The 144,179-nt window shown below is 46.8% G+C and overlaps 2 protein-coding genes across 5 annotated transcripts; both read left to right on the top strand.

The window, feature by feature from the left end:
- The first annotated feature begins 29,570 nt into the window (after positions 1-29,570).
- LOC118582859 (ferritin light chain 1-like) lies at positions 29,571-30,249 on the top strand. The gene has a single exon (XM_036185987.1). The coding sequence runs from the start codon at positions 29,571-29,573 to the stop codon at positions 30,120-30,122; it is 552 nt and encodes a 183-aa protein (XP_036041880.1). The 3' UTR covers positions 30,123-30,249.
- A 38,467-nt stretch (positions 30,250-68,716) lies between these two features.
- Positions 68,717-134,484, top strand: Zfp64 (ZFP64 zinc finger protein). Of its 4 annotated transcripts, XM_036185598.1 has the most exons (9): positions 69,028-69,183; positions 72,887-73,120; positions 83,360-83,521; positions 84,544-84,606; positions 90,094-90,345; positions 121,071-121,208; positions 122,729-122,791; positions 128,368-128,619; positions 133,338-134,484. In XM_036185598.1, the coding sequence occupies exons 1-9, from the start codon at positions 69,147-69,149 to the stop codon at positions 134,045-134,047; spliced, it is 1,911 nt and encodes a 636-aa protein (XP_036041491.1). In that variant the 5' UTR covers positions 69,028-69,146; the 3' UTR covers positions 134,048-134,484. The 4 variants fall into 4 exon arrangements, with proteins under 4 accessions (XP_036041489.1, XP_036041491.1, XP_036041490.1 ...); XM_036185596.1 differs by lacking the exons at positions 121,071-121,208; positions 122,729-122,791; positions 128,368-128,619; positions 133,338-134,484 and adding an exon at positions 100,129-101,722 and having other exon boundaries at positions 68,717-69,183; XM_036185597.1 differs by lacking the exons at positions 69,028-69,183; positions 121,071-121,208; positions 122,729-122,791; positions 128,368-128,619; positions 133,338-134,484 and adding exons at positions 70,104-70,183; positions 100,129-101,711.
- Positions 134,485-144,179: the final 9,695 nt, after the last annotated feature.

Below are 144,179 nucleotides of genomic sequence, written 5' to 3'. Positions count from 1 at the left end.
AATAAAAAGGGGCCAAGGCCTGCACAGGAGTGAGGGCTGAGCTGAGGGAGAGAGAGAGAGAGGTCCGGGGTGTGGATGGACGACTCTCGGTGCCACCATTCGGGGCCTGGGCCTTGTGACTGGAGGCACACCTGTGCACTCTCTGTCACTGGCACCTTCAGCTCATGATGATACGTGAGGCCTCTCACAGTTAAAGTGGATCGTCCTGCCTCTTCTGTGGAGTCTTCTTCAGTTGTGCCAAGTGATACTGATCGCCCTCTGCAATGACTTGGATCTGAAATGGCCCCCAGAGGCCATCTGTTGACAGCTTGGTCTCTACTGATGGTTCTATTGGAGGTGGTGGTATCTTTAAGAAGGGAGGCCTTGGGAAAGGAAGTTGGGTCACTGGGGTTGGGGGCATGTTCTTGAAAGGGATAAGGGGTCCCCAGCCCTGTCTCTGCTTTCCAGCCACCGTGAGATGACTGGATTTGCCCTGCCACAAATTGGCTGCCAGGATTTGCTGCGGCCTTGCTGCTTTGCCACAGATCCAAAGGCCAAGGAGTCAAGTGGTCACAGACAGTGCAGAGGTCACATGGTGGAGTCTGTTCTCTTCTCCCACCGTGCATTCTGGAGACTGAACTCGGGCCACTTCCTGCTCTGGGCTTGAGAGCTGGAGAACCTACCTCAGCTGGTGAGCGCATTTGCTGTTCTTCCTCAGAACCTGAGACAGGCTCTCGGCATCCAGAGCAAGAGTGCATAACTGCCTGTAACCCCAGCTCCAAGGGCTCCTTCAGCCTCATGTGCAAACCCCCACACACAGAGACAACTTAGACATTTTGTTTCCTTCTTTTAAGTCAGTTGTATGAGGGTTTCTGTCACAGTGATGGAAAAGTCATTAATATGTCCTTCCTGCCCTACCAAATGGCCACGGTAGGGGAAGAATATTAATTCTTAGTAGGACTTGGGACACGCAATAAGACCCTTGGTGTGTCCAAAGTCCTAGTAAGCAGTGAGAAGCTTAAGTTTCTGCTGTGTTTTGAAGCCTGCCCTTCCCGATGGTTTGAAACCAGGTTGGCTCAAAACAGTTCAGTGTTTTTTCTGATTTACGTCTCCCTCCACGTCCAATTGGTCATCATGCAGTTTCCCATAGCCTTCCTGACTCCTCCCACTTCTCTCGCGAAGTCCCACAGATCTCCACACTCTCCCCTTCTCTGCCATGACTGCCCAGCATCCTCTTCCCAACTTGAGACACTTGAATTGGTCTCCTAAAGTTTGCAGGACAACTTGTTTGCAGCCCCCGATGACCTCCCAGCTACCTACATCTGAAACCACTTAGTGCTTATGTCATACCCCATGACTTCTCAAATGCTGAGCCCTCGGCTTGGCCCACCCTACCCCATCAAGGTCCCACCATCCTTGTAGATCCAGCACAAGTGAATCCTGCCTTGGGAGAATTCCCCTAAACCCACCACCCATTCGGTCCTTCCACGCCCCCTTACAGATGCCACTTTTCCTCTTCCATGGCACTTCTTTACAGCCTGTGACATCCTCCTGCATGCCAGCCTTCCACACTAGAGGATCACTTTGTTTCTGTATCGCAAAATTGAGACAGTGTCTGTCTTTGGTAGATAACAAACAGGTGGTGAAGGGTTCATGGACCCCCTTCTAGAGCCTACTCCCTAGCATGTTCATGGGAAGACAGAGCTCTCAAAATGCCTCTGTCCTGTGGAAGGCTCCTGCTCATCTGAGCGGGATGAGGAGATGAGGAGCCATCCTCCCAGCCTCTTCCTGTCTCTCTCTCCCTCCCAACTATCTTGCAATGACAGCTCTTCCCCACTCTTTTGGTGCTGGTGCCAGAAGATTGGTTAGCTAGGAGAAAAACCACCTCCCCTTTGGTCTCTGCTGTGGTGTGGTGGAACCAGCTCTTGTCAGCTCACTGGTACGTTATCAGGAACTTTCAAAGCCTCAAGATATTATGTGAATAGTTTGAAATCAGCCATCGTGAGATTGGATGGCAGGACTCCTGTGCCAGCCTGGATCCCACCGTTAAATATTTACCACCATGCCAGGCCATAGTGGTGCACGCCTTTAATCCCAGCTCTTAGAAGGTAGAGGTAGGTGGATCTCTGTGTTTGAGGCCCGCTTGGTCTACTGAGCTAGTTCCAGGACAGCCAGGGCTATTCAGAGAAACCCTGTCTTGAAAAACTGGAAAAGAAAAAAAAAAATTACCAGCTCACCCACAAGCTCAGCCCACATGGCTTGGCAAGAGCAGGACTCAGCCATGGCCCAACCTGAGTGGACATTTCTTCTCCCACACCCGTCCACTCAGTCTAGCCCAAGTCTTCCAAGACAGCAATCACTGGCTCCTAAAAAGGCACATTCTATCTAGCTGAGAATGGGAAAGTCTCCCGGGACTATTTGGGAACTGCTTGAATGGAGAGGCTCCTTGCATTGAAGTGGCTGGAACTTTTGAGCCATGATGAGAAAGCCCTCAGGAGTGAGAAGTGAACAGAAGGATAAAAAGGAAGTGGGGACTCCAGACAAGTCTTCACAGCATCGTGGGGGTCCTGGGGCATCGCGGGGTCCTGGGCCCTGGGCTGAGTCCCATTACTAGACTCCCATGTCCTGAGTCAATGAAGTCATTTTCTTAAAGCCACCCTGGGTTTTTGTTGCTTTCAAAGGAACAGGTGCAATGTGCTCTGTAGCCTATGCTAGTTCCAGCCTATGCTATAATGTGGAAGGTACCTCTCCAGGTATCACCTTGTTCAAATCAATGCTTCTCTAGACCTGCCCCGAAGGTCCTCTAACGGGTCCTACCCCTGTTGTACTAGCCTGGGAAGTAAATCACTGGGCACCAGAGCTGGTAATGTCCCCAGGGGATTCTGTCGTGCAGCCAAGGTTAAGAAGCAGTGAGCTAGGTCATCTGGGTTCCACGATGGACGGTTTCCTCACAGAAGGAAGGTTCTTCTTATCTGAACCCTTCCCCTACACCCCATAGCCGACTTCCTCTCTCTCTTCCTCGTAAGTCTCCGGCTGGTGCTGTTTTCAACTCTTTCAATTATTCGATCTCCTTATCTTCATGCCCCTGAGAATAGCTTACAAGATTTCTCCAGCAGCAGCTAAATTCATCTGCCTGTCATTTTGTTTTCATTATCCTTCATCAAAGTCTCTCACATAGCTTATGAGAACATTTCAAGAGATTGGTTTCAAACAAACAAACAAAAATCCACCCAGGAGCATCTGCCCCAGATGTTAGAGACACTCCTTGCAGAACTGGCCTGCACTCGAGCTGAGTCGAATCCTGGGCTCCTGCCAGTCTGTAAAGCGCGCTCTCCTGTATCCTGCATTCCCACTCTTACCTCCTGTTTCTTCTGGTCATGACTGACCAACCACTGTCTTCGGGAGGGTGAGGCCATGGTCCAAGTCCTGCCCCTAATAAAAGTAGTCATTCTAAAAGCCTGCTCACAGACCATGGCTGCCTGGCCACTGTAAGGCTATCTCCATTGAGAACGTGGAGAGGTTCTTGCTGTTGTGGCTGGCCAGTCAGGGCCATTAGCCTTGGGCTGTCAGCAAAACTAGCACGAGTTCTAAAAGCCAACCTTCTTGCTTGCTTTGGGATGAGTTCATCAAAAGAAGTGATCTGGATGCATGCAATGCATGAGGACATCTGTCCTGATTGCCTTTCTGTTGCTGGGGGGAAAACACACTGACTAAAAGCAACTTAAGGAAGTAAAGGGTATATTTTGTTTCTACTTCCAGGTCACAGTTCATCTTTGAGGGAAGTCAGGGCAGGAACTCATGCAGGAATTTGGAGCTGAAGCCATGGAGTTTGCTGGCTCACTCACTCAGGCTCAGGATCAGCTAGTTTTCTCCCGCAGTCCAGGGTCATTTGCCTAGGGAATGGTGCCGCCCACAGTGAGCTGGCTGCTCCTGCACCAATTTACAATCAAGACAATCCCACAGGCCAGTCTGATCAGGGAAACCTTGCCCTGAAAGTTCCTTTTCAGGTGACTCTAAGATGTGTCAAGTTGACAGGTAAAGCTAAGATGCTACCAAACACTTTTTTCTTAACAGCTATTGTAGTAAGAAAAAGCATATAACACAAGAGCTCCCCTCTTAAGGATGCAATGTGGTATTAACAGGAAGTACCATGTTGTAAGACTGATCTCCAGAACATTGTTACCTTGCTGAACTGAAACCCCATACCTACTAACCAGCCACTTTCCACTCCCAAGTCTCCAGGCTCTGGCAGCCATGACCTTACTCTGTTTTCTGAATTTGGCTATGAAAGGATCATATAACACTGACCTTCCAGTGAATCATTCTGTGTAGCATAAAATCCTCAGTTACATCGCTGGATAGGAAAGGATTTCCTTCCTCAAGGTTGAGTGAGGGTCCACTGTATGAGTAGGCCATGTTTTCCTCATCTATTCACAAGGCAATAGACCCTCAGGCTTTCTTCAGAACCCAGATAATGTAAACAACGCCACTGGGAAAACACGAGTTTCTTTAGAATTCTGGTGTCAGCTCTTTGGAGATGAATACCTGAAAATGGGATTGTTACCCACACAGCCATTCTAATTTTTGCATTTCATTGTAATTACATCATCTGGCATCACCAGTGACAGGGCATCAGAGCCCTGAGTTCTCTACATCTGTCATTACCTCTGCTATTATCTTGTTGTCATTTATACAATAAGATGCACATACTTACCAGGCAATGATGGCTCATGCCTTTAATCCCAGTAGAGGCAGAGGCAGGCAGATATCTATGAGTTTGAGGCCAGCCTGGGTTATAGTGAGTTCCAGAAAAAGCTCCAAAACTACACAGAGAAACCTTGTCTCAAAATGAAGAAAGAGGAGGAGGAGGAGTGTAGTGGATAGCCAACCCAGCATTGGCCTGGAAGTTCCAACCCCCATTGAGGCTTCAGTAACGATCACACCCACAAGGCGGGGCAGAGGAGGGAGCTGAAGACCGAGGAGGATCAGGAGGAGGTCGCTCTCTTGGTTCGGGGACGCTGGACGCTGGAGGTAGACCGAGCAGAGTTCTCCAGAGAACACCGCCGGACTGTGCTATACCTTTGCCAGACCCTGCAACCTACCCCTTCATTTGTAAGTTACCCCACAAAATAAACCTCCCTTTTAACTACGTGGAGTAGCCTTAATAATTTCACCAATAGAGGAGAAGGAGGAGGAAGAGGAAGAGGAAGAGGAAGGGGAAGAAACACATACATACAAGCCTTTATAACAGTCAAGGAACACTGTTTCCTTTTGGCTCTGACTTGTACTTCTTAGCTAGTTCTCCAGCCATTTTGAACCAGCCCTTCAGCTACCTGAACAAGACATTCATCTGTCTCCACTTCCAGCCTATCCCCACCTGCCTTGGGAGTCAGTCTGCTGGTGCAGCTGCCTACCTATCTTCAGATCATCCAAGCCAGGGATTCTCCTCCTAAGGTGCTATGTTGTAGCATCCTGAGCCTCTGATAGTTAACCCTCATATGCCACCAGAGAAGATCAAAAATATCCCACCATCCCCTGGGGTGAGGTGGAAGGAATCATCACAGGTGAAAACCTAAATGTCATCACTACCTCTGAGAGTCACATGGAGAGTCCAGATGCCTTCACCCCATTCCCCACTCCTGCCAGTGGAGCCAGCAGCTTTGAACATGGAACCCCTTCCTTCTCCTGAGAACTATACAGAAACAGGAAGCCTGGGTGCGCAGCTGTCGTTCTGTGACCGTAAAGGGAAGGGCAGGTGGACCACAGAAACACCAGCCAGTGAGAACCCTGGGCCCGAAGTATAACTGGGGGGCAGTGAGCATGGTCTGACTCCAGACACGCTCAGAAGATAGAGTGCTACGAAGCAGGAGGGGACTAGAGAGGTGGAAGCCCAGGAATCATGGCTTCGGTCAGCGAGCTGGCTTAGCGGGCACCATGGCCTGAAGCACACAAGCCTGGAAACCTGAGTTCAATCCCAGAACCCACACGACGGAAGGAGAAAACTGACTCTCGGAAGTTATCTTCTGACCTGCATATACAGAGCGGGAGGGAGGGAGGGAGGGAGGGAGGGAGGAAAGGAGGGAGAATAAATAAATGTAATTTTTTAAATGAAGCAACAATCATGTCTGGAGGCAATGCCACAAGATTGGGCAAGATAAGAGCCACCTGCCAAGGTGCAGAAAAACAGAAGCAGTTTTTTGGTAGTCGTAAGGACAACAGAAACTACGATGACAGCCTGTCCTATGAGCACTACTTTAAAACACTCTGGGGCTGACTTATGGAAAGTTTGGGTCCTCAACCTTCCCACTGATTGAGAATCCCCAATTCCCTTCCAGGATGTTCTATTTCACTTAAATTCGTTTCTGAGATTTGCAAATACAACCTCTTTATTTGGCATGTGTGGTGTGTGTGTGTGTGTGTGTGTGTGTGTGTGTGTGTGTGTGTGTTTGCAGATGAGGGGAGGGGTGAACATCCATTCTTGTTTGCATGCATGAGGAGGCCAGAAGTTGGTCTCAGGTGTCTTTTTCTACCTCTCTCCACCTTCTACATTGATGCAGGGTCTCCTCACTGACCCAGCACTCACCAATTGAGCTATCCAGCCAGCTTTCTTCAGGACTCCTCTATCCCCACCTCCCACATGCTGGGATTACAAGCAGCTACCACACTCACCCAGTTTTATTTGGTGCTTAGGACCCAATCTCCAGCCCTGGCACAGCAAGGGCTTCACCTGCTGAGCACCCCCAGCTCCACTAGCCTCTTCACTGACAAAAACAGGCTAAATGAACTCTCCTGAGATAGCCCAGGATGTAAAGTACCATTCCTCCCGTGGGGTAATGTGTTCTCAAAAAGATCCACGAACTTTCGGACACCACCCATTTCTCTGCCAGGGGCTGACTGTTCCCTGCATGGCATCTCCCTCAGAGAGACAGCTTCTGCCAGTACAAGGTGGGGAAGTGTCAAATACTATTAAAACTTGATTGCTAATTCAAATGCTATTGTGCTTGATACGCCTGTCGTGTAAAGTGCACAATGTAGCTTAATAAAATTGATAGAACTCCCTTTGAAGGTATTTTTGTCACAGAGGCACTTGGTAAAACTGTTTCCACCAGGTTCATCTGCCTCTGGCACATTTTGCTAGTGGTACATTTGCGTGAGCCCATCCAGGGCCCAGCAAAGCATGTTTTCCAAAGGAGAGGCAGATGCAGCCTTTCTTTTTATTTTGCATAATTAGTCAGACCTCCTCCAACCGCCTAATGATGCGGTTCATACCAGTCACCCAGAAACCAAATCAAAGCCATCTTGCATCTAAGCCACGTGTGATGAAATAAATCACCCACAGAGGTTACAGAAACCAACTCTGAAAAAGCTCATTAAAAATGCCAAGTCCAAAAATCAGTCTGTTTGAGGAAACATTCCCCTTCCTCTTGCCCAAGTTCAATGAAGATTCTCAGCTTGAGACCCAAGAGTGACAGAGTCACACTCACTAACAGGGTGGAGGAACCCGGCTTGCCGACTTAGAGCACAGCCAGTGTGGGATGGAAGTGATTTCCCAGTGGGATGCTGAGGAGCTTTGGGGTGCTGGCCTAAGGTGAAAGCAAGGAGGTCTCATGAAGACTACCGGATTCCTGGAGCTTGAGTTCCATGCCGTAAAAGAGAAGTGTGATGACGTATTACTGCCGTGAGTGACAAGACTCTGGGAAGAAAGTCCTATCTGAAGTGACTGCACAAGGAAAAGGGAGGGTAATGGACTCCAAAAAAGAAAATATCAAATACAGAGGCTGGGGGTGTAGCTCAGTGGGTAGAGTGCTTGCCTTGCTCACAGGAAGCCATCTCCAGCTTGCACAAACCAGGTGTGGCGGTGCACACCTGTAACCCCAGCCCTCAGGAGAGTCAGGATCTCAAGGTCACCCTCAACTACACAGCAAGTTCTACGTAGGGAGTTCTAGACCAGCCTGGGCTACATAAGACCCTGTTTCAAATAAAGAAAATGAAAACTAGGAAACTTAGAAAGTACTAAGGACAGAGCTGGCCTCTAGTACTCCTGGGTTCCAGAACTTGACACTCTCAGCAGGATTAGACATCCTCTGCCTTGCCACAGCTTTCCCCAAAAGGAGCTTTATTCCCAGACTTCTCAACTCCCTGGGGAGAAGGACAAAGGCCAGCTGCCCCGCTTACATTGTGTAAATTAACATAGGACATTCCTTGAAATTACACAAACATTGGCCCATCATGCTGTCAACTGCCCTTCCCTAAGTCCAGCTCTAACTCAATGACGCACTGATTGACACCTGCCAATCACAGATCAGTGACAAAGGGACCATGGACACACTGGGAAATCAGTTCTCAGAGGGAGCCTAATGTCAATGCTACTGACTAAGAGGGATGGTCCTGGTGACAAGGGAAAAGAAAGAATGGCCTTACAGACACCAGTGCACACATAAAAAATGACTGGGGAAGGAAAGGAGGGAGGGAGGGAAGGAGGGGGGAGGGACGGAGGGAGGGAGGAGGGGAAGGAAAGAGAACAGATTGAATAGTATGGCCCATGTGCCTGGAGCACAGCGGATCTTCAGGAAAGGCCTTGGGAGGGGAAGCAGCATGCTGGTTTGACACTCTAAGCACTTGACACTTCTGTCTGTGAACTAAAGATCCTGGCCTCCTGAGGCTCACTGAATTTTCAGGCATGGGTCCATAGTATTTTATCTTCATCTTAAGTACAAGTGCATTGAACAGAAAACAAGGGACCTTTGTTTTGTTTTGTTTTTTGACAATTATTTGCCTTTTTTTTCTTTGGGGGGGGGGTATTTTCTTTCGAGTGTGGCTAAACTGCTTCACAAACAGTCCTCCACCTAGTAAAATCTAGAGAGCAGATCCTCCAGATTCCAGATTTACAGCCTGGGAGGTCCCCGGAGAATAAAGGTCCAGAAGTGGCTTTACTGTCAACCCTGATGCCACCTGCCTGGCTTCTTCCAGCAAGAGCAGGGCCTGAGAGACAGGAAAAGTTTGCACCTGGGACCCAAGGAGCCCAGGGACCTCAGTCTTCTTCCAGACCCAGGAAAGGTGCTGCTTACAGGAACTACAAATTACTTAGAATATAAACAGAAACTTCATCTCCTAATGGAAATGGTTTCAATGGTTTTCCTCACCAAAATAAAAGATAGATAGATAGATAGATAAAATTATTAGTTGTTGTTAAGTCAATTTTTTGTTTGTTGGTTTGTTTGTTTTCCAAGACAGGGTTTCTCTGTCTTGTAACTCACTCTGTAGCCAGGCTGACCTCTCACTCACAGAAATGTACCTGCCTCTGCCTCCCAAAGGCATGCTCTGCTGCCACCACCACTGCCCAGGCACAATAAATATTATTTTAATGAAAGCACATGAACAGTGTTAGGGGCAAAATCTCTCTCTCTCTCTCTCTCTCTCTCTCTCTCTCTCTCTCTCTCTCTCTCTCTTTCTCTCCCCTCCCTCCCTCCCTCCCTCCCTCCCTCCCTCCCTCTCTCTCCCTCTCTCTCTACCTCCCTCCCTCCCTCCCTCTCTTTCTTTCCCTCCCTCCAAAGAAAATAAGTTCACTCAGTACACTTCAAAAGACCAGCAGGCACGACAATAACAGAAGAACCATCTGTGCACAGGAACACTTGTTCTCTGTTCCACATGTTTCCTTGTGGAGGAACCATAATCAAAGTAACACACCACATTGGTATGAGTAATCTGATAATGGGTGAAAACTGATGATCCAAATTTTCCAACTTAAAAAAAAAAAAAAAAAGAATAGCTGTAACTTGTCCCCTTTCTCGCTCTGCACCAGAAACATGGAATCTTTGACAGATGTGACCTAACCCAGGTCTGGGTGGGTTCATACATAAGCTGCATATTTCAATAAAGCTTTCATGAGGTCTAGAGAGAGGGCTCAGTGGTAAAGGGCACTGGTTGCTTTTACAGATTAGCTGAGGTCAGTTCCCAGCACCCACATGGTGGCTCACAACCATCTGTAATTCTAGTTCCAGGGGTTCTGATGCCCTCTCCTGTCCTCAGTGGGTACTTCACACACATGGTTCATGTACTCACACATACAATAAAATAAAATAATTATTTTTTAAAAAACCTTCATTAGTAAGAGTCTGACATTTTCACATCCATCTGGATAACTTTTACAACCATCAGTCCCTTGAGTCAGAACTTTGTCAAGTCCCCATCAAATTTCAACAAATGTGTACCAGTTATTGAGGGCACATTTCCATGTTGACAGTTAAAGATCACTTCCTCCGTTTGAATGTGTGTCACTAAACCACACCGAACACCGTAAAATGATTTACAACAGCCAATCCTACTGATGGGCAGCTGTGTGCTTCAGTGTACAAGAAACAGTGCAAGGAGCGTCCTCCACGCCCATCATCTCACGCACGCCCATCTCACGTGTCCAAACATCCCTAAGGAAATCCCTACAGGACAAGCACTGGAAAGTGTAGATTGCACAGCTTGCTCCTGGAGCTTCTTCCCCGCAGTGTGCTTTGATGGGACCTCAGGTGTTTCCTTTCCCATCCCCTTGCCAGTACTGAGGACTTCATCCCATGTAAAAGTGGTGCTTAATTTTATTTGAAATTTGTAATTACTGAGCCTGCATAATTTCAAATGCTTAATGGATTGTATGAATTGCCTGAGGCTATTAAATTTTATTACTATACCAAGAGTCCATAGGGACATTTGTTGAGTGCAGATCATACCACTAGCACCTCATCTAGTGTCTTTCTGTCCCCCACCCCACACCCCTTTTTTAACTTAAATGTATGCATTTATCTGCACACTTGTCATGGGAGGTGCACATGCCACATCCCAGGTGTGGAGGTCAGATGACAGCTTATGGGAGTTGGTTCTCTTTCTATCCCATGGGTCCCAGGCACTGAACTCAGGCCACCAGACTTGGTGGCAAGCCATTTACCCACTGTGCCATCTCACCAGCCTCTCATCATTCTTCCAATGTCCTGTTCTAAAGTCAAGATTTGGAGCTGCAAGCAACACAAACAACTTTGAGTGAAAAGGTAGGAATTTTTTTTCCAGACAACCTGTGTGAAAAACAACTTTTTCAAAAAGTTTTTTTTTAAGGACTTTGCACAGAATGGCTCAAGCGAATGTCATGACCCCTCGAGACTGCACTCTTTTTTTTTTTTTTTTTTTTTTTTTTTTTTGGTTTTTCAAGACAGGGTTTCTCTGTGTAGCTTTGCACCTTTCCTGGATCTTGCTTGGTAAACCAGGCTGGCCTGGAACTCACAAAGATCGGCCTGCCTCTGCCTCCTGAGTGCTGGGATTACAGGTGTGCGCCACCACCACCCAGCCAGACTGCACTATTAGACCACGCTCCTAGGTTTGGGGTAACATGCCACAAAACTCCTGCAGTGGTAGCTCCAGAACCCCAGGGGGACCTACACCCACTTACCATCTGTATTCTTCAAAGTAGAGTCTATGCTTTCACACCCAACTCACTCTCCACAGGAAGCTCTCCCACAATGCCTGTGTCCTAGCTGCAAGGGAGGCTGGTAAAGTGACCCTCTGCTCTCCATAGCAGATAATAAGAACTCAGAAAATGGATATCAAGCCTCAAAAAACATGCAAAAAAAAAAGGAAATTTTAAAAGACTAAGCTATAGTTAGTTAAAATTTTTGTTTAAAATGTATTGCAGAACCTGCAGCTTTAAGCTGTCTCCAGTTAGGGGAAAAAAATCTATTTGTCCTCTTTATCTTTCTAGATACACTTAGGAGATATTTGATTCTTGTCTTAGGTTTTCTGTTGCTGTAATGAAGCATCATAACCAAAACTCAATTTGGGAAGAAAAGGATTTATTCAGCTTAACCTTCCACATCATTGTTCATCATCAAGTTAGGATAGGAACTCAAACAGGGCAGGAACCTGAAAGCAGGAGCTGATGCAGAGGCCATGGAGGAGTGCTGATTACTGTCTTGCTCCCCATAGCTTGCTCAGCCTGCTTTCTTATAGAACCCAGGACCACCAGCCCAGGGATGGCACCACCCATAATGTGTTCACATCAATCACTAAGAAAATGACCCACAGGCTTGACTACAAGCCAATCTTATGGAGACATTTTCTCAATGAGGCTCCCTCCTCTCTGGTGACTCCAGCTTGTGTCTAGTTGATGTAAAACTATCCAATACAGTCCCTTACTGTGGGAGAGGGGTGAGTTTTCCCAGGATGCAAGATGAACATTCTCAAACAAATATGATCCCCACCTTCCAGCCCTGAAAACATCAAGGGCTGGTGAGATGGCTCAGCATCGAAGGGTCCTTGCTGCCTAGGCTGAAGATCTGGATTTAATCCTCAAAATCTACAGGTAGAAGGAAAGAACTGACTCCCAAAATTTGTTCTCTGACATCCACACATGTGCTTTGTCACACACACACACACACACACACACACACACACACACACACACACAGGGTACATAAACAAATAAATATAAATAAATGCAGCATTTAAAATAAAACTTGAATGTGGGGAAGGGGCGGGAAAAAAAACTTTAGAAAATCATCAGAAAGTAAAAAATAGAAGCTAAATTCTCTCTAAAGAATAAACAGAAATGTGTTCTTTGATCAGAATCCCTTGGCCCACCCCTTCCCTCTTCTGCACAAGGGTAACAGAGCTCTGTGGAGAAGTATCTTGTGGTGTTGATTAATGTCTTGACAAACAGACAGGTGTGAGCATGTTTTGATATGTACATTCAATTTGTTTGACTTCTTCTAGGCTATATGGAAACTGGACAAATGTGTACTCCAGAAGCTAAGCTTAAAGGGGGTAGGGGTACACAGTGGTGCATGCCTGTGACCTCAGCTACTGGGAAGGCTGAGGCAGAGAGATTGTGAATTCAAGGCTCCTCTGAGGTACACAGTGAAATGTAATGAAGACAGGTCTGTCTCTGCCCTGAGGAAGGGCTGTGCACCGTTTCCCTGTTAGGAATTAGGGCTCAGCCTCTTCAAGGAGGAATCAGGTGCTTTCCCAACAGGACGGCAGGAGGAGCCTCTGTCCTCACCCTCATCCACTGAGTCAGTCACACTACAGACTCCCAGTGTTGACGTATGTGGGCCCTGCTGGCACAAAATATGTATGGGGAAAGGTATACAAGACACCTCAGAACTGTAGCCATGTTCCCTTCAGGAGTTCAATTCATGGGACATTTCCCAGTGGGGTTGTTCTGTTTCTCTTTGCTTTGTTTACTTCAATGGGGGTTTTGTTTTATGTGTGCACATGCACTGTGTGCATGTGAGTGCACACTCATGTGGAACCTCAAGTGTGTGCAGGGCAGAGGTCAGTCAACCTCAGGTGCTCCTCTCCGGGTACCAGGTACCATGCTCTGACACATACTCTCTCATTGGTCTGGAGCTCACCAAGAGGGCTAGGCTGATGGGCTATCAAGCACCAGGGATCCTCCTATCTCCACCGACCCAACTAGGCTCACAAGCATGTGACACCATGTCCAACCTTTTATACAGGTTCTGGGGACTGAACTTGGGTCCTCATGCTTATGTGGCAAGCAGTTTATGGACTGGGCCACCCCCTTGGTCCTTGGTGTTTTTATTTTTATTTTTTAATATTTGTTTTTATTTTAGGTGTGTGAGTCTGTCTGCATGTGTGTGATGTATGTGTGCACTGTCTGTAGAGGCCAGAGGAGGGTGGCAGAGAGAGAGTTCAGCAGCTCTCTGACATGGACACTGGGGGAACCCTGGAAAAGCAGCCAGTATGTTAACCTCCAACCCCCCTTTCCAGAGCCTCCCTCACCTTCCAATTTTTAACCTGAAGGTGATTTTTTTTTTTGGGGGGGGGACGGCATAAATTTTGTTTGGTTAGCTAAAAAGGGGAGCCAAATCTATGAGCACCTGTGACTTGAAACAAAAAATAAATCTAAGTTCAGTAGAGTCTGTGCCCACAGAGAGGAGCGGAGGGGAGCAGGGGGGAGTGGAGGGAAGCAGGGGGGAGCAGGGGGAGTGGAGGGGAGCAGGGGGAGCGGAGGGAAGCAGGGGGGAGCAGGGGAGCAGAGGGAAGCAGGGGGGAGCAGGGGGAGTGGAGGGGAGCAGAGGGGGGCAGGGGGAGCAGAGGGGAGCAGGGGGAGTGGCAGGGGAGCAGCAGCACCAGGAGGATGAGATAGGGACACAAATCAGCCTCCTCCTCCCAGAGTGGACAGTGGGGTGGCTCAGAGGTCTGCCCTGTGATCAGATGTGGAAAGAGGAGGTCAAAGAATGAGGATGAAAGGGGGTGGGGAAGGGAGAGAGAGAGGTGAATCTGGAGAGATGGGCAGCATTTCTAGTGATCCTGCAGAGATGGTGCGGGAACAGAGGGGCAGTGGGAGGAGCTGGTACAACATGAAGCATTGTTTTAAGAGTCCTCGGGCTGGGGTTGGAGGGATGGCTCAGCAGCACTGAACTTACTGGCTGTTCCTGCAGAGGACTTCCACAGGTACCTGCACGCGAAGCATCCGTTCACACGCATTTACAAAGATTTACAAAAGTAAATCTTTTTTTAACGTGTGATGAGGGGCTGGGAGATAGTTCAGTGGATAAAGTGCTTGCCACAACACAGGGGCCTGAGCACGTCCATGGAGAAAGCAGGCCACAGTGACTTGTCTCCCAGCACCAGACAGGGCCGAGGCAGAAGAATCCTGCAGCTCACTGCTGCTTAACTTACCAACAAACCAAGTACCAACCAGAGACTCTGCCTCAGATAACAAGGTGGACAGCTCCGAGGAACACCCCTGAAGCTGTCTTACGGCCTCCACATGCACACGTATATCCACAAAAACTGCACAATGGCATACATGCATGTACACAAATGTTATATACAAAATAAGTCATTGATTAAATGGTTATTGCTTGAATTTTGTCAAAACATCTGTCCAGGTATTACATGGGCACTTAGGAAAAAATTTTAATGACTTCAGGAAAGATTTCTCAAGCACACAATGATGAAGACCTCTACACAGCACAGAAATCCATTTCTTAAGGCTCAGGGACCTAAATTTCACATGCCTACTCTGTCACTCTCACAGGGAAACGTGAGCTTTAAACCATACCAGCTTAAGAAATGTGGAACACAGTGAGACAAGTTAAATTTTAAAAACTGCCAGGCATGGTGGCGCACACCTTTAATCCCAGGACTAGGAAGGCAGAGGTAGCCGGAATTCTCTGGGTTCGAGGCCAGCCTGTATATAGAGTGAGTTCCAGAAAAGTCAGGGCTATGTAGAGAGACTCCATCTGAAAAAGAAAGGAAGGAAGGAAGGAAGGAAGGAAGGAAGGAGAGAGAGAGAGAGAGAGAGAGAAAAGAGAGAAAGGGAGGGAGGGAGGGAGGGAGGAAGGAAGGAAGGAAGGAAGGAAGGAAGGAAAGAAAGAAGGAAGGAAGAGCCATTGATTTGAGTTTTGAGGAGGTTTTTTGTTTTGTTTTATTTTGTTTTCTGACCATGGGGAGAGTATCATTTGCTTTTTTGGAGATGGTGTGGCTTGGTGCGGCTTTTAAAATGTTTTAAAATGAAGATGTCTCATCCAGCAGGGTCTGAGTTGAGTCTAAAGAGAAAGACAAAGAAGCAGGAAAAGAATCAAAGAGGGAGAAAGTGGGTCAGAGTTATTACGTGGGCAGGATGAGCTTCAGACACAGACTTCTGAAAAACAAATTGAAAGACTGTCCTGGAAATGATTTCAGATAACAAAAGTCCCTGGAAAACTGGACAGAGTTTCATCCCCAGACCACACGGCCTCTCTTTGTCCTCTTCACAAAGGATTTAAGCGGACAAGCAGACAGAATTAATATTTACAATTTATTTCCTTTGAGTGGTGATGTATATAGGGAAACAATAACCCAAAGACCTATGGGATTGCAGTAATTTAAACTTATGTCTTTCGCCTCTATTGTACCCAGGGTGCCAGCGGGACTTCACACATGCTGACGGACTCGGGGTCATGTTATACTTCTTAAAATGGAATTTCACACATAGAAGCTGAAAAATAAAACAATGTCTGGGAGGAAATCTCATAACATGTTCAACAAGAACTGTATCAGAATTCATAGCCCCATCGTCATTTTTATTATTATTTTTGTAAGAAGAAAAAAAAGAAAAAGAAAATGTTAAATACACAACTAAATAGCGCCCTCTAGTGAGGCACACTATGTATACAAAACGTTCAGAATTTGACCTATTTCCAGAAAACGCTGTGTTTTGTATTTGCTGTGGGTAAAATCAACTGTGCTTAGACTCTGGTCCTTTAAATCAGGGCGCTCTTTCTTAGTGCCACCGTCTTTGTTATTGGCTCTCCTTTATGACGAGTGAAATGCCATGGCTTAGTCTTTAAAACATCTTTCTCTTCTCAGGGAACATAAGACATTAACTCTCCATCACTTCCCTTATTCAGACAAGTCCTTTGTTTGGAAAATCCTGCTTGCTACCACGACTCCAGACACGTGACAACTGAGACACATTTACTGGCCCTTACATGCTCATCTCCTTCAGGCTCGGGGCAGAGCTGCTATGTCATCTTAGGGGCCAATAATGACACTGATAACTACCAAATTTAAAGTCATATTTAGGCAGAATGGAGATGAGGAGAAAGCCAAATTCAGCATATGTCAAGAAAGTACCCAGACCTAACACAACCTCCATGCCGTCGTTAATCTTTGTCTGTCTGCTCAGAACACAGAACAGCTCACCACACACACGAAAGGGAAAAGTATTTCAAAGCTACCGAGTCGTGACAGTCTGAAGCACAGTCAGAAAATCAACCAACGGGGTCCCAAAACAAGGTTCTCAGAAAGGCAGGCGCAGGGAACATTTTATCATGGGGGATTACCAGAGCACCTGCCCAGAGTGTGCCATGCAGAGTCCTGAGCATATGACCATCTCATCCGTCCATTTATCTTTCTGACATTTGTCTTTAAGCAACCTGACTTTCATTTGATGTAGGAAGACCAAAATCATGCCACAGACACAAACTAACCATCAAATACATAGCATGAAAGCCGCCTGTAAACAGAGCAAGACTGATGTAAGAGGGAGGCAGTGGGATCACATCCAGTGAAGCACAAATGCGTGCAGCATTCTCATGGAAATCAGTGGGGGGGGGCTCCCCCCAAAATTAAAACTAGATCTACCGTATGACCCAGTGACGCCTGGGCATACACCCTAAGGACTCATGCCCTCCCACCCAGACACTTGTATTTCCAGGTGATCATGGCCATATCCACAGCAGCAAGGAGATGGGATCAGACTAGATGAGCAAGATGAAAATGTAGTACTTACTACACAACAGAATAGTGATCCACTGAAAAGGGAAGTGAACTCAGGAAAATAGATGTGAAAGCACTGAGTGGGGTAGCCCAAATTCAGGACGACAAACACCACACATTCTCCCTCATGTGCGGGTCTGAGCCTATAATTCAAGCATGTACTTACATGTACACAATGTGGGGAAAGTCTTAAAAACCTGGAAATGAGACCAAGAGAGGGTAATATTAGATAAAGAGGGGGGCACAGCATGGGCAAAAGGACATGCGGGACATGACAGGAGGAGTCCAGCAGAAGAGGCCATGAGACAAAGGGGGAGGAAGTGGGAATCAAATCAGACTTGAGAGGCGGAAAGCAAGCTAGAGGTTCGGGCCTGGGAGATGCCCAGTGGACCAAAGCACTAACTGTCGACCCTCCCGACCTGAACCCATCCCTGAGGCCCAAAGGAGAGAGCTGACTCCTGCAGGTTGACCTCTGATCTTGACGTGTATACCATGACATGCATGTCCCGCCCCCCACCACCACCACCACCCCCCCACACACACAATTCACAAATAATAAGAAAGCAAGACAGTCTTGTATGGAGCAGCCACCAGGAACCACGGTCTTTGGACCATTGTTCACCGTGTTCCCCGATGCTGGTGAGAGGCTGACTGACCTGAGGTGAGAGAATGGGTTACTTTTTGTCGCTGTAACAAAACACTTGTGGAAACTACTAAAGAAAAGCAAGTTTCCTTTGGCTCATGGATTCAGATTCAGTTCGTCGTCAGCTGCATCCAAAGTACAGCAGAACAGAGCACTGTGGAGGGCGTAGAGAAACAGTCACTTCAGCATGACCAGGAGGCCTAAAGAGACTGAGAGGAAGAGGCCAAGGCCAAGATATATCCTCAAATACACACCCCAAAGAGCCCCTTCCCCCAGCCAGGCCCCACCTTACACTGTTTCTACTTCCCCCAACAGTCCCTTCATTCACAAATCTCTCAGGGTTAATCTATTGATTGGGTCACAGCTCCCATGAGTCAATCACCTCTCCATGATCAGCTCCACCAGCTGGGGTCTAAATCTTCTGGGGGACACTTCATCTCCAAACCATCACAGGAAGTTTGTCCATTTTGGCCACACTGGAATAGTGAGAAGGTTCTGGAAATGATACCTATCAGTGACTTTTATTTTGTTGTGAAAAAAATACCATGACCAAAAGCAACTTGGGAAAGAAAAGCCTGGCCTTGGCTCATGGTCCAGAGCAAGGGAATCTCCTAACAACAGGGAAGGTGTGGTGGCAGGAAGTGGAGACCAGCCTAGCAGTCAGGAAGCATTAGAGAAAACAGGAAGTAAGGTGAGGCTGTAAACCCTCAAGGCCCACCCCCAGTGACATACTTCCTCCAGCAAGCTTCCATCTCCTCAAAGTTCCAATAACCTCCCCCAAAAGTGCCACCAGCTAGGGGCCATGAGTTCAAATATGAGTCTATGGGGGACATTTCCCACTGCGGGAGTCCTTTGGTTTCTACCATGGAAGGACAGCCCACTTTGACCAGTGCTTATGAGGGCAAAAGGGGCTCCTGAAAACGATGTCGCAACATTGTTACAAGAGGAGGAAGAAATTCTTTGGCGGAGAGACGAGCCCGTGAAAGGTCAAACACACAGAACAGTGGGACACACACACTCACAAGAAGCATGGTCCTGCGCAACCAGCGTTCTCATCCTTAGCAGACAGCAAAGCTCAGATCATGGGGTGTGCGGAGGGGGAACAGTAGCCATATCTGGGGTTAAGGTGCCTGAGATGAAACAGCAGTCTAGTACAGTGCCAGATGGTGTTTGCCAACCTGGCACAAACCTAGACACAGCCGGGAAGAGGGAACCTCACCTGAGGAACTGCCTCCCTCAGGGTGACAGGCAGGCAAGTCTGCGGGGCATTTTCTTGACTAATGATTGATGTGGGAGGGCCCACTGTGGGGGGTACCACCCCATGGCAAGTGGGCCTAGCTTGTGTATGAAGGCAGGCTGGATAAGCCATAGGAAGCAAGCCAGTAAGCAGAGTTCCTCTGTGGCCTCTGCTTCAGTCCCTGCTTTGAACTTCTGTCCTGACTCCCCTTCATGACAGACTGTAGGACGAAATAAACTCTCTTCTCAAATTGCTTTTGGTCAGGACAGCCAGAGAATGCAAACTGGGACCACTATGGCTCATGGAGTTACCATGGCAACCAGGTAACCTTTCTGTGCCTTAGTGTCCACAAATACAAAAGAAATGAGGGAGCTGACAGGGGTCTTTATCTCCTGGGGTCACTACAAGGGACAGGTTAGCGCCGGAGGAGAGTTGAAAACAGGGCGAGACACCTAGTGAGGAACAGAGACATCCTGAAACTCAGGAAGAGGTCCACGTGCACTAAGTCCCTTCCTCCTCTAATACAGAAGTCCCCTCTTACAAGTGAGACTTACAGAACTGACTGATGTCCAAAGCCAACGAGGAGCCTATGGACTTGACACTGACTGTCCCTTACAAATGTTCTTTGTCCTCTTATCTCATTCATGGTGTCTACTAGATGGCCCAGGGAGCCCCTGACTTCATGCATGAGGCTGCCCTGCTCTGGAGTTTCAGTTCTAGAAGGCCAGCCTGGAAGCAGATAGCTCCGTGCTGGCCAGCACAGCATCTTGGCCTTGTGATGGCCGAGGATCAAGCTGCCAATGGAGCTAACCACTGGATTTCAGTGATTATCACTAATGCTGGACACAAGGCAACATCAAGGCTGTGAACTAAAATGAACCCTGCCTGGTGGACCCAGCCAGGTTCTCTCACCATCTGTGCACACAACACAGTGCCAGCTTCTCTCCCCCATCTGTGCACACACCACAGTGCCAGCTTCTCTTCCCCATCTGTGCACACACCACAGCACCCGCTTCTCCCCCATCTGTGCACACACCACAGCGCCAGCTTCTCCCCCATCTGTGCACACACCACAGTGCCAGCTTCTCTTCCCCATCTGTGCACACACCACAGCACCCGCTTCTCCCCCATCTGTGCACACACCACAGCGCCAGCTTCTCCCCCATCTGTGCACACACCACAGCACCAGCTTCTCTCCCCCATCTGTGCACACACCACAGGACCCGCTTCTCCCCCATCTGTGCACACACCACAGTGCCAGCTTCTCCCCCATCTGTGCACACACCACAGTGCCAGCTTCACTTCCCCATCTGTGCACACACCACAATGCCAGGTTCTCTCACCATCTGTGCACACACCACAGTGCCAGGTTCCTCTGCTCTAGAACAACTTCACACTGCCAGTGAAGGCAGCATTTCACACCTCAGGTGGTCCTCTGGTACTCACACCTGCCTCAAGCATGAGTTTGCAAGACTGTGCCTCTCATATCAATTGACTTTTCCAGCTGATATCCTCGCCTGCCTGTTACACACAATAGCACTGGCATTTGCTTTCCCCAGTGGGTCATAGGCCTTGTGTGCCTGAGCTCACCCTTCATGCCCATTCTCCCATTAGTGGTGATATAAGGAAAGTCAGATGAGATCAACACACCAGGAATGTGACTATAGCCACTTGAGTCGTAGAGTTGAGAGAGTCCTTCTCTATCCATGTACTCAAGTTCTAAATGACAAATTTCCCAAGACCAGAAAATGCATGACTGTTGTGTCCTTCTGCACACACTGGGTATGCTGGTTAAAGTAGAATGCAGCTTGATTGCATTGAGATGCTCTGAAACTTCTGGGGGTGTCTGTGATACTGTCTCAAGGGTCCAGTGGACCATACAGCTAGGCAGTGGTGGTGCACACCTTTAATTCCAGTACTTGGGAGGCAGAGGCAGGTGGATCTCTGTGAGTTAGAGGCCAGCCTGGTCTACAGAGTGAGTTCCAGGACAGCCAGGACTACACAGAGAAACCCTGCCTCAAAAACCATTAGAAAGGAGGGTGGGGTGAGGAGTCCAGTGGACCATGACCACCCTGAAATTGAGAGGGCCAGGCAAGTATCATGACAGCCTGTCCTAGTGACTCAACTGAGCAGGCAGTTTCTGAGGAAGCCACAAACAAAGGACAGTTAATCACCGGTGCCCCTGGCAACAGGAACAAGGAGAACTGCATGTACTAGGCCTGAGGCCCCCCACACACACACACACACCAGCTCAAGGTAATAACCAAATAAGAACAAAGCCTGGGATTTGTCTAGGCCTGCCTAAAAATTGAAAAGCTGCAGCCTTACCTAGCCCCTGACTAGCCCTAACTAATTAGAACATACTAGTATGATTGCCACTTGCTTAAGCCAATCATATCTGAGATGATCTAACTGCCCTAGGAATTCCCCTTAGCTGAGGTTCTCTTGAGGTAGTTTCCATTTTGCCTTTGTATAGGATGGACAGCCCCAGCATGCTGGTATAATAAATGTTCTTGTTGATTGCATACATGTATGGTGGTCTTTTGTGGGACTTCTCCAGGACCCTAACAATATAACAAATAGATTCATCCTGATGAATTCACAGTATGATGGTGTCATTGGGACATGATAAAAGGTAAGCAGTGGGGCCTAGCTGGGGGTTATGTCCTTGGAGGCTAGATCCTACCTCAGTCTCCTCCTATATTTCTATCCCAGGATGATGTAGGCTGTTGTGAGACACCTTTCCCCATGAGAACCATACCCTTTTGAAACCATGATTGATCATACCTCCTTTCAAGTTGCTTTGCTCCAGCTTTTGGTCCCAGGGACAAAAGAATCCTGACTAAGTGAGGATAATTGTTGTGTAACAGCTTCTTCCAAGACTAAAGTATTCCATCCTGCAGAGAAGCTCTGTAAACACAAAGGTAAACAATTCAAAATAGCTTCAGGAAGTCCCTGAAACTGACCAGATTCATTAGGCCCCTCCCTGCCACAGGAATCAAAAGCTGAGAGTCCCTCAGAGGAACTGAAGCTGAGCTGCAAAGGAGACTCTCAAAAAAGAAAAGCTACAAAGACTGAGGCCAAAACAGCTGCCTGGAAGAAGAAACCAACTGGGCTGCCTGGAAGGAGTTTAGACAAGAGTCACTTGGGAAGGACACACTCCAATCTGTGGAGCTGCCTGCAGTGTGCTCTGGTGAGCTTTATGAGCTGTCACCCATGAAGGGTGGGCTTTGGTGACACAGCTGTCTTTGAGTCATTCCTGCTCCTGTAAGTGACCCCTCACCCATATTCCAGTAAGTGACCCCAATAAAAGTCATTGGTTCACCAAGTTGGGCTTGGGTAGTGTCATTACTTTAGTCTTTTGTGGGATCCCTGTTGTTAAAGTGATATACTGTTTGTAATCTAGAAAATAAAGCTTGCCTGAAGATCAGAGGACAGAGATAGCCACAGAGTTAGCCTTACAGGTCAGGCAGTGGTGGCACAAACCTTTAATTCCAACACTTGGGAGACAGAGGCAGAGATCCTCTGGATTTCTGAGTTCAAGGCCATGCTGGGCTACACTAGATTAATCCAGTCTAAAAGAGAAGCAGCCAGGCAGTGGTGGCACACACCTTTAATCCTAGCACTTGGGATCACACACCTTTAATCCCAGCACTAGGAAGGTTGAGACAGGAAGTGATATGGCTGGGCAGAGAAAGCAATATAAGGAAGGAGGAGATGGGAACTTGGTCTCTCTTTCATGCTGAGGAGTTGGTGGGGTAAGAGGTGGTTGCTCTGCTTCTCTGATCTTTCAGCTTTCACCCTGATATCTGGCTCTGGATTTTTATTAAGACCAATTAGGATTTGTGCAACATTATGGTCCATCCTACAAAAGACCACCAGACACATATGCAATCAACAAGGGCATTTAATTTCTCAAGAATAAAAATTCCATCATGCTGGGGTCAAACCATCTGAAGAAGTGGCAAAATAGCAACCCTGAGAGAAACTCACAGGCTCCTTTCAAGCAGGATTAGGGGAGTGCCAGCTGTGGTTAAGTGTACTTTGAAGTGACTGGGTATAGACCATTACTGATACAGGAATCATTTTATGATTGGCTCATGACATCTGGTCAAAATTGTGGCTGTAGTGTCAGGGGTCTGTCTGCTGTCTCAGGGGTCTGTCTGCTGTCTCAGGGATATGTCTAATTGAAAATAACAAGAACAGTTCCTGCCTATGGCCAGGTAGAACCTTGATTGGCTACCAGACTGGACATAACTTCCTGAGGGTCTGATTGAAGCCAGAGGTGAGTCAACATAGGATGGTGGAGAAATATGGGACAGAGGTCTTAGCAAACCAGCCCCTGGAAAAAAAAACTGGCCCTGTTAAGGTCAGCCCTGTTATAAGAGGTAATGGTGGCTTCACCTATCTGGGGTGAGTAGACATGTGTCTTAGGTATCCCCAGGAAAAGTTTTGTCTCACAATATTAATACTCTCCTTTGTGGTCTCTGTTGAGAATCATGGCAAGAACCTGAGATAATCGGGGGGTCACCATTAGTCCAGCAGGTGAGGCTGGGCCGGAACTGAGGATGTAGATGTAAGTGGTAAAATTCAGGGAGAAAAGTTTCCCCAGTACACATGTTATAGCTCTGAAAGGGAAGGTATCCTGGCAGTAGGAAGCCAAGGAATACCACGGAGTCACACTGCCCAACAAACCTCACACAAGAGATTCATTGAGTGAGATACAAGAGGGTGGGCACCTCTGCTCTGGTGAGAAGCACCAGGGAATTGAGCAGGAGACAGGCTTATAGAGGAATTCTTGGAGGTCGGAGTGTTCCAGGGTGGAGATTTCCAGGGTGAAGATTGGTGGGATTTCAAGCCAAGCCCAGTGATTGGAGGGATTTCAAGCTTAGTGACTGGTGGAATTTGATGCTCAGAGATTGGTGGATTTTGATAGGTTTTCAAACCGGAAGTTGACTTGGGTCTTTTACCCTGAAGACGGGGTAGAGAAAAGGAAGGCAAAAGGGTCCATGTGATCCCAGTGCTAAAAGTCTTCGAAGGACGTGATGCGCTGTGAAGAACATCAGTGCACTGCCTGGAGCATATGGAATTAACACACAGACAGTGGCTCACAGACACTCTGTGGGACCTCCACCTACCCTAAAGACCTTGTCCCTTCTCAGATGTTCCACATACATTACACGGGCCCATGAGGTGTATAATATGTATATTTAATCAAATTGTTTAAGTAGATAAGAGCCCTTCCCCTCCCCCAAGAAAATTTCTTCCCAGGATCCGCAAAGCCAATGATGTCATTCTTGTTGCTGTGATAGAACACCCTGACCAAAGGCAACATAGGGTTTATTCAGCTTGACAGTTCTAAGCCACGAAACATCATGTGGGGCAGCCAAGGCAGCAACTCAAACAGCTAATCACAGCACATCCAAGAGCAGAGAGAAACCAAGGCACCAGTGTTACCTGCTGCCTGCTGGCTTTCTTCAGCTTGCAGTTCAGCCTAAGGAGTGGTGCCACCCACCGTGGGCTGGGTCTTCCTACATCAATTAACAGTCGATCAAAACAAACCCCACAGCCATGGCCACAGACCAATCTGATTTAAATACTTCCTCAGCTAAAACTCTCTTCTAGGGGAAAATCTAAGTTCTGGCAAGTTGACATTTAAAACAAACCAACACAGGCACCTTTATAAATGGTTTTGTTTTGTAAGGAGTCAGAAATCAGGCAAACACATCCGAACATGTTGACTTAATGATACAAAACTCATATGATGAGCTAGTAATTCCACTATCAAAGAATATGAAATTAGTATGTCAGGGAGAGATCTATACCCCGAGGTTCATCTCCTTTATCCACAAGAGCTGAGGTGTGGAACTGTGGCATAATCCCCGACAGACAAATGAAGAAGGCAAAGGTTCATTCAGTAAGTTGCCAGAGGTTTCGTCCACCATGACAGTGAAGGCACAACAGTGCTATTCACATCACGGTTGAACAGGAAGCAAGGTGAGAGATAGGAAATGGTCAAAGGTAACATATCCTCCAAGGACCCAAGCTCAGTGACTGTTTCTTCCAGCTCTGTCCCATCACCAGCACTTCCAGAATGTCCCCAAACCCCCTCTGTGAATGGAGCATTCGAATAAGGAGTCTACAAGGACATTTCATATTCATGTGATAGCAAGCATCATCCTCAGAGTCCATTGACAGATAAATAGTAAGGAGCAAGTGATGTGCAGCCATTTATGTCAAAATAGTAATATGGGGGCCTGGAGAGATGGCTCAGGGGTTAAGAGCACTGGCTGCTCTTCCAGAGGTCCTGCGTTCAATTCCCAGCCACCACATGGTGGTTCACAACCATCTATAATAGGATCTGATGCCCTCTTCTGGCCTGCAGGTAGACATGCAGAGCACTCATACATAAAATATAAATAAGTTTAAAAATTTTTTAAATGTTAAAGCAGATATGTGTAGATGTAACCATCTTGTTAAATAAGAAACACAGAGCAAATTGCAGAGTTAAAAGCCAAGAGGTCAGAGCAATAGCTGAGAGCTGAAAACCTTACCCTTCACTGCTGCTCTGTCTTTCCTCTGTGTCCTGTCTTTTATATAGACTTTCTGTTCTGCCTTCTCATTGATTGTAAACCCAGCCACATGACCTCCTCGTCACTGCCTGTCTGTGAAGACCTCCAGGTCTTCTATGGTTGGTATTGAGATTAAAGGCGTGTGTTGCCATACTGGCTGTATCCTGGAACACACAGAGGTCCTGCCTAGCTCTGCCTACCAAGTGCTGGGATTAAAGGTGTGCACTACCACCACCCAGCTTCTGCTATGGCTTGCTCTGACCGCAAGGCAACTTTAATAATGTACAAATAAAATCACATTTCAGTACAATATCACTATAAATATAGTGATAAAATATCACTATAGATATGAGCCAGAGAAATCTGTGGACTTCGTGACTTATGTATAACATGACCAATGACGTCAAAACACATTGTGGCCTGGGGAGACAGCCTAAGTATGATCCCCAAAACCCACCTTAAAAAGTCAGTTGTGATGGCATGAGCTTGGAATCACAGCCTTGGGGAGGCAGAGACAGGTAGATTCCTGGGACTCACTATCCAGTCAGCCCTCATTGGTGAGACACAGGCAAGACAGAGACCTCATCACAAATAGCACAAGGTAGATTACACAACACTCTGGCCTCTACACATCTACATACGTGTGCACATGAACCCATCCAATACACACAAACCAAGAACTCCCGAATCAAACAACTATGCCTTTGTAAAGCAAAAGCAGCCGATCAGAGAGCTGGGATGAGCAGGAGCGGGAGGCACAGACATTTCACTGAGAAAGGAAAGGGTCTCCATTAAGCTGCAAACAGAATAAATCCTGCCTGAAGACCCAGAAACATCAATTTTACCATCAGCATTCACAAGATTTGACTATTGAAACCTAGGTCATTATGCAAACAAACAAAGCCCAGGTGGTCTCTCGGGAGGAAATACTTCAGACATTTTTATAAATAATAATGTTCTCAAGTTTGAAGAATGAAGACAGGAAGGCAAGAGTTATGATACTTGACTTTCTTTTAAAAAATAAATAAATAAATTCATTCCAGGAAAAGAAAATTGTATTCTCTTGAGTGCAAACGCAAAGGTTAAGAAATATTAGCAGTCTATTTATATATGAGGCTTCATGTTTCTACCACAAAACAAAAAATTGATGTTGCATAAATTAAAAATTAAAAATTGCCATGCTTCCCCTGAAGTATGTGTTACAACATACCTGAAATAAGTTGTTTTTTAAAACACAGAGCATGACATTAACACAGACGGCTTCTCCATTCTGTGAGTTGTTGAAAGTGGGGAGGGAGGAAGAGAGTAGAACACTTCAAAATTTATGGCACTAAAAGAATCACTTTCTGTACACAGAAATCCATACCTGGTGAGATGGCTCGACAGGTGAAGGCACTTCCTGCCAAGCCTGATGACCTGGGTTCAATCCCTGGGACCCACATGGTGGAAGGAGAGAAGCGACCCCCACAGCTGTCCTCTGACCTCCACACATGTACCACAGCTCCCTTACACACCCCAAATAAATAAAATATAGTCTTTTTTAATTTACACTGAATTATGTTGTAAACATTAAAATCAAATGGTGCTAAATCACTTCTGTTTGGGCAAATGTTTGATTGGCAGCCTTTGAATTCATTCATTAGAATGCCAGTTGGGCTACAGAACAACTTAGTGTGTATGAGACCAATGGGTGAGATGAGCATGCGGTGGCAAATGGTATGAGTGTCCCCAGGGTCCCTGTCTCACCATCCCCTACGCAGCCAGGGAACAGTGACAACATTTAAGAAGCATGGGTTGTTCTGTCTTTTTTTTTTTTTTTGTCCCATTTTCTTAAGATTGATTTTATTTTTATTTATTTGTGAATGTGTGCATATGTACATGCATACATGCCTGTAGGGGCCCTTGGAGTTAGGAAGAGGGTGTCATATGCCCTGGAGCTAGAGTTTCCATCAGTTGTGAGCATCCTATGATAGGTGCTGGGACTGAACCCAGGTCCTCTGAAGAGCATCGAACTGCTTAACCGCTGGGCCATCTCTCCATTTTGTTCCTAAGTCACATTTCCTTTTTTTTTTATATTTTCTGCCCTAATACAGTGGCCGTCTGGCCATCTCAATGGCAATGGATGACACAGAAATGCAAGTACTTTTCCCCAAATCTTAGCCATGATTCAAGAAAAACTTCTTCTTGATGAGTTTTCATCCTTCCTCTCATCCTGATTTTAAGAGTCTGTTAGTCAATTTTCTAGACACTGTCAAGAAGAGAGCAAGAGAGGAAATGAGGGAGGGGGAGAAGGAGGGAGGGGGAGGGAGAAGAGATGGGGAGGGGGGGGAGGGAGAGAGAGGGAGAGAGGAGAAAGGGAAGGGGGAGAGAGGGAGGGGAGAGGGAGGGGGAGAGAGGGAGGGGAGAGGGGAGAAGAAGAGGGAGGGGAGAGGGAAAAGGAGGGGAGAGGGAGGGAGAGGGGAGAGGGAGGGGAGAGGGAGGGAGAGGGGAGAGGGAGAGGGAGAGGGGAGAGGGAGAGGGGAGAGGGAGAGGGAGGGGAGGGAGGGGAGAGGGAGGGAGAGGGGAGAGGGAGGGGAGAGGGAGGGGGGAGGGAGGGAGAGGGGAGAGGGAGGGGAGAGGGAGGGGAGAGGGGACAGGGAGGGAGAGGGGACAGGGAGGGGAGAGGGGAGAGGGAGGGAGAGGGGAGAGGGAGGGAGAGGGAGGGGAGAGGGGAGAGGGAGGGAGAGGGGAGAGGGAGGGAGAGGGAGGGGAGAGGGAGGGAGAGGGAGGGGAGAAGGAGGGAGGAGAAAGGGAGTGAGAAGAGAGGAAGAGAAGGAGGGAGAGGAGAGGGAGGGAGGGGAAAGTGATTTGGGGTCACGGTTGAGAGTGCACAGTCCATCATGGGGATGCCGAATGGCCCGGCAGAAGGGGCAATGAGACCGAGACAGCTAGTGACATCACAGCACCACTCAGGAAGCAGAGAGAGGGCTCAGGTCTTGCTATATCCTTCCTATACAGGCCACCTTCCCCAGTGACCCACTTCGGCTAAAGGCACCAGTTCCTAAAGCAGTGGGGCTGAACAACCCTTTCGCAGGGTTTGCCTAAGAGCATCGGAAAACAGATATTCACATTACACATGGGCCTGTGACACACTGCACATTCAAACCACGGCAAACAGTGTGTCAATGAAATAAAAACATAAAAAGACACACTGGCTGGCTCCATCCCATCATCATTTGCAAGTATTATATTAATTAAAAACTTAAAAATCATCAAGGCAGCTGGGCAGTTGTGGCACATGCCTTTAATCCCAGCACTCAGGAAGCAGAGGTAGGCTAATCTGTGAGTTCAAGCCCAGCCTGCTGGTCTACAGAGTGAGTTCCAGGACAGCCAGGGCTACATAGTGACTCAAAAAGCCCTCTCCCAAAAAAAAAAAAAAAAAAAAAAATTTAAAGTCTTGGGGCTGAAATGAAGCCTTGGCAGTTAAGAACACGGGCTGCTCCTGCATTAGACCTGAGTTTGGTTCCCAGGATCCGGGATTGGCATCTCACAACCACCTGTAACTCCAATTCCAGGGTATCTGAAAATGTTTATGTTGGGTCTGGAGAGATGTCTCAGCAGGTAAGAGCACTGACAGTTCTTACAGAGTATCCGGGTTCAATTTGGGGAATTTGAAGCCTTTTCTGGCCTCTGAAGGTGCTAGGCACCCAAGTGGTGCATGGACTACTTGTAGGCAAAATTCTCATACACATAAAAATAAAAGTAAATTTTGCAGCGCTGGAGATCCCGTGTCTGCCTCTCGGCCTCTGCCTCTGGGACCCCCTCCTCGCTGCCGGCTCCTGGCACCACCAGCACCTTCTCTCCGCGGTTAGCTCCATACCTCGAACCAGCCATGAGCTCCCAGGTTCGTCAGAATTATTCCACCGAAGTGGAGGCTGCAGTGAACCGCCTGGTCAACTTGCACCTGCAGGCCTCCTACAGCTACCTCTCTTTGGGCTACTGTTTTGATCGGGATGCCGTGGCTCTGGAGGGTGTAGGCCACTTCTTCCGCGAATTGGCCGAGGAGAAGCGCGAGGGCGCCAAGCGGCTGCTCAAGATGCAAAACGAACACGGAGGCCATGCACTATTCCAGGATGTGCAGAAGCCATCTCAAGATGAGCAGGGAAAATCCCAGGAGGCCACAGAAGCTGCCTTGGCCCTGGAGAAGAGCCTGAACCAGGCCCTGTTGGATCTTCACAGCCTGGCTTCTGCTCGTGCAGATCCTCACCTCTGTGACTTCCTGGAAAACCACTTCCTGGATGAGGAGGTAAAGCTCATCAAGAAGATGGGCAACCACCTGACCAACCTCCGCAGGGTGGCTGGGCCCCAGCCAGCACAGACTGGTGTGCCCTCGCCATCTCTGGGCGAGTACCTCTTCGAGAGGCTCACTCTCAAGCATGACTAGGAGGCCTCACCTTCCAAGGGGCTCCCTCCTCTGCTCTGCACCAGCCGGCCTCAGGACCTTCACCTGAACCTCTAGGCAGCTTTGTAACCGCTCTGGAGTCCCTCCCAAGTCTTGGGACCAAGTGAAAATAAAGCATTTTGAAATAGCAAAAAAATAAATAAATAATAAAAGTAAATTTTTAGATGTTTGTGTGGAATGCTGTCTCAAGCCTCTTTTTTTTTTTTTTTTTTTTTTTTGAGACAGAGTCTCATGTAGCCCAGGCTGCCCTCTAGCTCTATATTCAGCTGAGGATGGCCTTGAACTCCTGATCCTCTCACCTCCACATGTCAGGTACTGGGATTAGAGGCCTGTGGCGTTAAACCTAGTTTATATGATGCTGGGAATTGAACCCAGGACCTCACACATGCTAGGCAAGTGCTCTACCAATGGAGCTACATCCTCAATGCTTGCCTCTCTCCACACCAGTAGTTTTAAACTGCTCACCCTGACCAATGGGATCGTTCAGCTGGTCAAACCTGATGACCTGTTTCAAGTCTTGGTTCCCACAGTGGAAGAAGAGAAATGACCCCCCCAAAGCTGTCTTCTGGCCTCCACATCCATGCTGTCACATCCATGGGCTTGCATTCACACACACACACACACACACACACACACACACACACACACGTAATAATTAATGATTATAAAATTACCCCCAACAATTCTACATTGAGACACTTACCTATTTGTAAGTAACCAAAAATACACAATACATGGTGAATATATCAAATTCTAATAGTAAAAGACTGTGGACAGTTGCCTTCTGTAGGGAATGGCTAATAAATTGTATTAGGGTCATAGCCCCGGGAAATGCAGCTCTTGGTTTGCCGTCATTCTGATAAATTTGCCATTCTGACACAGAAGAATGTCCCTTGGCTTAGGCCAAACGGGAGATGCATTTAGCATTTGGAAAATGCAGTAGGATCTTGGGGTAAATAAGCATTTGTGGATACATCTGAGCATTGTTTGCATTTTTATAATAAGACTGTTTGTTTGCTCAGTGTATGACTTGAAACTGTTGTCTGAAGGATCCAGAGAGGGAAGGGGAGAAGCCGGCATGGTTAGGAGGCTCTGTGGGAAGTTCGCTCTTCAGTACCTTTTCTGTACCGATCCTTACTGTTTATTACTCTCTTTAAATTCCTATACGAAGTAGCAGTTTTCATTATGGCATTTGCACACATGCATCTCTTTTTGTTGTTCTGAGACGGTCTCATGTAGCCCAGGCTAGCCTCCAGCTAACTTTGAAGCCAAGGCTAGCCTGATCCTCTTGTTTCTACCTTCCAAGTGCCAGGATTCCAGGCCTGCGCCAGCACAAGTGACTTGTGCAGTGATAGGGATGGAACCCATGGCTTCATGCATGATAAACACATGCTCTGTCAGCAGCTGAGCCACGTCCCTGGCCCCCACGTTCGTTTTCATTGGCCTTCCCCTCACACCCCTCCCTTCTGTCCTCTCCCTTCCAGCCCCTTTCCTGACTTGCTTTTTCTTTCATGCCGCAGACACCCCGAAGCCTTTCTTCCTTCTTGCTGCCCTCATTATCCCTCTCTCAAGACTTCCCTCTCCCGTGTCCTGGTCCCTTTTTCAGTTGTGTGATGACACACGCATACGTACGCATACACAAATTAAAATGCGTCTTTCTGAAATACTTGACTTAAGATAACAATTTCCAGTTCCAACTGCTTGCCTACAGATGTCATGATTTCGATTTCCTTTACAGCTGAGGAAAACCTGTTGTCCATATGTGTACTTTCTTTACCCACTCACACACTGATGGACATCTAGGTGGCTCTGCTTCCTGGCTGCTGTGAACACAGCAGCAACAAACGCAGACGAGCAGTGTCTCTGTGCAAGGATGTGGAGTCCACTGGGTGTGTCCCTAGAAGTGGTACCTCTGGGTCATATGGCAGCCATATTTGCAATATATTTTCATTTGATTTTAATTTATTCATGGATAAAATTTTAATATATTTATTTATTAAATTTTTTTCCATTTTACATACCAACCCCAGTTCCCCTTCCCTCCCCTTCTTCTGCCTCCTCACCTCCCTCCCGCTCTATCCCCATCCACTCCTCAGAGTGGGTAAGGCCTCCCATGGTAGTCAACAGAGTCTGGCATACCAAGTTGAAGGAGAGCCTAGCCCCTCCCCATTGTATCAAGGCTGAGCAAGGTATCCCACCACAAGGAATGAATGTTCTCAACCAACACACTGACCTATGTTCATATTGCCACAGAAAAAAGTGATATGCTTGTCTAACATGCACAGAGCTCTGAGCTCAGTCCCCAGTATCACATAAAATTAGGTATGCAAACACTTAGGAAGTAGAGGCAGGAGCATCTAAAGTTCAAGGTTATTCTTGGCTGTGTAGTGAGTTTGAAGGCAGCCTAGACCACAAGAAACCTTGTCGCAAATACACACACACACACACACACACACACACACACACACACACACACACGTGGGGTGTGTATGTGAGAGAGAGAGGATACAACATAGTATTCCAGCACCATCCAATAATGCATGATACACACAAACATAGAATTTCCTAAAACTAACACATATTTCTTTTATGATCAGAATTGGATGTAAAGGTTTTTAATCATATTCTGAACACTTAACAGTAAAATAATCAAGGAAAAGAAGAAAAGATACAAATCATATGTTATAAAATAAGATCTCAAATTCTCGGATCCCAAGTCCTACATCAATGGCCCTTTCGGACTTCTTACCCTTGTCCACCTCTAGCTGTGTGGCATCTCTGTCCCCTCCCCTCAGAGGCAGATAACAGATAAATCAAAAATATACAGAAATGCCACTGAAGACCATCTGAAGCTGAGAATCGAGGACAACCAAAATGTCCACATCACACTCAGAAAGCATTTTCCAAGTTTTTCAGCATTAGGACTTTTGTGGGGGACATGTCATGAACACCGTAACTAAAACCTTTGTCATTGAACTTCAAGCTAGGACTCATCACAACAGGGACAGCAGATGATCACAGTTCCCATCTCAGTGGCTCCCAGAGCCCATCAGTGCCCCAAGCGTGGAGCTCAGCCTTGAAAGTGTGTTAACTCGGGGTTGGGGATTTAGCTCAGTGGTAGAGTGTTTGCCTAGCAAGCTTAAGGCCCTGGGTTCAAACCTCAGCTAAAAAAAAAAAAAAAAAAAAAAAAAAAAAGTGTGTTAACTCCAGAGCATAGCTGTCCTGCCACCTTTGGCTCAGTGGCTCACCCTTTGCCTCATATTGTTGGTTGCTGGGTGACACTGGTTCTGAATACTGTCCTTGGCCAAGTAACATAGCATATTCATGGTGTGTACATTAAAAAATTAGAAAAAGTAGAAAATATATGAGGAAAAGGAAGCAGACAACTTATCCACAGTCGCAGCCCCCCAAATCGACAAACCTGACTGGTTTACCAAGACATGAGTGTAAACAGAGGCTTTTCTCTGTCCCACCTGATCCCAAAACCACTTCAAATAATCACTCAGAGGCTTATATTAATTACAAATGTTTGGCAGATGGCTTATTACTAATTAGCTCTTACGTTTAAATTAACCCATTTCTATTAATCTATGTATCACAACATGGCCTGTGGCTTACTGGTGATCTTCTCCTTGGGCAGCTGGCTTGCATCTCCAATTCCATTCCATTCTTCTTCATCTCCATCCTCAGTTTGATTGTACTGCCTAACCTTATCTTGCCTCACCATTGGCCAAATAGCTTTATTATCAACCAGTGAGAGTAACACACATTCACAGCATACAGAAGTACCATCCCGGCCGGGCGGTGGTGGCGCACACCTTTAATACTAGCACTTGGGAGGCAGAGCCAAGCAGATCTCTGTGAGTTGGAGGCCAGCCTGGGCTACAGAGTGAATTCCAGGAAAGGCACAAAGCTACACAGAGAAACCCTGTCTCAGAAGAAGAAGAAGAAGAAGAAGAAGAAGAAGAAGAAGAAGAAGAAGAAGAAGAAGAGCCACCCCACAGCACATGAGGTCTTCCTGAGATGATGTGAGTTGTCACTGGGTTGTACTCAGAACTTTTAGTAAATGTGTGGCTTCTAGAAGCCACTCACATGCCAGCTAGGCGAAGTACTGACAGTAAGTGACTGTGAGTGCTCAGCCCTAAATATGACGTCTATACCTACACCCTCCCAATTCCAGGGTTCAGAAACACGGCAAAAGAGATATAGGAACGGGTGTCAGAGCTGGTGGATGGGAGCAGTGCTGTTAACTGCTGTCTTCTAACATGACATGACACTTGCTCTCAGGAACTCACAGTTACTATGGTTTCTGGCACAAGACCTGTACAAGAGCAAGCCAGTCAACATTCCAGAATAACAAGGGAGGAACTCACAGGGCTCCACCTCTCACTGGGGATCTGTTGACAGTTGATGGGAGCTGAGAAAGGAAGAGACAGTTTTCTTTAAGGGTGTGGCCAGTGTCAGGTTGAGCAGATGTTCCCATACCCTAGAACATACAATCAACACTAATTAGATTCAGTGGGTCATAAAAGAGAGAGACAGAGACAGAGACAGAGAGAAAGGGAAGAAGGAGGAGGAGAAGAAGAAGAAAAAGAAGAGAGGGGATAGAGATGGCTCAGCAGCTAAGAGCACTGGCTGCTCCTCTAAAAGACTCATGTTCAGTTCCAGCATCTACATGGCTGCTCACAACTGTCTGTAACTCCATTCCAGGGGATCCATCCCAGCAGCAAGCATGCATGTGGTGTACATATCTATGCAGGCAAAATACCCATACACATAAAATAAAATAAATAATTTTTTAAGAAAAGAAAAGGAGGAAGGGCCAGGTGGTGATGGTGCACACCTTTAATCCCAGCACTAGGGAGGCAGAGCCAGGTGGATCTCTGTGAGTTCAAGGCCAGCCTGGTCTACAGAGCAAGATCCGGGACAGACACCAAAACTACACAGAGAAACCCTGTCTCCAAAAAAAAGGGATGAAGGAAGAACATGAATTTGAGAAGGAGATTTGGGGAATTCTGGGGAAGTTAGACAGGATCAAAATACATTATATTCATGTATGAAAACTTCAAAGAATGAATAAAGTCTTATTTTTAGTGTTCAGCCTTGGGGCTTGAGAAATGACTCAGCAGTGAAGAGCACTGTTGTTCTTTCTGGAGACCCAAGTTCAGTTCCCAGCACCCACGTGCAGTTCAGAACTGCCTGTAACTCCAGTTCCAGGGGAACCCACATCCTCTTCTGGTCTCCCAGGGCACTGTGTACACATAGTGCACATACATGTACACAGGCAAAACACACACATAAATCTAAAAGTAAGTAAATAAATAAAGTTCAGTCTCAGGGCTTCAGCAATAACTCAGTAAAGCACTTGCCACATAAACACAAGGACCTGAGTTTGAACCCCAAAACCTACATAAAAAGCCAAATGTGGTAGCCCAGACTAATAACCTCAGCACTGGGGAGGTGGAGACAGGGGAATCTCTGAGGCTTGCTGGCCAACTAGCTTAAGTGGATCGGTGAACTCCAGGCCAGTGATAGATCCTATCTCAACAAAATAAGGTGTGACAGTGTCTAAGGAACAACACCTGAGGTTGACCTTTGGCCAATGCACACTCATGCAAACACACACACTCCCTACATGCAAATAAATAATAAATGTTCAGCCTCACCTAAGGAAGAGTCTCTGAGTATATATATTTAAGGTGACATTTAAGAAATGACAGAAGGGCTAGAGAGATGGTTCAGTGGTTAAGAGTGCAGTCTGCTCTTCCAGAGGACCCAGGTTCAATTCCCAGGACCCATATGGTTTCTTACAACTGTCTGAAACTCCAGTTCCAAGGGATATGACACCCTCACACAGACATACATGCAGAAAAAACACCAATGCACATTTTTTGAAAGTAAATAAGTCATCTTAAAAAAAAAAAAAAAAAAAGATGAAACTCTCATGTGCTTCTCTTCTTAGCTGGACAGAGATCCTGACAGACAAGTTAAGAACAGAGGAGAATACTCTGAGAGATTCCACCGAGACACCATTCTAGAACTTTCTTGAGAATTTTTAAAAAGGTTTTTGGAGGGCAACCATGTAACAGATTCTGCCAAAAGTAAACTCTCAAATAATACATCTCAAAAGAAAATCCTGCCAAAAGTAAAGTCTCAAACAATACATCTCAAAAGAAAATGGAAACTTTGCTCCAGAAGGTGAACCTTGGCTCTAACAACATGGCTGGCACATCCCATTCCCTCCCTCAAATTAATAATTACACATTTTAGAGAGGAAGCAAACAAATTGCTGTTTTGACATAATTTATTTGACACATCTTTTCTGTTATGAAATTATCATCATTGCTCAGTCCTGCTTTGGTGTGTACATGTCAATAAGGTGAGTGGAGGGTGGGATTTGTGAGCGAACTCCAGAAGAAAAGCCCTTAATTTTTATGATTGTTGTATAAACATGGCATGAAGTGTCCACATAGCACTTTGGAGGAATCCAAATGGCCTCATCAAATCCAAGGGAAGGATAATCCTAATCACACATATCAGGGGGTAGTTGACTATTCATTTAGCAGAATCCCTTTGCTGAAAATTAACTATCATTGGTTTTTTGCCAGAATGTTCCAAAATGTGCACTGTTGTTGGGACAAGGAATATATAAGACTAAACACAGGAAGAAGCAGAAAGATGGCTTTCTCCAGGAACCAAATGGACTGGCACATGGTTACTGGATTTCTCAAACTCAGGAACAGGGAGAAACAAATATCTTTGGTGCTCGCTGGACACTGCCCCAATTCTCTCATCAGGTGCACCTTGGAACTTCACCCATGATTGGAATTACTGTTGCAGCTCTATCCCTGAAGCAGTCATGTGACTCCAGACAAATTCTTTCCCTTGGCCCCCATAGAATCTGTGTACACAACTGAAATCAAGTTGCTGTTGTTTTAAAAACCTTTCATAGCTATAAAATGCATAGACCAGCCAGATAGATCAATAAGGTGACAGAGGATTTACACAATGGCCAGTCAGGTCTAACAGGAAAAAAAAAAAAAAGGCAACTTAGGAGAAGAAAAGATTTATTTGGCTTACAGTCCCAGGTTTCAATCCATCATTTTGAGGAAGTCAAGGCAGGAATTTAAGCATCTAGGCACATCATATTCACAGTCAAGAGCAGAAACAGAATGCACCCATGCTGACTGCTTGTTTTATGCTAGCTTTCTCCTGTCCCATACAGTTCAGAACCCCAGTGTAGGGGATGGTGCTGCCCACAATGGATGAATCTTCCTACACCAATTAACAATCAAGACTATCAAGTCAGGCACAATGGTGTACACCTTTCATCCCAATACCTGAAAGGCAGAAGCAGGCGTATCTCTAGAAGTTTGAGGCCAGCCTGGTCTACACAGTGAGTTTCAGGCCAACAAGGGCTACATTTTCAAAAGAAAATCAAGACAGTCCCCCCAAAACAGCCCACATACCAACCTGCTCTAAACAATTCTTCATCTGAGCCTCTCTCCTGAGGTGATTCTAAGTTGTGGCAAATTCACATTTAAAACTAATCACCACACTAACAAATATATGGAAATCAAGATCTCACTCTTGAACAGCAGCAGTGGAAGACTGAATCTCAAAAAGCGGAAAGCCAAGCGAAAACAAAACCACGATCCACCAAAGCTGAGAAGACAGTGCAGGAACAGCGGGAAGACAGAATCTGAGTGTGGACTCTCACTTAAAGTAGGAAAGAGCCAGACGATGGTGGCACATGCCTTTAATCTCAGCACTTGGGAGGCAGAGGCAGGCAGATCTCCATGAGTTCAAGGCCAGCCTGGTCTATAGAGCGAGATCCAGGACAGGCTCCAAAGCTACACAGAGAAACCTTGTCTTGGTAAAAAACAAAAAAATAAATAAATAAAATTAAAATTAAAAAAATAAAGTAGGAAGGAAATCTATTTTATGCACAGGGGAAAGAAGAAAAAGAATTAATGAAGCCCAAAGTTAGCATAGGGAAGGTAATAAAAGATTATAGCAGAGATAAATGAAATAGAGAATGGGGGGAAATCAACGAAATTAAGAATTGGACTTTGAGAGGAGACCCAAGTTAAAAACAAAATCAAGTGAACTGGGGGTATGGCTCAGTGGGTAAAGCACTTGACACATAACCATGAGAATTGGAGCTCTGACCTGCCCAGCACCTACATAAAACCTGGGTGTTAGGGGTGCTTAGTGGTCCACCTATAATTCCAGCACTCAGAAGACAGAGATGGAGGGCAGACACCAGGGCAAGCTGACTAGCTAGAATAGGGCTAAGTGAGAGATCATTCTTCCAAAAATAAAGTGAAGGGCATTCAAAGGAGATGCCTAACATTAACCTCTGACCTCCATACACACACACACACATACACACACACAAAACCATGTGCACCCACACACCTGCAAACATGCATATGCTACACAAAAAAAATAAAATAAAATGAGATATGAAATGGGAGATGTTACATTTGATGCCACAGAAATAAAAGGGATTATAAGAGACTACTGTGGATAATTACATGCTAACAAATTGGATGACCTACAAGAAAGGAAAAAAATGTCTAGAAGTATTCTGCCTATAAGCCTGAACCACATAGAAATTCATGTTGTTCTCTGACATCCCCCCCTTTCACTAGGAATTGAATCTAGGGCTTTACACAGTACATCAGTTACTTTTCTGTTGCTGTGATAAATCACCCTGACCAATGCAACTTCTAGAAGAGTTTATTAGGGCTCATGGTTCCAGAGGGTTAGAGTCCATCACCATCGTGGCAGGGAGCATGGCAGCAGGCAGGCAGGCCTGTAACTGGAGCTGGAGCCACATCTTGAATCACAAGCAGGAATCAGAGAGCGAACTGCCTGAACTCTCAAAGTGACACACTTGAACCCGCCAGTGGCATACTTCCTCCAGCAAGGCCATGTGGGGGAACAATCTCCTTGTACCTTGTGAAGATGTGTCTTTGCCAAGGTGCCTTCTGATTGGCTTAATAAAGAGCTGAACGGTCAATAGCTAGACAGGAAGTGGTTAGACAGGACTTCCGGGAGAGAGAAGGACTCAGGGGGATGAATCTAGGCTTGCCAGAGTTGCCAGAGAGACACAGAGGGAGTCAGACATACAGAATGAAAGACAGGCAAAAAGTCACATGGCAGAAGGTGCATTAATAGAAACAGGTTAATTTAAGTTATAAGAGATAGTTGGGAATAAGCTTAAGCTAAAGACCAAGCTTTCATAATTAGTAATAAGTTTCTGAGTCACTATTTGGGGGTACAAGGCCACACCTCCTAAGCCTCCTCAAACAGCACCACCAACTGGGGACCAGGTGTTCAAATGCCAGAGACTATGGGGACATCTCATTTAAGCTACCACACATATTCTAGCCAAGGGCTCTACCACTGAGCTATGTCTCTACCTTTTGTATTCTTTATTTTGAGACAAGGTCTCACTACCAGAGACCTGTGTAATCACAAGTTTTCCTGTGTCCCACCCAGTCCTGCAGCCACTCAGACCCAAGTAAACACACAGAGGCTTGTATTAATTATAAACTGTATGGCCTATGGCTCAAGCTTCTTGCTAGCTAGCTCTTATAACTTAACCCATTTCTATTTATCTATAAGTTGCCACATAGCCATGGCATTACAGGTCTGCTGGCATCATGCTACATCTTGATCAGTAGCTGACATCTCCCCCACCCCACCCTTCTTCTCTCTGTATCTCTCCTTGGATTTTCCTCCTGGCTGTAAGCTTTCTTGTCACAGGCCAAACAGCTTTATTTACTAACCAATGGGAACAGCATATATTCACAGCATACAGAAACATATCCCACAACAGACCTGCTTCAGTGGGGGATTCAGGTCCCAAAAAGGATGTATGGAGTTGGCAGGAAGTGGGAGAAAAAGATGAACAGGATCTGAGAGTGAATCAGGATGGCTGCCAGCAGCCTTTAATTGAAAAAAGTACACCTTTTATACTCCATAGTTGCTTTTTATACTCTAATCTATAGGATTAAACAGGAGACAAGGGGCATGTGAGTTGGGGTGTAGCTTGAGATCAGGAATTGAGGAATCTAGCATTGACCTTGACAATAGGCACCAGTCCTGTGTAAATGAAAGGGCCACAAGTCCCTCTTGCCAGAGATAAGGAGAATGACTGGAGGGAATGGAGACCCTTATCCAAATGCCTGACCTTGTGGAAAGGACTTCTTCTGGGGAGCAAACATTGTACTACAATTTCTTAGTCTTACTGTATGGGTCTGTTCCCCTCCTAACGTTCCCAAAAGGGAAGGTCCTGGTGTCTTACTCTTTTGCCATTATACTGTACCATTCTGATTTCTCTGCACTTCTTAACTAAACTCTTACCTTAATGGCCTAAGGCTCTGGATCTGAATTGTAGATATTTCATCCATGGGATCAGGTGTGTCTAGTAAATCTCCAGTTTTCCTTTTCTTAGTGTAATTAGGAGGACACAATGGAATTCCTGGTTCCATGGTGGTGGGAATCTTTTTCCAAAAAATTATTTTGTTTAGAGAGGCTACCATTGCACACATGTTTATCCTTAACCAAAGGCCATACAAAATTTCCCAAAGGGAAAGGCATTAATATTGAGAATCATTAAAAATGAAAATAAAAAATGTGCTGGAGAAGTGTGGTCTACAATGTCAAAATGCTGGAACTTTATCAAGCAGCAATGGTTACCATACAGTCTACACCATCTTGCTAAGTCTTCCAACTTCCAGGCTTTGAACTTGTGATCCTCCTGTCTCTACTGCTGGAGCAGCTAGGGTTACATGCCTGAACCGCCATGCCCATCTTGACATCATTTTCCTGAGTAGTAGCTCACAAATCTCAAGTATGTCAGAACTGGCTAAAGAGTTTGCTGGGAACATACAGCCCAGGTCTCAGGCTCACATCCTGTGCCCCAACAGCTTCATTATCATCATTACAACACCAGAGTTGATGATGGACAGGGGTTTGAACCACACAAAAGTAGGTGCTGTCCTGTATCTTGATCCTCGATGGCCCAAAGAGAGGAGCCCAGACAACCCAAGTGTGGCAACTGCCAGAGAGAGAAAAAAATCCAAAAGAAATTCAGAACTTGAATATGACACTTGAGAAATAAATATTTCACAAAGCATGGTTAGAAACTAGAGTCGGGTTGTGTCAAGAGGACCAGCTATAGGCTGATTACAATCGGTGCTCCTGGCTAGGTTTTTCCATGGGCAAAAGACTCTTTTTTATAATTATTTTCTTATTCTTCTCCCATACATTACATCCTGACTGCAGTTCCCCCTCCCTCCACTTCTTCCAGTCCCCCCAGCCTGCCTCTTCTCCCCAAGACCCACTCCTCTTCCATTTCTGCTCAAAAAAAAAAAAAAAAAGGAGGCCTCCAGGGATATCAACTGAACATAGCATAACAAATTATAATTAAGGACAAAGCCTCATATCAAGGCTAGAGGCAACCCCGTGGGAGGAAAGGGTCCCAAGAGAGGCAAAAAGAGTCAGAGACACCCCCCACTCCCACTGTTAGGAGTCCCACAAGAACACAAGCTACACAACCATAACATATATGCAGAAGACCTGGCTCAGACCCATACAGGGTCCCTGATTGTCACTTCAGTCCCTGTGAGCCCCTTTGATCTCTATGATCCTGTGGGTCATGTTCTCATGGTGTCCTTGACCTCGCCGGCTCTTAAACCAAATGTCAGTGAATTCTTCTGCCACCCATGGAAGACATAATGGTGCCAAAGGACAGTTTTGATTGGCACCAGTGGGTGAATCCTACTGTCTTCATGGGTAGAGACCAGGATTTTGACTAAACACCTTACATGTTCTGTATAGCCCCATAAGGAAAACCACTCAGCTCACAATCGTCAATAGTACCAAAGTTGAGAAACTATGAGTTTCCTGAAACTGCTGTAACAAAATGCCAGTTGTTGAGTGACTTAATGTACCAGAAGGTTATTGTCTGCAGTTCTAGAAGCCAGAAGTCTGAAATGAAGGTGTCACCAGCACTCCCTGGAGGTTCTAGGGTAGAGCTTATTCTCTGATTTCTTTTTTAGCATCTAAAGATACTGGCATCTTTGATGGGCCCATAGCAGCATCTTTCCAATGTCCGTGCCTCCTCCACTATCTATCATTTTCTTGTACAAACTCCAGTCATGTTGGATTAAGGGCACACACTATTCCAGTGGGACTTCATCTCAGCTTACATCTCAATGATGTGCGCAAAGACCCTATTTCCAAATAAGGTCAGTGCGGCAGGCAGTGTTTGTTATTAAAGAGACAGAAGTTAGAATCGCCTAGGCAGGGAGTTTCAATGAGAGACTGTGTGGATTAGGCTGGCCTGCAGACATACCTCAGGGATTTTACTAATCAGGTGGATTGAGGTGGAAAGACACAGTCTTAGTATTGACTTCTGTCTTAGTTAGGGTTTATTATTTCTTTTTTTAATATTTTTATTTTATAATTATTTTAATTTTACATGTCAGCCAGTCTTCCCTTCTCCTACCTCCCAGCCTTCTCCCCAACCCACCCCCCATTCCCACCTCCTCCAAGGCAAGGTCTCCCCTGGGGATTCAGCCCAGCCTGGTCGATTCAGTTGAGGCAGGTCCAGTCTCTCCTCCCTGCACCAAGGCTGAGCAAAGTGTCTCAGCAAAGGCCCTGGGCTCCAAAAGGCCAGTTCATGCACCAAGGACAGGTCCCAGTCCCACTGCCTGGGGGCCTCCTAGATAGTTCTAGCTCATCAACTGTCTCACTTATCCAGATGGCCTGGTCCAATTCCATGGGGGCACCTCAGCCTTGTCCCCAGACATCCACAAAGATACTTCCACTATAGACTACTGGCAATGGTCAAGAGAGTGCCTGAGATGAACTACTCTGGTGATCGGACTGGTGGAACCAGAAGTAGAGATCCATGGCCAAACCCCAAGTGGAGCTCCAGGTGTCCAACCAGCAGAGAGAGGAGGGATGACATGAGCAAGAGATGTTGAGACCATGATTGGAAAAAGCACAGGGACAAATAGCCAAACTAGTGGAAACACATGAACTGTGAGGGTTTATTATTTCTGTGAAGAGACACCATAACCATGGCAATTCTTATAAAGAAAACATTTCATTGGGATGGCTCACTTACAGTTTCAGAGGTTCAGTCCATTATCATCATGGCAGGGATCATGGCCAAGAGCATGGTAGCGTGCAGATAGATGTGGTACTGGCTATATCTTGGCTTCTTACAGACAACAGGAAGTCGACTGACTTACTGAACATAGGAAATCTCAAAACCCAACCCCACAGTCACACATTTCCTCCAACAAGGCCATACCCACTCCATCAAAACCACACCTCCTGATAGTGCCACTCCCTGTGAGATTATGGGGCCAATTACATTGAAACTACCACAGCAGCATCATTTCATGAGCTGGGCCTGAACTGGATGCAAGAGAGAGCTGAGCACATGAATTCATTGCTCTCTGCTTCCTTTTCTTAAGATTTATTTTTAATTATGATTGTGTTTATGCATGTGAGTGCAGGTGCCCTTGGAGACCAGAGGTGTGGGATCTACCAGGAGCTAACATTACAGATGGTCATGAGTAGGTTGTGAGATGCCCAGTGTGGGCATAGGAATCAAACTCAAGTCCTCTGGGGGAGCAGTACTTGATCTTAACCAGTGAACCATCACTCCAGCCCCACTCTCTGCTTCTTGGCTATAGACACCATGTGATCTTCCTTGACCTCTTGCCCCGTGACTTGGACTATGACCCAGAACTGTGAGAATAATTTATTATCCTTTAAGTTACCTTTATCACAGTATTTTATTGAAGGAAACAGAAAAACAAACCAAGACATTCACATTCACATCCACAGCTAAGAGGGTTGGGAACTCATCTTCTTTAAGGAGGGAGCTATAGACAACATAAGAGAAGCTTTCCCCCAAAACCAGGCACACAAATCTCTATGAGCAGTTCTGGGTAGGAGGGTTGTAGACTGGAAATTAAATGTCCCCCATGGGCTCCTATTTGGATGCTTAGTCCTGAGATGGTGGAAATGCTTTTTGGAGACTGTAGGAACTTTGGAAGGTAGCGTCTGATTGGAGAAAGCAGCTGCTGGGGGCAGGTCCTTGGGGTATATTTACTTCCTGCTTCCTCCCTTCCTGGTCAGCTGGGATGATCCTTCATGGCTTCCTGCCATGTGAACATATCATTGTAAACCAGGAGCTCAAATAATTTCTTCCTTCTTTGGGTATTCACAGCAGGTGATTCAGACATGGGAAGAGAAAAAAACTAATACAGGAATCACAGAGGAAACCAGGAAATGAGTGGATAATAAATACATTGAAGTTTAGCCAGCACCGAGCTGCTGGGGGCCTAATCGGGTTCTCCTTCTATCTCATTTTCTTTCCTTCTTACCTTCTGACTCCAGACAGACTTGGGGTTTTTTGTTTTGTTTTTCCTTGTCTTGAGGCAGACAGGCCAAGACACAAGAATACAGGATAGTGTACAGCTTAAAATGCTAAACAAGGGCTGGAGAGATGGCTCAGCGGTTAAGAGCACTGGCTGCTCTTCCAGAGGTCATGAGTTCAATTCCCAGCAACCACATGGTGGCTCACAACCATCTGTAATGAAATCTGGTGCCCTCTTCTGGCCTGCAGGCATACATGCTGTATACATAATAAATAAATAAATCTTTTTAAAAAATGCTGAACAAATTTTTTAAAGATTTGTTTATTTTAGGTGTGTGACTGTTTACCTGAACATCTGTGTATGTACCACATGTGTGCAGTGCCCACAGAGGCCAAAAGAGGGCATCAGATCCTCTGGAACTGGAGTTACAGGCAGTTGTGAGCTGTCTTGGGTGCTGGGAACAAAATACAGATCTTCCACAAGCACAGCAAGTGTTCTTAACTGCTGAGCCATCTCCCCATCCTGAGTAAGATTTTTAAGGGAAAAAATAAAGGGGAGGGAGAGTATGGCAAATCCGCTTACAAAACCCGAAAATGAACAGACTCTGATATTTTGGCTAGGATATCATCTTTGCAAAATGGGAAAAGAGAATGAAGTCAGAGGCTCTCCCTGGCTGCTCTGCTCAGCCTTTGGCACCTGCTGAACATGACCTCATTAGTGCCAACTCTCTCTCCCTTGGCTACAGGAGGTAAGGACAACCTTCAGTGTCCCACAGCCAGACAGGAATGCTGACCCAACCAGATCTTTGTGTCTTGTGCTTTCAGGACAAAATCTGTCATATTAATAGGAATTCAGGGAGCTCGGTACATTATTTAAAACTACATAAGTGGTCCCAGTACAATAAAAACTGGCTCAGGTGGAGGGCTTCACTCTGAGTTTTTTATCGAAGGTGAGTTATTCAATTATCTCCACAGCAACCTTTTCATTTTGGACCCTGCCACTAAAATTTACTTTGTATCCCCAAACAGAGGGAAAGTATTAAGATTTGTGCTTAAGGTTTTTCTTCTTGTGAAACAGGGTCTCATCATATAGCCCTGGCTGGCCTGGAATTTTCTATGAAGACCAGGCTGAACTCACAGAAATCCACTGGCCTCTTCCATCTGAGTGCTGGGATGAAAGGTGTGGGGCACCACTCCCATTCTGAGAAACTCATTTTACTTTTTACTGATTGGTTGGTGTATGAGTGTTTGTCTGCATGTGTGTGTGTACACTACTGAGTGAGTCTGTTATTACAGGCATTTGTGAGTGGTCGTATGGGTGCTGGGAACCTAACCAAGGTCTTCTGGAAGAACGGGAAGGGTTTTTGTTTTCTTTCTCTGTGAATCAGGCTGGCCTTGAACTCAGAGATCCACCTGCCTCTGTCTCCCAAATGCTAGGATTAAAGGTGTGTGCCACCATGACCCTCACAGCAAGGGCTATTAAGTACTGAATCATTTCTACAGTCCTTTAAAGGGGTGACCCAGGTTAGTATCAAACTTGTGATCTTCTTGTGTTCACCTCTCCAATATATCCTACTAATGCTAGACACCACAATGGCTTAAATTTTCATTCTTGTGTATGTTTGTGTGGGGGCATGTACATGTGCATGCTTCTGCCTCTGGAGGCCAGAAGAGGGTACTACATTCCTTAGAGCTAGAGTTACAGGCCGGAATCAAGTTCAGAGCCACTGGAAAGGCAGCAGGTGCTCTTAAGAGCTGAACTCTCTCTCCAGCCCCCAGGGAATACAGGTTTTTGTTTGGTTTAGTTTTGGTTTGGGGGGTTTTGTTTTTGTTTTCTAGATTTTCTTTTGTTTTTGTTTTTGTCTTTGTTATTTGTCTTGTTTTTGTGTTGTTTTGTGGTTTACTGTAAAAAATGACCCTGACCACGGAAGTTTGAAGCAACACAGATTTGCTGTTGTGCTTCAGCCCCAGAAGTCAGAAGTCCAAAATCAGACTCATCTGCCTAAACTCATGGTATCATGGGGCTGGTTCCTCCATGAGGTCATGGGCTCAATTCAGAAGTGATTCCAAATAACAGACATCCTTAGATGAGAAACACTGAACTGTGTGCTCCAAACAGGTGTGCGCTCACATCTGTAGAGCACTATATACAATAAGTACAATAACTATATACGATATATACAAGCAAAAAAATACATCAATAGGGCTGGAGAGATGGCTCAGAGGGTAAGAACACGGGCTGTTCTTGCAGAGGTCCTGAGTTCAATTCCCAGCAACCACATGGTGGCCCACAACCATCTGTAATGAGATCTGGTGCCCTCTTCTGGCCTGCAGGGATACAAGCAAACAGAATACTGTATACATAATAAATAAATAAATCTTTAAAAAATACATCAATAATGTCTAGTCCATTTCATTTAAAAAATTCAGAGAAAATATTCCATTATCTATCCTATTTTTGTGAATCCAAAGGATTGCATCTAATTCAACTTCTATCTAATTTGCATTAGCAACTCAAAACTATCTTTTGATGTCTTTCAAACTTATACACTTTACAGCTCTTTAGTGAGTTTCTTTCTGAAATTGTTAACAAGGAAAACTATAACTATCTAATCCTTAACTCCCTCAGAGACCCGAGAAGGAAATAATATTACCTACTAAGACAGGAAGTGTAAACAAGCAATATCCAAAAAATTTGAGTTATGACAGAAACAGCTGGCTGCCTGGACAGTCACCTGAGTTTTCTCTGCAACGTTGGGGCATCATCTTCAGCCTACAGGTTTAGCATATGTGACAGACTCATCTATGAAGCAGGATTTTTCTAAAGAGCCTTCCTACCTTCTCTTGGCAGGGATCAGCAGTCCTTTGTTTGTGTACTATTTGTCCATTTTGGACAGCATACTGTCAGCAGTCGAGGCAAGGGCACTTTCTTACCCAGTGGCTAACTTTTGCCACAGTAAAAGTAAACTCCATATGGAGTTTCTTCAATTTTCATCATCTTCTCTGAAGTAGATTGGTGCTGCCAGGAGCAGACATGTCCAACAGTCATAGAAAAAAAAAAAAAAAAAAAATCTATGTTATTAAAACATCTTAAATGTCATATTCTATAGATCTCTGAAGGGTTTGAAGATGACCTGTCTATCTAAAATATATCTGTTTGACCTTGAAAACATACCTAATATGACTACAGGTTCGATTGTAATGACTAACTACTAACTTCCATTTCTTTATACCCTAATTAGTTGGTAATAATAACTCTCAAGGATTAGCGAATTGCATTACATTGTTAAATGAAGTGTATAGGTATAATATCTTGAACGAGATTAGAAATATATGTACAGTATTTTCTAGCAAAATCAATCTCAAATTTATCAACATACATAATTTGTATACAATATACAAAAATCCAATCCAATTTAAAACTAGTAGTTGCCTTTTAAAAGTAGATTCAATAATCTACTTTTTTTTTTTTGGTTTTTTGAGACAAGGTTTCTCTGTGTAGCTTTGTGCCTTTCCTGGACTCACTCTGTAGCCCAGGTTGGCCTCAAACTCAAAGATCCGCTTGCCTCTGCCTCCAAGTACTGGGATGAAAGGTGTGCACCACCACTGCCCAGCTTAACAATCTACATTTTTATCTTATCATATTGAAAGACCCCCGGAGAGATCTCCCTTCAGGAGAGACCCCCGGCTCAATGAGCACGCAGCGACCACCGATCAGATGCAACAGCACGAGGTTTATTCAAACACAGGTACCTGGGGCAACCAAGCCTCTCAGAAGACCAGCGCACCTCTGGGTTGGTGGGATGGGTTTTTATAGCAAGAAGCGCGGGAAAGCATTAGTCAAAGGGTTCTGATTGGATAGTTTAAACAAGGCGCGAATGGTTACAAAGCTCTGATTGGACAATTCAAGTGAGGCGCAAATAGTCAAAGGGTTCTAATTCTAATTGGATAATTTAAACAAGGCGCGAATGGCTCTGATTGGACAATTCAAGTGAGGCACGAATAGTCAAAGGGTTCTAATTCTAATTGGATAATTTAAACAAGGCGCGAATGGCTCTGATTGGACAATTCAAGTGAGGCGCGAATATATAAGCATAAATCAAATGGGGCGTGGATTCAGGCTCAGGGCGGTTTGTGGGTTTCCTTGGTAACCAGATATGTGTGTTGACTCAACCCCTATCTAGAATTCCAGCTGCTCTGGTTGCCTTCTAGCTGAATTCCTTTGTTCCCCTACGTGCCTCACAAGCTAGGGGGTTTGCACAACAGGGCATTGCTTATCTGGGCTGCGGTGGGGCCATTCTATTTCCTGGAACTGTCTTTTGTTCCCTTATAAGCCTTGCAAACATAGCATTACTATAGGGGTGCCGGGGGATCTTTCAATATGTATATAAATCAACCTCAAATTTGTAGCAATATACATAACTTGTATATAATATACAAAAATCCAAACCAATGTAAAATATTTTAAAACTAGTTGTTGCCTTTTAAAAGTAAATTCAATAATCTACCTTATTATCTTATAAGATCCATATACTCTCTTTTTTCTTTTTAGAGTAGATTCAATAATCTACCCTTTATCTAAATCCTCTTTTTTTTTTCAAACAAGAACCCTGAATCTAATTTCCTTTGTTTAGCCTTTTTCCTGACCTTAACAATAAGAACTTGTAACCAATCATCCTAAACAATGACAATTATCCAAAACCCATAGAATGACCAAAAACCACCCACCCCACCTCTTGGGAATGTGGGTGTTGTGTTCCTAAAATTACTTTCTGCTATTTTGGGGTAAAGGAAAGGAGATCCTGCAAAGAAAAATTTTGGGTTAATTGTGAAGTCCTGGGAGAGGTGGCTGTACCATTTGTTGTCCAGTCTCTGCATAGTGGGAAAGTGCAGGGCTTGTCTCAAGTCCTTGCTCAAGTGGTCTGTGAGGTTGGATCATCTCAGCTAGCCATCTCAAAATAGTCCTGAGCAGTTTGTAGTCCAAAATTGACCTTTGGGTGATGTTTGTCAGCTTAGTGTATTATCATCATCCTGATGGAATCATCGTTGTGGGGCCCCATCAACTTTTTGGAGACTTTAAATTGCTGTTAGGCATGGTCTTGATTCCTTACAGAAAACTGATAGAGACTCAAACACAAAAACACGTACAGGCAGCTAGATGAAGGCTTTTTTCTAGAGTGAGTTTGTAGTCTCTATATGACCATTAATATAATGACAAAAGTTTAAAATATATGCATTAATCTTATAAATTTTGATATAAAATTCATACCTTAAGTAAAGTTTTAAAGAATCAAAATAGAACCAAAGAACTGAGATTAGTAACAATAGAATAGTCCCTTAATTTTTTTCATTTTCTTCTGTCCCATATCTGGTGGCTCTTCTGACATGATACAGAGATTATGGGTTTTCCTTGTAAGAAGCATGCTTGGGTTTAGAGAAGGAGAGAGTCACATCCCAACTCCAAAGACAGCTTTAATTTTTAAATGAACTGGGACTACATAAAGACCATTTGTGTTAAATGTCTGTAGAGAACAGCAGAAAGAAACATTTAGTAAGACATATGAAATTTTATAGGTGATATACCAATGGGCCAATTTACTCTTTTTCTGGGGACATTTTTTCTGGATGATTTTTCCTTTTTCTTAAGATGTCTCATTTGTCCAGTGTTCTTCAGATTCCTTAGCCTTCATTCTCCTGAAAGACAAAAATAAAAACCATTCCCCAAGCCTAACTTTGGGGAGATTCCCTTTTGGCAAGTAGATTAAATGAAAAGCAATTGTTAGTTGTATACATTAATTTAAATTGAATGGTCATGCTGGTTGATGAACTATCACCTCCTCTAATTAAGAGGTATCTCTCGTTCAAATTGAACCTTTATCAATTTTGATGATATTGACATCTTTTCTTTTCCTGTAGAAACAAAAGCAAAGCCTCATCCCCAACATGATACATATCCTGGTTTCCATTATGAAGTCAGCACATCCTTAAAGTATAAAGGCTGATTTAATTCTGTAGTTTTTTCTATTATCCAATGTCTCTCTCCACAGCTGCTGTTCCTTTCTCATTATCACTGAGAAAATTCAAAGTTAAAAGAGCATTATGTAGTTTATTTCTGGGGGGTTTTGTCACCCCTTTCTGTTTATTTAGCATATCCTTTAGAGTTCAATTCGATCTTTCTATGACTGCTTGGCCTGTAGGATTGTATGGCATACCTGTAATATACTTTATATTGCAATAAGCAAAAAATTGTTTCATTTTACCAAAGACATACATTGAAGTATTGTCAGTTTTAATTTGTGCAGGTATACCCATGATGGCCATAACTTCTAGCAAATGAGTGATTACAGAATCAGCCTTTTCTGAACTCAGAGCAGTTGCCCATTGAAATCCTGAATAAGTATCAATGGTGTGGTGTACATATTTCAGTTTTCAGATTCTGCACAGTGAAACTTATCCATCTGCCAGATTTCATTCCTGAGTACCCTTTGGGTTACATCCTGCTGGTAGTGGAGTCTGATTATAAAAAAAAAAAATAGGGGGCTGGGGATTTACCTGAGTGGTAGAGTGCTTGCCTAGCAAGTGCAAGCCCCTGGGTTCGATCCTCTACTCAAAAAAAAAAAAAAAAAAAAAAAGAACAAACAGGAGGGCTGGAGAGATGGCTCAGAGGTTAAGAGCACCAACTATTCTTCCATAGGTCCTGAGTTCAATTCCCAGCACCCACATGTTGGCTCACAACAGGACATTTCCTTATGATTTCCTTGGCTTATTGCCAGGTTATGGAAAAATCCTTTTTTAAACCTTTGCTATTGACATGATGATTTTTATGAAATTCTGAGGCCTCCAGCACATTTGCTATCAATAGTTTATCGATCTCATCATTACCTTGTGCTAGAGATCCTGGCAGACCCATATGGGATTGGATGTGAGTTATATATGAGGGATGATTCTATTTCTGATTATAACTGAATAAATGACAAAGTTAATTCTGACTCATTAGGGATAAATTCTGCAGTCTCAATATTTAAGACCACACTTTCAGCATACTGAGATCAGTAACTATGTTGAAGGTTCTGAAAAATTCATTAATACCTTCAGAATAGCATATAATTCTGATTTTTGAACCAAATTATAAGGACTTCGAACCACTTTCCTTAAATTTTCTTATTTATAACCTGCCTTTCCTTGTTTGTTTGCATGTGTATAAAATGTAAGGGCTCCAGGTATTGATGTTTCCTGTACAATGCAAGACAGAGTCCAATCAGCTCTCTTTATAAGCTGAATTCTGCTGGGCTGTGGTATCGCACGCCTTTAAACCTAGCACTTGGGAGGCAGAAGCAGGTGAGTTTCTGTGAGTTCAAGGCCAGCTTGGACTACAGAGCAAGTTCCAGGACAGGCTTCAAAACTACACAGAGAAACCCTGTCTCGAAAAAAAAAAAAAAAAATGAATTCTATCACTTTGGGGATATTTGCTGTTAATCTCTCCCAAAAAATTACTAAAAGCTATTTGCCAAGGTTCAATTTCTGCCCATAATTTGTCAATCTCATCGTTAGTTAAAAGTACTATAATTTCTGCTGGATCTATTCCTGTTAATTGATGAAGTCTCAATTTTCTTTTTAAAATCAACTCAGAGATCTTTTCCACATAAGTTTTTTTTTAATTTTTTACTCTGTTTATTTGGTAGAAATATCCATTACAATATAATATCTTCACTCTGCATTAAAATTCCTGGAGGAGAATGCCTAGAGGGTAAAATAACAAAAATGCAATCAAGATTTGGATCCACACAATCCACATGTCTTTCCTGTACTTTCTTTTCTACCTAGGCCAATTCTCTCTCAGCTTCAGCTGATAATTCACTTGGACTACATAAGTCCTTGTCACCTTCTATGGTTTTGAACAAATTACTCAGTTCATCATTTTTTACCCCAACAATAGTTCATAGATGGGAAATGTCTCCAAATAATCTTTGAAAGTAATTAAGAGTCCGTAATCGATCTCTCCTAATTTGCACCTTTTGGAGTCTAATTTTTTGTAGACCTATTTTATATCCTAAATAATTAATAGAATCTCCTCTGTATCTTTTCAGGAGCAATTTTTAATCCCAAGCAAGGCAAAATTTTCTTTACTTCTTCAAACATTCTTTCTAAGGTATCTGCATTTGAATCAGCTAGTAAAATTTCATCCATGTGCCAGGTGGTGGTGACACATGTCTTTAATTCCAGCACTCAGGAGGCAGAGCCAGGCAGATCTCTGTGAGCTTGAGGCCAGCCTGGTCTACAGAGTGAGATCCAGGACAGGCACTAAAACTACACAGAAAAACCCTCTCTTGGAAAAAAATATATCCTCCATGAAATGATAAATTATAGATTCAGGAAATTGTTTATGTATTACTTCCAATGGCTGTTGTGTAAAATATTGGGGTGAGCTATTTAACATTCCCTATGGGAGAACCATTCATTGATAGCTCTTAACTGGATGAGAATTATTATGAGTGAGGACCATGAAGGCAAATCTTTTTATGTCTTTTTCTTGTAAAGGTATTGAAAAGAAACAGTCTTTTAAATCAATAACTATAAAAGGCCATCCTTTAGGTAACAGAGTAAGCAAAGAAATTCCAGATTGTAGAGAGCCAATTGGCTGAATTGCTTTGTTAATTGCTCTTAGGTCTGTTACCATTCTCCACTGGTCTGTTACCAGATTTCTTTTTAATAACAAATACAGGAGAATTCCAAGATTTAGTTGATTCTTCAATATGCTGAGCATTAACTATTCTTGTACCAGCTATTCTAAGGCCTGCATCTTCTCTGTTGTTAAAGGCCATTGCTGAAACCATACAGGCTTGTCTGTTAACCATTTTAAAGGTAGAGCTGTTGGTGTCTAAGAAAGATCAGCAGCTGTTGTGCCGTTCTTGTACAATGTGGATGGCCAGTGACTGTTCTTTATAATATCTTCTAATATTTCTCTCAGAAACATGTGTTAGTTTATGGTTTGTTTCTGAGATTGGAAGAATGTTAATCTGGGTGCTCTATTGTTGTAATAGGTCTGACCTTGTAAATTAATAGCTATATTAGCCACATATGGTTTTAATTTTCTTCTCTGTCCTTCTGGCTCTATATATTCAACCCATCTTGCACTCTGTTTCACTTGAGATAATGTTCCAATCCCTAAAAGCTGAACATTTATCTCCTGAAGAGGCCAATTTGGATGCCAAGGTTCTGGTGCAGTTATTGTTACATCCGCACCTGTATCTACAAGACCCTCAATGTCACTTATTCATATTTTTAATTTTGATCTTTATTCATTTATAGAAGTTTGCCAAAATTTTCCTTTGTGATTTCTCTTGAATTTTCTGTTCTCTCTGCGATAGCTGTTCTATCACCCTGAGCAGCATGGTTTTTACAATAGACATTTGGTTATTTAATTGCTCTGGAAAGGGGTTTCTTTTATGATGGCAGGAAAGGACTGAACTGAATTTGCCATGGGGGCCTGTGAGAGGTCCCTCATGGAGTTTCCTCATGGCAAAGGCAAAGTACTACCTTGTCTATGCCTTGTTGATACATACATTCGTTAGTCCAATGTTTGCCTTTACCACACCTTCTGCATAATCCAGAAGGGAGGGGCATTCTGTTGCCACTGTTCCTTGAAGAAACATTGTTTCTAGGAATGCCCTGTTTACAGTCCCTTTTTAGGTGACCTTGTTTACCACAATTAAAGCATCTGACGTTATTATTTTTCTTCAACCCTCTGGAAATCAGCTCTCCTATCCAAGTATCATCATGGTCATGAGATTCAATATTAGCTGTATCTCTGATCTATTCCTCCAAAAGTGGTGACCTTGCCTTTAACAGCTTAATTACCCTTTTGCATGCTTCACTAGCATTTTCAAAAGCCAGAGATTCAATTATTATCTGTCTAACTTGTAAATTTGGGACCATTCTATTTACTGCTGAAGACAGCCTTTGTAAGAAATCCATGAAGGTTTCTTTTGAGCCCTGTATAACTTTTGTAAATGACTCAATTCTCTTTCCTACTTCAATTCTGTCCCAGACATTCATGGCTGCCAGGCAGCATAGAATTAGGGTGTGGTCATCATATAAAGACTGTCTTTGTACATCAGCATAATCACCTTCTCCAAGAAGTTGATCCTGGAAAATTTCCATACCTATAGCCCTACATCATTGTTCTATAGTCTTAGCCTCCTCTTTCCACCAGATTCTCCACTGTAACTGTGGACCAGCCTCTAGGACAGCTATAACCAATTCTTTTCAGTCCTGAAGGATAATTCTATTCCAAGTTGACCACAAGTTTAAAATGTGCTTTACAAATGGAGAATGCATACCTTATGATACTGTAGCTTTTTTAATTCTCCTCACATATAACATTTCCACTGGAGTCCAGTTAGCTTGTACATAGCCTTGAGCATTTGGAAGTTTCTGTAACTGTATAATTCAATGTTGAGATAGGTTCACCTTTAAATTCTTCGATCTGGGTCTGAATATCTCTATAATTTGTTTTAACTTGTTTTTCTAAAACCTTTATCTTTGCACTCAAATTAACTGACCTTTTTAATGCTAAAATAAAAATGATCAAACAAATAATATTCATAATAGACATTATGTAAATCCCATAAACATTAATACTCCTCTCATTTAACTATCCCATTTTCAGACCACCTAATGTGTTATCAGAGACCAAATCCCCTCCATTGTAAAAATGTTTCCCATTTTTTAAGGTGGGAAAAAAAATTCTCTTTTAACAAATTCCTCCCTTTAAGATATCTTAATTGACTGACCAATCTGCCAACTGCATAGAACAGAAGTCTGAGGGAGTTTCAAAGTAGCTACCTAGTGTGGCAGCAATCTGAGATGGGAATCCAGAAAGAGCCCACAACCCACCAGGAAAAAAGCCAAAGAGACTCCAGCCTACCTGGGGTGGAGACTCCGACCATGTGCAGCTCAGGCCTGAACTGGGGACCTGTAAGGTCACAAACATTAGGACCCCAGATGTAAGACGAATTGCTAAATGGTCTTATTATTGAAAAACCCAGAGCCAGACATTGGGGTGAAAAACTGAGAAACCGGAGGAATAGGACTAGCCACAGATAACCTCACCTCATCAACTCCTCAGCTTCCAAAGAGACCTACTTCCTGTATACCCACAACCTATAGACCTTTCTGTTCTGCCATCTCATTTCCTCTCTCTGCCCATGCTAGGATTAAAGGAGTGTGCTACCGCTGCCTGACTTCTATGTTTAATATAGTGGCTGGCTTTTTCTGATTATCCTCAAATAAGCTTTATTAGGGTGCATAATATATTGAGGGACTCAATATATCAGCACAGTTATGTCTTTGGGTTAAACAGCATGAACATGTTTCCTGGGGCCTGGTTTTAGCTAATGAAATAAACCTTTAAGTCTATACTTAGAAGACAACCAGAAGAAGTTTACTGAAAGAGGGGAAGGAGACCAAGGAACAGGGAAGGAGGAACAAACTTGAACATGCCTGCAGGCTTCCACACCCTCTTTGGGGGGGGGGGGAGGAATTGGTATTTCAGCAGAGTTTTGCCATTTGTGGCTGGAGACAATACAGCAGTATTGAAAAGGCCTCTATGCAGTCCTAAAAGCTGGTACCGGTAAAGTCCACAGAAATTTAAGAACTTCTAAAAACTGTTTGTAGTCAGGGCTCTATCAGTTTATCAAAATTCCATTTATCAATGCTAAAATTATGAAGCCTGTTTATCCTTTGCTATGAAGCCTGTGAACAAGGCAAACCTGTCTGTATTTTTAAGAGGAAACTTAACTAATGAACTAATAAGCTACCAAGGTGATTGTAGCCTTGGAGGTCAAAGGAAGAGCAATTAAACTGGTAAATCTATCAGTACCCTAATCATCAAACACCATCAGATCTTAGAAGGATAAATTTTACCTTAGTAAGCAGAAGTAAGACAGTTTTCCAGGTACCTAAGCAGCTACCTAGGTTTCTCCATGATCACTGGGGCCAGAGGTCCCAGGGCAACATCAGTCTTCAGCTGCCAGGTCCAGAAGATCTGACAGACTTTGAAGGAGATAGGGGATGCTGCCAGGAGCTGGCACGTCTCTATCATGAGAAGCCTTACCCACCTCACCAGACCCCACCACTTAGTTGTACTTTCAGGGGTACCCAATGGGAAGAGATCTTCCAGCAAAGGTAGGAGCTTTCATTTCATTGTTCCCTCCATGTGCCTCACTCCAGACCGGTCAGCAGTGCTTCTCCTCCTCATGCACAGGGACACAGACAGGGCCCTGCTCTCTCTCAAGTTCCAGAAGACACCAGGATCCACTGCCTTGTCACCAATTCCAGAAGAATGAATTCTTACCCCACAAGCTCTTCCTTCCTGGTTCCCTCTCCTAATTAACTACTCAGCTAATTGTTACAGGATCACCATAGAGCTGGAGTCCAAGAACCATCAAGTATACCCAGGCAGTGAGGAACAGTAACAGTCCGCAGGTATTTACACCCAGATCCAAAATGGTGTAAAAAACAGACTTTAATATAACAGTCTATTACTGTTAGCCCTCAGCAATTGATCACCTGTGTCTCCTGGATGCTAAACTAATAAAGGAAACTGGTGCCTCAAAATAATCTGTCTCAGATAAGGCTTATCTCAGGTAAAAAATAAAAGCATGTTCTAAATAACCCCTCCCCCCCCTCCCCTACTAACACTAACCAATACAGCAGAGTACTAAAAACATTACAATATCATGGTCACCAGCTCAAGACTTTAAATTTTCCATGGCTGCTTCTTAATATGTTTAAAAATTCTTCTAAGCTCCAGAAACCAGCTTGAATCCTTCTGGACAGGTTGGATATGCTTCAGATAAGTACAACCCAAACTTTTCTGGTCCTGGGACCTCCTCCCTCACCCTGGGACCACCACAAAGGAAAAAATAAAAATAATAATTCTTTTTTCTAAGCTTTTCTCTGTCTAACCAGCACCCTCTCAGACACAGGGGGCTAGAGTCCCAGGCCAAGAGGGATGATGGACAGCTCCAAGACAGCAGACAGCAGTCCACTATCCCAGGACACCTGGCTACCTCAGAAGCCCCTTTCTCTACCCCCCAAGAGTTAACCAATGCCCACCAAGTCAGCTGGAAGCTGTTCTCAAGAGACATGGCACCCCTATTCCTGTTCACCCGCCTTTTTTTTTATAGTAAGCAAAGAGTTTGCAATGTTGGAATTCCCTAGCCACTCCCCCAGCTACATGACCACATATGTGCAGTTTAGTAGCCAAGTAAGGGGCCTCACATAATGTGTGCACTGTGTGATCATGTAATTTGCACACAGCGTGATCACGCAATCTATGCACATGCATGGCATAGCTCATTAAGCCCATATGCACATGTGCAAGGGAATCCATAAGAAGCAGGTAACAGTCACCTCCTCCCCTTCTCTCCCCCACCACCCACACCCTCTGCACACATCTCTTCCACAGGCCGGGTCACGCTCTCTTCTGTCCCTCTCTCCTCCTAATAAAACTCTGATAGTGGGTGTTGTCGTGCACCTCTTAATTTTTCCTGGCAGAGTAAAAGCACCACATTAAAACCAACAAAACCAGCATTGCTTTAAATCCTATCTTTCATAAACCTTGTTTTTAGGACAGGACAGGAATTATCACATAGAAATCCAACCAAATCTAAAATATCTTAGAGACCTGTTATCTCTTGGTGGATCCACTCCATGTGGTCACTTTTATTCAAGATGGTGGTAAAGTCATATGAATTCACTCTTCTCTATCCTTAGTCAAAATGGTGGCTGCCCACGAGTTGTACTTAATTAAGATGGTGGCAGAACACTTGTTGTTTTTCAGAGCAGTTCCAATTTGGAGAGTTAATTTTTTTTAATAGCAACAGCTGACACATGGGCATCTAAGACCAGTCAGAAACAAACATTCAGCGGCCACATTTCCATCCATTCACACAAAATAGACAGGATTTTTAATAGAAAGAAAAACAAAGCTTTTTGCAATAAACCATGTCAGATGACCAACTTTAAAATGCTGAAGAGTTTACAGTATAAAACAGCATGTAAGAAACCACAGGACAGAGAGATCTCAGAAGAGTCAAGGCACAAAGACAGGACCAGGAGGTAAGTGAACCAGGGCGGAAGGTGGGTTAGCAAGCCTGTGTGTTTGGATACACACAGAAAGAGGCTGCAAGATTTAGCTGGGCAGGAAGTACCTGCAACTCCACACTAGGGAGCTGAGGCAAGAGCATGCCTTGCCGAGTTCCTGGCCAGACAGGGCATCATGGAGAGGCTGAAAGGGAAAAATCAGTAGCCATCTTGAGAGACACCCCATCCTACACCCGCACCTCCCTCCTCTAAAGGTATTTGCTGACCAGCAGTTTTAGAACTGACCAGAAGTTGAACTTATGGCTGAAACAATAAATCTATCCTGGGCTTGGCAAAACAAGATTTGGGGAGTAAGGGGTTCAACTGACCAGAAGTTGACCTTAGAGTAAAGTAGGACTGGAACAATAAATCTGAATGTCTATATCCTGGGTTCAACAAAAGCAGGACATAGGGAGTAAAAACTTACATTTCTGTAGATCCCCTGAATCCTGTTAGCCATGAGTAACCTCATGCTTATAGTTCAGCCAATAACTTCAAAGAACTACCTCATCCCTAAGCCCCTCATCCAATCCCGAGCTGCATGTAAACCTTTCCTATATAAACCCCTTAAAGTGAGTGCTCTGGGCGATTCTCCTCCACCTGCTATGTCAGATGTTGGACTCGAACCAAGCCTGAGCTTGCTTGTTATCTGAGAGACCCCCATCCCAGTTTCCCCTAAGGCCTGGAGAGCTGAGGGAAGGGACATCTTAAAATAACCAGAACCGAGTCAGTTCCCCATTCCCAGACAGGGTGAAGTCAGAAGATTTAAAAGTACAAAGTCAGGATGTCTGGTGGTGACTAACTGGAGATAACATGACCAGACTTCAGAGATGGACCATAAAACTCCTGACAGAGCAAACAGACAAACTAAAATAAGATAAAGTCCAGCCCGGGAAAACCAGACCAATCAAGGATGGACTGGTACTAACCCCCTCCTCTCTGAAGAATTTTGTGGGTTTTGCCTTCAAAAGCTAACCTCCCCAGGAAAGAGGAACTCTCCTCCTGTGGCAAACAAGGGCTCCCTGCTAGCTTGTATAAGAAGTAAACCTTGCTGTTGCATTCTAGACATCTACGGTCTCCAGTGCTCTCTTTGGGGGTTCTAATCTGGGCAGAACATTATCAATAAACCCCTTTGTGTTTTGCATGGATGGGAAGGGTTGGGAATTTAGCTCCGTGGTAGAGCCCTTGCCTAGCAAGAGCAAGGCCCTGGGTTCGATCCTCAGCTCCAGAAAAATGAATGAATGAATAAATAAATAAATAAATAAAATAAACATAGGAATAAAACATTCTTTAGTGAGGAAAAAAATTAGAGATACATTTTACCATTGCAAACTGCTGACTTTGCTTCTGTAAACTTGCTTGCGTTAGACACTGACCCATCCTCTCCCTGGAAATAAGTGAAAAGTTTCAGAGCCCAGCCGTCGGCCTTGGGACAAGGTCTGCAATTATAGATTAAAATAATAATAAGTCTCTGTTTAAAAATTCCTCAAAGAGGACCCAAGATAAGGACCATCTGGCGAGTCCAGCAAACTAGGTCAAATGTCAGCCAATCACAAGCCTGTAACTATGCGAACTCCCCTCCAGAGTAACCGCTCCCCCTAGACCTCCCCGAGCCAACCAGTTTACAAGGAATGTTACAAAATTTCCCACGTAACAAAATGATTGCTGAAATATATGATGATTTTTAAATTGGGCCAAACGGGGGCACCTGGTATCTTATGCTAATTTTGTAGTTTCTGCCTTTAAAAATGCTTGTAACCACTGCCCAGGGCTCTGACTGACCAGGACAGAGAGCCCACTTGCGCCAGTGCTAAATACATTCCTCATGCGTGTTGCATCTCCTGGTTTGGAATCTTGGTTTCTGGGGGAGCCCTCTCGCAGACAAAAGTATCCCAGGGGTCTGGGGTCTTTCATTAGGAGTAAGGAAGTAGAACCGTGAAGACCCTGGAATGTGGGTCTGCAGGCCAAAAGAGCCTGTCGTGTGGAGAATACAGTCGGCTGAAAGCTATGGGTCTCCTAGGCTGTTGGGGGAGGCGAGCCAACAGCCTTGTGCTGGGCATGAAGCATAAATGTTTTATTCTTCTGTTTGTTACAATGTGTAAATGAAAGCCAGATGTTTATGCAGTTTAGGGTGGGAGAGCAGGTAGGAACAGAGAGAAAGGATCTGTTGTGGGAAGAATCCCAGCGTGGCCAGACCAAACGCCAGGGAAGACCTGGGATCAAAGACAAAGTGGGCGCCCTTCGGCCGGCCATGCCAAGATGTGCCACTAAGAGAAAGGAGCAGGAACAGCAGTTAGGGCATTGGGGAAACTGAGAGAGTGACTTGCGAAAGGTCATCACAGAGAAAGGTGGAGCGAAGGCACTGGAAGCAGGGAGGCAAGCAAACAGGGTGGGAGGGGCGGAGATGCCGACAAACAGGGACCAGGAAAAGGGACCGAACGCAAAGCTCCCTGGATGCGGAAGCTCAAACCAATGCATGGTGTGAGACAGTCCCAGTTTTGGATAAATTTTGTAGGAGACGGCTCAAGGGTCCCTAGGGATCAAACTTGGACCTGCAAGTTCCCATTCACAAGCCTTTTCCCGGACACGGAAGGATACAGGACCGCATCCGGTTCGGTAAACTTATGGCCGGGAGCTGGATATACCCTCCGTGCAGAACATCTCCCACACAGGGGAACCGCAAGGAGCAGGCACGAGTTAACCCTGCGCTTCCTCGACCCACAGGTAACCCCGGAAGCCTTTGACTCAGAAGGGGTCAAAAGACTCGGGAAAGATCCGGGATCCCTTATAGGCTTTTTGGTTTGGAAACGGGTGAGTTACCGAGCAAAAGTCGGCCCAGTGTGGCAGAGGAGGGGTGGGAGGTAGAGTGGTTTTTCCACATTGCTGGGGGACTTGCGGGGAATGAACCCACGTGGCTGGCAACCCACAGGGGAGAACCCACCCTACCCGGGCTCAGTACCAGATGATAAATATTTTAAATACCCAGTATTAGGTTTCTCCACAGATGCAGTAAACCAAATTGAGCCGAATTAAAGGGTAAAGGACCGGGTTTAATCCGAGCAAAGCATTCCCAGGTAACCTCAGGAAAAAGGAGGAGGAGAAATTACATGGCGGGTCTATGCAGGTCTGCCCTGCAGGCACGGTCTTGAGCTCGCTCACAGGGAGGAGCCGCTGCTTGGCAGGCTTTCTGAGGGGCAGGGTTTGGAGGAGAAAGGGCAGAACTTCCAACACAGCAGGCATCAAGCCCCGCCTCCTCTCTCTCCTCTTCCCACCTCCTGCCTTCTGTCTCCATGAGTCCTCTTCCTCTCCCATGTCTGTCCAGTCATCTCCCCTCTCCCCTCATCACCTCTGAAGAGCCTTGTAATGGCACTGAAGGCAGCTAAACACATATATACATATTAGCCTGGCCTGGACCTTACAGTCCTCTCAACCCACTGAGTGCTGGGGTTCCACGCATGTGCGGCCATGCCGAGTCTGTTCGGCAAAGTGAGATGATATAATCAGCAGCTCCCAGCATGCAGACCTTGACAGATAACTTTCTTCGCTTCTTGGAGGAAGGACAGGCAACAGGAAACGGTCTAGCCTTTGGTAGTGTGTCAGAGAAGGAGCCTGGGCATGGATTCCCAACTGGTACACCCCTCCTTTTAGCCCTAAAATCTCGTCTCCACACGTTAAGGGACAGCTGACTCCATTTTCTTTTTAGTTAAACAGTGTTAGACTTTGGTCATGTCCTCAGCTAGAGGTCAGCTTTTTTCACTGGTTCTTCTTCAATAATCTTGTGAATTACACACTGCGAATTGTTTCCATTGTTCTGAGAACTAACTGACTGTAAGATGTTTCATGGTACGTTAACTATCTGACCATAAACCCATAACGAGTACCTTTCCTGTGATCAGAAAAATAACTGCAAAGTTCCACTTTTAATTACTTGATATAGAGACTACTCTGCCTTTAATCTGGGCCTTTTCCTTAAATTTTTTTTTAGATTTATTTATTTATTATGCATATAGTGTTCTGCCTGCATGTATGCCTGCAGGCCAGAAGAGGGCATTACAGATGGTTGTGAGCCACCATGCGGTTGCTGGGAATTGAACTCAGGACCTCTGGATGAGCAGCCAGTGCTCTTAACCACTGAGCCATCCCTCCAGCCCATATCTGGCCTTTTTTCATTCTCCTACTATGAGAGACTGAAAATATGGCCCAGTCATTATTAAATTTTTATTTTGCAGAAATCTCAGTGTTAGCTCCTGATTTTCAACATCATACCACAGAGCATAGGTTTGCTCTTGTGGCTTGCTTGTTTTGTTTCTCTGATCTTTCAGCTTTCACCCCAATATCTGGCTCTGGGTTTTTAGTAATAAGACTATTTAACAATTCATGTTACAAAGCATCTAATTTCAATCCCTGGGATCCACATGGTGGAGGGAGAGAACCCCTAAAAGTTGGCCTCTGACCTCCATATGTGCCCCATGGCTCACAGGCATTCACATACACACACTAAGTAAATCAATAAAATATTTCTGTGAGTTCGAGGCCAGCCTGGTCTACAAAGTGAGTTCCAGGACAGCCAGGGTTGTTTACACAGAGAAACCCTGTCTCAAAATAAATAAATAAACAAATATAAAAAAAGGAAAACTATGTAATGAAGAGACAACCCAGAATTGGTCCCCCTTCACCAATGCCCAGGCTTGAGATTAACCCCCCTACCACATACTCATCATGCTCTCAGAACTGTCAATCACCTCCTCACAGCTGTTTTCTAAAATAAGACTGGACAGGTGCACAGCACCCTTGAGAGCCCCTGAAAGGCAAAGGCCAAAGACCCCACGGGTGCAAGTCAGATCACAGGGAGGAAGCCAGAGTACATTGGACAGGTGAGGACCTGGGCACTTTAGCAACCTCAGAGAGATTAAACTCCACACCCACAGAATAGGAGCAAGACGCTAGCTCTTAAAATGTGAATAGCAGGAGCTTGAGAGAGGGCTCAGTGGTTAAGAGTGTTTGCATTTAGCCTTCCCACCCCCTTTCCGCCATCTTTCTGTGCCATAGTGCACATGAATGTCCTGCCTGATGCTCTCAAGAGCATTGTCCCCCAATGCTGAGGGGCAAACGTCGGGTCCTCATCAGGCCCTGCTCCAAAGTCATCGCTGGGTTCCTAACTGTGATGATGAAGCATGGTTACATCAGTGAACTTTAAAATCGTTGGTGACCACAGAGCTGGGAAAATTGTCATGAACCTCCCAGGCAGGTTAAACAAGTGTGGAGTGATAAGCCCTAGATGTGATGTGCAACTCGAAGACCTAGAAAAATGGCAGAACAATCTGCTCCCATCAGTTTGGCTTCATTGTACTGACAACTTCAGCTGGCATCATGGACCGTGAAGAAGCAAGACGAAAACACTACAGACGTAAAACACATAAATAAAAAGCCTCCATGGGGGCCGGGCGGTGGTGGTGCACGCCTTTAATCCCAGCACTGGGAAGGCAAAGCCAGGCGGATCCCTGTGCGTTCGAGGCCAGCCTAGGCTACCGAGTGAGTTCCAGGAAAAGTGCAAAGCTACACAGGGAAACCCTGTCTGGGGGGGGGGGGGGGGGCTCCATGGACTGTGGGGGCAGGTGAAGGTTGAAACTAAATTTAAATGTGGACTGTGATGGAGCCAAGGCTTGAATTTAACAGACAGGGGATAGGAGGGAGAGATCATACAGAGGAAAGAGGGTGGGCAGTGTGGAGGATACAGTCTTCTGTGTGTGATGTGGTCCTTACACCCCACTCCACCCCTGAGACAGGGTTTCTCTGTGTAGCTTGGAGCCTGTCCTGGAATTTGATCTGTAGACCAGGCTGGCTTTGAACTCACAGAGATCTGCCTGGCTCTGCTGCTCAAGAGCTGGGATTAAAAGTATGCACCACCACCACCCAGCTGGTCCTCACGCTCTTGAACACACAGCAGCTGTGGCTGGCTACCTGTACAAGACTAACTCTCTCAACATTTCAGTGTGGATATGCGGAGAGCTCATGAGGCCCCACCCCTCCCTGAGGATGTTCAGGTAGTTACGTTGCTGTGGGGGTGGGAGAAATATTTTATCCAGTGTTGTAGACACTGGTAAGGTGTACGTGCTCCTGTAAATAACTTCTCACCCACCTGCTGTAAGCAACACTAATGAAGGTCATCGGATGCCACCTTCAAAAAAAAAGGGAGAGTTGAAGCGGGGTAATTGAGAAGAGGCAGGGGATCAGCAGGATGGGGGGAGGAGGGTAAATAAAGTCAAACTATGTTATATGCGTGTGTATGAAACTGTCACAATGAAATCCACTATAATGTCTATTCAATATACATTAATTAAAACATTTTAACTTGTTTTTTTTTGTTTTGTTTTTTTCTTTTTTTTTTTTTTTTTTTTTGAGATAGGTGTTGGGATCCTGCCCTCACTCCAGCACATGTACAGCTCGGGGTCTTGCATCTTACGTCATATGGGGGTGCTGGTGACTATGTGTGCATGGCATGGTCACACAATCTGCGCCTTTAAAAAGCTGGACACGGACCCCACCCTCTCTCTCTGTTTCCTCTGGCCTCTCTGCTCTCTGCTCTGCTCCCACCATCTCTCCATCCCTTTCTCCTCTAATAAAGCTCTCTGTAACTCTAGTAGTCATGGCTGTGGCTCATGACTTTTATGCTGGTAACCAGCACTACCAACCAGTACCATTTACTTATCAATAGGGTCTAACTGTGTAGCCCTGGCTAGCCTGGAACTCACAACATAGACCAGAGATCTGCCTTCCTCTGCCTCCCAAGCATGGGATTAAAGGTGAATGATACCATTTCCAGCTAACAGATTTTTGTTTTGTTTTGTGTTTCGGTTTGGTTTTAGTGGCTTTTGGTTTTTTGAGACAGGGTTTCTCTGTGTAGCCCTGGCTGTCCTGGAACTCGCTCTGTAGACCAGGCTGGCCTCAAACTCTGAGATCTGCCTGCCTCTGCCTCCTGGGATTAAAGGCATGCCTGTGTCACCTCCACCCAACAACAACAACAACAAGAAGATATCTTTAAAAAGAATCTTGGCACACAGACTAACTATGGCCACTCCATCCAAACATCAGTATCGGTATCAGGTGGGTCCTCTCCTGAGCAGCACTGGCAGTGTCCCCTGCTTTGAGTGTGGTCAAAGTGACCCGCCTGCAGGAGGGTCCAGGGGGACAATACAGGGCTTCACTGGATACAGTGGTGGAGGTCAGTGGAGCTGCTGGAGGGTTTGTGTTCCAGCTGCCAAGGAAAATGGTTCCCAGACCATGGAGACCCTGATCAGGAGCCTGGTTGTATAACTGGTGATAGATGTCCCAATGCCTGGCTTAATGTCACCTAGTTATTTCTGTACACTCACATCTGTGCCCTTTTAGGACATGGGAGCTAGCTACAGAGCATGTGTAATCACGCTGTCATGGCCCCCAGCACCGGCAGCATCATTATGGGGAATACATGACAGTCTATCTATAGGTCTGGCTGGATTTGCAGCTGTATGAGTGGTGCCAAGAAATTCCAACATTTGTCAGTGAAAGCACAGGACATGTCTGCTTGTAGATCTTTCTAAAGGAATGTTCGGGGGCTGGAGAGATGGCTCAGGGGTTAAGAGCACTGCCTGCTCTTCCAGAGGACCCAGGTTCAATCCCCAGCACCCACATGGCAGCTCACAACTGTCTGTAACTCCAGTTCCAGGGTTTCTAACACTGTCACACAGACATACATGCAGGCAAAACACCAATGCACATAAAATAAAAATAAATTTTTAAAAATGTTCATTCTGGATGTATATGGAAGAGTGTTCCATAAGCAGCTTGCTGTTTTATACAGCCTTCCTGTGCCAGCCCGCCTTTCATTGATGGTGCTCACTGAAAAGGTAACAAGATCATCAACCAAGAAATGCCCAGTCACACCAAGCATCAAATCTGACAGGGAAAGATGGGTCCAAGGAAACAAAAGTAAGTTCTCATGGTCGCCTCTAGCATATTGAGCTAAGTGTGATGGCACACACCTGTAAGCCCAGCCCTGGGGATGCTGAGGCAGAAGGATTGCAAATTTGAGGCTAACCTGGACCACACAGTGAGGCAATATCTCAAAAATAACCAAACCAAAAAATAAAAAATAAAAAGAAGTGAACCTAGCATTTTGCAACTAGAAGTTTTGTGATGTAGCATTATTATTCATTTCTAAAACTTTCTCTTTGACTTGTTTTCTATTTTAAGAGCACAACATACAACAGTATGCCAGTTGTGGTGGATCATGCCAGCAGAAGATGTTAAGAAGCTGAGGCAGGAGGATCATGACTTTGAGGCCAGCATGGGCTACACCTTTAAATTGGTGGAGAGATTGCACAGTGGTTAAGTGTGCAAGCTTGAGGATAGGAACTGAGATCCATTTGGAGTTTCTGCCTCAGAAGGTGGGATCATGGGATCCCCAAAGCAACCTGTAAGATGTCCTCTGACCTCCACAGATCATAGACTATAAGAGAGAAATCTAAACTCTCCTTGATTCCTTGAGGCAAAGCTAGAATCACTAGCAAGTGTTTCCCTGGCCTCATTGTCATGCAAAAAAAAAAAAAAAAAAAAAAAAAGCACAGAGGGGAATCTCTCCTCATTGTAGTCACATGATTTAAAAAAAAACAATTCTGAATTTGCATATGGCCTCTGTGTGTCTGTAAGAGTTTTAAGGCACACCTAAGAAACTGGTCAGGGTAAGGGAGGGGAAGAAAAAATAGAAACTGGTATCAAGATTTGATTCCTGGGAGAGAATCTGGGGTCCCAGTCAGTATAACACAGGAAAACTGAGGGGGTGGCAGGGGAGGGGGCTGGAAAACATTGGAGAAGAACTTGCTTTTCACTGTGTGTCCCATGGTAAGGTTTGGATATTTCCATGTTCATTTAGCCTTACAAAAGAGAGTTGGCTTGTGCGTGTTTGCTTTGTGTGAAGTCATCTGACGACCATACTGAAAACCACAGATGTATTACCCGGCCTGAATTAGATGCCAGGCAAGACTCCAGGCCAGCTCTCAGGAAAATAGTGGGTGTGTACTCGCTGCTCATTTGCAGCCCAAAGGTTCAGTCTTGATCACTCCCATTACAAGGGCTTAGCCTGTAATGTAAGTTTCGAATGTGTCTTTGCTGACATTATGTTAATGTTATGTTACAAGCCTTTGCCAAACATTAGCAAAATCCATTTTAGAAAGGGAATTTCCCTTGGTCTTCATCCAGGATTCCAGCTAGAGTCACCTGGGGCATGTCTCTGCTCTGTACATGCCTGGACCACAGGCCCTGATGTTCCGTTCCAGCACATCTGGGTGGCACCCAAACATGTGTGGCCTCAGCAGGTTCCCTGTGAGAGTGTGAGGTACCCATCCAGGGAAGCTGGGACAGGGTTAGAAGGTCGCACACGGAGAAAACCTGCTGAAGTGGAGGGTGAGAGCGCAGTAAGAAATAAGGAAGGTGGAATACTGACACCAACCACTCCGCAACCTCCTGAGTTCCTCAGTTCTTCCTTGCAGTGCATGATGTGGGTACACACTGAGGCCAGAAGAGGGTGCTGGATCCCCTGGAACTGGAGGCACTGTTGTGAGCCACCCAACGTGGGTTACTGGGACCAGAACCTGGGTCCTCTTGCAGAAGTTACACATGCTCTTAACCTCTGACCTTTCTCTACAGGTCTCACTCACCCACCTACCCACCCACCACCCCTACCTCCCGCGCAAGCTCGCACCCCCCGCAAGCAATTCTAACACATCCTCCATGCTTTCTCTATACAGGATAAAGCTGGAAGCCCCCAGGAACATAGGCCCCAGTGACTTTTCCCATCCACTCCATCACTAATCTCTTTTTTAAAATATGTGTGTGGATGCATGAGTCTGTATCAAGAGAGTCCCAGAAATGGCGGGAAGTCAGGCTTGGAGACTGGTGCCCTCCTACTTCCACCGAGCCCCATCCCCACCCTGTTCATCCCCAAGCAGAGCAGAGGCCCCGCCCCGGTGCTAAACTGTTGGATCTGCCCAAGGGGGACGCCCTGGTCCTGAGCTCCCCTCTCCTAGGCCGGCGGTTCATTCTCCTGGTATCTGCGGCAAAAATGAGGGTCCCCAGGAGGGCAAGGTGCAAAGGCACAGGGCGGCCACAGAGACCCCAGAGTGCCTGGGGTGGAGTGATGGGATCGGGGCGCTCGGGCTTGGGTGCCCAGGTCCCTCTCCGTGTCCCCGGGAGAACACAGCATGGGAACCCAGCTGGGCTCACGGGGCCAGCGCCCTCTAGGCAGCGGAAGTGGCGCGGGCTGTACATCCGTCCCCGCCTCGCAGAGTTGGGAGCAGACAGGCAGGGTTGGGGGGTGTGCAGGGGGTAAAATGCAAGAGCAAAGTCTTTGCACCATGTAGAGCGAGGAGGGGGGCCCCCGGGAGCGGCGTCCCAGGTCTGCGGCCATGAACACGAGCGACAGCTTCTCAGGATCAGTACAAAGTAAGTGCTGGGCGGATGTAGCTGGTGCCGGGCCCGGGCACAACTAGCAGGCCCGGGGCTCTGGATCCTGGCGACCGCGCACCTTGCATGCCCCTCCCCAACCCCATCCCAAACAGCGGCCTGCTGCACCACCACCACCCCCAGGAGGCATGGCCTGGGGAGGCCACGCGGTGCAGAGACCGTCACCTCCTACATAACCAACCCGCCTGGCAGAGTTTGGGGCACAGCGGAGGGAAGGAGAAAGTGGGGTGACCTGGTAGGGAAACTTCTGCCTCAGTGGCTCAGGTTGGAGCATCGCTGAAAGGCTTGCCGGAGGGTTTGCAAAGCTCTCCCCGCACTCGGGGTGGGGAGATGTAAGGAAGACCACGCTGGGGTGGCTTGCTCTGAGTTTTGAGTTCTCTGTTATTTTCCTGACATCACATCAGCTTTTATTTTACCCCCTCCAAGTTCTTAGTATCCCACTGTGCCTTTGTTTCCCAGAGTTGGGCCAAGGATTGAATGGGAGGTAACCTCCTGGAGTGCCAGCATGTGTTTAAAACAAGGTTGCTGGGTCCGCCCCCGAAGGTCCCCAGGGGTGGGGCCAGAATCTGAGGTCTTCCCCTGCTGCCTGGAGCACCGGAAGTTTGAAAAGCCCTGGCCAGGGTTTGCAGACACCTGGCCTAGTTTGCTAACTGCTGTTCTTGAAGCCACTGGCTCCCAACTTGCCTGGGTGTGCCCTGCATGACTTATGAAACGTGTTCAGGGAAACCTCTCCCAGTCCCCACCCTATGGTGTCTCAGTGTCTCCCAGTGACGTGCACTTAAGGTTGTGCTTAAAGAGGGGGACCCCCATCACGTGACCTGCTTTGCAGCCTTGAATCGGCCCCCTTACAGGCATTAGCTCAGTTCATCTTCAGGGGTCCTAAGGAAAGACTCTTTTGCCCTCATTTTGCAGGCGGAAAACCCAGGGCTAAAGTCACTGTTGATGCTAAGAAAAGACCCCGTTGTGACTTGTTCCTTTTGTGAGTACCAGAAGCATAACTTAGTACCAAAACTGCTTCATCGTGGACACCAATACTATTCCACCACGAAGACACCCTTAGTTGTGCAAATATGGCTACGTTCGCACTGTTTTCATAGTATTGGGACTGTCCCGTAGCCACCGGCCGCAGCAGTCCAGAGGAGGAAGGCCTTGTTCCTGCCATCTGTTGATGTCTAAAGGCTTCCGCAAGGTGTCTTACAAGTGTCCCTCCATCAGCATCACTTCCCCTGGGGCGTCTGCCACAACACCACACACAACACACAACACACCACACACCACACACAAACGCCTGTCTTAGTCCTGAAAGAGACTGGACAGAATCGAAACAGCTTACAGTTTTCAGAAAATTGCGTTGTACAGACACTGTGCCTTGTAGTATTTAACCTCGCTGGTTACAGACATAATTATATGATGCATGGATACTGTGGAGTGACATGTTCCCCCTAAACAATTACATGTATGAAGAATGTTAATGCTTATGTGGTATTATGTAGGGAAAAGATTAGCTTCACAATACAACGGGGGAAAAATGAAATTTTAAGCATAAATAGTAGAAAATGTGTTTGTAATGTCCATAAAAGGTACAAATGAAAACATTATGAGTGTTTTTTTCTGCCAGTTCTTACTATTTCTTCCAGGTTTTATTATAATGCAAGAGAAAAAATTTAAGATTTTATTTCTATTTTTAATTATGTGTATACAGGGATAGGTATGTGCTTTTGAGCGCTAGTGCTCATGGGGACCAGAAGGGGGCGTCAGATCCCCGGAGCTGGAGTTGCTGATTATGAGCTGCCCAGTATGAATGAGTTCTGGAAACTGAACTCACATCCTCTGTGACAGCAATAATACTGAGCCATCCCTACAACTCCACAAAAAAAAAAAAAAATTAAGAATAAAAATTAAATTTCTCATGTTGAGACTTACTAATTGTTATCTTTTTAGATTTATTGATTTATGTATATGCATGCTCTGTCTGCATGTATGGTCTGCAGGCCAGAAGAGGGCATCAGATCCCATTATAGATGGTTGTGAGCCATCATGTGGTTGCTGGGAATTGAACTCAATAGACCTTTATATAATGCTTTCTTTTGCTGTTGTTCTGAGACAGGGTCTAGGTGTTTCAAAGTGGCCGAGACCCAGGAGTTAGTCCTCCAGCCTCCACCTCTGGAGTGGCTGGGATTGCATTACTGGCCTGCATGCCTACGCCGCCACCTCATTTTTAGGAGGTACTGGGGATCGAACTTGGGGCCTCAGATATGCAAGGCAAGCCCTCCACCCACTGGGCTGCATCTGAAGCTATATTACTTTCTAATATAGAACCAGGTACTGTGTTAGTTGCCTTGAAACTCTCAATATTAACTCTCTCTCATTGCTGTAGAAAAATGACATCCCTGTCAGTTAAGAGTGAATTTAGTCTGCAAGTGTCAGAAAAACCTGAACCATTCACTTATACCGGGGTTGCATTCGGGGACCAGGGAAGTGAGAACAAGAATTAGGGATTCTAGCATTTTCCTTGTAGTTCTAAAGTATCTGCAGAAGTGCCAGCATCACATCTGTGTCAACAGATAAAGGAAGAGGAAGCCACCGCTGGCCTTTCCTGCTCCCTTTGTGGTATGTGTGCTGGAGGAGTCTACACATCAGTCAGGAACCACTGTTGTCAGGGACCACCATTGTTGTCAGGGACCACCGTTGTGAACTATGGGTTCCAAGGTGATGAGGCATTTGGAAATGTGTGTTGGGATGGGAGTAGTTTTCATAATGACCTTTCTGTTGGGGCAGGAGATGGCTCAGGGCCTGGAAAGGGCTAGGCAGTCCTTCACATCAGAAGAACTTTCTTTTTTATTGGTTGTGTGGATGTGAATGTATCCTTGTGTGTGCACGCACATATGTGTGGAGGCCAGAGGACAACTCTGCTGGTGTTCCTCAGACACCATTCCTTATGTTTTGAGACAGCGTTTCTCCCTAGCCTGAAACTTGCCAAGTAGGCTAGGCCACCTGGCCAGCGAGCACTGGAATTCTCCTGCCTCCTCCCCTAGGCTGAGATTACAAACTCACACCCCACACCCAGCTTTTTACATGGGTTCTAGGGATTGAAGTCAGGGCTTCATGTATGCAAGGCAAGCAATTTGTGGACTCTCTTGCTGTGGAATAATCCTCTTATACACTGTAAAGATTTGTCGCTCCAGTTGGTTTAATAAAATGCTGATTGGCCAGTAGCCAGGCAGGAAGTATGGGTGGGGCGACCAAATTTGATGATGAGAAGAAGGGCAGAGCCTCAAGTTGCCAGCAGACCCAGAGGGAGCAGAAAATGAAAGTGCCATACTAATCAAGGGACCACCACATGGCAGAGCATTAGTAAGGAATATGGGTTAACTTAATATGTAAGGGCTAGTTAGTTATAAGCCTGAGCTATTGGCCGAGCATTTACAACTAATATAAGCCTCAGAGGGGTTATTTGGGAACAGGCAGTCGGGACAAGAAACTTCCATTTACACTGTCTCCCCAGCTCTGAAAGAATTTTCTTATAAAACATAAACCCCTAGCCTATGGGGACACAGCTGCTGGGACAGAATTTGGAGTGGGTTTCCAAGAAAGAAGGGTATAGGCTGTCCACTAGCCATGTCTGCCTCTTGCCATGACACTGGTCTGGAATTAAAATGTGACTTTTCCTTTGCCCATGGAGTCCCAGGAGGCACCACGGTCCTGGTAGAGCTGACACCAGACATCCACATCTGTGGTATCTGTAAGCAGCAGTTCAGCAACCTGGATGCCTTTGTAGCCCATAAGCAGAGTGGCTGCCAGCTGACCAGCACACCGGTGACAGCCCCCAGCACGGTCCAGTTTGTGTCAGAGGAGACGGTGCCTGCCACCCAGACCACCACAAGGACCATCAGCTCGGAGACCCAGACCATCACAGGTACAGCCAGGCGGGGATGGGGGAGGAATGGGCAGAGGTAGCTGGCTGCATCCCCCACCTCTGTTAGGAAGGCCTGCCCAGGGCCCAGCCCCTCAATCACTGACTTGTTATTTTTAACCCGCCTGCTGGGAAGCAGTCATTGGGCCGAGTTTGGAGGCATCTAGGTTCAAACCGTGAGTGTCAATAGTGAGAAATGTCATGTGTGTAAGCAAAACAGACAAAGGCCAGGTTTCTAAGCCACACCTCTGGATGCTGAGAAGCAGGTTCTCGCAGATTTGGGGGTGGGTATGCATGCGAGCCCTGTCTTGGCATCATTCCTGTGAAAAAAAACAGGAACATCGTGGGTTTTATCTTTTTTTATAATTTTTTTAATAATTTTATTTATTTATTAAGTATACAGTATTCTGCCTGCATGTATGCCTGCAGGCCAGAAGAGGGCGCCAGATCTCATTACAGCTAGTTATTAGCCACCATGTGGTTTCTGGGAATTGAACTCAGGACCTCTGGAAGTGCTCTTAACCTCTGAGCCATCTCTCCAGCCTCGGTTTTATCTTGTTTGGGGGGTTTTTTAGGTTTGGAGTTTTTTGGGTTTTTTTAAGACAGGGTTTCTCTGTGTAGCCTTGGCTGTCCTGGATTTCGCTCTGTAGACCAGGCTAGCCTCGAACTCAGAGATCCACCTGCCTATGCCTCCAGAGTGCTAAGATTAAAGGTGTGCACCGCCATGCCCTTCTTGTTTTGTTTTTTAATCTGTAAGTAAATATGCGTCTTCCCTCCTTCTTCTACCAAGAATGCAAAAAGCACATGCTCTTCTGTCCATGCAGTTTGTCAAGTTACAGAGGCATCAAAAGGTTGAATATAGCCATGTACAGGGCATAGGCTGGTAATCCCAGTAGGAGCAGCAGAGATAGTCATCTCTGGCTATACAGTGAGTTCAAGGCCAGTCTGAGGGAAAATCAATTAAAAAATGTATTCTACAGCCCAGAGGTGGTGCCTTTAACCCCAGCACTTAGGAGGCAGATGTATGAGTCCAAGGACAGCCTGGGCTACACAGAGAAACCTTGTCTCAGGAAAAATCAAAAAGAGAAAAAGTGTATTTTACGGATCTAGAGTATGGGTCTGGAGAGATGGTTCCGTTGAAAAAAAGTTGGCAGCTCACGCATATAAATGTTTATATATATAAAGAATGTTTAAAAACCAACAAAAGCAGAGGAAAAGAAGCAAGCAAAGAGTCGGGAAAGGACGGCAGATGGCATAGAAGGATGTGCTGAGCACATCAGGACATGGTCCCTGCGGCATGAGAGCAGAGCAGATTCAAACCAGGCATGCATGCTCTGAGGATGCGAATCCCGAAACCCTGGACGGTTTTGTGATACCTTCCAAATTAATTCCTCAATTTTAGATCTGCCAGCAAGCCTGATGCCTTGAGTTTGATTTTGGCAAAAGGGAAGAATCCACTCCCGAGGGTTGTCTTCCAACCTCCACACACATGCACTGTGATGTTATACGTGCATGTACATACACACACAAATAAATAACTGTGAAAGGATTACCTAAAATATATACCTAAGTATGTTTAATGCGTGTATTGCTAAGTATTTATCCTGAAAACTTGTTAGCAAATGAAGACGTTCATTACAGTTTATCCTGTGCAGTCAGTTCTATATGTGATGCTTAGGAGAGAGATGGATAAACCATGCCAGACATCATACAGTGCCATGTACCCGAGCCTCGGAAAGAGGAACCATGTCCCTATGAGAGCAGGACAGGTGTGTGCACATGGAACAGTGTCACACCCAGTAAGAGCTCTGGAACAGGAGGCACAGTCAGTGAGAGCCTGTAGGGGTGTTAGGGCAGGGCACAGACTGGGGTAAACTGGAAAGATCGTGCACAGGGCAGCTGTTCTTTGGGTCTAGCCAATTCTGTATTTTGATTTTTTTAGCTGCAAAAAAGATATGAGTTTTCCCAATTAAAACAAAAGTTAAAATATGTTTATTTCTGTGTGTGTCCATGCATGCGTGCCATATCACACATGTAGAGTAACAGGACAGCTTTAGAGCTGGTTCTCTCTACCACGTGAGCACAGGGGATGGAACCCAGGTGGCGACTTGGCAGCAAGCACCTTTACCAGCTAAACCTTCTCAGCAGCCCAAATGGATCCCAGTTTTTAAGACATTGTTGGCTGAAGCTGGGCGGTGGTGGCGCACGCCATTAATCCCAGCACTCGGGAGGCAGAGGCAGGCAGATCTCTGTGAGTTTGAGGCCAGCCTGGGCTACAGAGTGAGTCCAGGAAAGGTGCAAAGCTACACAGAGAAACACTGTCTCGAAAAACAAAAGAAGAAGACCTCATTGACTGAACAAGAATACATCAATCAGCCTGACCGAGCCTACAGGTTTCTAGCTTACTCTCAAAGACCATTTACCAGCTAGATCCGCTGGAGCTGAGGATCAGCCAACTTCCCTCTTTATAAATTACTGTGTGCTTTTTAAAATTTGGGACTTGAGGCTAGAGGGACACCTCGGTGGTCGAGAGCACTGACTGCTCTTGTGGAGGACCGGGACTCGCATGGCAGATCACAACATTCTGAAACTAGTTCCAGGGGATCCAATCCCCCACCTCTGGCTTTCTGAGGGCATGTGCACAAATGTAGTATACACATTACACTCAGGCCCATACACACGCCTCAACATGGCACACATACCACACTCAGGTTTACACACCAACACATAAAACAGTTTCGGGCAATAAGCAGAATTACTTGAGTATTTTTAATGCTCCCAAAATATGTGTCTGGAGAGATTTTAGAATAGGAAAATAAATTAAACCTTAAAGGAAGTGATCAAGAAAATGGGGAGACTAGAAATCACCTGAGAAACCAGCAGTGGCGCACCCCTTTAATCCCAACACCAGGGAGGCAGAGACAGACTGATTTCTACAAGCTTGAGGCCAGCCTGGTCCAGAGAAACCTGTCTCGAAAAAGAAAAAGCAAAAAATCACCTTGCTAGTGGCCTGCTGTGACTGCTTGTATCTCAGCTAGACGAGGAGAGAGCGCCTGTGGGTAAGAGAGGAGTCCAGGAAGACCCACAGATCGGGGCTGTCCTGGAACGAGTGTTTCATCCCTTTTCCTCATGGGCATCTCCCGGGAGAAAGTTTAGCCTCCTGACTTCAAAACACAAAGGCCCAGTAAGAATTACAAGAGAATTACACTCTGCCTGGGGTTTTTCAACACTGACTTCTGAGCTGTTTGCTTCTCTGTTCCTTCTGCTGGAAATGCCTTTCCCAGCCTTGCCTGGCTGGTGCCCCTGGTGACAGTCTACACACACAGTTTCCCTAGCACACATGCCCTCCACATGTGCAGCCAGGGTACACATGTTTTCCCTTGCAGTTTTTCCAGCGAACCCCATTTCTTAGCACCCTAGAGCCCTGGCAGGCGGTGCTCCTCTGCCTAGAACTGTCCCTGTGTGGTCTCAGGCCAGGCATGGGTACCCAGCTCTTCTGAATGGTGCAGATGACAATCTAAGCCCCAGAGACAGGCCCCAAGTCTCATATCTCACCTACAGTCTGATAGCTCTGGCCATGGCCTCATGCCTGGGCTGCCGCAGGAATTCTGTAACAGACCACTAGAGGGCAGGAATGGCTGCGGGGGGGGGGGGGGGGGCTGTCTGTGAGCCCTTGTTCACAATGCAGTCTCACAGATAAAGTGGCCTCAAGTGTCTGGCCTCTGCCCGACTTAGCTGTCTCTCTCCAGACAACCAAACAGGATCCTGCTTGCCTTTCTCTGCCACACTTTTCTGGACTCCACTCACCCCCACCACCACTTTGGACTTGACTGCTCCATTAGCTGTCAGTCCCAGGACCTGCTTGTAGATCAGCGTCCTTGGGGAACTTACTAGACACCAGCACCGAGGCTCCACCTCGGGAAAATCACGATTCCTGGGGTGGAGACTCCAGCATCACTGTAATAAGCTCCCAGGGAGACCCACGGCTCTGGCAGGTTGGAGAGTTACTCACTTGGCCCAAGGCCTCAGTCCTACCCACCTCAGTGATGGTTCCTGAAGGCTCCCGTGCCCTCATCCTGATACTTCCCTTGAAGAAGCCAGGCTTTCTCTTGGCAGTCCCTTGCTGCCCAGGAGCCATGGGGTCATGTGACAAGTGATGAGCGCATTAGCAGCTTTCCACACCCTATCCCTCACTGCCACCCCAAGAGATAGGAAGGAAAAGGCCCATTCTCCAGACAAAAAACACTGAGCCCAGGGCCAGCAACATGGCCCTATAGGTAAAGGCACCTGCTGTCAAGCCTGACAACCTGAATTTAACCCTGTGGACCTACATGGGGGAAGGGAAAACTAATTCTCACAGGTTGTCATCTATGCGGTAGCATGCACATACATACACACATAAATAAGAACTGTAATAAAGGAAAAGAAAGAAACCGAGCATCACAGCTCACACGTGCAGCTGCTTTTTAGCCTGTGACTGTGCCTCTAGGTGACTCATGGGTCTCATATGAATAGCGCCATGCCAGAACGAACCCAGCTGTGCCCAGCTGTGCCTGCTGGGTTTTACCTGCCCATCCCCCACGCCACCCCCATGCTTGCATCTGCATCTAATCTTGACATTCAGAGAGCAATGGCCGTAAGAGACTGAAAGAGCGGCCTCTGGAATGAGAGAGAAGATGTTCAGATCATGACTCCAAGAAGGGGTCGGAGCTAGAATATCGCCATGTCCTCCCCGAGGAACTGGAAGGTTCCTCAGAGGAGGGGGGACCGTTAGGAGAAGCCCACAGAAGCCCTGACTCAGGAGGCCCATGCTTGCCTTTCGAGAGGGTTTCAAGCATCCTGTGAACTGACCTGTGGAGGTCACACGTACACTGCCCTACTCACCCCACTCTGGGGATTTTTCCGCCGCAGGGGCCTCCCAGTCAGATGGCTGTGAGACAGAAGTGGAAGGGTCCCAGTAGCAAGCTCACCAGCCTGGTCTTAGTGCCATGTCTCAGGGAAACCCCTCAGTCCCACAAATGGGGAGTATTCCTCACCACCACCACCACCCTCCACCCCACCCCCCCCCCCACCCCCAGATCCAGTTGGGAGTTTGATGAAAAGAGTCCAGTTTTAGTGGCTGGAGTTGCTGCTGGTCACACACTGAGCCACCAGGTTCAACCTTATGAAGTGGACACGGAGATGTTCCCATTGACAGGGGAGTAAACTGAGGCTCAGTATCTTACGGTTACGATTGCTGTGATGAAACACCATGACCAAAGCAACCTGGGGAGGGAAGGGTTTATCCGGGTTATGTCGCCACATCATAGTTCATCATTAAAGAAGTCAGGGCAGGAACTCAAGCAGGGAAGGACCCTGGAGGCAGAACTGGTGCAGACGCCATGGAGGAATTCTGCTTACTGGCTTGCTCCTCATGGTTTGCTCAGCCTGCAGGCTTAGAGAACAGTAGTTCTCAACCTGTGGGTTGTGACTCCTCTAGGATCATTAGAATACACAGATACTCATTTACACTACAATTCAGTACAGTAGCAAAATTACAGTTGTGAAGTAGCAACAAAAGTAATTTTATGGTTGGGGAAGGGTCACAGCATTAGGAAGGTTGAGAACCACTGTTATAGAACCAGGACCACCAGCCCAGGCATGGCACCACCCACAGTGTGCCCTCCCCCATCAATCACTAATTAAGAAAGTGCCCTGCGGGCTTGCTTACAGCCTGTCTTCTGGAGGCGTTTTCTCAGTGAGGCTCCCTTCTCTATGATGACTCCAGCTTGTGTCCAGTTGACATGACACTAGCCAGTACGACTGACCCCTTGCCACTTGACACACAGCACATTTAGAACCTTTCCTTTATCATTTATCCCCAAGGTAACTCATTAGTATTAATATCACAATAGAAAACATAAATAACTTTAAAAGTCCCACAGACCTTACAAATTCATACACAATAAAAGTTCAATCTCTTTAAAAATCCCAAATCTCTTTCAAAATCTCAAAACTTTTAAAATAAAAGTTCAAAGTCTTTCAGCTGTGGACTCCTGTAAAAATCAAAATTAAGCTGGGCAGTGGTGGCACACACCTTTAATCCCAGCATTAAAGGAGGTGGAGGCACAGGGGGCAGGCGGACCTCTGAGTTCAAGGCCAGCCTGGTCTGGGTGGGGAGAGAGTGGACAACCCAAAAAAAAAATCAAATTTAAGCTAAATACTTTCAAGAGGGAAGTATTATGATCCACATGAGTCTATTAAATGGCTAACAGGATTTATTAAGATATAAATTGAGGAAATACACTCACGAATACAGAACGGAGTAGACAGCGAAGTCATCCTCTGATCTGACCAGGAGTGAACCCACCTCACAGGCAGGAGCCGGGAGAAGGGGCACGTAACCCTTCTCCAACGCCTTATAAGAGGTCTCGAACAATGGCTGGAAGCACACCCTCTTCTGGGCCCTTTAGCCCCAGGTCATGGGCGGGGCAGATACCACTACTGGGAACAACTAGGGCACAGTCACAATCAGAACAAAGCAATCCCAAACTCCAGCACCGTAAATAACTCAATGTCCAATCGCCTGGGATTCACTTGCAATCTTCTGGGCTCCGCCAAGGGCCTGGGGTCACTTCTCCAGCTCCGCCCTCCACAGCACACACAGTTCGTCCTCAGCTGCGGCTGGCTGCACTCCACAGCTGCTGCTGTTCTTGGTGATCATCCCTTGGTACCAGCATCTCCAAAATGCTGGAGTCTTCTGCTGCGGCTAGGCTGCACTTTCAGTAGCCTCTCCTGGGCTCTCTTCAGGGACTCCACCCTTGCCATATGGAGCCAAGTCTCAGCTGCACTCCATGACCCCTTTACACCTTCAAAACCAGCAGCACCTAGGTGACTCCTAACACTACTAAGTTCACTGGTCAGCACAAGGTACAACCTTGGTCTTGTCTGGAACACAGCTTCTGGGTGCTGACCCTGAGGGAACACTTCCCAGAAGTTTTCACCTCAGCCATGCTGGTCTCTTCTTAATCACTGCTGAATTTTCAGCTCCAGTGATCAAGTATCCCAGCAAAGCAAAGGTTTCACTATAATGGTTCTGGTCCCTTACTAATCACAGCTGATTCTTCAGCCCCGCTAACCAGAACCACAGATTCTTCACACAAACGCCAAGTCAAGTCTTTGCTTCCCTCTGAAACTTGATAAGCCAGGCCTCCATCCATCGTCTGCCCTGCTCACAACATTCTTACCTTTCCAGCTCCTGCAGAGCAGCCCACTGAGTTCTCAACACGTACTGGCTTTTCTAGCCATGAGCACACAGGCAAGTGGGCTGCTCAGAGAGCCTGGCCATGAAGATGGGACAGTGGTTGTCAGAACCCAATGGCTGACTTTAAGTGGCCAGACATCCCACGACATTTCCTCATCAAGAGAACTGGAAAATGAGTTTGCTCAGATGCCAAAAGCTGTCAGAACCCGGGAGCCATCTGCCATGAATCAGTGACAGCGTCATGAAGATGCTACAAAGGTCCAGGTGATCCTACCGGACTCTCACGAGATCAGAGCGTGTGTTTAAGAAATGTGACAGTGGAGAGGAGTGCATGCTGGGAGCTAAGTGCTGAATGCACAGGGTTTTAACAGGAGTTTTAGTTGTCATTTATTAATGTGCACATATGTGTGCCTCGGAGTTTAGACTGTATGCATACCCCTAGAACTGGAATTACAAATGGTTGTGAGCCGACACGTGGGTAATGGAACTGAACCCAGGTCCTCTGCCAGAGCAGTCAGTGTTCTTAACCACTGAGCCATCTCTCCAGCCCCCTCACGATTTTTTTTAAAGGGGTCCACCTGGCCACGGCTGGGATTCAGCTGAAACCGTGTCTCCCCAGATGGTTTCAGGAGTGGAGATTGAAGTCCATATAGGTAATTGGTTTTTCCCGGTGAGGAACCCAGAATGGGATGCTGTGGGCACCGGAAGTGAAGGTGAAGGCCTTGATGAGGAGGCATGATTTAAAGACAAAAATCAAACCAGGCCAGCTACCCTTCAAGAAAACCATCCTGAAGAGGAGGAGGAAACCACATGTTAAAACCAATGTCTGGAGGGATGGCTCAGTGGTTAAGAGCACTGGCTGCTCTTCCAGACAGTTCCTAGCACCCACATGGTAGTTCACAACCATTTATAATTCCAATTCCATGGGATCCAATGACCTGCAATGGTACCAGGCACACACATGCTACACAGACATACATACAAGTAAAACACTCATATACATAAAATATAAATAAATCTTTAACAGTGAAGGTTCAGGACACACTGCTCTGTATTGTGACGTCTCCTTAGATCCCTCCTGACGGTGGCAGTTTCTCCGGTTTCATCTTCAATGGCTTGGATGGTTTCTGAGGTGAAGTTTTTTTGGTTTTTCGATACAGGGTTTCTCTATGTAGCCCTGGCAGCCCTGGAATTCACAATATAGACTAGGCTGGCCTTGAACTTACTGAGATCCACCTGCCTCTGCCTCCCAAGTGCTAGAATTAAAGGTGTGCACCACCGCCGGGCTGAGGTGAAATATTTTACCAACCGCCTTCTGCTGGGATTTGTCTGTCTCTTAGCTGGGACTGTGGGCTTGGAGGGAAATGACCTATGGTGTGAGTTTCTTTGGCAAATGGAGCTATGTAGTGATGGCAGGTCTGGGTTGATTCAAGTCAATATGTTCTGGAAATAAAGTGGTAAAGATGGCACCTCTCTGTCTTGCTTGTCTCCAGTGAACATAGATTGCCTTCAATTGGAACTAGACCTCCCATGGGCAAGCGCCGTCTTAGCAAAGGAGACAAGACCTTTGTTTACAAGCCCTAAACCAAGAACGTCATTCACAAAATGGGCACACACAAAAAATTATAAGCAGAAAAGAGTTCAAGACTACCTCTCTTATCTTTTTAATGATAGCTCATTTGGAGTCTTTTTGTTTTCTTTGGTGTTTACATTTTTTTTGTTGTTCCTTTTTACCTCCAAATCGCAGTGAGACTTCCAGGGTGCCGATGACTTTTGAGAGAAGTCCTGCATTTTTAGGACTCTGAGACTCTTAGCAGAGTGCCTTGTACATCTGCCTGCAGTTAACAATGCCTACGTGGCATCAGCTTTAGGGACATGTAGTACTCAGTCGAGAGGTCTGAAGCCAGGGCTGCACTGTAAGAGACTAACTGCTAAATTTGTGAGGAAAGGGTCCCAGCATCCACATAGCAATCCAGTGGCTTGCAGACACCTGTAACTCCAGCTCTTAGGGATATCCTCTAGCTTCTGCAGAGGCCCACACACACAAGTAAATAAAATCAATCTTTAACAGCAGAAAGAAAAAAGGAGTCCAAGACTAGGGATGGTGGTGTATGCCTGTAATCCCAGCTCATAGGATGCAGGAGTTCAAAGCCACCCTCAGCTACATAACGATTTAGAGGCCAGCCTGGGCTATGTGAGACCCTGTCCAAAAAGACCAAAGTCTTGATTGGTGTTTTAGAGCCCTAGGCCAGCATTTGTTTTGTGTTGTGGTGGTTGTTTCTTGGTCAATTTGTTGAGACTGGGTTTCATCGTGTAGCTCAGACTGCCTGGAACTCACTGTGTAGACCAAGCTGGCCTTGAACTCTGAGTGCTGGAATTAAAGGCATTTTGCCACCACCCTCAAAAGCGCTTGTGTTTACTAGGAGTTCGAGGCTTGAGGCAGGGTGTCCATTTGTAGCTATGGCTGTCTGGTACTCCATATGTAGACCAGGCTGACCTGGAACTCAGAGAGCCACCTGCCTCTGCTCCCTAAGTGCTGGGATTAAAGGTGTGCACCACCACACCTGGCCACTGGATTTTTTTTTTAATTAACTTTAGTAGTTTGGTTTTTTTTAAGTGCAAATAAAAATTGTCACATACCAAAATTAACCAATTTTTAAGGATTTTTTTTTAATGTATGTATTTTTCCCTGCATATGTATAGTATCATAAACCTGTCTGGTATCAAAGGAGACCAGAAAAGGGCCTCCTACGCCCTGGAACTGGAATTATAGGAGGTTGTGAACTACACTGTGTGGGTGCTGGGAATTGAACCTGGGTCTTCTGGAAGAGCAGCTGGCAGTGTTCTTAACTACTGAGCCACCCCTACAGCTCACACACTTGATTTTTGAATGAGAAAGGAAATTCTTTCTAGATATGGTGTGCCTGGAATGCATTGCATCATCACCCTGGAATGCATTGCGTCATCCTGTGGAAATTAATGGCCACTGCACCCTTTAGTTTCAGCTCCAGAATTCGTCTTTGAACATGGCTATCAAACTTACCTGCCCGCGGAAAGCAACGAAAACCAGACAGCCACCGTGATCTCTCTCCCCGCCAAGTCACGAGCCAAAAAGCCCACCGCACCCCCTTCGCAGAAGAGGCTCGGCTGCTGCTATCCAGGTAAAGCGGGCTCTGTGCTCGGAGTGCAGACAGGGTTCCTAGGATTTGTTTTAATGTTGGGGAGTCTGAGTCCTGATTGTGTAGTTCAAACAGACCTGGGATTCACTATACAGCTTTAGCGGGTCTCAATCTCGTGATTCCCCTGCCTCAGCCTCCTAGTGTTAGAATTAGAGGCCTAAGCTACAGTACCCAGCTTCTTCGTGAATTCTTTTTATTCCTTAAAATTTATGAGTATTTCACCTGCATGAAAGTCTATACTCCCCATGTGTCTGGTATCCACTGACTCAGAAGAGGGCGTGAAACCCCTGGAACTAGAGTCACAGGTGGTGATGAACCTCTGTGTGGGTGCTGGGCACAAAACCTGGGTCCTCTGGGAAAGCAGGCAGTGCGCTAACCGCTGTACCATCTCCAGCCCTCCTTACACTGGTTCTTATGAATCTTCAGTCTTCCCTAAACAGGACAGTGAAGCATTTGCCTGTCTCGTCCCTTTATGACAGCATCTTTCTAGCCTAAGGGCCATGTTGTAAAGCAGTGGCTCTCAACCTTCCTAATGCTGTGACCCTTTAATACAGTTCTTCATGCTGTGGTGACCCCAACCATAAAGTTATCTCTGCTACTTCATAACTGTCATTTTTCTCCTGTGATGAATCGTAATGTAAATATCTGATATGTGACTGAACACACACACACACACACACACACACACACACACACGCACACACACGCACACACGCTCACTCGCACACACACTCACACACACACACACACACACACACACACACACACACACACACACACACACACACACGGTTGTGACTAAGAACCACTGTTGTAAAGTGTAAGTTCATGCGTCGTTGTTCTGATGGCTCCTTTTGGTTTTGAGGTTGTGCCAGAGCGATGCTGTACTGTGCCTGGCATGTGACATCAGTGTCTTTCCTGTGTTGCTGGCCCTCTCCCCGGGGTGAAGCAAGTCTCGGCCACTTCAGATCCCTCTGGACTTCATCTTCTCTTGACTTTTTCAGGTTGCCAGTTCAAGACTGCCTACGGCATGAAAGACATGGAGCGACATCTGAAGATCCACACGGGTAAGTGACATGTCATTAGCTAGGATACCCTGAACATGCACCCATCAAGGAGCTGGGGACCCAAGATGTCGGACATATGACAAGGGCCTAGCCTCACAGAGGCCAAAGGAACAAGGGTACAAAGTAGATAAAGATACTGCTTGTACACGTGGTTTTGGCAGAAACATATCCAAAGCAATAAAAACCCGCCAGTGGAAAAAGTGAACCAGAAGGCCAGGAACTGCCATAGCCATGTGAGAAGTGATGTGCCATGATTAATTAGCGTCAGATGCAGATAGCATGTTGGAAATGTAAACGTCTGTGTATACACATCACATTAGAGAGAGAAGGTTTTGTTTTGCTTGCTTGTTTTCAGTGCTGGGGATCAAACCAGAGGATGCATGTTTTGTTTTGGTTGTTTATTTGATTTGTTGTTGATATTGATTGTTTAGAAAAGATCTCACTATGTAGCACAGGCTAAACCAGAACTCACTATGTAGCACAGGCTTGCTTTCACTTCTCCATACCCCTGCCTCACTGGGGTCTTGGTGCACACCACCACACCTGGTCGAGGATAGTAGCTCTCACACATCTGCCATCTTTACCTGTGACACAAAGGGCATGTGTTGTCTGTGCAATGTCAAAAGGGGAGCATGATGGGGTTTGTTTTAGAACAGAAGGAAGGGCCAGAAGGAAAAGGAGTGTACCGCCAAACCTGATGCCCTGAGCTCAATCCCAGGGACCCACGGGGCAGAAGAAGAGAACCGACTTGGGAACTTGAGGGCATTGTTCTCTGACCTCTAAGTGCACTTTGTGACCCACATGCTCAAGTGTGAACACATACACACACACACACAATTTTTAATGTAATCAGATTTTTAAAGGAGAGAAAAAAACGGGGTTGGGGATTTAGCAGGGCCCTGGGTTCAGTCCTCAGCTCCAAAAAAAAAAAAGGAGAGAAAAAACATCAATGCATAGAAAAAGGAAAATGAAGTGGGGTATTTTAATTTTCTTAATGCGGTCATCCTTTATAGATCCTCAGAGGATTGCTTTCAGGGAGCCCCCAGTCCCCACAGATGCCAGAAACTAAGGATGTGTGTGAACATCCCAGAGACAGTGAAGCGGTGTCTGCACAGGGCCCACATTCGCCCACCAGATACTGCGCTGCACTGTGGATGGCTGACCCTTCCCGCCAGAACGCCAACCCCACACAGAGCTGCCGTCTGTCTTCTCGGTGCCGCTGTTGCTTATGCTTCAAATATTGTTTGAACTGAAGCCGGTTGGATACACAGTTGCAGGGGCCCTGTAGATACAGAGGCCAGCTTGTGTGCTGATGTTTTCCAGATGTTTTGGATAGAGAAAGAATTGCTGCCGGGAGCTTTAGAGGAAATCTGAGGTTCCTGGACGAGTGACACAGGGGTGTAAATTCAAGAGGGAAGCATGCAGAAGGCAGGGAGTAGTGGGGCCTCTCATGATCTGCTATGTGGGAACTCAAAGCTAACAGTTATCAGCTGTGACCCATGAGTGGCACTGCGGTCCCCATCCTGTCCACTAGACCTCACACTGCCAGGTCCCGTGGATTCATTCTAATTACCCAGATTTCATAAGCAAGTATTGACTCTCCCCCTGTGGGCTCAGGGGGTTAAGATTTCCTCAAGTAAATTGCACTGATTATCCATGTCAGTCGGGAAAACTAGGTCAGAGTCTAAACGAAAGCATATTGGTTACTTTACTGTTGCTGTGAGGTGTCCAACCAATGCCACTTGAAGGAAGGAAGAAAAGGAAAGAGGAAAGGAAGGATGGATTTGTTTTGACTCGCGGCTTGAGGGTACAGTCCATGGTGGCAGGATCGTGAGGCCGCTGGTCCCACGGCATCCACAGTCAGGAGGCAGAGAGATGAACACTGATGCTCAGCTCCCTTTTTTTGTTCAGGACCACCGCCCAGGGATGGTGCCATGCCCATTCAGTTAAACTTCTGTACAGACACCCTCACAGACGTGCTCACAGGTGTCTCCTAGCTTTCTCCTAAGTTGACAGTGGAGAGTGCGTCACTTAGTGTAGCAATCACAGGTCCATTCCTATGCGTCTTCTGAAGACACCGCTGCACAGCAGGGTGACCTGAGGCTTTCACTGGCCACTTTTAAGGAGGGTGGTTGGGGTTGGTATGGAGGAACCCATGCGGTTTTTGCCCAGCAGAGCTGTTGGAAACCGGCCTCTGCACCACCCACAGGCAACCCCAGACAGCAGACAGAGCTGAGAGATGACGCAGCCAGGAATTTGTAACTCAACTGCTAACAGTTTCGATGAAATGATTTTATTTTTGCAACGTTGAGGGTCAAACCCTGGGCCGTGTGCATGCAAGGCAAGTGTTCTACCAGCTGAGTTAGAGCCCAGCTCAACCAAATGACTGTCTTTGAGAAATTGTCGGATGTTTTTTCCTTCTTTATTTATGTATAAAATGTTCTGTCTGCATGTATGCCTGCAGGCCAGAAGAGGGCACCAGATCTCATTACAGATGGTTGTGAGTCACCATGTGGTTGTCAGGAATTGAACTCAGGGCCTCTGGAAGAGCAGCCAGTGGTCTTAACCTCTTCGCCATCTCTCCAGCCCCCCCCCCCCACACACACACACCATCGAATGCATTCTTAAATGCCAAACCTTACTCTGACATGATAGTGATTAGCTTTGACACACTGTGTCGGCGCCGGGCTCTATACATACTTGATCTTCAGAGGATAAAGTGAATATCGCACCAGTGTGGTGACCTGCAACTGTAATCCCAAACTTAGGAGGCAGAAGCAGGCAGATCTCTGTGAGATCAAGACTGGCCTGGTCTACAGAGAGTAAGTTTCAGGACAGCCAGGGCTATGATCCTGTCTCCCCCCTCCAAAAAAAAGACAAAGACAGAAGGCAGGGTAGGAGTAAAAATCCTACCTATGTCATCTCACTTCCTAATGTGTACCTCAGAGTCACCTTTATAGTCTATGCTGCAATATTCTGAATTTTTGCCTGCAGATATAGGGCCTAAGACTTGTTGGTGGGGAGGGGTGTTTTTGGTTTTGGTGGGGTTTTTTTTTGCATAAAGGGTCTCACTATATAGCTCTCACTGTCCTAAAATTCACTATATAAACCAGGCTGGACTCAAACTCACAAAGCTCTGCCTGCCTTTGCCTCCTAAGTGCTTGGATTAAAGGCGTGGACCACTATGCCCAGCTCCAGACATACAATTTTATCGTCTCTTACTAGGCAAATAAGGTATTCTTGTTCCCATCTACTATTGTATGTCTTTATTATTTATTATTAAGCTTTATTTTGTGCATGTGTGTGTGCGTACACACATAATCACATGTACACCATGTCCCTGTGAAGGTCAGAGGGACATAATCTATCATAATCTACTCTTTCTTGCCATGTGTGGGTCCCAGAAATTAAACTGGAGTCCTCAGACTTGATGGTGGATGCCTTTAGCCCTTACAGCCATCTCAGTATTGCTGACTTTGTGCAGTCGTGCGTGTGTGTGTGTGTGTGTGTGTGTGTGTGTGTGTGTGTGTCTGCTCCATTCTTTTTTTTTTCTGGCCACTGGGAAATTGATTCAGTAATTTATGGACCATCTATAAAATAAAATCGCTCTGCCTTAGCGTTAATGATGTGGAAAAGACAGAAATAACTATGAGCAAACGAAGCCAGCAGGGAGTGGATGAGAACCTGCCAGGAAAGCAAGCGGTCCTGGATTCTAGTCCCAGCTTTGTAAAGAGGATGAAATAAAAGAATCCAGGGGCAGGACGTTCAAAGAGTGGAGTGTCTGGATCAATGTGAGGGGCTGGGCGTGGCTCAGTGGCAGAGCACTCGCCTACCATGCACAAAGTTCTGGGTTCTGTCCTCAGGTTGGCATCAGTGGGACGTGGTGGTGCACGCTGGCATTCCCGGTGCTCTGTGGGTAGAGGCAGAAGTTCAGGGTCATAGCAAGTTCAAAGCCAACCTGGGATGCATGAGCCTTGGTCTCAAAGGGAAAAAAAAAGACATTAGCTGGCAGAGGGTTTTGTCCTACAGGAAAAGGACACACATACACAAGGATAAATTAATTAAAAGGAGGTGAGACTATAGCCCAGTTATAGAACACTTGCCTAGCAATCCCAAGACCCTAGCTTACTCTCTTCACACACACACACACACACACACACACACACCCCACTGGGCTGGTGAGTTGGCTCGTGGGTAAAGGTGCTTGCTGACAAGCCTAAAGACATTACAAATGAATTCAGTTCCCAAGACCCACATGGTAGAGAGAACCAATGTGTGCAAATTGCCCTCTGACCTCCGCACATGCCATGGCAGGCACATGCTCAATGACAGCACACACGCACTTAATAATAGGGATGCTCCAGGTCAAAAGTGAGTTTGCTCACGTGCTCACCTGTGTCATCAGGGGTCGGATTAAACTGCTTTAGCAGGGAGACCTAAACAGCACCCAGGCCAAGGTAAGGGCTCAGGCTGTTCAGAAGGCAGGCCACTGCTCCAAGGCTGTAAAAAGGAATGTATAGAAGAGATGGTTGTTTCATGTTATATTAATGTCCTTCAGTGTGTCTGTATCTATAGTATAAAATAATACATTAATATTGAAAAGATTTAAATATCAAGGGGCTGGGGAGATGGCTCAAAGGTTAAGAGCACTGACTGCTCTTCCAGAGGTCCTGAGTTCAATTCCCAGCAACCACATGGTGGCTCACAGCCATCTGTGATGAGATCTGGTGCCCTCTTCTGGCCTACAGTCATACATGTTGTATACATAATAAATAAATAAATCTTTTTTAAAAAGATTTAAATATCAAAAAATGTGGTAAAGGAAAATAAGATAAAAGTATGGTGGCACATACCTTTAACCCCAGCTCTTGGGAGGCAGAGGAAGGAGGATCTTTATGAGTTCAAGGCCAGCCTAGTCTACAGAGCAAGTTCTAGAACAGTCATGGCTATGTAGTGAGATCCTGTCTCAAAAAGAAAAAAAGAAAAAAACAATCAAAATTAATAAGATGATAAAAGTCGGGTGGATGAGTGTTCAGCCCTGTAAGGCTCAGGGAACAAGTAAAGGGGGCAGAAATAGCCAGAAGGTAAGCAGAACGACTACAGCAATCTTGTTTTAAAGCCTGGCATAGTGAGGCATGCCTCTAAGACCAGCACTCAGAAATTGAGGGGCTCGGGGAGTTCAAGGCCAGCCTGGGCTACATAACAAATTTGAGGCCAGCCTGAGCTATAAGGATCCCTGTCCAGAAACAACAAAAAAAATTTTTTTGGTTGCTGTGTGTCTTAGTTAATAAGGAATTCATATTCATCTTAGGAAAAACGTTTCAAAAGTCTAATAAGCAAAGCAGCAGGAACCACCGCTCCACTCCAGGCCCCGGGTTTCTCAACCACCCCTGGGGCAGCCTGCAGCTTGGTCCTCTCCGAAGGTGTCGGAGTAAACGTTAACTTTCCAATCTTGTTTCCCGCCGCGGCTTGCGTGTGCGCCCAAAGGTGACAAACCCCACAAGTGCGAGGTGTGCGGGAAGTGCTTCAGCCGGAAAGACAAGCTGAAGACGCACATGCGCTGCCACACGGGCGTCAAGCCCTACAAGTGCAAGACGTGCGACTACGCGGCGGCGGACAGCAGCAGCCTCAACAAGCACCTGCGCATCCACTCAGACGAGCGGCCCTTCAAGTGTCAGATCTGCCCCTACGCCAGCCGCAACTCCAGCCAGCTCACCGTGCACCTGCGCTCGCACACAGGTAAGCCGTGCTCTGCCGCCTCGAGTCCCAGCGCGGGCACTTGCCAGTCCATGGGCAGCGGAGAAAGAGAGGAGCTGAGGGTGTGGCTGGTGGGTAGAGAGAGCATTTGCCCAGCATACACAGGGCTGCATCCCCAGCATCACTTAACAGGCGTGGTGGCACAGACCTGTAACCCCAACGCTGGAGAAGTGGAGGCAAGGAGAATCAGGAGTTTGAGGACAATCTGGGCTATATGAGACCTGGTCTCAACTGATTTTGTAAATTCTTTTTAATTCGTGACCTGGAGGTGTGACTGATTTGACAGTACAAAGTCCTGGGTTCCATCCCCAGTACACTGGAGAGGTGGAGGCAGGAGGATCAGGAATTCAGATCATCCTCAGCCACATAGCAGGTTCAAGGCCATCCTGGGCTGTAGGAAACCCTGTTTCTAAAAAACTAAATTGAAAAAAAATAATTATTATTGTTCTTATTATTATTATTATCATTTTTAATTCTGGCTGGGGATGTAGCTCCTTTGGTAGAGTACTTACCTAGCATGTGTGAAACCCATGGGTTCAGTCCCCAGTACCACATAAACCAGGCATGGTGGGCAAGAACCTGTTACCTCAGCATTCAAGAGGTGAAGGCCAGAGGATCAGGAATTCAAGGTCATCCTCAGCTGCATACAGAGTACCAGGCCAACCTGGGCTACATGGGACCCTATCTCAAAGAAACCATTTTAAAGTGGGGGTAGTCGACAGTCCCTTTGTTTGTCTTCTTCTTTTCATCTGCTGAAAGAGCCTGTCGCAGTGACACCTACTGGTTGTCAAGGCCTCGGCCACCTTCTGTGTTTTTATGTAACTGTATACGTGCGGGGTTGAGGGGATGTATTCCGAGAAACAGATACAGACAATGCGTTTTTAATAATCATCTGAGTTACAGTCAGTTCAGTCATTTTTAAATGATGCACTGACATGTTCAGAATAGTGTGCCTTGATCAGAAAGCACACAGCAAGGGCTAGGGTAAGGCTCTTCCCTGCATGTGAGAGGCCCTGGGTTGTCTCCTCAGCGCTGCAAAACATGCACGCACAGCAGAGACAGCAGAGCAGGTTGCTAATTATGTAATAGTGTGGGGGGGGGGGGGGGGGGGGTTGGCATGTCTATCAGCAAGCTAATGACACAGTGGTACTTCGTAAGGACCATCCCCTGTCCCCATGGGGTATTGCAGCCAATATTACTCACATGCTTCAGGTCAGCAGGTTGGTGTTGCTATTATGTTGGCTCAGCTTAACCACATGTGAGAAGGCATCTGCAGCCGAAAGTGGGTTTGTCGACAAGTACACTGGTCTCACCTGGGGTGATCAGGCTGCACCCCATCTATCTCTGATTCTCTTCTCAGACCTGTGGGCTAGCCCAGGCTTGGCTTTGTCATGATCTCCACAGAGGAACAGGCAGGCAAGCCCAATGTGGAAGCCCACTGAAGCCTCTGATTGCATGTGTCCACAAACAACACATTAGCACCTAAAGTGAGTCACAGGTTGGATCTGGTGTCAGGGATGGAATTGAGCTCACCCAGGGGACAGGCCACCACCAGATTATGTAGTTGGTGGTTTTTACTCTCTGGCTCTTTGGGGGCCCACCACCCAGCTCCCAAATAAATTGTGCATGGAGGTGTATTATTTCTTATAAACGTCCCGCCTTAGCCAGCTTTTCTTAAATTACCCCATCTATCTTCTGTCTGAGCTTTTAGCTTTCTCTATTTCTGTATATCTCTCTTTCCTCTGACTCCCTGGCTGGCTGTGTAGCTGGGTGGCTGGCTCCTGGAGTCCACCTCCTCCTTTTCTCACTCCTCGATCTTTTCCTCCCAGATTTCTCCCTCTATATATTCTCCCTGCCTGCCAGCCCCACCTACCCCTCTCCTGCCTCGCTGTTGGCCATTCAGCTCTTCTTTAGACCCTCAGGTGTTTTACACAGGCACAGTACCACAGCCTCTCAGAGTTAAACAAATGCAACATAAAGGAATGCAACACATCTTTGCATCATTAAAGCAGTGTTCCACAGCATTAGCAAATGTGACACATCTTTAACCAATATTCCACAACACCATTACATGGCAAAGGCTAGGAATAGGAGAGGGATGAAGATTTAGGACCCTTCATGCAAACAGTCACAGACCACATTTGTCCCACCATCAGGCTCATTTCTGACATTTACACCATCTCCAGGACCCCCATAAATCTCACCCAGCCATAGGATCAGGCCAAGAGACAGAGATTGAGTGAGGCCTGTCAAGTCAGAAAGGGATAAGAAGTCTGGTTGTGACATTCTGGAGCCCCAACATTGACAATGGTCCTGTTCTGAGGAATGGGGAGGATGAGAACCACGTACGTCTGAAATCTCACTTGGCATGTCCCCTCTTTGTTCAGGGTTGGTTGCGGGGCGGGTAGTGTCTAGCTCTGGCTCATACCCTGCCCGCTTGGGACATCCTTTCTGGTTACATTTTGACCACTTCTAAAGACTTGGGAGGAACTGCCCCCTCCTGCTTGCTGCCTGCAGAAGGGGGTGTGCAGGTACACATGTGTGCGAAGGCCAGAGAAAGAGCTTTCTCTCTTTTGTTTTAGTATAGACTGGGGTCCCTTTTGCTACTGGATCTGCCTTTAAAACTTTGAGTTTCGGGGCTGGAGAGATGGCTCAGAGGTTAAGAGCACTAACTATTCTTCCAGAGGTCCTGAGTTCAATTCCCAGCAACAACATGATGGCTCACAACCATCTGTAACGAGATCTGGTACCCTCTTCTGGTCTGCAGGCATACATGCTGTATACATAATAAATAATAAATTTTTTAAAAAAACTATTGAGTTTCCTGAGCTGGGAATGGTGGCGCACACCTTTAATCCCAACACTCAGGAGGCAGAGGTAGAGGCAGGTGGATCTCTGAGTTCAAGGCCAGCCTGGTTTACAAAGTGAGTTCCAGGACAGCTAGGACTACAAAGAGAAACATTGTCCCAAAGAAGAAAAAAATTTTGAGTTTCTGTGTATTTATGTGATTTAAAACTAGTTGGGGAGCCGGGTGGTGGTGAGGCACGCCTGTAATCCCAGCACTCGGGAGGCAGAGGCAGGTGGATCTCTGTGAGTTCAAGGCCAGCCTGGTCTACAGAGCTAGTTCAGGACAGGCTCCAAAGCTACAGAGAGAAACCCTGTCTCAAAAAAAAAAAACCTAGTTGGGGATTGGGCATCCTTCCTCTTTCTCGACTCAGCTGTAGACATTTCTTTCTCTAACATTCAAGGGACCTGGGCAGCCCCCTGGCACCGGGGTAATTCTCTGGAGATTCAGACATTAGGATCTCCCTTTCTCATTTGGTCTTCATTCAGAGGTTATTTTCTTGGACATGATCTTGGTCCCCATGCTTTTGTCTAACTTTAAAAAGATAGTTGGAGGGGGACTAGAGAGCTCAGTGGTTAAAAGCACTGGCTGCTCTTCCAGAGGACCCATGTTCAATTCCCAGCACCCTCATGGCAGCTCACTTCTGTAAGTTCAAGATCCGACACCCTCACACAGACATATACGCAGGCAAAATACCAATGCACATAAAATGAAAGTAAATTATAAAAACCTAGCTAGGGGAACTGGAGAGATGACTCGGTGCTTAAGGGTGCTTGCTACTCTCCCAGAGAACCAAAGTCTAGCATAAACATTGGGCAGCTTACATCTGGCCACTTATACTCTAGCTTTAGGGAATCCATAGACCTTATCTGGACTCCATGGTTACACACACACACACACACACACACACACACACACACACAGATACATGCACACACAGATACATGCACATAAATAAAAACTTCAGTGTTCTGTTTTGTTTGGAAGCAAGGTTTCACCATGTAGCTCCTTCTGCCTCTGCCTCCCAAGCGCTAGGATTAAGGGTGTGTGCCGCCATGCCAGACTTAAGTAAAAAATTTTTTTTTTTGAGCTGAGGATCGAACCCAGGGCCTTGTGCTTGCTAGGCAAGCGCTCTACCACTGAGCTAAATCCCCAACCCTGAAGTAAATTTTTTAAAAAGCTAGTAGGAGATGACTTCCAAGGATGCCGACGACAGCAATCTAGGAAATCATTGCCTTTCCCTCCACACTCTGCTCAGGACCCACTGGGCTCTTTAGTGAACTTCTCTTCTGGTACCAATTATTGTACCCTCCAAGCCCGAGCTGCCTGGGTATCTGTTCACCAGTGTGCTGATTGTCTAAGTTTAACTGCTAGGTGTTTGCTGTTAAGTGTGAATTATGTTTTTGAGGCAAGGTTTCAGTTCTCTGCTTTGGCAGTCTCTCATTCCCAGGCCCCAATAACCTCCCCTCCCCCAAACCTCTATAAATGCAGCAGCCTCCTCCATCCACATGCTGTGTGAGCATCAGCTGAGGCTCCTGTAGGTTACTCTCTGTCCTCGGGTGGGTTTTAAATATGAGAGGCTGCTGGCTGTACGAGAAGTCACTGCACCCTGGGCTGGAGTGATCTACCTGTGCACATACATCTGTCGCCATTCTCCTGGGACCAGCGGGCTAGCCAGGAGCAACCTTCTCATGATGTGTGAGCAACACACTCCCAAAGACAAAGCCATTCCAAAGTGCCTGTCGGGACTTGTTTTCTGTCATCCCAGCACTCAGGAGGTAGAAGCAGAAGGATCAGTAGTTCAGGGTCAGCCTCAGCTATGTAACCAGTCTGAGGCCATCCTGGGCTACATGAGGCCCTATCTCAACAATCCCCTACCAAACAAAACAACAAATAAACCTTTGTGCCAAGTCTGGTTGATCCTGCTGAACAGTATTGGCCAAATCCAGTGACCTTTGAGCCTGATATAGGTCACAGCACATGACCCTGCCCTTGTCCAAAGAGCTTGTGTAATCATTTAGGAGTCAGAGGCTACAAAGAGGGATGGGAGGTGGGAGATTTGGGGATATCCATGTGATCTCTTGCAGCTAAGACACTGACATAACTGGTGCCCAGCCTCTTGTCTGGAGTCTGTTCTGTTTTCAACTCCACTTCCTCAGTCTGGTTCTTCCAGGCCTGGTGGCTCACAACCAAAAACCAGAAGCACCCAGCTGAGGCAGGAGGATCAAGAGTTCATAGCCTGGGCTAAGGAGATAGCTCAGTAAATAGCTTGCTGTGCTAAGAACATAACACAAGGTGGGTAAGGATGGTGGCTGCCTGTGATTCCCGCACTCGGAGGAGGGGTGGGGGGTCCTAGGGACAATTTGACTCACCAGACTAACCAGGCAAGCCTCAAGTTCATCGAGAGACCCTGCCTTGGTGAGTAAAACGGAGCGTGATAGAGAAAGACGCTGACGTCAACCTCTGGCCTCCATGTGCGCTCTCACGCATGTGAACACACACAAGAAAAATAAATATATGTACGAAAAGAAGATGAAATTAAAGAGTTCAGAGCCAACCAGGGCCACATAGTGGTACCCAATCCACACAAGACCATCAGAGGTCCACTTGGACTTACGGGGTTGAACTCAGTCCTGCTAGTGACATCTTTAGATTGCTGTAGAAAGATGTGTTTCCTACCATTTGAAATGTGTGCCAGTTATGTGTCGTCTCCGTGGCGTATTCATTTTGTTTTCTATCCGCTTGTGACACTTGGACAACTATACATGAATAGCATTGCTTCACCTGCCGGCCAGGCTGAGGCTCTGTGCCGCCGATCATTTTAGTTACAGCCGAAGGTTAGGAAAGCGTTGTGGGTTTCAATACAACTGTCTGTCAATCACTCACTCTGCAGCATCCTTAAACCCTGCTCCGTGGGATGCTAGGACGGGGGGTGTAGTCACTGGTACTGCAGATCTTACACCAGAGCTTTGGCCAGTACACTACATTTAAGAAATAAATTCAGAGCCAGGTAGTGGTGGCACACACCTTTAATCCCAACACTGGAGAGGCTGAGGCAGGTGGATTGCTTCAAGCTAGAGGCCAGCCTGGTCTACAGAGTGAGTTCCAGGGACAGCCAAGGTTACACAAAGAAACCTTGTCTTAAAAAAAAAAAGAAAGAAAGAAAAAAAGAAAGAAAAGAAAAAAGAAAGGAGGGAAGGGATAAATTAAGTCTAGAGAGACGGTTCAGTGGCTGGAAGGGCTTGCTTTCATGAGCTCAGTCCTCAGGACCCACATGGTGAGAGGAGAGACAGGTCTCCCACAAGTTGTCCTGAGCACCACACATGTGCTGTCGTATGTCCACACACCACACACACACCATCACGCAGTCAGGAAATAAATGAGTAATTAGTGTGATTTTGAAGCATCCAGATGTACTAAAAAGAAAGTTGGGAAATAGTCGTGGGGTGGGAGTGTTGGTTGGGCTGTTAGGAGCACGTGCTGCCCTTGCAGAGGACCAGGTTTGATCCACAGCTTGCATGTGATGCCTCACCACCATGTGACTCCAGTCCTGGGCATCCGGATCCTCCTTCTGTGGACATTGCACACACATACATGCAGACAGAACACCTATACACACAAAATAATCAAATAATTTTTTAAAAAATATTTGTGATTTAAAAAAAGAAAAAATAGGTGGGGTGCAGTGGTATACACCTGTAATCTCAGCACTTGGGGAAGTGAAAACAGGAATTTCAAGGTCACCTTCAGCTACATGAGAAGTTAGAGGCTAGCCTTGGCTACAAGAGACCCTGTCTCAAAAGATCTCAATTTCTAGAAAAGTGGTGTTAACTCTGCAACCTAGCTATGAGATTTGGTTATGGGTTTTTGTTTTTGTTTTCCTGGATTTTGTCACTAATAGAATTGATGAAGAGAAAAACAAGAGGAAATGTCTGTTATTCCACTTTGAGCAAATGCTCTGAACTCACAGGGTTTCAAAGCAATCATTGCAGCTGGGTGATTACACATTTTGTGAATACCAGTCTAGAAGCTGCTGTAGTTCCGAGACCCGCCGCTAGGTGGCTGTGTAATCCCTGCTAAGACACACTTTGCTCGATGTGAATCTTTCAGTGGTTTTAACAATGTATTTGGTTTCTTCTGTATTCCTATTGTTTTTTTATTAGCTTGTTTTGTGTGTGCATTTGAAGCATCCTGTAGAAGGGTTCCGTGAGCTTTGACAAACTGCCGCAAGGGGGCGACATTGTTTGAAGGCTAACATTATTGGAAAACACTTGGGGGCTGAGGATATGGTTCAGTGTGTGCTTACCACTCAAGCATGAGGACCTGAGTTGATTCCTAGAACTCATGTAAAAAGTGGCATAGTGGCAGGCACCTGTGATGGTGGCATGGGAGCAGAGTCAGAAGGAGTCCCAAGGCTCACTGGCAGCTAGCCTAGCCTACTGGTTGGGCCCCAGGCCAATGAGAGACCCTGTCACAAAGTAGGCCTCTTCAATCTCAGCACTTGGGAAACAGAAGAAGGTGAATCTCCAAGTTCAAGGCCAGCCTGGTCTACAGAGCCAGTTCCAGGACAGCCAGGGCTACATAGAAACCCTGTCTCAAAAAAAACAAAAACCCCAAGAAAGGTGCAAAGCTACACAGAGAAACCCAAACAATACCAAAAAAAAAAAAAAAAAAAAAAAAAACACACACACACACACAAAGTAGACAGCTCCTGAGGAACAGTGCTTTAGGTTGGTCTCTGATATCCACATATGGCCACACACATTCCATTTTTATTAATTAAAAGGGCTACTTAGGCCAGGCAGTGGTGGCGCATGACTTTAATCCCAGCACTCGGGAGGCAGAGGCAGGTGCATCTCTGTGAGTTCGAGGCCAACCTGGTCTACAGAGCAGGACAGGCACCAAAACTACACAGAGAAACCCTGTCTCAAAACAAACAAACAAACAAAACAAAACAAAAGGGCTACTTAGGAAACACCTTGGGCTTTAGGGGCCTGTAGCCACTGATAGAGCAACTGTCTATTTTCATTTTCTTTCTGTTGTGTGATGAACATTATGGCCTAAAGCCACTTGAGAGGAGAAAGGACTTGCCCTTCCCAGGTCACAGCCCATCACTGAGGAAAGTCAGGGCAGGAGCTGAAGCAGAAGTCAGAGGAAAGCTGCTGACTGGCTCTCTTACACAGTTCAGATTCACCTGCCTAGGGATAATGACGCCAAGGGTGGGCTAGGCCCTCCCCATCAGTCGAGACAGTTCCTCACAGGCATGGCCATTCCTCAGCTGAGGTACTCAGTTGACTCTGGGTTGTGTTGAGTTGACACTAACAACTAACTGGGAAAATGGCTATGGGGCAGTAACCAGGTTTAAACAGCTGTGCTGCCCTAGCATGGGTGAAGCCTGGGTTCATTCTTCAGCAGAGGAGAATGGCCCTGATCCAATAACCTTTATTTATAAAGCCACCAGTGGCCAGGGTTTGGGCCCCAGGCTGGAGCTTCCCACATCCAGTTGAGGAGTTAGCATGCCTAATGTTAATCAGCCATGTGAAAGAAGTATTTGTTGTTTGGTTCAGGCATCTTGGTTTTCTGGGATTGTGTTAAACTGATCCCTGCAGGCTCTAGTTGAATGCATTAGGCAGCTCAGGATGACATCGTTAACCAGCTACGAAAACGTGAAGCATGATCAGGGTCTTCAGAGAGCACGCCCTGAGAAAGTGAGCATGGGTTACGTGTACAACTCGTTGCCTGGCATTGGAGTCAGCCTGGCTTGGAGCCAAGCCCTGCTGAGTGCTGTATGGTGACCATGAATGAGTTATGCAGGCTCAGGACCCCCTCATTTGCATAGTAGTGCTCAGAACAGAGCTAATATCGGCTCCTACCTTGTAGGAGTGTTGCTAGCAAGGACAAGACCACCTGTAATATGCTTGGCATGGCTCCTACCATCCAGGACCAACCTAAAACTCTGAAAGAGGCTGGAGAGACAGCTCAGCAGCCTCTCTTCCAGAGGACCTGGGTTCAATTCCCAGCACGCCCACCAGGCAGCTCACAGGAGATTCAGTCCTCTCTTTTGGCCTCCACAGACACCTGCATTGGCACACACATACTCTCTCTCACATACACACACACACACACACACACACACACGTGTGTGTGTGTGTGTGTGTGTGTGTGTGTGTGTGTGTGTGTGTAAAATTAGAAATGAAATGTTTGGGGTTTTTTTGTTTTTGTTTTTGGGGGGTTTTTTGGTTTTTGGGGTTTTTTTGGGTTTTTTTGTTGTTGTTGTTGCTGTTTTTTGTTTTGGTTTTTTGAGACAGGGTTTCTCTGTGTAGCTTTGTGCCTTTCCTGAATCTCGCTCTGTAGACCAGGCTGGCCTCAAACTCACAGAGATCCGCCTGGCTCTGCCTCCCGAGTGGTGGGATTAAAGGCATGCACCACCACCACCCAGCCATGAAATCATTTTTAAAAAACAATTATAAGATTGGCAGAAGCAGGCAGATCTCTGTGAGTTAGGGTCCAGCCTGGTCTACATAGTGAGTTCCAGGACAGCCAGGACTACATAGACCCTGTCTAAAATATATATATATATATATATATATATATATATATATATATATATATATATATATATATGCTGTAAGGACTAGAATTGCAGATCCTATTGAGGACATTTAAATGGTCCCTTTCAAAAATCACCCTTACACCCGCTTCTGGGTTTTCTAGGGGTGGGGCTGTGCCGACACTTATGGTAATGACTTGGGTTTGGGTACCGAAGAGAATCCCAAGGGCTGCTGGGAGCTGTGGTGAGGAGGGGGCCAGCCTCCTGCCTTGCTATGTTTTCTGGTGTGTGCTTCAGGAGGGATCCTTGTTGATCCTTGTTGTCGTTTTTAACCTGCCTGTTCTTATGGAAACTCACCTTGTGTTGACAGGGGACGCCCCCTTCCAGTGCTGGCTCTGTAGTGCCAAGTTCAAAATCAGCTCGGACTTGAAAAGGCACATGCGTGTGCACTCAGGGGAGAAGCCTTTCAAGTGCGAGTTCTGCAATGTCCGCTGCACCATGAAGGGGAACCTCAAGTCGCACATCCGCATCAAGCACAGCGGGAATAACTTCAAGTGTCCGCACTGCGACTTCCTGGGTGACAGCAAATCCACCCTGCGGAAGCACAGCCGCCTGCACCAGTCGGAGCACCCGGAGAAGTGTCCAGAGTGCAGCTACTCCTGCTCCAGCAAGGCCGCGCTGCGCGTGCACGAGCGCATCCACTGCACTGAGCGCCCGTTCAAATGCAACTACTGCAGTTTCGACACCAAGCAGCCCAGTAACCTGAGCAAGCACATGAAGAAGTTCCACGCCGACATGCTCAAGACCGAGGCCCCGGAGAGGAAGGACACCGGCAGGCAGAGCAGCCGGCAGGTGACCAAGCTGGATGCCAAGAAGACGTTCCACTGTGACATCTGCGAGGCCTCGTTCATGCGGGAGGACTCCCTCCGCAGCCACAAGAGACAGCACAGTGAGTACCACGACAGTAAGAACTCGGATGTGACTGTCGTGCAGCTGCACCTTGACGCCAGCAAGCAGCCGGCTGCTCCCCTCACCGTGGGGCATCTCCAGGTCCCCCTCCAGTCCAGCCAGGTGTCTCAGTTCAGTGAGGGGAGGGTCAAGATCATCGTGGGGCATCAGGTACCCCAGGCGAACACCATCGTCCAAGCGGCTGCGGCTGCTGTCAACATTGTGCCCCCCACCCTGGTAGCCCAGACCCCAGAGGAGCTCCCGGGGAACGGCCGGCTGCAGATCCTACGCCAGGTCAGTCTAATCACCCCTCCTCAGCCCCCTGGGTGTCCTGGCGAAGCGGGTACCCTGAGTCAGCCCACTGTTCTGCTGACCACCCATGAACAGGCGACAGGGGCCACCCTACAACAGACTCTGATCCCCACTACCCCAGCTGGGACCCAGGAAGGCACGGGAAACCAGACATTCATTGCCAGTTCGGGTATCACGTGCTCGGACTTCGAAGGCCTTAACGCTCTGATTCAGGAGGGCACCGCGGAGGTGACAGTGGTGAGCGGAGGCCAGAGCATCGCCGTGGCCACCACGGCGCCGCCTATATTCTCCTCTCAGCAAGAACTGCCGAAGCAGACTTACTCCATCATCCACGGGGCCGCACACCCTGCCCTGCTCTGCCCAGCAGATTCCATACCTGATTAGTGCTTCAGATACATTCTGGAGGGGAGGGGTGCTGTCAGACTATGGCAAGAGGAATGTTGTAAGAGGCTCCTGGTCCCCTGTAATAAATTGTATTTTATACGGTTTATGTAATTTTTTAATAGGGAAACTACGTGGAGACCAACCCAATTCCTCCCTCAAGCCGTTCCTCTGTCTTAAAAGTTCCCAAGGCTGGTTCCAATAGGAGTTGCAATTCACTGCATTAGGGACTGGATGCGTTTGTTTGTTTGTTTACAGTTTGACTTTTCATGTTCCAGATTTGATTTTCCAACTGGAATAAAGGTGTTTGGGTTTGGGGTTTTTGTTGCATTCAGTTTGTATAGTAGATGGAACTTAGCTTTTCTGGAGACACACACACACACACACACACACACACACACAGAGAGAGAGAGAGAGAGAGAGAGAGAGAGAGAGAGAGAGAGAGAGAGAGACTGACTGACTGACTGAGAGACTGGAGTACTTGTCTACTACATAGATCCCTATTTGTCCCTCCATAGATCCAAATCTATGACGGACCATTTCCTAGCAAGAGTGTTGGAGATGGATATCCTAAAGGAACAATGCCCTACCACCCGGTTAAAATATACTGAGGAGTGATATTCTGTTACAGGTCAAGATATGATTAGGGAGGGGGAAAGGTTGTGAAGTTTATTTTGTGAAGATTTAGTGTGTGTGTGTGTTGTGTGTGTACATAAGTACAGGTACCCAGAGAGGCCAGAGAGGGCGTCAGATCCCCCTGGAGCTGGAGTTACCAGTGATGATGAGCTGGCTTGGGCTCTGGGAAACAAACTTGGGTCCTCTGCAAGAGCAGCACATGCACTCCTGACTGTGTATCCATCTCCCCAGCCCTTCAACTGCTCTGTAACCAGAGGGAACTTGGGGCGTCAGGGCTTGGGGGTTTGGGGTCTTCTCATAAATACTTCCCCCCTTCACAACTAGGCTTAATACACTGGATATCCAAAGTAATCCAAACTTTCTCCTCCTTAGTTTTGTTTTAGAGATAAGGTCTCACTCTGTAGCCCAGGCTGGCCTCAAATTCAAGACCCAGAAGGGTTAGCTTCCAGCCTCCTGGGATTACCGGCCTCCCACTGCTCGCCCATGTGGCTCCCACCCAGTTTCTTCATGACAGTTCTGACATTTCTGTTAATATGTAAATAGTTGTGGGAGCCTAGGAAGGTTTTCAGGGTTTCCTGGGATGTGGTTTCTTCCTTCCTTCCTTCCTTTCTTTCTTTCCTTCTTTTTTTAAGATTTATTTATTTATTATGTATACAGCCTATATGCCTGCAGGTCAGAAGAGGGACCAGATTTTATTACAGATGGTTGTGAGCCACCATGTGGTTGCTGGGAATTGAACTCAGGACCTCTGGAAGAGCAGTCAGTACTCTTAACCTCTGAGCCATCTCTCCAGCCCAAGATGTGGTTTCTTAAAAGTCCATCTCTGCTCAGGGTCTAAATAAGAGAAGCACTGCCTTGTTATGGCAAGAGCCACACCGAGAAATTCAAACTTCCCTTTTGAATTGAAATGACACTTAGTCATTAGGTGGCGCCAAAGAGCAAGCCAGAATGACCAAAGATGTTAAAAATCTAGGAATGTTGTCTCTGGTTCCAGTGTCTGCCAGGACCGACAGATAAGGAAAGGTCAGTCACTATTACAAAACAAAACAAAAACAAAAAAAGCATTTTAGAGCTGGGCGGTGGTGACACATGACATTAATCCCAGCACTTGGGAGGCAGAGACAGTCGGATCTATGTGAGTTCGAGGCCAGCCTGTTCTACAGAGTGAGTTACAGAACATAGAGTAAGAGCCAGGGCTACATAGAGAAACCCTGTCTCAAAAAACCCCAAAATAGGTATCTGGGAATGGGACTGCTTAGTCACATCTTGGCCAGAACTGCCTACTTTCTTCCTTCAGTAACATGAATTTATTTAATAAAAGTGGTTGTGTAATCATCTCACTTCTATATGAAGAGATGATTTGTTTTGAGTAATAAACTGGGAAAACACAAAACAGTGGTGTTTGAAACCTTCCAATTATGGGCTGAGTCAGTAGTGTGCTGGCCTAACATTCGGAAAGATTTGGGCTCCATCATCCCCATGCCCACCCCATGGTGCAAGCTTGTGATCTCAGAGGTCTGGGATTAAAAGCAGGAGGATCAGAAGTTCAGGATTAACCTCAAGCTTGTAGCAAGTTGAAGGCCATGCTGGGGGTAAGGGAGCGGACAACACACCCTTCAATGCAAAGTTAGAATCTCCTGGAGAGCCTTGCCTTAGAACTGGGTTTGTCTCCTTCCTTTGTTTTCTTGGGCCCTTGATATCTGAATTCTTACTACTTCTGGGTCTCTGCTCTTGGCAAGAAATTCTCTATTTTCATATAAGCAATAATAATGACTTACTTATTTTAATGTGTATAAACACAGGAAATCCCACAGCATACAAGGTTAGGAATCCATTAGCCTACTTCCCTCACATTCATACCTGTAACTTTTGTTTTTCAAGGCAGGGTTTCTCTGTATAGCATTGGAGCCTGTCCTGGATCTTGCTCTGTAGGCCAGGCTGGGCTGGAACTCACAGAGATCCACCTGGCTCTGCCTCCGGAGTGCTGGGATTAAAGGCGTGCACCACCACCGCCCAGCCACACCTACAAACTTAAATGTCATCTCCTAATGTCCAGCTACCTTGCTCTCGTAGGGAGTTGTTTGGAGGAAATGAAATCTAAAGCCATGTTCCCTAGCTTTTTGGAGGGAGATGTTATTTATTTATTATGTATACACTATTCTGCCTGCATGTATGCCTGCAGGCCAGAAGAGGGCACCAGATCTCATTACAGATGGTTGCTGGGAATTGAACTCAGGACCTCTCTCCCACCCCCATATTCCCTAGTTTTTAAGTAGTTCAAATTTGGGAAAGGATGTTTTGTTTCTGCTCTCTAATGTTAATGGTTTTGGTCTGGGAATGTGACTTGGAAAGTATGTGGGGTTTATAATTATTTATTTTTTGTGTGTAAATAGAGCCAGATCTCTTCTTTTGTCCCAACTGCCCGGTCCCAAATAATCACACAAAAGTTTATATTAACTACAAAATGTTCAGCCTATAGCTCAGTCTTATTACTAACTAGCTCTTACAACTTAAATTAACCCAGTTCTGTTCATCTGTATTTTGCCACATGGCTCATGGCTGTACCTGTCCTCCAGCATCTTGCTTCCCCAGCAGCTGGCTCCTCTCTCCCTCCGACTCCACCCTTCTTTGCTCGGTATTTTCAGTTTGGCGATCCCACCCAGCCTTATTCTGCCTCACTATAGGCCAGATCAGCTTTATTATCAACCAATGAGAGTGGTACATATTCACGGCGCACAGAAGGATTGCCCCACAGCAGTGTGTGTGTAGGTGGGGGTGCTTTCCATGTGTCACAGTGTCCAGTGGTAGTCAGAGGACAATTTGCAGCCCGTGCCCTCCAACTTAGGGAAAACTCCAATTCAAGTTATCAAGCTAGGCAGCAGGTGCCTTAACCTAGCATGCCATCTTGCTGGTTTTGTTTTTGTTTGGATTTTCTTTTTCTTTTTCTTTCTTTTTTGTTTGTTTGCTTGTTTGGTTGGTTGGTTGGGTGTGTTTTTGTTTGTTTGTTTTAACTGGTTTTTTTTGTTTTTTTTTTTTTTTTTGAGCTGAGGATCGCACCCAGGGCCTTACGCTTGCTAGGCAAGCGCTCTACCACTGAGCTAAATCCCCCAACCCTGTTTTTGTTTTTTAAGACAAGGTTTCTCTGCAGTGTTGGTGCCTGTCCTGGATCTCGCTCTGTGGACCACGCTGGCTTCAAACTTACAGAAATCCACCTGGCTTTGCCTCCCAAGTGCTGGGATTAAAAGTGAACACCACTGCCACCTAGCTCTTTTTTTTTCCTTAAATATTTATTTGCTTTTATTTTATATGTATGTGATTTGACTGCTTGCACAACTGTGCACCATGTGCATGCAGTACCTATGGAGACCAGAAGAGGGCGGCACTGGATGCCCTGGACCTGGAGGTTGTAAGCCACCATGAGATGTTAAAAACTAAACTGAGGTCCTCTGTAGGAACAGTAAGAGCTCTCAGCCACTGAGCCACCTCTCCAACCCCCAGATCTTTACCAAAGTATTTCTAGCGTGCCTGGCACAGTGTACACACCCACTAAAATTAGACAGCTCACCACGATTATTTTACAACAGATGCAGAAAGTATTATAGTGCAAGGAGAGGAAAGGTTGATGGTCCACAGCAAGAATGGGATGTTCTGGATTAGTTACTTTGTTGGTTCCCTTCCACACATTTTTCTCTTTATTAAAATCAAATATTTTTAGCCAAGCAGTAGTGGCACACGCCTTTAATCCTAGCACTCAGGAGGTAGAGGCACATGCCTTTAATCCTAGCACTCAGGAGGTAGAGGCAGGTGGATCTACAGAGAGAGTCCCAGGGCTGCACAGAGAAGTTCTGTCTCAAAAACAAACAAAAAGTATGTGTTTGTTTTCCCTGCGTGTATGTTTATACACCACGTACTTGCAGTGCCCATGGAGGTCAGAAGAGCAGCCCTGGAACTGGAGTTACGGATAGTTGTGAGCTGCCATGTGGGTGCTAGGAACTGAACTCTGATTCTCTGAAAGAGCAGCCAGCCAGTGCTCTAACCACTGAGCCAACTCTCCAGCCAGATACGTTTCCTCTTAACATTTAAGGAAAAAAACAAAACATTTTACAGGTGAAGAACCTGGGGCTCAGGGAAGTTAAGGAGCAGCTGGGAGCATAGCTCAGTGGTAAAGCCCTTGCCTGGAATGTATAAGGTCCTGAGTTCAATTCCCAGCATCACACACACACACAATGGGAGCCAAATTCTGGAAATATAAGTACAAGTAAACTGTATTTTCAAGCCATCCCTAGCCCACAGTGAACTTCTGTAGGTGGTAACTCTTTCCATCCTTGTAGGCATGGGCCACTCCTCTGCCTCTGCTGTCCTGTCAAGATGTCCATGTTCCATCAGGCCAGGAGTGATGATGTCACCTCCCCAAATCAGACAAGGGGCCTGCCTTGAGATACGTCTAGATGCTAAGCGGGGCACCTTAGTCTGTTTAGGTACTGTATAATAAAGTGCCATAGACTGGTTAGCTTCCAAACAACAGAAAAATCATTTCTTGTAAGTCTAGAGACTAGGAGGTCAAGCTGAAGCAAGTCCCAGGGCAGATGCCGGCATGTGGGAAAGATTGTTTGCTCACAGACACATCTTCCGACTTTGTCTTCACCTGGTGTTTCTCAAGTCTTTTCTTTACTTTGAATGATATTTTTAATTATTCCTTGAAAATTCCATGTACTTACTACAATGTGCCTTAAGCATACCCACTATCCATTGAGAAGGACACTAATCCATTCAGCAGGGCCCCACCCCCACGGCCTAATCCCTTTCCTTCTCAAGGTGTGATTTCGAAGGAAAACAAACATTCCCACCTCAGCTGACAGGACAGAGGAAGACAGGGCAATTTATTCAAGGCGAGCCGACCACACAAAGCCCCTCATATATTAGCTAAGGGTATGCCCTCTAGTCTCTTAAAGGCTGTGCTGTATGGGGGGAGGGAGCAGAGATAGTGTTTTTTGTGTTTCTTTATTTTTGAGACAAGGTCTCCAGTAGCTGAGGTTGGCTTTGAATTCTCTAGGTAGCCAAGGATAGCCTTGAACTCATGATCCCCACTGCCTCCATCTCCTGGGTTGGAGATTACAGCTGTGAGGTACCAGTTCATTCCATGCTGGGGATGGAACCCAGGGCTTTGGGCATGCTAGGCAAGCGTTCTACCAACTGAGCTACATCACCAGGCAGTCACTTTTTTAAATTATTTATTTGTTTGTTTGTTTGTTATTATGTGGGAGTGTGGGGTACATGCATGCCGCAGTGTGCATGTGGAGGTCAGAAGACACCTTTGTGGGGTTGGTCCTCTCCTGTGGGTTTTCTGACCACTGAACTCTGTGTCAGGCTTGAAGATAAAGACTTTTACAAAGCCCCTAAATACCTCTAAATACCTCGCCAGCCCCCCAACTAGTTTCTTTTTCATTTAAAATAACATGGGGATGAGAGTGTGAACTAATAAAGCCAACGTGCGGCTCTGGGACCTTGTTAAAAAGCAGATTCTGATCTCTGTGCTTCTTATGTTTGAATCACCTGGGGAGCTGGTGATTCAGTGCAAATTCAGGGTATGGAAAAGCAAGCGAATATCCATGGACCAAGAAGCCCCTGCAGGAATGTACGCACTTGCCTTGGCACTTGCCTTGTTCATAATTACCAAGCTGGAGAGTGCCCTTTGGCAGGGCAAGGCGCACAGTGTGGTGTGTTCACACACTGGATTATGGGGGGAATGAAAACAGACTCAGCTGCCTGTGGCAACATGTTTGAATCACAGACTACCAGATTCCAGGGAAGGAAAAACACTCAGTGAGGGAGGCAAGACTGTGCAGAATAGTGTTTAGTGATGAAATGTGTAAGTAAAGCTTACCAAAAAAGAAAGAAAGAAAGAAAGAAAGAAAGAAAGAAAGAAAGAAAGAAAGAAAGAAAGAAAGAAAGAAAGAAAGAAAGAAAGGCTGGCAGAAGAGGGAGAAGCTGATGGGTTTGCTGAATCCAAGCATGCGCCACACCTAGGGTGGGAGGGAACCTCAAAGGTGCTTTGGTTTGGGTTGTTGTTTGTTTGGAGGCAGGGTCTCCCTGAAATGGCATAGTTATCATCTTTACATGTCATTCCAATTTTGTTGTTTAAGTTTTTGAAAAACTTAAGGCCTGAAGAGATGGGCCTTAAGGCCTCTTGCAGAGGACCCGAGTTCTGCTCCCTGCTGCCTGTAACTTCCTCCTCAGCAGAGCCTGACACCTCCTGGCCTCCAGGGAACCTGTATTCCTGTGCACATACCCCCACATAGACATACAGACATCTACACACAGTTAAAATAAATTTTTTAAAAACATTTTTCTGTGTGTAGATGTTCTGTCTGTGTGTGTGTTTGTGCATCACGTGCATTCCGTGCCTAAGGAGGATTAGGGCATCATTCCCTACCACTGGAGTCACAGATGGTGTGAGAAGCCATGTGGGTGCTGGGAATTGAACATGGGTCCTCTGGAAGACTAGCCAGTGCTCTTAACTGCTGAGCCATCTTCCCAGTCACCCCAACCTTTAAAAAAAATCTTTTTAAAAACTTAGACGATTATGAAAAGATTTATACCAATAAGTCAGTCACTCAATCACAACTTCATTACATATTCATCCCCAGGGACAAGTCACAGGCCACCTCTCAGGCCCCTCCTTCATTTCTAAGTGTGTATGCAAAATCTGTATTCTGCTTCATACACTATTGTGTGTGTTTATATGCATATGCTTCCTACCCTTTGGATGTCTGTATTTGATACATCCTGAAGCATTTCAACACCTGTGAGCACAGAAATCCACTGTTTTTGTGTTCTCAAAGGTGTGTGTGGGTTGAAGCTGGTGTGAAAATGTGGGAATCTGCAACTCAGAAGAACAGTGGCTCCCAAGCTTGCTTGCTTCGAGAATATTCCATGAAAAACAGTGTCTTGTCTAGTTAAGTGGGACTGAGTTACAGCTGAGTGTTAGCTATTATTGTGGAGAAGTGTAACACTCATCCTATCATTACAAATAATTAGTGACATGTAGAGCACCGTCACTGCCTCTGCACATAAACTTACTCATCACAGTCACCCTGACTGTAGCAGCATTATTATATCATTGACAGAAAGTGGGGAACAAATGGTGCCTTTCAAAGACCACGCAGGAGCTGAGGAGATGGCTCAGTGGTCGGACTATCTGCTCTACAAGTGTGAGGGCCTGGGTTTGAATCCCCAGCACCTACATTAAAAAGCTGGTACCTTGGGGCTGGAGAGATGGCTCAGCAGTTAAGAGCACTGACTGATCTTCCAAAGGTCCTGAGTTCAATTCCCAGCAACCACATGGTGGCTCACAACCATCTGTAATGAGATCTGGCGCCCTCTTCTGCCTCATATATGCAGGCAGAACATTGTATACAAAATAAATTAATTAATTAAATTTAAAAAAAAAAAGCTGGTACCTGTAACCCCAACATTGGGGGTGTGACAGATTGACCCTGAAAATTCACTGGCCAAATGAGAAGGGGTTTCTGTTTGTTTCTTTGTTTGTTTTTGGCTTATTGAGAGACCCTGTCTCAAGACAAGGTCAAGGACGATAAAGGAAGACACTAGGCATCCTGTTCTAGCTGCACGAGCTCCTGAGTGGGCATGTGCATTCATACACTAATATATGTGCAACACATGCCACAGAGGGACCAGGAGAGTCTTCTCCTAAGTCAGAGGTGTGCTCTCTGTTTCCTGACAAAAATCTTTGAATTCTGAAAGCCATAGGTTCTCACTATTATACTTTGGCCAACCAATCATTTCGGTGGAAGTGGCTTGGCTTTTTCTGTGAAGGAAGTGAAGAGGAAGGTGATGGGTCTGTCCGGAATGGAATGAGGAAGTAACTCCAGCAGCTGTTAGGAGTGAGAAAATGCAGGCTTGGCCACACCACGGCCCCCACTCCTACCCCCGTGAGATGTTGCTGTGTCACTTGTACAGACCCCCTCTGCGTGTTGGGACTCAATAGCAGAGTTCCCCAGTCTACTTAGGTGTCATCTCAAAACCTTCAGGGGTCAGAAGTAACTTCCTCTTCAGTTGAATTTGCAAAAGCCCTTGATTATCAGGAAGGATCAAAATGTATCAGCTGCGGGCTGGGGAGATGGCTCATTGGGGAAGCATGCTTGCCGCACAGCAGAAAGACCTGAGTTCAGATCCAAGCACCCATGTAAAAATGAGCATGGTCTATGGACAAGCCTGCAACTCCAGCATCAGGGAGAAGAGAGGATACAGGGATGGACTGCTGAGGCTTGCTGCCCGCTGGCCTAGCTTCGGGTTCAGTGACAGCCCAGTGTGAGTGACAGAGCAGGATACCTGATGTCCTCCTCTGACCTCTGAACATACGTACACCTGGACACACATGTGCAGACGAACCACACACACATACATACACACTCAAAAGGTATCAGCTAGATGTAAACAAAAAGAAAAAAAGAAAAAGAAAAAAGAAAAACAGTAGATGGTAAAACCATGGTTCCTGAGCACAGGCCCTGGGGTTTGTTTTCCATAATTTTTAGCAATGATCCTTGAAATCAAGTTATTAAAACTTGGTAATTGCCCAGCAGTGGTGGCCCACCCCTTTAATCCCAGCACTCGGGAGGCAGAGGCAGGAGGATCTCTGTGAGTTCAAGGCCAGCCTGGTCTATAAATCGAGATCCAGGACAGGCTCCAAAGCTACACAGAGAAATCCTGTCTCTGAAAAAAAAAAAAAAACAACAACAGCAACAAACAAACAAAGGAGAGATGAGAAGAAAGGCAGACAGATAGACAGACAGATTGGCTAGAACTTAGAACTTTAAATAGCTTGTAAAATAGTATAACATCCTTTCAAAATCAAACCAAATGCTAGATATGGTGGCACATGCCTTTAAAATTTTTTAAAGGTTTATTTATTTATTTATTATGTATATAATGTTCTGTCTGCATGCCAGAAGAGGGCACCAGATCTCATTACATATGGTTGTGAGCCACCATGTGGTTGCTGGGAATTGAACTCAGGACCTCTGGAAGAACAGCCAGTGCTCTCAACCGCTGAGCCATCCCTCCAGCCCCCCTTTAAATTTTTTATTTATTACTTTCGTTTAATTTGTATGGGTGTGTCACCTGCACATGCTTGTGCACCACATTTCTGATAACCAAGGAAGCCAGAAGATGTCATCAGATCCTCTGGAAGTGGAGTCACAGGTAGTTGTGATCCATCAGTGGGTGCTGGGAATTGAACCCAGGTCCTCTGGAAAAGTGGCCCATGCTCTTAACTGCTGAGCCATCTCTCGAATCCTGGTGGACACCCAGCATTACCTATACATGCCTAAGTGAACTGGCCACTGGGAATGAAAGGGAACTTTAATCTTGGCACTCAGGAGGCAGAAGCAGACAGATCTCAGTGAGTGCCATCAAAGTGAGCCCAGTATAGGTTGTGAGTTCCAGGCCAGCCAGGGTTACATGGTGAGACTTGTCTCAATAAACAAGTAAATACTAAGGAGTTCTTTCCTAATATTGGTAGAAAATATAATTTCCATTTTATTCTTTCTTAGAATCAAATACGAAGAGAAAATGCAAATTGGGATGTTATGAGTGACCATTTTCATCAATACAGTTAACAGAATTAAGACAGTTTGGTAGCCCTGTGTGGAGGAGACGAAGTCAGACCATGGTCTGTCTCCTCTCCCTTGTTGGGATGTGGGGGGAAGATTGGTGTGATCATTTTCTCATCCTCTCTTCTGGCATTCTAGTCTGGTGCTTTCATTTACTCAAGAGAAACCAGGACACTCTTGGGGAAGACCTCGCATGCTGGCAGCCCAGTCCACACTAGCACAGGCAGGCCTGGCAGAAGTGCCACTGCCCAGGAGAGCAAGTGAGTAGATGACGGCGGTGTCCTCACCCCATGATTATCAGTCCAAGTGGATAAACAGTGACAGCATTTCAAGAGATCTGGCCAGGCATGACGACACACGCTGTTAATCCCAGCATTCAGGAGTGATCTCTGAGTTTGAAGCCAGCCTGGTCTACAGAGTGAGTTCTAGGACAGCCAGGGATACACAGAGAAATAATCCTGTCTTCAAAAAACCAGAAAAAAGAAAGAAGAGAGATCTTAGCAGATACTATGCACTAAGGATGAAAAGGGGATCCCTGGATCCTGTGAGATGACTGGGCAGGAAATAGGCTTGTCCCATTGCCCAAGTAAGTATAACATAGTATCAAGTGTCTCTGGATGTCACCCTGATGTACCCTGGGAGACACTAAACCAAAGCATGTGCGTATTTTCAAGTCTGTCTGCTTATGGGCTGGGAGATGGTTCAGCAGGTAAGGGGTAAGACAACCACCCTGACAACCTGAGCTGGGTTCATTGGACCCACATGGTAGGAGAGAACCAACTCTCAGGTTTTCCTCTAGGCTGTGCGCACGCACGCCCACACACGTAAAAGAATGAATAAATAAATAAGTAGGGGGGATTTGAGACAGGATCTCATTATGTAGCCCTAGCTAGCCTAGAACTCACTATGTAGACAGGTTGTCCTTGAACACACGAGATCCTCCTGCCTCTACCTCCCAAGTACAGGATTAAATAAAGACACATGCCGTTACACCTGACCTAGTTTGTTGTTGTTGTTGTTTTAAAAATGATGTAAAGCATGTGGTTGAGAATAAAGATGGCTCAGCAGTGTAGTGCATGTCCTGTTCTTCCAGACGACCAGAGTGCAGTCCCAGCTCAGGACTCCCTGTAACTCCAGCTCCAGGGAAACCAACGCCTCCGACCTCTGGAGACATGTGCACTCTAATGTACATGCCCACGAGGGGCACACACATACACAGAATTTAACAATAAAATCTTTAAAAACTGTTTAAATTGTTCTGCATAGGTATAACTGCACACATAATACCAAAGAAAACTTTCATTAAATTATGTCTTGGAGTTTAACCTTAAGTGACTTCACCCAGCATTACTTACACATGCCTAAGTAGATTGACAACTGGAATCCAAAAGGAAGCTTAAGAAAGCCAGCCCTCCCCTGCCAGTGCCAAACGTCCTCCCGCACGAACACATGGCACCGGGTCAGACTGGCTAAGCCCTCAGAGGCTAAAGCCCCCGTTCTTTAACTTGTCACATCCGCCTTGATTTAAAAATACCGAGTCTCAGGTCCCGTCCCGCCCCCCCCCGCCGCCCCCAAAGAGTTTGCCGCTGAACGCTGCTGGGTCTTTCTGAGAGGTGGTCACCACGTGATTCTCAGGTTTGGACAGGCTTGGGGCACAGCCCTGTTTTAAGTAACTTCCCAATCTGAAGAAAGTAAACACCTTGAGGGGACGTAGGTGGCTTTCCCGATCCTTGTTGGATGTCGTTCAGAAGGTGGAAGGAGGGGTCCCCCTAGGGTCTCCACAAGGTCCCAGCTAGTCTGAGCATGAAAAGTCAATTAGTCAAAACCCCGGGGAGGGGACCGCGCCTCAGTCACACAGTGGGTGGGGCCTGCGTCCTGGCTGGCCCCAAAGGCCTCTCCTGTGTGGTCCTAGATCCTGAGTCCCGGGACAGGAACGGAAGGCAGGATAAAATAGTACAAGTTACAGCCTCGCCTCCTGAACGCAGGGCTTTCAAAATCTACTTTTTAATTTGTTGCTGCATGTATTTGTGTGTGTGTGTGTGTGTGTGTGTGTGTGTGTGTGTGTGTGTGTGTTGTCCCATTTGTGGAGGCCAGAGGACATCTTACAGGGATGAGTTCTCTCCTACCATGTGGGACAAAGGATTCAACTCAAATCATCAGGTTTGGTGGCAAGTGGTTTTTGCCCGCTGAGCCATGTGGCCAATCCCATCTACTTTTTTTTTTTTTTTTTTTATCTTTTTTTAACTGGCCGCAGGAAAGAGTGCATTCTGCAGACTGGAGATACTCTCTGTTCTCCTTAAACTGTCTATTCCGATGCACAGGTGAGAGGACGCGCCATGAGCCCAGGTTCTTCTCTACCTTGCCTGTGCATGAGAAAATCCCTGCGAGGTTTTGTGAGAAATATTCCAGGACGGCGGTCCCAGGCTGGACCAATTAAGAGGGACTGTAAAAGCTCTCCAGCCCGCGTGGCAGCGGCCACGGCCTCACGTGGGAGCTCGTTAGAAACACAGACGTGCGGGCCCCACCCCAGACTCACCGAGTCCGAATCTGCATTTTAACGAGCTCCCCAGCGACTCGCGGAGCACATTAAAGTCGGAAGAGGGCTGGCGCTTCTGCAATTTTAATGAGCCAACGAATCACCTGGGATCTCGTTAAAATGCAGACAGGGTTTCTCCGACCTGAGCGTGCGCGCGCATCACCTGGGGAGCTTGTTAAAATGCAGATTCTGGTGTGGCGGGGCCGGGGTGGAGCCGGAGCTCGTGCGTGGGAGCGGGGTTCCCGGGACCCCTGAGGTCCTGGCTGCGGGCCAAGAGACTGTCAGGACACTTGATAAATCGTCCTGCCGGGTGACGGGCGGCGGGGTCGGGACATGCGCGATCCGGCCTGTGGGGAGGTGTGCCTCCGAAGTCTGGAAACGCGCGCTGTTCAGGAGGCCACTGTTGGGGACACGCCGGGAGCCTCACCTTCGCGCCATGTCGCGGCGCAAGCAAGCCAAGCCCCAGCACCTGCGCTCGCTGGAGCCGCAGCCGGAGTCCAACGAGCCGGGCAGAGCGGCCCCGCGCATAGGCGGGGAGGGGGGTGAGTACCCCCGGACGCTGGGACAGTGGCTCCGACGCCCCCAGTTTCTCTCCCCACCTCGGGAACTGTGTGGGTGTCGGGTCTGGACGGAGGAAGGGGCGCGTGAAATCGTGCTCAAACTCGTGTCCCCCAACACTCCCCAGTCCCTGGACCTCCCCTTGAGTATCATATGTAGTCGGGGGAGATTGGGGTGAGTGGGAAGGTGCAAAAAAGCTTCCAGCTCCAGCTCAAGGACCTGAGGACAGCTGCTCTAATGTCCCTGTCCCTGCACCCCTGTAGATGTCAGATGAGGGGAGTACGTGGAATGGTGCGCGAAGCTTCCAGCTCCAGTCCTGGGACTTGGAGACAGTTGTCTGAAGTCCCTGTCCCCGGACCCCGCAGGTGTCAGATCGGAGAGCGGGGGGAGTTGTGTGATGATGTGCAAAGCTTCCAGCTCCAGTCCGGAGACCCAGACCTGGGCGCGTCAGCGGGTCTTTGTGAATTAGGCGTGCGTGTCGATTACACCCTCCACGGGTCCGCTGCTTCTCTCCGGGAAAGCGCTGAGAACCGCGGGTTCGCCTCCCACACTGGCCGGAGGGATACGTAGAGCCGGGAGGGACGAAGCTGGAGTCAAGGACAAGATACCAGCTCTTCTCCCCGACAAAGACAGAACCCAGGAGGCTTTAGGACCAGGGTGGGATGGGTTTCAAGTGCGTTCGTTATCCACCTCCCGGAGACGGAATCTTCCAAGGACTGAAGGATGTGTGAGGGGGTGTGTGACTGGGTGAACAGTGTTGTCAGGGCAGCCGAGAGGCTGGAGCCTGGTGGAGGTCGGGATACCCCTGGGAAGAGCGTGGAGCCATGGGCAAGGGGGCAGCAGGGTGGAAACCAGGAGGCTCTCGTTCCCACTCCCCCCTCCTCTGCCGGGTGGACCAGTTAGGAGCGGTGAAGTGAAACCTCCCCTCTGAGTACTTAAGATCGTCCCCCCCACCCCCGCTAAAGGACCCCTACTCCTGAAGGGCCGAGGAAAGGGGAGCCTTTATAAGTCTATGAATTCCTCAGTCACCCTCAGCCACGTGCCCCCAGGGAGGTTGGGGCTCGGCACTCCTAAGGCACTTTGTAGATTCCTCCTGTCTTCTTTCTGAAGCTAGGGGGAGGGGACAGGAATTTTAAATGGACTTTATTCCTTCCCTTCTCCACCTGCGGCTTCCCGGGGTCGGGGTGGGGGGATACTCTGTGCTTTTCTGACCTCAAACTCCGTTTCCACATCCCCCATCAACCACTGGGAAGATTCGCCCGGTGAATTGGCCCGGCTCCGGCTCCAGGGAGGCGCGCGCAGGTTGTGTGTGTGTGTGTGTGTGTGTGTGTGTGTGTGTGTGTGTGTGTGTGTGTGTGTGTGTGGCGGGGGAGTGTGGTGTGTGGTGTGTGTGTGTGTGTGTGTGTGTGTGTGTGTGTGTGTGTGTGGCGGGGGAGTGTGGTTTGCCGAGGACTCTTTCAAGTAGTTGATATTCTAAAACCTAATAAGGGGCACCATAAGCCAGCCACTGTGAAGTCCATACTGGAGGTGGGAGGAGGAAGTGGGAAGCTGAACACTGTAGGAAGATTTCTGAGTAACCCGGGGACTGGAATGCAAAGTCCAGTGTGGTGCGCTGAGCCACTGTCGGTCCCTGCAAACAGCTCGCTCTGGGGACCCCGAGGGCCCCTCTTCCCGACCGTGCTTCATAAGTGTGTGTCACCCAGCGAAAGACTTTTCTATTCCCTCCAGGCCCAACCACTGTTATTGCCCAGAGGCCTTACAATGCCAAGACATCTCAACAGAGGCAGGCAGAGGGCTGGAAATTTGAGGCTAGCCTGGTCTATATAGGGGATTCCAGGCCAGCCAGGGTTGTTTAGTGAGACCCTGTCTGGGTGATGGCACAGGCCTTTAATCCTAGCACTCAGGAGGCAGAGGCAGGAAGATCTCTGAGTTCAAGGATAGTCAGGTGCCCTTCAATGTCTCAAAAAAAAGAAAGGAAGGAAGGAAGGAAGGAAGGAAGAAAGGAAGGAAGGAAGAAAAAGAAAAAGTAAGCCAGGCGGTGGTGACGCACGCCTGTAATCCCAGCACTCGTGAGGCAGAGGCAGGCGGATCTTTTTGAGTTAGAGGCCAGCCTGGTCTACAGAGCAAGAGCCAGGACAGGCTCCAAAGCTACACAGAGAAACCCTGTCTTGAAAAACAAAAACAAAAACCGGGGGACACCAGAGGCTTTGTAGGGCACCAACCTAGTCTGCCAAGGTGACCTTTAAGTTTACATTGGAAGTGTGCCTACTTGTGTGTGGAGTTCTTTCATATGTAGCAGTGAACTTAAGACAGAAGCCACAATTTCCTTTCTACAGATGTAGGAGTTGAGAAACAGAGAGGTTAAGCAACTGACTTCAGGGCCACACAACTAAAGAGACAACCAGAAGTTGTAGCTCACTAGCTGGCTACCTGTTTATTGTCTGACACCTCATTTAGATTTCAGTTTTCAGACACGGCTACTGTGAAGTTAAAATTTTCTCCCAGGCTGGAGAGATAGCTCAGAGGTTAAGAGCACCGACTGCTCTTCCAGAGGTCCTGAGTTCAATTCCCAGCAACCACATGGTGGCTCACAACCATCTGTAATGAGATCTGGTGCCCTCTTCTGGTGTTCTGCAATGTATACATAATAAACAAATCTCTAAAAAAAGTTTTTTTCTCCCAAATTTCGTGGTTTTCTTTCTTTCTTTTTTTTTTTTGTTTTGTTTTTGTTTTTGTTTTTTTGTTTTTAGAGACAAGGTTTCTCTGTGTAGCTTTGCACTTTTCCTGGAACTCACTTGGTAGCCCAGGCTGGCCTCGAACTCACAGAGATCCGCCTGGCTCTGCCTCCTGAGTGCTGGGATTAAAGGCGTGTGTAACCACCCAGCTCATGGTTTTCTTTTTTAGTGTGGGAATTGTTAAGTAGCTAAGATTTACTGTTCACCTTCCCAGGGCCAGCAGATGAGTAAGTGTTGGTTGGAATAATCTAGAAACTTCCAGCCCTTTGACCTTTAGCATTTCTGAGCCACTTTCTTCATTTCTCATCAAGCACAAATTATCAGGGTGTTGTCCCCAGACCACCAGCAGCTGGGAACTTGTTAGAAATGGGAAAGTATCAGCAACTCTGCCATAGCCTCCCCCGCCTCCCCCCCGCCCCCAGGAGAATTCTAGAGGTGGGCCCAGCTGCATGCTCACTGCTAAGAGCCACTGCCTGTCAGTTTCTCCCTCTCCCCCCTCCCCAATTTGCAGAAACTTATTAAAATGGAAAAGGTATTGTTTACTCTTTTATCCCCTGAGTATCCACCCGGATGCTTGTGACAAGGTCTCCATCTGTTGACTTGCTTCTGACCCAGGAACCCAGGCAGTCCTCAGGACCAGAGGCCAGCTCTGCTGTCCTTCCTCAAGACACCACCCAACTTATGTTTTAGGACAGGTTTTAGGGATCTGTCTCCACCTCCCCAAAGCTGGGATTATAACTGTGTACACCTGTGCACAAGACTTACTTTATTATGTTTTAAGGTTTTACTAATTTTATTTTATATGTATGGGTATTTCCCTTGCATATATATCTACATCATGTGCTTACAGTGCCCAAATAGGACAAAGAGGGTGTCAGGTTGGACCCCCAGGACTGGAATTCAAATGTTATATGGATGCTGACAGTCAAACTCGTTCTCTGGAAGAACAACCGATGCCCTCAACCACTGAGCCATCTCTCTAGATCCTACTTTATTATTTTTAATTATGTATGTGGGTATGTGCTTGTGAGTGCAGGTGCCCAATGGGGCCAGAGGTATTAGATCCCCTGGAACTAGAGTTACAGGCTGTTGTGAACTGCCTGATGCTGGGGCTTGAACTCAGGTCCTCAGCTTGCATGACTAAGCTATCTTTCCAGCCTCCATAGGTTCTCTTTTTCTTTTTAAGATTTATTTATTTTATTTCGTGTGTATGAGTGTATTCCTTCAATGTCTGTGTGCCACACTCGTGGCTGGTGCTCTCAGGGGTCAGAAGAGGGTTCTGGAGTCACAGGTATTTGTCAGCCACCACGTGGGAGGTAGGAATCAGGCCCAGGTCCTGCTCAAGAGCTCTCAACCACTCAGTATCTCCAGCTCCTATGAAGTCTCTTGAAGTTTCCCCGGCTAGCCCCAGCATCCAGCACCAATGTAAAAGCCCATCAGCGGTGTGCATTTGTAATCCTGTGGGTGGATTCCTGGGGCTCACTGGCCAGTCAGTCTATCTAAATTGGTAAGGTCCAGGTCAGCTAGAGACCCTGTCTCAAAAACTAAGATGGAGAGTGACTGAACTTCTGCCTTCCATTTGTGTGCACACCTTCACACACACAACACCATATTGGTTCCCCACACAGCACTGTATTAGAGAGAGCTACACACCAAACACACAAGCAGACCCACTGCTCAGGTCCTGCAGGTTCCTGTTTGTCCTCTCCCTTTAGCTGTGTTTGAACCAAAATAAGGTACCATTCTGCTTGCAAGCATGTCAGTGTTCATCCCTACAGCGCAAGGATGTTTTAAATTTCTTCCTCATTTTCATCCATGCATCCCGGCCTCTAATCTAATCTAAAACCTATCTGTCAACACCATTTCAGGTGGCTTTTGTGGCATGTTTGAATCAGGAGCCAGATAAAGTCCCCATGTGTCAGGACCTCAGCTTGTGAGGTCTCTGGTTTCTCTGCCATCTCCCTTCTTTTCAAGCAATCTGTTGAAATGTGTTATCCTGGTGAGCACAATCCCTCAAGTGTGGCCTGTAACCCTTGGATGAACTGAAGCAAATCAGCTCAGCAATAAAATGAGCCCAAGCATTGCAGAACTGCTGCATGGGACGGATCTCTGTGAGTTCGAGGCCAGCCTGGTCTACAGAGCAAATTCCAGGACAGCCAAAGAAACCCTGTCTCAAAAAAACAAAAACAAAAACAAAAAAAACCCTGCTGCATGGGCCCTCAAGATGGCTCTGTGCACAAAAGCATGGGCTGCCAAGTGTGATGATCCAAGTTCAATTCCCAGAATCCACATGATGGAAGGTAGATCTAACTCCCACAAGTTATCTTTGATGTGTATATGCATGCATGAACCCCATACATGCACATATACAAAATAAATATCAAATAATAGTAGTAATAGTAGTAATAAAGCAGCTTGGTGCCTCCTGTGTTCTGCTGTATCTAATAGGAATTCTTGGACTCCCCACCCCCACCTTTCTTAATTCATGTTTACTATTTATTACAAAACAAAAACAAACAAACACCTTTAGCAGCTAGAAAGATGACTTAGTGGTTAAGAGCACTTGTCCCAAATACCCACCTGGTAGCTCACAAATGTTTCAGGGGACCCACCATCCTCTTCTGGCCTCTCAGCACTGCATGCAAGCTAAATCTTGAAAAGAAAAAAACAAAGCTATGTTTTTGAGAACTGTTTCTGAGAGCATGGCTGGGATCATAGTACTGGGGAATCAGAGGCAGGGGGATCACTATAAGTTCAAGGCCAGTCTTGTGTTACAAAGTTTGGGGCTAAGATGACATAGTATGAGCCTGTCTCCAAACAAACCAAACATCAGATCTTGGTGATATTTGTGACATCCCCTGCTGGCTGGTTACTTCTCTGGAGGTATTATCACACTGCCTTCTTTTGTTTCTTCTTATGTAGTAACCAAGGATACTCTTGAACTTTTTTCAAGACAGGTTTCTCTGGGTAGTCCTGGTTGTCCTGGAACTTGGTCTATAGACCAAGTTGGTATCAAACTCACAAAGATCCGCCTGCCTCTGCCTCCCAAGTGCTGGGATTAAGGCGTGCACCACCACCACCCAGGCTGATCCTGAATTTCTAATCCTTCTGCCTCTACTTCCCAAGTGCTGGGATCACAGGCCTGCACCACCAATCCTGGTTTGTGCAGTGGTAGGGACTGACCCCATAGCTTCCTGCATGCTAGGCAAGCCCTCTACCAACGGAGTCCCAGCCCCAGCTCCAGATTTTAAAGATTCATTTTATTTTTATATGTATGTGTGTAGCTATGTGTCTATGTATGAGCATGGGTATGCCAGTATCTGCAGAGGTCAGAGGGTTTGTAGGATCCCTTCAAACTGGACAAGCAATTACAGTCAGACCAGACTCCAGTCCTCTGCAAGATCATAGAATCATTTCTCCAGCCCCTGCTTTTCGTATTCTGAGGCAGTTTTTGGGAAACAGATAAAAAAAAAAATGAAAGCAGCCCAAAGCTCCTTTCCTCTCAGACTCACCATGAGAGCTGTCCCTGAGAAATCAATTCAACTTCCTGTCTCCATTTTTGCCTCTGCATTAGATAACAAAGTTCCAAAACCATGGGACCTCTCTGCTGAAGACAGTGACACCCAGCAGGCCCCAGCTGTCGCCCTACCCTCAGAAACAAAGGAACAATCAGCCACCCTTGGAGAAAGGACCTTTAACTGCTGCTATCCAGGTAAAGGGTGAAACCTGGCAGTAGGAGCCCCTTCCCTGCCTAGTCCTGGTGCAGGGAGTCTCCGCACCTTGTTCAAATCCAAGGACACTCACATTCAAGGGTCCTGTGGGTCCCACATCTGCTGTGTCCAAGCCCTCCGGAGACTGTAACTAAGTTCATAGCTGCTCCTGAACTGAGGATGGAATCGTGTCTCAATAAATCCAGTTTAAGTTGAAACATCATCAAATCAAAAATGCAGGAGGGAGCTGGAGAGATGGCTCAGCGTTTAAGAGCACTGACCACTCTCCCAGAGGTCCTGGGTTCAATTCCCAGCACCCACATGGCAGCTCACAATTGTCTGTTCCAGGGGACCCAGCATTCTCATGCAGACATACATGCAAGGGAGGGAGGGAGGGAGGGAGGGAGGGAGAAACCAATGTACATAATATAAAAATTTTAAATGCAGGAAGAATGGGTATGGGAATCATCTCAGCACTTAGGAGGCAGAGGCAGGAGGATTGCTGAAAGCTTGAAGACAACCTGCTGTGTGTAGTGAGTTCAGTCCAGCCAGATACTGTAAAAAATATTTTTAAAAAAGAGGGAGGGTGGGAGAAATGCTTGAGGGCTGAGGATGTGTCTCAGTGACACAGCACTTGCCTAGGATGCCAGAGGTTCCGTTCCCTGCACTGCCAGACACAAGAAAACTGAGAATGCATTTAATACCCTTGGCCCGCCAAATGTCCTAGCCCCTGTCTTTAAGGCTTGTGCAGGACACTAGCCTTAGATTAAGGTTGAGCAGAGCCAGCTAACACAAAGTTTTGTGACATAGTGTTGGGCGGGTGTTGTCATTTGTTGACTGAGAGCAGGAAATGCTGGCATGGGTGGGCTGTCATCAAAGTCAGACAATGGGAGTTCAGGAGACTGGGCATTTTTGTTTGTTTGTTTCTCTCTGTAGCTTTGCGCCTTTCCTGGATCTCACTTTGTAGACCAGGCTGGCCTCGAACTCACAGAGATCCACCTGGCCCTGCCTCCCGAGTGCTGGCCGAGACTGAGACTGGGCATTTTAAGAGCCAGTTTTGTTAATTATTATTATGTGGTAAGGTACTGTTTACCATGCAAGAAAAGCCACGAGGTACTACAAAGCCCAGTGGCGCACACCTTTAATCCCAGCACTCAGGAGGCAGAGCCAGATGGATCTCTCTGAGTTCAAGGCCAGCCTGGTCTCCCAAGCGAGTTCCAGGAAAGGAGCAAAGCTTCACGGAGAAACCCTGTCTCGAAAAACAAAACAAAACCAAACAAACAGAAAAAAGAGTTCATTAAGGAAAGATGTGCTTAGGTCTATGGAAATGATCAGGCCTATGGAAATGATCGTAGAAGGAGGGAGGAGTCTGGGACCCTCTGTTTATGGATTCCCCGCACATGCGCATATGGGCTTGCATAGCTGCACGCATGCGCATAGGTTACATGATCATGCAGCGCATGTGCGGTCATGTAGCTGGGGGAGGGGCCAGCAATCCCAACACGTATTGTTTCTCTTCTAGGTTGTCGTTTCAAAACTGTTCATGGCATGAAAGATTTGGACCGCCATCTAAGAATCCACACAGGTACGCATCCAGTCACGTAGCAGTTGAGGAAAAAATACAAGGAAGTGGATTGAGTTAAGCGTCAGGTACCCAGGAGTGCCACGGGGGGTGGGTGGGAGGGGGTGTAGGTCTCTGGCTGGTGGCATCTACCTTAGGAAGTGGGCTTGGAACAGAAAGAAAGGGATGTGGGGACGGCCTTGACAAAGCTCGGGATGTAATGAGCCGTTGCTTCAGGACCACTCTGGTCGCCAAGTACCAGGGTAGACATGGGTTACTTAAACCAAGGAACATCTGGGGCTGACTTACTGGCGCATCCAACCTTTTGATGTAGTGGCAGAGTATTGTGTATAAGTCTATAAAGTCCACACTCCAGAACCACATGCTCAGATCACAGGGAAAAACGTCTCAAGGATGCTTTGTTGGTCCGCATTCTTGGCTGCACTCTGCGCACGCACTGGACACACACCCCCTTGGCAACAGACTGTGGGCTTCAACCCAAGGGCTCCCAGCCACTGCCAGACCCTGTGTCTAGCAGTCCTCTGTGACTGATGTGGTTCTGTAGTGGTGGACCTGAGACCTGAGGGCACAGAGTGGTGCCCTAAAGCCCAAAAAGCTATTATCTGCCTCTTTAAAGTATATACTCTCGCCAGGCAGTGGTGGCACATACCTTTAATCCCAGCACTCAGGAGGCAGAGCCAGACGGATCTCTTTGAGTTTGAGGACAGCCTGGTCTACAGAGTGAGATCCTGGACAGGCATCAAAGCTACATAGAGAAACCCTGTCTCAAAGAAGGAAAAAAAAATTTATATATATATATATATATATATATATATATATATATATATATCCTCTTGAGTGTCTTTCTGGGCCAGAGTACTGGTTCATTTGCTGCTGAAATGTTAGTGCCCCTGGAAATGGCATAGGCGGATCCCACCAGATCAAAAACTGCTAGAGCCTGACCAAGCGGTTTAATTTTCATATACATTTAAACTTTGGAAAAAGGTCTCCACAAAGCTTCAGGGATGGCTACATGAAACCCCCTTGCAAAGTACACCTCTATGGCCAAGCACCCCGTGGGCTTCACCATAAGAATGGGCTCCACCGACCGATCAACAGTGCTCAGGGATCAGCCAGGGAGAAACGGAGTAAACATAAGAATGGATTGTATTGATGGAGGATGCAGAGTACCAGGGGCCTCTTTCACACGGAAGGGCTCCATTCACTGGGAGACAAAGCTCAGGATAAGGGCCTAAACAATGCTCACTCAGCCTTTGGGGGACTCAGGTGAAGGCTGGCTCCATAGAATAGCAAAAGATCCCTTGGTCCTTAGACAACATCCGCCCGACCTTCTGGCTGACCAGGTGTCTTTTTTCTTCCCTTTAAGAAAAAAGTCTGTGTGTTTAACAGTTTGGGGGTTTCTCTAATGCTTTCTGTAAACTGTACCTCCTACATTAAATATAAACCGATTGTTTCCTTTTTGAGCACCGTTTATGGCCATCTCTGGGACCAAGGTCTCAATCTGTGAGTCTGGACAGTAGGAAACAAGATTGAGGCTGGGGGTGCTTACAGCACACCTCCCTCTGCGGGTGGCCCCGGAGCAGCCTCTGATCTAGTGAAATGAGTGGAGATTTAGTGGTGTTGTCTAGCATCCAGAGGAGCAAGGCATGGCTGTGGGGATGCCTGCCACTGCCTGGGGCTACCTTGGAGCTTCAGCATTGAGATGGCAGAGCCTTCTGGACCTCTGCTAGCTTCGGCGGCTGGTGGACTATGGGCTGTAGATGGCCGGAGGGTGAAGGAAGCTTCTTCCTCTTTAGTGAGGAAGATCAGCCTCACCGCAGCAGATAAGGTATCCCTGGAACATGCAGCCAGGCATCCCAGGAAACATACAGGGCTGGGGTCAGAAGGCTTTGCCAACACAGAGGCCAATTCAGGGTCTGCAAGTATCCTGACCATAGCTCAGGCCGCATCAGGAGCTGGGGGGCAGGGGGTTGCTGCTGCCATCTAGTGGATAGAAGAAAACTGCACCCGAAATCGATTGGCCCAGGTGCTCATAGCACCGAGGTGACCAAGAGAAGGGGACTGATGGTGTTTAACCCCTTGATAGAAGCATGCTAGGATAAGGAAGCTGTGGAAGGAAGATCTGATCTTTGAGGTATGGAGACAGGGGCTGCTTCCCGGAGTTCACAGCTTCTGGTTTGTCTCTTTCAATCTCTTAACTGACAAAGTGAGACAGGACAGAGCATGGTGGTGGACTCCCATAGCCCAGCACTTGGGAGACTGAAGTAGGAGAGAACCAAGAGTTCAAGGCCTCAGCGACAATGAGAATTTGGGGACAGCCTGACTTGTGTGAGCCCCCGGGCCCCAGTAGAATGGGGGGCTTAGCAAGTAAAGGCAGTAAAAAAAATAAAGCTGGCGGCATGGTGGAAGGAGGGGACTGCTGACTCCCAGATTGTCCTCCAACCGCCACGCTTGTACCATGGTACGTGTGTGTGTGCACACACTCACTCACACACACATACACACACATGCACACACACACACATACACACACACATGCACACACACACATACACACACACATGCACACTCACATGCGCGCGCGCGCACACACACACACACACTCACTCACACACACATACACACGGAGGGGGGAATACATGAATGTCATTTTTTTTTTTAATGAAAAACTAGGAAGTCCTGGAGACCTCACAGAACCCCCTCAGGGAATGGCCCAGAACACCATCACTTGTGACTAGTAGAGCAGAGGGACCCGGCCAGTGGTGGCCCAACACTAGATTGCCAAGCAGTTGAGAAACCCCTGGTGGGGGCTGTTTTGTACTTGAAAGCTGAAGGCCTCTGTATTGGTGACTTTTCTGTGGCTGTGATAAAACTCCACGACCAAGGCAGCTTGTAGAAGAGTTCATTTGGGCTTAGAATTTCAGAGGAGAAGACTGTCAAGGCAGGAAGCATGGCAGCAAACGGCTCATATGGAGGCCACAACAGGTAACACTGGAGCTTTCATGTCAAGGCCAGCCTCCTGCATCACCTAACCCTCCCCACACAGCACCTACAGCTGGGGGCTAAGTGTTGAGATGCCCGAGGCTGAGAGACATTCATTCAGCCATCACAGTCCCCAACAAACTTGTGTCCTCTTGTGGCTTCTGCATTAGAAATGAAAGCTGAAGCCGGCAGTGGCGGTGCACGCCTTTAATCCCAACACTCGGGAGGCAGAGCCAGGTGGATCTCTGAGTTCGAGGCCAGCCTGGGCTACCAAGTAAGTTCCAGGAAAGATGCAAAGCTACACAGAGAAACCCTGTCCAAAAAAAAAAAAAGAAGAAGAAGAAGAAGAAGAAGAAATGAAAGCTGAAACATTAAAATACCCATTTTATAATAGCAGCAGACTGGTCGTATTAATACGACATCTTAATGAACAGAAACTATCTCCCAAGGCAGAACCTGATGGGAAGCATGGCCCACATCTTCTGTGTCAGAGGACCAGTCAGCAGGCTCTGGTAGCTGCTTCTGTATACAGTGTGTCGTGTTGCTTGGTGTTGACACACACGTGTAATGACTTTCTGGCCTCGTGTGTGGTTGGAAATGGAGTCTGCCAAAACCCAGGAGGTGGCTTTCCGTTCTTTGTTGGTTACGTTTACATCCCTGGAGCCCAGGGTCTTATGCATGCTAGGCAGACACCTACTCCTGAGCTACACACCCAGACCCGATAGTGGGAGTTGCTTTCCTATCCTTTTCTTCTTTTTTTTTAAGATTCATTTTATTAGATTTATTATATATACAGTGTTTTGTCTGCATGTATGCCTGCAGGCCAGAAGAAGATATCACATCTTATTATAGAGGCTGTGAGCCACCATGTGGTTGCCAGGAATTGAACTGAGGACCTCTAGGAAGAACAGCTAGTGTTCTTAACCTCTGAGCCACCTCTCCATCACCCCCTTTCCTTCTAATAGATATTATCTTTTAGAGCGGCTTTGGGGGTACACCAAAATTGGACCAAAAGCTACTCCCTTATGTCCTCAGTCCCCACTTCCCACAACCTCTCCTGCCCTGGACATCCCCAACAAAAGGTACATATTGTCATAGCCCGGCCTGCCTGGGCACATCATCATCACCTGAAGCACCCTTAGTTAGCTTAGGTCCCCTCTTGGTGGAGTACTTTCTTGGTTTTTAGGCGGTTTCACGTATCCTAGGCTAGCCTCCAGCTCACTATGTGGGGGAGGATAACCTTGAACTCATAATTCTTGTCTCCACCTCCCACATGCTAGGATCACAGGAATGTACCATCCTGCCTGATTTTTTCTTAATAGCATACTTCTTTATTATTACTAAAAAAGGCCATCGATATGGCTCACTGGATAAAGACACTTGCTGATTAAACCTGCCAACCTATCCATCCATGGAACCCATAGTAGAAGGGGGAACTGATTTCCAAAACTTGACCTCTCACCCCCACACTGCATTGTGTCCTGAGTTTGCGTTCTCTCTCTCTCTCTCTCTCTCTCTCACAAACACACACACACACACACACACACACACACACACACACACACACACACATAAAAATTCAAAGGTAAGTAACTCCAATCCAAAAGTGGTATAAGGCTAGATATTGTGATGGACGCCTTTAATCCCAGCACTTGGGAGGTAGAGGAAGGTGGTTCTCTGTGAGTTCAAGGCTAGCCATGAACTACATAGGGAATTCCATGACAGCCAGGGATACACAGACCCTGTCAGAAAAAAAAAAAAAAGGAAGGAAGAGGGTATGAGGTGAGCATAATGGCTCCCAGTACTCAGGGAGGTAGAAGCAGGGGGTCAGGAGTTCAAGGTCTGTCACCTTCAGCCACTTAGTGAGTTCAAGGACAACCTTAGCTACATGAGGCCGGGGTAAAGATGAAGCTGGTAAAAGTCAGCCTGGTCATTCTGTAAGTGCTTTATCATCCAGGGGCCAGAAATCTGTCCAAGACCCCTGCACCTGTCACTTCTTACTTTGAACACTTGTGTGAAGATTTCTTTTGTCCCTAACAAGATTTAGCCTCTGAACTTTGCTTAACCTGTGTCTTACGATTCGCTGATGTTTGGCTCACCTTCTTGTTCCCCTCTTGGTGACTTGTGGTTTCCTCCTTTGTATGTAGTCATTGGACAGAGGGGAGGAGGCCATCTGTCTACACTGTCATTGTGATCAAATCTGTGTCTTCACTCTGTGACAGTATAATTGTCAACCTGACGGAGTCTAGAATTACCTAGGAGACAGGCCTCTGGGCGTGCCTTGGGGCATTTCCTTGATGGAATTAATTGAGGTATAAAGACTTGGTGGCACCATTTCCTGACTGGGATCTTGGACTATTTAATAGAGAAAGGGGGCTGAGCAGGCACAGGCATTATTCCTGTTTCCTGATTGTGGATGTGGTGTGACCAACCGCTTCACCCATCTGATGGACTGTATCCTTGAACTATAAGCCAAAATAAACCCTCTCTCCTTTAAGTTGGCTTCTGTCCGTGTATTTTATCATAGCAACGGGAAAAGAAACCAAGACATAACCCTGACCCAGAAACTATAGCCTTGACTGCTTATGTGTTTGAAGGTGACAAGCCACACAAGTGTGAGTTCTGTGATAAGTGCTTCAGCCGGAAGGACAACCTGACCATGCACATGCGCTGCCACACGAGCGTGAAGCCACACAAGTGTCACCTGTGTGACTACGCAGCTGTGGACAGCAGCAGCCTCAAGAAGCACCTGCGCATCCACTCGGACGAGCGGCCATACAAGTGTCAGATCTGCCCCTACGCCAGCCGCAACTCCAGCCAGCTCACCGTGCACCTGCGCTCGCACACAGGTAAGCCCCTCCCCCAGGAGCCGCCTGCTTTACCTTCTCTCTCCCTTCACCTGGGCTTCCTTAAGACACAAACAACGGAGATGAGTTGCCGACAGAGACACAGGGATTTGGAATCGGACCCCATGCTGCCTGTTCAGGTCTTCGCTGCCGAAACAATAGTTTTCAGTCAGCAGTGTGACCACTGCATTTTATAACTACATAGAATACAGGTGGGGACCCGTTGCCGCAGCCACACACATGTCAAAGGATGCATCTCAAATAAAAATGACCAGCCAACTGGATGTTTTTAGTGTTTAGGTTTATTCGCTGCTTGCCTAGCTTCGTTCAGGAATGTAGCAGAATCGGTTGAATTGCAAACCACACACACATCTTGTTCTGGAAGGTTTCCCTTTCCTTCTTGGTAGGTCTCCATAAGACTAATGTGAACTAGATAAAACCAACCCACTATAGTGTGCACACACACACACGTAAGTGGAGGGTTGAGGCATTCACAGTGAGACGGCTAGCCAATCAAAATGTGTTAGCATTTAAAACTGAGTTCGGGGCTAGAGAGATGGTTCAGAGCTCCAGAGGTCCTGAGTTCAATTCCCAGAAACCACTTGGTGGCTCACAACCATCTATAATGAGATCTGGTACCCTTTTCTGGTGTACAGGAATCTATGCAGACATAACACTACATATATAATAAATCTAAATAAATGAAGCTGAGTTCAGCTGGGCAGTGGTGGCACACACCTTTAATCCAGCCCTAAGGAGGCCAAGTCAAGTGGATTTCTGTGAGTTTGAGGCCAGCCTGGTCAGCAGGGCTGCACAGAGGGATCCTGTCTCAAAAAACAAAACAAAACAAAACAAAAAAACCCAAGAGCATGAAAAAGCTGATAAGGTGCTAATCAGTATAAAACAAACAAGAAAGTCCCTTCCTCAGACTCCAATGGAGAAATGCCCTCAGACTTGGGAGTGACTTTTTTGTTTGGATTTACTTATTTTCATTTTATATGTGTATGGGTATTTTGCCTGTACTTATGTATATACACCATGTGTGAGTGCCTGTGGAGTCCAGAAGAGGGCACTGGATCTCCTGAAACTGCAGTTACAGACAATTGTGAGCTGGCATGTGGGTGCTGGGAACCAAACCTCGGTCCTCTGAGAACAGAAAGTGCTCTTGGCTGCTGAGTGGTCTCACAATCCCAAAGGATCAACCTTGAACAAAGAGTTCTATACCCAGCAAAACTATCCAATGTGCAAGCGTGGACTAGGAGTATATTCAATTTTCTCTCAGCCACCATGATAGAAGTTACTAGAAGAGACATTCATACAAAACAGGTGGGAAAATCTACCACAAAACATTTTATGTATGATTAAGTATAACTAACTGGTACTACAAGAGAGAAAGGTCAGGATGACCTTAGACAACAGAGTAACAAAAAATACAAAGTATACTGGGAATTATGAAATCCATTCAGAATTGCATGTGAGAGGAAACCTAAGAGACTAGATGACTGCAAAATTTTGTGAGATTACTTTTTCCTCAAGAAATACAGAGTCCATTGCTGTGCAGCCATCCTTTTCTACTCTGAATGTGTATTACTCTCATTGGTTAATAAGAAGCTGACAGGCTGGTAGCTGGACAGGAAGTTAGGTGGGAAAGCCACACTGAGAATGCTGGGAAGGAGAGTGGAGTGAAGAGAGTTGGGGGAAATGCCAACCAGTCACTGGCAAGCAGGACATGTAGAAAATGAGGTAAAAGCCATGGGCCACTTGGCAAAGTGTAAATAGAAATACGGGCTAATTTAAGTGTAAGAGCTAGCTAGTAACAAGCCTGAGCTATCAGCTGAGTAGTTGTAAGTAATAGAAATAAATAAAAAACAAGCCTCTGAGTCAATTATTTGGGAAGTAGCTTCCAGGTATTTGGGAACAGGCAGGCGGGAGAGAGATTTCCGTTTATAATTCAGTCAAAGAAGCAAGCTAAACCACGCACTAGAGGTGAGCATACGAGAGAAAGAATCATTTCACTTGACAGTAGTGACACCGTGCACAGTGGCCACTCGAGGAGGTGGTTGTAATCCTGGTGCAGTATTTGGCTCTCACGGGAGCATGTATTTGGTCCTAACAAATAATTTGTACTTTAATTCTAAAGTGGAAATATGAGAACTACCAAACTATGGTAATTCACAGATGGAATGGAAATTTTGTGTCTTTTAAAATATGTGTATGCAGGGGCTGGAGAAATGGCTCAGTGGTTAAGAGCACTGATTGCTCTTCCTGAGGTCCTAAGTTCAATTCCCAGCAACCGCATGGTGGCTCACAACCACTTGTAATGAGATCTGGTGCCCTCTTCTGGCCTGCAGGGACACATGCAGGCAGAATACTGTATACATAATTTTAAAAAAAATACAAAAAACAAAGTATGTGTGTGCATATGCATGTGGGGGAGGGTATATGTATGTGTATGGGTTTGTGTGTATTTATACAAGGGACAGAAAGAGGCCAGAGGTGAACACTGGATATCTTCCTCTATTCCTCACCACCTTTATTGTTGTTGTTATTACAGCGTTCCTCACTGAAGCTGTCCAGGCCTTGTCTCTATCTCCAGCACTAGCGTTGTAGATGTACTCTCATATCTAGCTTTAACATGGTGCTGGGGATCCGAAGTCAAGTCCTACAAGCATTTCATCCTCCAAGCCATCTCTCCAGCTCTAGGCCTGGTTTTAACATTATTTGTATTTCTGAAATAAGAGCTCACTTTGTAGCCTAAGCTGACCTCAAACTCACAGTGATCCTCTGGCCTCAGCCTCCTATGAGTGCTGGGATTACAGGCATGAGCCACTGTAGTTAGAGTTTTTTCCTGCCAGGCCCACAGTCAGGACAAATCTCTCTCATCTGCCAGGCCCATAGACGCTCAGAACCAACCAAGTAAACACACAGAAACTTACATTGTTTACAAACTGTATGGCCGTGGCAGGCTTCTTGTTATCTACTTCTTCTATCTTAAATTAACCCATTTCTATTCATCTATTCTTTGCCACGTGGCTCATGGCTTACCAGTACCTTACATTCTCCTAGTCATGGCGGTGGCTAGTAGCATCTCTCCACCCTAGCCTTTACTTCCCAGAATTCTCTTCTCTCTTGTCCAGCCTATACTTCCTGCCTAGCCACTGGCCAGCATTTTATTTATACAGAGCGATATCCACAGCAAGCCACCACCATGCCTGGTAAGAATGAAAATGTGCCATGCATGGTGGCACACACCTTTAATCCCAGCACTCAGGAGGCAGAGGCAGATGGATCTCTGTGAGTGTGAGGCCAACCTGGTCGACAGAGTGAGTTCCAGGATAGCCAGAGCTACCTGTCTGGAAAAACCAAATAATAATAATAATAATAATAATAATAATAATAATAATAAAAAACCCTGACAATTAGGAGTTTGTTGTGAAGAGAAGGAATGTTCAAAAGAGACTCCTTCTGGTGTGGGCTGCTGTTCTCCTTAGAAGACAATGCTGTAAAAGCAGGTCGTTGCCATGGGCACGCAGCTTTTGAGTAGGATGACAGGGATGATTTAGGGACTTCTCACCAGCTGAGAACAACTAAAGTGGCCATCTCCAAACTTACCAAAAGCCTCTGCAAGCCTTCCAAGACTCAACTGACCCATGCTGGAAAGCTGTGGCTTTTCTAAGAGCTGTCCCCGGTGCCTGGTGTCACCTTTGTATGTTAGCTTTATAGATAAGTTCCATTCTGAGCCAGGCAGAGTGGTGCATGCCTTTAGCCCAGTACTTCAGAGGCAGAAGCAGGTGGATCTCTCTGAGTTCAGGGCTACCCTGGTCTACATAGTGAGTTCCAGAACAGCCGGGGCTATGTAGAGAGACCCTATCTCAAAAAACAAAAAGATTCACTTAGAAAATTTAAAAACATTGTTAGCACATGCTGAATAACTGTTGCACGTCAAACATGATAACAAGAATCCCTGTAAACTTTGTAGTTACTGTGTTTAAAATTCATTTCTTTTTAGCTGGGCAGTGGTGGCACACACCTTTAGTCCCGGCATTCAGCATTCAGGAGGCAGAGGCAGGTGGATCTCTGTGAGTTTAAAGCCAGCCTGGTCTACAAAGCAAATTCCAGGATAGCCAGGGCTATTTCACAGAGAAATCCTGTCTCAAAAACAAAGCAAAAAAAAAAAAAAAAAAAAAGATTTATTTTTATTTTATGTGTATGGGTATTTTGCCTGTGTGTGTGTGTCTGTACACCACGTGTGTGCAGTACTTGAGGAGGCCAGAAGAGGGCGATAGACTCTCTGCAACTGGAGTTACTGGAGGTTATGAGTTGCCATGTGGGTGCTGGGAACTGAGCATGGGTCCTCTGCAAGACCAACTGGCACTCTTACCACTGAGCCATCTTGCCAGCCCTGTGTCTATAAATCTTATTTGGAGAACCCATGTGCAACATATATTACATTTCTAGTAATTGAGTGTGGACTTGGTGGGGGCATAGTACATGAGTTTGGGTCCTGCCACTCCAGCTGTCGGAGCCCCAGTCGCCTCCTGTATACAATAGGCTAACAGCACTGAGTTAGTTCTTATACATGCTCAGAGTCATTATCAGGAAGTTGCAAGCCGCAGTTCAAAAGAGCCAGCTAGCTGTCTCCTGGCCAAGCATGTGGTGCATGTCTAGGTGGGAATTCTACTGCCTGCCCACTCTAATGTAATCACACCTTCCATTGCTAGGGGACACCCCCTTCCAGTGCTGGCTCTGTAGCGCCAAGTTCAAAATCAGCTCGGACTTGAAAAGGCACATGATCGTGCACTCGGGGGAGAAGCCTTTCAAGTGCGAGTTCTGTGACGTGCGCTGCACCATGAAGGCGAATCTCAAGTCGCACATCCGCATCAAGCACACCTTCAAGTGTCTGCACTGTGCCTTCCAGGGCCGCGACCGGACCGACCTGCTGGAGCACAGTCGACTGCATCAGGCCGACCACCCTGAGAAATGTCCCGAATGCAACTATTCCTGCTCCAGCCCGGCCGCCCTGCGAGTCCACCGCAGGGTCCACTGCAAGGACCGGCCCTTCAAGTGTGACTTCTGCAGCTTTGACACAAAGCGGCCCAGCAGCCTGGCCAAGCACATCGACAAGGTGCACAGGGAAGGGGCCAAGACAGAGAACAGGGCCCCGCCGGGCAAGGATGGGCCCAGGGACAGCAGCCCCCACCACGTGGCCAAGATCGCCACCCAGAGGGCCTTCCAATGCGACAAGTGTGGCGCCTCCTTCGTCAGGGACGACTCTCTGAGGTGTCACCGGAAGCAGCACAGTGACTGGGGAGAGAATAAGAACTCAAACCTGGTCACTTTCCCCTTGGAAAGTGTTGCCTCGGGGCAGCTGGTCCCCTTGGTCTCTGGGGGGCAGCTGGAGAGCCCCCTGGAGCCCAGCCATGACCTCTAAAGCAGCATGAGAGGTCTCTCAGGAATCTGAACAAAGCTGACACCAGGAGGCGGACCTTGCCTTCTCTTCTAGAGCTGGCAGCCCCGGCCTCCCCAGCTTCAGCGCTGGAGCAGCTGACCCAGGGGGGCCTAGGTGCCCAAGGGAGTCCACAGAGACGATTGCCCACTGCCTCCCCTGGAAGCATTCTCTGACTGACTGCTCTGTGATCTGGGTCATTCAAAGGTGTCCCCCTCCCCCCGGGGGAGAGTTGCTTCGTGTGGATTGTGATTTGAAAACTGGCCGGTCTCCGGTGGAGTTATTAAGCTGGCAAACCCAGAACGCTGCACCTGAACTGAGCTGTGTGGGGGAAAGGCGTCTGTGCTCTGGTATGTGCTAAAGTTCTTTCTTAACCGGGGTAGTGGCTGTTAGTGTTCGCCTTATACATTTGTGTGGTGTCTTTTCTCTGTTTTTTGTTTTTTTGTTTTTCAATAAAAAACTGAACTTCTCTATAGAGGGATGTGAGGTCTTTACAGTTGTCCGTAGACAGGCTGTGGTAGATGGTTTCCATTCCCCTGCCCCATCCCAATCAGTTATTGATGGCAAAGGCTCCTGGGATTTCCCAGTGAATTAGTCCGTCCTCCCGCCTCCCCCTCCCCACCAAGTGCAGCGAAATGCAGCTTGACCTGATGGTGGCGCCAAAGATCAGCTAGCTCCAGCAGCCTGCAGGCCATGTCACAGAATTTGAAATGTAAATGAAAAAAGCAAAGTCTGGGGCCCAGTGAGTCCTGGATGGGGTTCTGGGGTGAGTGGAGCAGCCCAAGACTGGCATCTTTCACGTCTTACAGAGTACCCTGTGTTTGCACAAGTGAAAACCTAACTCAGTCCTCCCTCAGAGTCTGGATTGACATGTCAGTCATCCAGAATTTTGTGTTTTCTGCCCCAGCCGGTCTTCTTCAAACACGGCCTTTGTTTAATATAAATGTTTATGTGAGCTGGACATGGTGGTGTTGGGCTTCTATAATCCCAGCACTTGGGAGGTAGATGCAGGAAGATCAAGACTTCAAGACCAACCTGGACTACATGAACCCTTGTGAAACAAAACAGAACTGTGCCTCATTAGCTACATGGTTAGACTTTTGGAATTGGGCTAAACAGATCTAGTGTTGGGGGAAGGAGTGGGATGAGAAATTTCCGTAGACTGAATGTCGAACAATCAGGAAACACCAAGAGGTGACTGGGAGCGTGGCTCAGGGGTGGAGCCCCTGCCTGGAATCTCAGAGAGCAGTGAGGGACAGGGGTCCTGCTGAGTGGTATAGCCAGTACTTAGCCTGAAACAGCTTGTTTTAGGACAGTGACACTGATTTGTGACACATTCTGCAACACTGGGCGGGACAGCGGCACACAGCTGACAGTGTGACTGGAAGAGGAGATCAGAAGGCTCCATGGGCGATTCTTCAGTGCTGTCTTGGGTGTTGTGTGAGTGTCCGGCCCCTGTGAGAGTCCTGCTGTTTTCTCCTGCCCTTTGCCATCAACCTCATCTGCATTTCTAGAAAGAGAAGGTTGTTGACTTTTCAAGTAGCAGCTAATAGACACAGAATCACCTTTCAACTACATGAGAAAGAGGTCAACCTTGTCCAAGGCAGTTTGAGCTAACAGTTGTGTGGACTCCAAGGGCCTTAGACCCAACCTGATATCACTTAGCAAATTTGGTTTTGGTTTTGGTTTTGAGACAGGGTCTCTCTACATAGCCCTGGCTGTCCTGGAACTCACTATATAGACCAGGCTGGCCTTGAACTCACAGAGTCCTGCCTCTACCCCTGCTCCTGTACAGGGACTAAAGACACCAACCCCCCTTGGCTCACTAGCAAATTTGGATTCACGGTACCCAGAGGGGAGCAGAAAGTCTGGGTTCGGGCATTGACTACTTTAGACATTTGGGGCCTACAGAGGCCCCCCTTGCAACCCCGCAGCTCTTCAATTGCTTTCCGGACTTTAAAATGTTCTATGTATAGTGTTTTGTCTGCATGTATGTCTGTGTACCACGTGTGTGCCAGCCGCTTGTGGAGGTCAGAAGAAGGCATCAGTTCCCCTGGAACTGGAGTTAACTGATGGTAGTGGGCTGCCATGTGGGTGCTGGGAGCCAAATTCGGGTCCTCTACAAGGGCAACAAGAGCTCCTAACTGCCGAGTCATCCCTGGCCGCCACCCTGCAGCTTCTGCACAAAAGCAACCCAAGGAGGCAAGACAGACAATGAGTGAGTCATGCAGTGAAATGCCCTGGAAACAGACGTTTCAACCCCATGTCCAGCCCCCCCAGAACAGCCATCTGAGCTAAACTGACAAAAATGACTTGCAGAAGGAAATAGAGGGGCCAGACTCACAGGCATTCCTGAGTGGGTTGACAGGGAATACAGCCCAGGGTGCTGGTATTCTTTGATACATCTTTTTAAAGGAGCTTCATCTGGGTGTGGTGTTGCAGGCTATAATCCCATCATTCAGCAGGCTAAGGGACAAAATAATGAGACCAGGCTAGCCTGGGCTACATACATTCTCTTTCTATTTGAAGAGTGCCTGCCTGGTGTGCTTGAAAATCCTGGTTCTCGTCTTGAGCACCACACACACCAGACAAGGTTGTGTACTGCAATCCAGCAGTGAGGAGATGGAGACAGGAGGATTAGTAGTTCCAGGCACTCATTACACAGCGAGACTGAGGCCAGCCTGGGGTGCCAGAGCATACTGATTCATACCTGCAATCCTAGCATTGGATAGAAGGGTCGTGAGTTCCAGGCCAGCCTGGGCTACAGAGCAAGGCCCTGTCTCAATGGGAGAAAAAAACAAAAGAAGGGATATAGAAGCTGGGAAGTGCTTAGGGAAGGGCTGCTTCGTGCCAGCTCAGGTCCGGGCTGCGTGCTTGAAGACTGGCTTCTCTATTCGCCTGAGCTGTGAGGCCTTGCAGGCAGAGCTAGGAGCCGGTAGTGCACAGACTCGCTCCTTCGCTGGGGGTTCCTGTCTGCCTTGTGGAAAATGTCCAAGAAGGAAGCTGTGTCAACTCTTGGTGCATCACGACCAGGTGACACGTAAGCCCCGACTCTGAGTTACCTTGGCTGCCCCTGTACTCCTGGATCCTCCCGGAGAGCTGGAACCAGGAGAAGGCGCTAACATCAGGTGCAAGGTAAGGGTGGCATCCCAGGTTCCGAGAAAGAATAGACTGTAGGTTGCTGTTGTCTGGGGTTTCTTCTTCCTCTCCTCCTCCCTGTCTTCCTCCTCCTACCCTTCTTCTTTGTCAGTCTCCCACACTCACGTATCTCAGGCCCCAGAGCCACACCCCAAGCCCCAAGCCCTGAGAGAGAGAGAGAGAGAGAGAAAGAGAGAGAGAGAGAGAGAGAGAGAGAGAGAGAGAGAGAGAAAGAGAGTGTATCGTTAATGCAGTTGCCCATGGAGGCCAGAAGAGGGCACCAGATCCCCTATCGCTGGAGTTACAGCCATTCATTGTAGGTGCTCAGAATCAAACTCAGATTCTCTGAAAGAGCAGCAAGTGCTCCTTAACCACCCAGCTGTCTCTCCAGCCCCGAGCAGTATTTCCTAAGCGTGAGTGAACAGCAGCCCCATGAGTCACCACTTTGCTCCTGTCCCTGGGGTTTGCTTGGAAATTTGGATAAGATGGGTTCTGCAAATGTACACTTGGGTCCTTTGTGTATAGGGGTGGTTTACATAGGGAGGCGCCCTCTCTCTCTCTCTCTCTCTCCCTCTCTCTCTGTGTGTGTGTGTGTGTGTCTCTCTCTCTCTCTCTCTCCCTCTCTCTCTCTCTCTGTGTGTGTGTGTGTGTGTGTGTGTGTGTGTGTGTGTGTGTACATGTCTGTACAGATGTACATGTGTGACCAGAGGTCAACCATGGATGTTATTAGTCTTCAGATGCCATCTGGGCTTTTGAGACAAGGTTTCTCACTGGCGTGAAGCCCAGTGCTTAGGCAAGGCTGGCCATCCAGCCCCAGGGACCTCCTGCTTCTGACTGGACTCTTCCCATCCCTCACCACCAGCACCACCACTCCTGGCTTTTTGTTTTCCTGAAATTGTCTTAGATAGCCCAGCCTTGAACTTCCTACGTAGCCCCAAGGTCGGTCTTGAACTCTTAATCCTCCTGCCTCCAATTCCCAAGTAGAATAAGAAATATTCTGCCCCTCCCCCCATTTCATTTGTATGTCAGAGATGGAGAATACATGTCACATGAATGCTGTGCCATGGAGGCCAGAAGAGGTCATCAGACCTCCTGGGGATGGGGTTTCGGGCATTGTGAGCCACCTGACATGGGTGCAGAGAACTGAACTTGGGTCCTTTGGAAGAGTGTGTGAGGGTATCCAGTGAGTGGCTTACAGCAGCGCACTCCTGTCTTCTTTGATATGGGTTCTAGGGATAGAGCTCGGTCCCCATGCTCATGCAGCTGCCGCTTTCCCGCCCAACCATCTTCCCAGCCCCTAATTTTGGTTTTTAGCAGGTTTGTGTTACAGGGTTTGTCCTGTTCACAGAGATTTCAGCCCCACCTTACCTGTGCCCGAGGCAGTGCTCAGCCAACCCCCAGCCCTCCCTGCTCTTATTCACAAGGATGTGCTCTCCACTTGTGTGGAGTTGGATTCTGTCCCTGCCCAGAGCTTCCTTCCCAGCTTGTCCACTTCCAGTCTTCGTCCTTAGAGTGACAGATCTGGGTAGGTGGTGACAAAACCCGTCCAAAGTTTTTCTTTTTAAAAATACTCGACAGAGAGTGTGCATGTCCAGTGAGACAGCCTGGCCTGCCCGTGCACCTGTGTGACCTGGGACCAAAAGCGGTCAGCCATCGCACCCTGCTGGGTTTCCATGCCGGCCCTCTCATCTCATACCAGAGCATCAGCGCCCTTTGACCCACAGCTGTTTCCCTCAGGCCCTGGGAATCCCTGCTCGCCTTTCCCTGGTCTGGTCGGCTTTCCCGGAAGCCACCTGCTGTGATAAGCTAATGGGTTGAGTGTCAGAAACCCTGCCTCTGGCTGGCTGAGACTTCACTCCTGGCTCTGGCCTCTGTCTGCCTTCTTCCTGGGTCCACATCTTCAACACCAGGTCCTGGTGACAACCTAAACTCTTAAGTAGGATGGGGTGTGTGCCCCTTCCCCTAAGACAGCTGGAAAATTGCCTTTGGCCATTGTACTGCAAAGGATGCTGGGAGGCAGCTCCCAGTGGTGTATTAAAACCTGGAAGAGATCCTGGATGATGACTGTCGTCTGCACTCTGAAGGCAATGTAGGCTTGTTAACCTCAGAAATGGCTTTCTCCTTTGTGTGTCTGGGCTGACACGCGCGCGTGTGTGTGTGTGTGTGTGTGTGTGTGTGTGTGTGTGTGCGCGCGCACACGTGCGCGCGCCTGTTCCTGGGGAGAGGTGTGCACATGTGTGTGCATATGCACCGGAGGCTAGGGTCAACTTCAGATCTTAGTCCTCAGCTGTTGTCTGGCCTTTTTATTTTTATTTTTTAATTCATTCTCTCTCTCTCTCTCTCTCTCTCTCTCTCTCCCTCCCTCCCTCCCTCCCTCCCTCCCTCCCTCCCTCCCTCCCTCTTTCTGTCCCTCTCTCTGTCTCTGTCTCTCTCTCTGGGGTCGTGGGTGTAGAGATCAGAAAGACAACTTGGAAGAGTTGACTCTTTCCTTCCACCATAGTGGTTCTGGGGATTGAACTCAGGCCATCAATCAGGCTTAACTGCAAGCTCCTTTACCCGCTGAGCCGCCTCACCATCCATCATCTGCACTTGTTTAAGCCTCCATGAGGCAAACATGATTTGGATTTTATTGGTGAGCACTTGTGAATTTGTAGGTCTGCAGACAAATGTAAGAATCAAATGGTATGTGACAAGGAGTGGGCCTGTAGCCCCCTCCCAACTGTGGTCCTTTAAGGCCAGCTTAGGCTGTTACCCCTTAGCTTCCTAAACACAGTATTTTTCTTTCTCCTCCCTGGAGGCAGATAGTAACTGTCATTCTATTATAGTGAAGCTTGTAGCTTAGCCTCTGGTGTCTGCACCAGACTGTGGGTTAACTTAAGGAACCTCTCCGGATGCTGAGTGGCTGTTAGTATGCTTCTTTTTTTTTCCTTCCTCTTCCCTGAGACAGGGTTTCTCTGTGCAGCCCTGCTGTCCTGAGACTTGCTCTGTAGACCAGGTTGGCCTTGAACTCAGATCCGCCCGCCTCTGCTTCCCGAGTGCTGGGGCTAAAGGCATGTGCCACTACCGCCCGGCCAATGAGCTGCTCCTTAGTCCAGAAAGTGATCTGTCAGGTGTGATGGCTCAGGCTTTGAATCCTAACACCCAAGAAGTCAAAGCAGGGGGATTTCCAGACCAGCCAAGACTCTCTAGATAGACCTGTCTAAGAAGAAAAGATGGGGGGGAGCTTGTATTTCCAGATTGATGAGCTTACTGAAATTTCTAACCTTGGGTTGGCAAAAATGGCTCACTGGGTAAAGGTGCTTGCTGCCAATACCAACTAGCCAGGACCCACACAGTGGGAGGAGAGAGCAGAGGCAGGTGGCTCTCTGAGTTCCAGGACAGCCAGGACTGTTATATAGAGAAACCCTGTCTCAAAAAAAAAAAAAAAAAAAAAAAAAAACCAAAAAATCTCAGGCCATACAGATGTGGGTAAAGGCACCTGCCACCAAGGCTGGTGATGCAAGTTCAAACCCGAGGACCCATAGCGTAAGAAGAGAACCGACTCCTGCAGGTTGTCCTCTGACTTCTACATACTGTGGCATGTGCGTGCATGCACACACATACAGGAGACACACATGCATGCACTTGTGCACACACATGCATGAGCACACACACAGACATGCACACCACACACACATACAGGCAGATATAAACACACACAGAGAAACACACACATGCACACATACACGCATGCGTACTCACACACAGACACTCATATAATTTAATCTCAGCTGGTCTTGATGGTATATGCCTATAATCTCAGCACCTAGGAAGCTGAGATAGGAGTTTTGCAAGCTCAAAGCCTGCCTGGGCTCCCCATAGTTACTGAATGTTCCTTTGTGAGAAGATGTTGGAGATGGGAGTCTCACATAGCCTAGGCTGTCCTGGAGTTCCCTATGTAGATGAGGCTAGCCTTGGACTTGCGATCCTCCTGTCTCTGCTTCCCAGCTGTTGAAATTACTGGTGAGCACCACCATATTCTACCAGGTTCTGAATGGGGTGTCAATATACAGCTGTGAAATCCACCAGTTACAATACAGCAAGCTTTATACATATCAACTCATTTGAAACTTGGCCACTTCAATGCAAAATGATTATACTAACTGTCCAAAAGCCATGCTATTAAAATTTTGGGCTTTTTGCACCAATGAATTTATCCTCCATCCCTTCATTTGCTCAAATGACATAAAGTATCACTTGTGTATAGATTTCAGGACTCAGCAAATGCTGGACCTTCTAATGGGACAGGGTGTGCTCTCTGTGACCTGAAGCTGCCAACACAATTAGTTTTCAGTGATGACTCCACTTGCAATTGGCCAAGAGGGAACCATTTCCCATTGATTACCTCTCATGGCGGATCAGACTTCCACATTTAAATGTAAATCTTGATAGTGGAACCAGACAGGGATCCGGAAGGGCTGTGAGAGCAGGGACCACAATCAAATAAGTAGACAGATTTGCAGACAGAGCTCATTGTGCCAAAAAAACGAAGAAGAGGGGCCTTGAGGGGTGGGAAAGGGGGAGAGGGAAGCCGTCCTCCAGCATCTCTTAAACCTCGATCTGCTTAATTTTTTATTGCATTTATTTATTTTATATGTATTATTTTAAGATAGAGTTTCACTATATAGCACTCATTGGCCTGAAACTCACTATGTAGATGGGACTAGCCTCTGCATCCTGAGTGCCGGGATTAAAGGTGTTAGGGATGGAACCAGGGCTTCATGCATGCTAGGCAAACACTGCCTACAAAGCCACAGACAGAGCTCCCTCCACCATCACCTGCTGCTCACTCAATGGCTAGCTTTTCCCTGTGGCCACGCCCCCAAGGAGGGGGTCTCCAGTGGGGAAGGTTCTTGGGAGGTGAGCTGCCAGTCCTCCACCTCCCCTTAAGGTGTCACTAAGTGGCTTAGGCTGTGGCTTCCCAGGGCTGTGGCCACCTAGCTGGGTGGTCAGTAGGGACAGGAGGAAATGACTCCATGTTATGACAGATCTCCCATTTCCTCGAATGCCTGGTAGAAAAAGTGACTGTGCTGAGCTGCCCCACCTGCTCTGCCAGCTGGTCCGGCAGACCTGGTCCTCCGGAGCCCTGGAACTTTCTGTTTGAACGTTCACCAAGTTGGGCCACACAGATAAACCACTTACTGTGTTATTGATCCCCACCCCACCCCAGCTACCCCACTGTGCACCCAACATTATCCACTGGGCTCTGGGTGGACTCCAGAGAAATGTACCATACTAATCATGCTCTTGGGCTGAAGAGGTGATGAAAACTGCCAGCTGCTCTTCCAGAGGACCTGGGTTCAGTTCCCAGCACCCATGTAGTGGCTCACAACCATTTGTGATTCCATGTGGTTGCTGGGAATTGAACCCAGGTCCTCTGGAAGAGCAGCAACTGCTCTTAACCACTGAGCCATCTCCCTAGCCCTAGGTTTTTATTGTTATACTGATGTTCATTTCTTCATTTTAACAAATATACTATGGTTATACAAGAGAAGCTGGGGTAAGTATGTGGGGTACCTTACCATCTACAATAATGCCAGAATTCTAAAAGTTTTATTTGGGGTTTGGGGGTTTTGTTTTGTTGGTGATGCAGACTTGGAACCCAGGCCCTCACAGGTGCTAGCAGGCACTCCAACGGTAAGCTATATGCCCTGAGCCTCCTTTTACTTTTAATTTGTAAACAGGGTTTCATTAGATTCCCCACCTGGCCTCAACTCCCTTTGAGTTGATCTGACACCACCTTCTGGCCTCTGAGGCACCAGGCACACAGGCAGTGTACAGACATACATGAAGGTAAAACACCACACACATAAAAATAAACAAGATTTAGAAGGAAGGAAGGAAGGAAGGAAGGAAGGAAGGAAGGAAGGAAGGAAGGAAGGAAGGAAGGAAGGAAATGGCCCTCAACAGTTGCAGTCTTCTGGGCACTTTCTCTGGTTGCATCTTAGGATGCCAGTGATATCTGTAATTTTAATTATCATCCACTAGGGCCCCTCTTCCAGCTTGGGGTATGCCCAATTCAGAGGGTCAGCGTCTTAGGGTTTTTATTGCTGTGAAGAGACACCATGACCACAGCAACTCTTATAAAGGAAATATTTAATTGAGGGGCTCGCTTACAGCTTCAGAGGTTTAGTCCATTATCATCATGACCGGGAGCATGGTGGCGGTGCAGGCAGATGTGGTGCTGGAGCTGAGAGTCCTCCATCTTGTAGGGAACAGGAAGTCAACTGACCCTCACACTGAGGGAAGGTTGAGCTAAAGAGACCTCAAAGTCCGTCCCCACGGTGACACACTTCCTCCAACAAGGCCACACCTCCCAATAGTGCCACTCCCTTTGGAGGACATTTTCTTTCAGCCACCACAGTCAGTTCATCCCCACTGAAGCAAAGGCCTCAATGTCCTTCATTTCTGCTATCAGTTCAACTAATTTTTGCTCATTCTATCCTCTTCTGGCTTTTTCTTCCTTTTTTAAAAATATTAATTTAAGTTTTTTATTTTATTTTATTTTTGTGTCAGGCAGGGGAAGGAAAAGTTTGGCTGCCTGGCATGGGTTTGCACCCACCCAATAACCAAACCATGACTATTTAGGACTATAATCACAGTTCACGCCTCAGGGAAGAAGGAGCGAGGGAAGCGGCCATCCTCTGCACACACCCTGTAAGTTCCTCAGCTCCAGCAAGATGCTAGCTTCGGAATGACGTGGACCCTGAGGCACTGCCCCTGACTGCTTCACTTGGATGGGTGGAGGCAGGGGACTGCTTGTAGGGAAAAGGCTGCTTGCTCTGTGATTCTGTGACCTAGTTCACATCCTTCTTTTATGGACCCAGGCCTGGAGGACAGCTTCTGATGCGACCCCCCAGCATTTCCGTTTATAGGATCAGCAATTACCCCATGCCCATCCCCATCCCAGGTTTGGACTTTCTGAAATTCTTGGAAGCTA

The sequence above is a fragment of the Onychomys torridus genome, chromosome 4 (assembly GCF_903995425.1).
Source record: "Onychomys torridus chromosome 4, mOncTor1.1, whole genome shotgun sequence".
Lineage (NCBI taxonomy): Eukaryota > Metazoa > Chordata > Mammalia > Rodentia > Cricetidae > Onychomys > Onychomys torridus.
The sequence above is the reverse complement of the archived record's forward strand: the minus strand, read 5'-3'. Positions and strand labels throughout refer to the sequence as shown.

Bases quoted from the DNA above. Each gene is read 5' to 3' on its own strand.
- Zfp64 (XM_036185596.1), top strand. From the start codon at position 69,147: ATGAACACGAGCGACAGCTTCTCAGGATCAGTACAAA. The intron at 83,522-84,543 runs GTAAAGCGGGCT...TGACTTTTTCAG, and splicing joins GCTCGGCTGCTGCTATCCAG to GTTGCCAGTTCAAGACTGCC. The intron at 90,346-100,128 runs GTAAGCCGTGCT...TTGTGTTGACAG, and splicing joins GCACCTGCGCTCGCACACAG to GGGACGCCCCCTTCCAGTGC.
- LOC118582859 (XM_036185987.1), top strand. From the start codon at position 29,571: ATGAGCTCCCAGGTTCGTCAGAATTATTCCACCGAAGTGGAGGCTGCA.